Source organism: Oncorhynchus nerka, linkage group LG18 (genome assembly GCF_034236695.1).
Source record: "Oncorhynchus nerka isolate Pitt River linkage group LG18, Oner_Uvic_2.0, whole genome shotgun sequence".
In the NCBI taxonomy this organism is placed as follows: domain Eukaryota; kingdom Metazoa; phylum Chordata; class Actinopteri; order Salmoniformes; family Salmonidae; genus Oncorhynchus; species Oncorhynchus nerka.
Window position 1 is genome coordinate 54330461 of NC_088413.1, and position 131496 is coordinate 54461956.

The window sequence follows — 131496 nt, forward strand, 5'->3', positions numbered from 1 at the left end:
AGATGGCAGCCTGTCTGATTATTAATGAGAGTGGCACTACAGCACATGGCCCTACTAACTGGTCTAATGGCATTACTCTTTGCTTAGTCGCTTGAGATTTATCTTTGACCTTAGATCTCGAGGAGAATGTAGATTGACTTGTAAAGATGCTAGTACAGAATGGTGTATACTATTAAGTTCAAGTTAATTCTCCCACGCATCATGTTTTCGCAAACAGCAATATATTGGAGACAAACTAAGACACTTTGAGTTAGTATTGTTAAATGAGAGTGAAGCTTTTATTGGGTTGGTGAGATGTCAGTTATTTTATTTGAATTTCTTACCGTCTCAAACAAAGGATTTGTATGATTGTGTTCTCTCTTACACGCACACACAAACACCCACACACACACATTCCCGGTCGCACATGCTTGCTTGTACACATGTTACCAAGCAGAAAAACACACATGCTTGCTGACAAACACGCCAGGACACTCAAAACACACTCTCTCTCACACACACACATACACTCCTTTATACATGAGAGCACATATAGAGCACGAGAGAAAATTGTACAGTAATTTCACACAATAGAGTTCAGTACATTTCATTATCCCTTGGAAGCTTGAGGGAAGCCAGTTGTTAAGGCTTCCATTTCACTATGGCCGTCCAAAGAAAACATGTGTCCCATCTGTTTCTGTATGTGAGAGTCTGCTGAGTGGAAAGACAATTTTATTTTTCACCAGTCCATAGAATTCCATTCCGCCTGAAAACAACGACAGTAACAGCAACAAAACCAAACTTGCAGGACATTTTCTGCAATGAATTCACAGATTGTCATCATAAATGCTGGAATGTCTGACTACTACCTACTTTGAGTATGTATTTAGAGCGTCATAAAAGTCAGTCTGTGTTGTTGACCGCAGTTTCATTTCTTAATCTTCTCTAAAAAAAAAAAAGTACAAGTTTATTCATTTTAAATTCTACACACTAGTTATAAGTTAAGTTAAACCCTGTGAAAATATTGAGATTCTTGTTAAAGGCACAATATTCAGCCATGAGGAGAGAGCACACTGCTACTTATTGTGTCCTGTAGAAGCCTATCTGGTTTAGCTTTTTTTGGTAAGCCCTGATAACACAAGCAGTTCAGATGTCTACTTGGAATCCACCCGCTATTATAATAATAAAGTAGTTACATGAAAGTAGTCATTGGCCATTTTGATTGCTAAGCAAAGCAATAGTCCTGGGCAAAACCATTTTAGCCATGGAAAAGTACTCTGATACATTTGTAGAGGGAAACGCTACCATTGTTTATTCAGAAAAAAAATGTTATTTTAGTTCCAAATGTGAGAAAAATGTCATCTTCTGAGGACTGTAGAAATGGACTAGCCAGATTTTGATGTGGCGTGGCCAGCCAAACAGAGAACACTGCAGGATGTTATCAGTGTGTAAATGAAAGTTAGGATCACATAGAATGCTGCGTTGCCAGTTTAGCTTTTTTCCCCATCATCCAAATTGTGAGGTTACCAATTATGTAATGAGTCCAACCTACGCTAATTTAATTTAAACCACACAACCTACTTATATAAGCTTACTAAATGCACCTATTATGGCACTAATTGCTGCCCTTTAATGCTACAAAATTACACCTTTACAACTAGGCTATAGCTACTTCTCCTATTTGTTTTGTTGAACTAATATAGTAGACATTCTAGCACAGCTTTTTCTACAATCGCAATGAAACCAGCAATGAAACAAGTAGGAATTACAGGGAATTGTTCAGGTTCATACAAGTATTCATCAGTCTTGAGTAGTATAACAGAGGAGTCAAGAAATCCATTGAAATCCAAACAACTCTAGACCATCGCGCCTGTTTTTTTTATGCACTAAAGCAATGAGGTCAATTGATTTCCATGCCAAATCTTCTAGGTGTAGAACACCTATTGCTATTCTATGCCAGTTTTTTTAAATGCTGGAACAGTTTTCACAGGGGTCAAGGTGTTTATGAGTGGAATTTAGTATAATGCTAATGTTAACGTTAGTAAATCTACTTCAAGTGTTTGCCATTTAACAAATAACTTTTTGAATAGCTGAGCTGCACTTTAGAATACTATACTTTGTGCAAATATGCTATACAGTACTGTGTATTTGAAAAGATGTTGTCTTGGCTGCAATTGGCTCAACCATCTACAGCATGTATTATCAGGGCTTGCGTGTTTTGATGTGGTTTCGAAAGCGTGGTGACATCATAAGTCATTCTTTACCTGATTTCTTTTAAAGAAAATTACATTTTACATGCTCACAGACGCTGTGAGAATAGATACAAATTTCGTTTTTTGAGATTAGTCTATTTCCAATTCACTTCTGTCCTGTACTTACGCTAAATGCAATGCTTGTTGTTCAAAAGCACACAGTAGAATGATTATAATACAGGTAGTAGGCTCAACTATGGAGGCTTTGCTAAGCTTTTTATACAAATGAAAGAAAACAGGCTTTGTTTTACAGTGCAAAAAGCTGGTAAGTGCACATGCACCTAGCATAAACCAACAAAATCATGTCACACATTAAGAACATGCAAGGTAGCATGTTCTTCAACTCGCTGAATACCGCCTTAGTCACAAGGTGGGGACTCAACACAATGAGAACTGCCTTAATCATGGTATGGAGAGTTAATACTTCATTGAGGATGAACTTAGTCATAGCATGTTGTTAAACCAAATGAGGACTACCTTATTCACAGAGATGGAGTTCAACCAAACAAGGACTTCCTAAACCACAGGATGAAGTTTAAATAAGCCAGGATTTACTTCAATCACAAGATAGGGTTTAACCAAGAGAAAATTGTCTTTGTTATTACCCACAGTTTTTGCACTGGGCTTTTTTTCTCTTTAGAAGCAAATAAAAGTTGTGTTACAGTCCGCATGCAGAGAATGAGAGGAAATAAGTTGAGAACAGGATTTCCAATAAATAAAATTCAGTTGCAGCCTAAGAGTAACAATGAAGTCACCAAAGTCTATTTTTGGCACAAAGTTCAGACTTACAAATGCAGGCTTCACCGAGTCTTTAATTCTGTACTAATTTTCACTATTTCTATTTTTTTACGGATGAATACAGCAAAAAGGTGAGAGAATTTATTAAATAAAATTTATATTTTTTATATATATATATATATTTATATAATATATTAAAATGTATTTACATTGAAAAGACATCCGCTTCGCATCGCATTCCTCAAACAGAAGTCATATAAATGGGGCTGAATTTAACGCCCCTCTCTTTTACCCTCGCTGTACAAGAACCTAGCTAGCTAAACAAACCTCTAGTGAGAATAGCCATGTCCCTTAGTGGACGTAGTACATCCAGTAGACCAGGTTGAAGAAGGTAAAGGCGATGGGGAAGATGACGCGGGACCACTTGTCTATGGCGTTGACATCCGTCAGGTCTGGGATCTTGACTTTGAGCTGCGACGCCCTCCTCCTCAAACGACTCTTCTTGTGGCCGACAGGCCGGTCGAGGGCCGGTCGACCATACAGGTCTCGGCTGGCCATGGGCTTGCGGTACTGTATGCTGGCGCTGTCGTAGGAGAACATGGTGGCCCGCGGGTCGTTGAGAGCCCCTATCATCTCGGCCCCGGTCATCCCGGCCATGCCACCCATCCCACCCATCTCGTTACGGATCTCCAGATTGGTCAGGAGGATGTTGCCATGGGCGTCCACCTGGGGAGGGAGATGGGAACAGGAAGAGAGGCCACAATATATTACAGAACACAACAGACCATGAGCTTTGAGCGTTTGAAGGTTGGAAAACGTTTAAGCTCATAATGCCAATTCTAATCTCTTTCGTCGATTTTAATATGCCAGAGACGCGAGATTACTCCCAATCCCTACCTGCACTTTGTTACTCTCCAGACGGCTCTTGTTTTCATTATTGGTTTTAGCTGCTTTCTCCGCCACCTTTTTCTGTAAGTGAGGCCCCCGACCGAAGAAGATGTAGTTAACAAACGCGTACTCCAGCAGGGCCAGGAAGACAAACACGAAGCAGCCCATCAGGTAGATGTCTATAGCCTTGACATAGGGGATTTTAGGTAAAGTCTCTCTCAAGTGGGTGTTGATGGTGGTCATGGTCAGCACAGTGGTTATACCTGGTGGAGGAAGGGAAATGAAGGAAAGGCTCAGGGTCAGGGTTAGTTTAGGGTTCAGATGAGGGCACTTCAACTCCTATACATGGTGTGGAGGCTTTTGTCTTTCAAGACACATGCCCTAAGTAATGGGAGACTTCAGAGTACCACCATATACAGTGCATTCGGAAAGTATTCAGACCCCTTGACTTTTCCCACATTTTGTTACATTACAGCCTTATTCTAAAATTGATTCAATAGTTTTTTCCCCTCATCCATCTACACACAATAACCCATAATGACAAAGCAAAAATAATTTTTTGCAAATGTATTAAAAATAAAAACCGGAAATATCACATTTACATAAGTATTCAGACAGGCCCTTTACTCAGTACTTTGAAGCACCTTTGGCAGCGATTACAGCTTCGACTCTTCTTGGATATGATGCTACAAGCTTGGAACACCTGTATTTGGGGAGTTTTTCCCATTCTTCTCTGCGATTTTAAAAATATTAAAATAAAATGTAACCTTTTTAACTAGGCAAGTCAGTTAAGGATTTACAATGATGGCCTACCGGGAACCGTGGGTTAACTGCCTTGTTCAGGAGCAGAACGACAGATTTAAGAATGGCAGATCTTCTCAAGCTCTGTCAGGTTGAATTGCTGCACAGCCATTTTCAGGTCTCTCTAGAAATGTTCGATCGGGTTCAAGTGCGAGCTCTGGCTGGGCCACTCAAGGACATTCAGAGACTTGTCCCGAAGCCACTCCTGCGTTGTCTTGGCTATGTGCTTAGGGTCATTGTCCTGTTGGAAGGTGAACCTTCACCCCAGTCTAAGGTCCTGAACACTCTGGAGCAGGTTTTAATCAAGGATCTCTCTGTACTTTTCTCCGTTCACCTTTCCTTCATTCCTGACTAGTCTCCCAGTCCCTGCAGCTGAAAAACATCCCCACAGCATGATGCTGCCACCACCATGCTTCACCGTTGGGATGGTGCCAGGTTTCCTCCAGACGTGACGCTTGGCATTCAGGCCAAAGAGTACAATCTTGGTTTCATTAGACCAGAGAACCTTGTTTCTCATGGTCTGAGAGTCGAGGTGCTTTTTGGTAAACTCCAAGCGGGCTGTCATGTGCCTTTTACTGAGGAGTGGCTTCAGTCTGGCCACTCTACCATACATGCCTGATTGGCGGAGTGCTGCAGAGATGGTTGACCTTCTGGAAGGTTCACCCATTTCCACAGAGGATCTCTGGAGCTCTGTCAGAGTGACCATTGGGTTCTTGGTCACCTCCCTGACCAAGGCCATTCTCCCCCTATTGCTCAGTTTGGCTGGGAGGTCAGCTCTTGGAAGAGTCTTGGTGGTTCCAAACTTCTTCCATTTATGAATGATGGAGGCCACTTGGCTTGGTTTTTGCTCAGACATGCACCGTCAACTGTGGGACCTTATACAGACAGATGTGTGCCTTTCTAAATCATGTCCAATCAATTTAATTTACCACAGGTGGACTCCAATCAAGTTGTAGAAACATCTCAAGGATAATCAATGGAAAGAGAATGCACCTGAGCTCAATTTCAAGTATCATAGCGAAGGGTCTGAATATGTATGTAAATAAGGTATCTGCCGAATAACCTGTTTTTGCCTTGTCATTATGGGTTATTGGGTGTATATTGATGAGGAAAAAAAGATGTGTATCCATTTTTGAATAAGGCTGTAATGTAACAAAATGTGGAAAAAGTAAAGGGGCCGGAATACTTTCCGAATGTACTGGGGGAAAGGATGTGGAAATGCCCCCTGCATGACTTGAAGATCCCTTCACCCCAATAACGCAACCCAGTCCAAAGCTGCATTTTAAATGCATTGACTTCTGGATGGGGTACAAGCTCAGAATGCTAATAAACCACTCATATTATTGGCTTTGTATTAAACCAAATTGTGTGAATAAGGGGAAAATTATGAACTGTTTGGATCTGAAGGTGGTTCATACCATTATGTTGCCTACGTTGACCTGATACATACCTTATAAAATTTACCTGTGAAAATGTCAGATGACTGTGGCCATCAGTGCCCGTCACATGCATGACACCTCTGAGGTCCAGGTGAAAACACTGGACAAGCATAGATCCAGAACATCAGAGCAGTGTCATATTCTATTCTAGTGCGACAGTCCTCAGAAGAGCAATACACAGGTAGATAGTGCCTTGGTGTGAAGTTGTCGCTCAGCCACAACGTTACATTCACTGTGACACAGAGACTCTTGAGAGCCCGAGTTGACAAGAACAAGCTGACCTAACTCAACATGGCTCAGTACACAGGCATTCCAATCCCTCATACACTTCACCTCATATCAGTCAACTGTTCACGTCATACAAACAGATGGATGCAAAATAGTGCCCTGTATTAGCTAATTGTACTGGGATCACAAGATTCAAGATCACACTTCGCGTGGGATTTTTGTCGTTGTACAATGGTCTACACAAAATTGTTACATTAAAATAACATGAGTTTCATGTCATTATCAGTATATAAGACTTAGGTTTGTAATACTTTAGTATACAAAACCTTGTACACCAATGTAGGCTACATGTATGAACTGTATAAAATGATGTACAGTATATTACTCACTTAGGCGTGAGACTCATAAAGGAAGAGACACGCTCCTGTAATATTCAGCCATGCATAATCAGTTCCACATTAGATACAGCGCCGTGAAAAAGTATTTGCCCCCTTTCTGATTTTCTCTACTTTTGCATATTTTTGATTCTGAATGTTATGAGATCTCCAACCAAAACCTAACATTAGATAAAGGGAACCTGAGTTTACAAAAAAAAAAAAATGTATACTTATGTAATTAACAAAGTTATGCAACACCCAATTCCCTTGTGTGAAAAAGTAACTGTCCCCTAACAATAACTGGTTGTGCCACCTTTAGCTGCAATGACTGCAACCAAATGCTTTCTGTAGTTGTTGATCAGTCTCTCACATCGCTGCAGAGGAATTTTGGCCCACTCTTGCATACAAAACTGCTTTAACTCAGCGACATTTGTGGGTTTTTATGCATGAACTGCTGGTTTCAAGCATCTTAATTGGGATTAGGTCTGGACTTTGAACAGGCCATTCCAAAACTTTGTTTTGTAGCTTTTTAACCATTTTCATGTAGACTTTTGTGTGTTTTGGATCATTGTCTTGCTCCATGACCCAGCTACGCTTCTGTTTCAGCTCACAGACAGATGGCCTGACATTCTCCTGTATAATTCTCTGATACAGAGCAGAATTCATGGTTCCTTCTATTAAGGCAAGTCATCCAGGTCCTGAGGCAGCAAAGCATCCCAAACTATCACACTACCACCACCACCATGCTTGACCGTTGATATGAGGTTCTTACTGTGGAATGCAGTGTTTGGTTTTTGCCAGATATAACGAGACCCATCTCGCCCAAAAAGTTGACTGAAGTTAGCCAAAAAGCACCTGGAAGCACCTGAATGATCATCAAGACTCTTGGAAAAAAGTTTATATGGACAGATGAGTAAAAAGTATAACTTTTTGGACAACATGGGTCCCATTATGCCTGGCAAAAACCAAACACTGCATTACACAGTAAGAACCATATACCAACGGTCAAGCATGGTGGCGATAGTGTGATAGTTTTGGTTCATGCTTGAAAACCCACTGAGTTAAAATAGTTACACATGGAAGAGTGGGACAAAATTCCTCCACAGCGATGTGAGAGACTGATCAACAACTACAGGAAGTCTTTGGTTGTAGTCATTGCAGCTAAAGGTGACAAACCCAGTTATTGAGTGTAAGGGGGGAATTACTTTTTCACATAGGGACATTAGGTGTTGCATAACGTTTGTTTATGATAAAAAATTAAATAAGTATGTAATTGTTGTGTTATTTGTTCACTCAGGTTCCATTGATCTAATATTAGGTTTTGGTTGAAGATCTAATAACATTCAGTATCAAAAATATGCAAAAGTAGAGAACATTTTAAATACTTTTTCACAGCACTTTAATTCGTAGACAAGATTCGACATTTTTGTAGTACCAGACAAAAGTTTGGACACACCTACTCATTCAAGGGTTTTTCTTTCAAAGCTGTAATCAAGACAGGGTGGCTACTTTGAAGAATCTCAAATATAAAATATATTTTGATATGTTTAACACTTTTTTGGTTACTACATGACTCCATATGTGTTATTTCATAGTTTTGATGTCTTCACTATTATTCTACAATGTAGAAAATAGTTCAAATAAAGAAACCCTTGTAAAGCACACCCCCAAGCGTGCCATCATCTTGATTAACAGTAAGCCTGCCAGACTGCACATTATAAACAGCAGTCATTAAAGGTGACCGAAGAGTGTGAAATACTTGGAAAATGTGACCACATTTCAGGCATTTGACCATTCAAAGCATATGCAGTATCTGTATATGCCGTGTGTGTTTTCTTTAAACTCAGTAGCCTGTATTAGTGGATACGTCCCAATCAGAAAAAAATTTAACACAACTGGAGCCACAATTTTTGTACCAGGAACAAGGACCGGAAGCAGCGTTATGGTATTTAGCCAAAGAGTACAGGAGCAGTAGTCGCTCTAGCTAGCTTAATAACTGTGGCGTTAAATATTTACACTTTTACAGTTAGTTAGTTAGCAACTGTTTCTTCACTAGCTACAGTAACGCTCCCTCATAATGCCTCCCAAAATGTTGTTTACTGATTCTCTAGTTCTCTGCTTGTTCCAGAGAAGGTCTGATGAGTTTGCTTTTGTACATTTCAGCTCTCACCTTAAACTCAGGTCATATCCCTGATGCACACCAATGAGTCAGTAGCTAGTCAGGGGTGTTTTTTGTAAGGGTACAAACTGCCTCAGGGGTAGGACAACCATGAATGTGAGGCCACAAGGACACACTCTGCTGAGGGGTGTGTGTGTTTGTGTGCACACTCAGGGATGACTGTGAGAATTTCAGGATTAATCTCTGACCTCCATGTTTTGGGTGTAAGGAAACTCATATCCCCATGGGTCGGTGGATGGGGTAAAATAATCACTGTGTTTTAGAGGATGAATACTGTACCTTTGGGGCTGTGTGTGTCATTCAGACTGTGATACATCTTCAGACTGTGATGCATACCGCCTTGGGGGCAGTGTGTAAGTAGAAGTTCTGCCTAGGGGGCAGTGTGTTAGTGTACACTCTGCCTAAGGGGGCTGTGTGTGTGTAAGTATACACTCTACGCTACCTACCTAAGTGGCTATGTGCAAAGGTACACTCTAACGAGAGGGGTGTGTGCTATATGCCCATAGGGAGCAGTGTGCAAGTATACACTGCCTTGGGTCCTGCGTGGAGACATTCTATGCTCTGCTGTGTATAGGGGCGCCTTCTGCCTGCCTGGGAGGCAGTACAACACAAGCCTACAAAGACAACGACCTAACCCCCCCCCCCCCCGGACAGCCCATAGAATAACCCTAAGACAAAGACCTAAACCCCCAACATGGACAACTCATAGAATAACCCAAAGACACCGACCTAAACCCCCCACATGGACAACTCATAGAATAACCCAACGACAACGACCTAAACAACCCCCACATGGACAACCCATAGAATAACCCAACGACAACGACCTAAACAACCCCCACATGGACAACCCATAGAATAACCCAAAGACAACGACCTAAACAACCCCCACATGGACAACCCATAGAATAACCCAAAGACACCGACCTAAACCCCCCACATGGACAACCCATAGAATAACCCAAAGACACCGACCTACAGCCCCCCACATGGACAACCCATAGAATAACCCAAAGACACCGACCTACAGCCCCCCACATGGACAACCCAAAGACACCGACCTACAGCCCCCCACATGGACAACCCATAGAATAACCCAAAGACACCGACCTACAGCCCCCCACATGGACAACCCATAGAATAACCCAAGGACACCGACCTACAGCCTCCCACATGGACAACCCATAGAATAACCCAAAGACACCGACCTAAAGCCCCCCACATGGACAACCCATAGAATAACCCAAAGACACCGACCTAAAGCGACTCTGGCCGCAGACGCGTCATAGTTGATCCAGAAGGAGACCCAGGATAGGATGGTGATCAGGGTGGAGGGCATGTAGGTCTGTAGGATGAAGTAGCCAATGTTCCTCTTCAGCTTAAAACTCAGAGAGAGCCTCGGGTAGGAGCCTGGGAGACCAAACACAGTTTTCACGTCGGAGTAGGATAAAGTTTCCCCCTAGACGCTGAACTAAGGTCAGTTTAGCATTTAGGGGTAAGATTATCCTATCTTTGTGCCTGAGAGAACTTCTACCCGGTGCTTATGTGGCAGTTACATTCTGCCACATTCTCTAATGTTAGACACTCTTAAGTGGAACATCAGAAACTTTAATTAATAATAGACTAGGGTAAGGGTTAGTAATCAGATTGTTACCTGTAGCAAACACTGCTTTTGTGGATTGGATGTGGTAGTCTATAATAGAGAATTGGGGAAGTTCGATGTTCTCCACCCCAGTCACTGAATTATCACCTTTCCAGTAGAACTCGATGTCATCAGTGGTGTACCCATCTGTGAGAGGGAGAGACTGTTACATCATCTAAAATGGACAGACAGAAGGCTACCTACCGTATGTCACGGGTGGTGTACCCACCTGAGAATCTGACAGAATGGAACGCCATTCAACATAGACAGACAGGCAGAAAGCTGCAGTGTCATTGAGAGTGTACTTGTCTGAAGCGCTGGGTCAAGTCTTTTTCTAACACTTCTCTTTGCCTGGTATTAGATGGAACAGGAATGAAACAGTCAGTTATTGGCCTTTCAGTAATTAGGCAAACTTAATTGGACTGCGTTGGCTTTTTCTCCCCTCAGACTCCTCCGCTTATCTAAAGGGAACCGCAGGATTTCAGGGAATTAGCTGCTTCTCCTTACTGTCTGTACTCAGTGGTTTTGTCTTTCTTTCCCATTCCCCATTTAATGTATGCGTGAGAGGGTCTTGGGTTATCAGATCACCCCTGAAGCCATAAGGGTATAGGAGAATGACATGTAAAGAAATGTGTAGACCAATATGGAGATAGTTTTTTTTAATGAGACTGCGAAGAATAAAACAGCAGAACTGGATGTTTTCCCATGTATCAGTGTCCACAGCTAGAAACTGGACCAGATTGTCCACAGCTAGAAACTGGACCAGATTGTCCACAGCTAGAAACTGGACCAGATTGTCCACAGCTAGAAACTGGACCAGATTGTCCACAGCTAGAAACTGGACCAGATTGTCCACAGCTAGAAACTGGACCAGATTGTCCACAGCTAGAAACTGGACCAGATTGTCCACAGCTAGAAACTGGACCAGATTGTCCACAGCTAGAAACTGGACCAGATTGTCCACAGCTAGAAACTGGACCAGATTGTCCACAGCTAGAAACTGGACCAGATTGTCCACTGCTAGAAACTGGACCAGATTGTCCACTGCTAGAAACTGGACCAGATTGAGCTAGAAACTGGACCAGATTGTCCACAGCTAGAAAAAGATTGTGGAAACTGGACCAGATTGTCCACCTGGACCAGAGAAACTGGACCAGATTGTCCACAGCTAGAAACTGGACCAGATTACCCACAGCTAGAAAATGGACCAGATTACCCACAGCTAGAAAATGGACCAGATTACCCACAGCTAGAAAATGGACCAGATTACCCACAGCTAGAAAATGGACCAGATTGTCCACTGCTAGAAACTGGACCAGATTACCCACAGCTAGAAACTGCAAAGTGCAAAGGTTGGACCCGATATTTCCCATTAGGGTATAAAATGAAATAAATTAGAACAATTTAAATGAAGATAATAACTTTAAGGCCTGGCTTCATCAGTGCTAGCAGCGTTGGTGCATCGAAGAGTAGTAAAACCGTAGTCTTTATTGTTGCTTAAAAATTATTATTACGCTAGGTAATTGTGTCATAATTAAGACAGATGACATGATAGAGGGTTTGAGTAAAGTGTTTCCAAAAGTATTAAATATATCAACCCGGTCAATTCATTAATCTAGCAGCTCCACAAGATCTTATAGTGATTTCCAGAACCTTGTCACAATACCCAAAGCCAAGCGTCCACGTCTGTGCAGATTGATTTAACTATGCATGCAGGTACCATCTATTATTTAAATGGCACTCTGGCCAAGTTTGATTTAACAAGAAACGACCAGTTTGCATTAGTTGGCGTAAAGTGCTGTAGTTTTTTTCCTGCTTAATGTACGTTATGTCCTCGATGGGAGAGATATTTTGCTACGGTTTGGAATAGATTAATCCCTTACCTGAGGCACATAGACCTGTGTAACAGAAGAATGTGTGAAAATGAATGGACTGAGAGAAAGTCATCATGAGATGTGTAGATTAAGTGAAACAGAAAGTAATTGTAAAATGTAGCTTGGGCCAGTTTCAGTAACCTAGATTATGCCTATTCCTGGACTAAAAAGCATGCTCAATAGGAAATCTCCATTGAAAGTGTGTTTCACTACATGAATAGCCTCGATCTGGTCTGGAAACTGTCCCTTAGGGTTTATTCAATAGCACCCATAGAGTCACATAGACCTCAGATCTGTGTGTAGGGACAAGCTTTCGTAAACATGCCCAGTATTGATAAATGGCACAAGTGAAGCTGAGATAAGTCTCTACAGTGATGTCACACACACACACTGGCACTCACAGCTCTCGATCTCCAGGGTGCAGTTCTGCTCGTCCAGAGGGTATCTACGCAAATCCATCATGCAAGCTGCCGTAGTGGTGATCCTGAGAGGGGGGCGGGAGCAATAACGAGAGAGAGAGAGGGGGAGTAGGAATGTAGAGAGAGAGAGAAGTAGAGGGGTGGGGGGGGAAGGTAGACATTCTATAATTTTCTTGTATCTAGCACAGAAATGTGAAATATACCCCCACATCCCATTGGACTAATGTCTCACAAACCCGTACCATGATGTACGTCCTTACAAGTGCAGAGCATACAGTATAAAATCTGTGTGAACACACATACTGTATATCATACACAAGGAGTACAGAGAAACAAGAGAAAATATAAGACCTACTTAAAATGTCGTTTTTTTGGGGTGTGTGTTACATTCCATAACATTTTATATAAACACTTTTAGGTGCACAGTGAAAAAGGTTGACCTAATAATGGAGAGAAATGAAAAACGCATCCTTCTCGCACACAATGACTCAGGAAGCACACACAGTACATACTCAGCATTCTATTGCACAAATCCCTCCTTGGTTTCACTGGAAATTGAACTCTCCGTTTCTCACCCATAATTGCCTTCATACTGCTTAAGTCATGACTGTGCCCTCCCTCTTTGAAATGCTCCATGTTCCATCTTAATTAGCACTATGATTAATTAAGAATGAACACAAAAAATCCAGGCAATCGGTGGACTTTCAAATCCGTGACTTATTCGCTTTGAGGTCTCATTTGAAGGAGCACACTTCAATTTGACTATTTTGGATTGAATTTGTGCTACACTGCTTTCATTCTTTTAGTATTGATTCAACCCAAAATGTTCAGAAACAGTGAGATTGCTGTGCTTATGTACTCATTGTGTTAATTCGGTCTCTGACAGAAAAGGGTCAAGGTTGTGGCCACATGCAGCCATGTTATTACAGGCTGCTTGCCGAGGGGTTGGCTGGTCCTTGGAAGGGAAAGGGTCAGAGTTACATCTGTTGTTGTGTTCTCTCTGCTCAGAAACTAAATACGATAAGAATAGGATGTCGTTTTAATATTGATTTGAATGTAGACCGCCTATGCTGAGTAAAGGATTCAACTTAAAGCATAGTGTGGAGGAGTCACTGTTCATAGCTAATCAAAATCATTGCGCTCTCTGAAGCTTGGCTGGTACATAAAATCCACAAATTCAGACAAACAAAAAGGTGTAAATGGGTCCTCACTCAAAAAGATGTTGCATAAATTACATAAGCTGTTCAGAGAATAAGTGCATCTAACATGTTTGCACATTGGTTTATCATTGTGAACAGGGAACCATTACTGTAAAGTATGTGTCCCTTTTCCACTGCATAATCCGTGTAAAATGAGAGGAGAGGAGACGCGCGCACACACACACACACACACACACACACACACACACACACACACACACACACACACACACACACACACACACACACACACACACACACACACACACACACACACACACACACACACACACACACACAGTGAGACTGCCAGGATGTGAGTCATAGCCAGCAATGCATTCACCTAACCCAACCTGAGCCCTCTAGCTGTTTGAGACATTTCCAGGGATCCTCTGCAGTTTCCCCATTTATTCTCCAGCTTCTCCTGCCGCAAAATATCATGCATCGATGAGCACCTAAAACTCACTCAAGCTGCCACTCGTTTGTTTTGGGTGACGAAACCATCGCCAAAACATAAAAAGCATAGTAGTACATGCTAAATTTGAAATCCATCCCAATGCCCATACCTATGCACCTACAGTACGTTGATCTGAAAGCATTGGATAGTTATCTCCAATATTGCCTATCAGAAGTCAAGGCTGATCTATAACAATACTGTTTAGTATACCAATCCAATCCTTTCAGATCCAGATGTAGTCCCAAGGGGCTAGGGATGGATTTGGAATGTAGCAATACAACCACCCATGTAAAGGGCATTCTAAAAGTCCAGTGGTGGTCATCTGTGCATTAGTCCTGGTCTTCGTCCAATCCGAGAGCCCTGCCTTGTAAAAATGAATCTCACTGGCCCATAGCCATTCTCCTCACTGAGTGATAGCGAGTGTCCAGTGAGACCAATATCTGTCAATTTCAGCCGCAACGATGTTGAGAACTGAGAAGCCCTGGGCATGAATATTCAGCATTTCATCAAACATTTCTGCAGCTGAATATTCTTTGGCTGTCGACCATGTCTCAAACCCACCAGATGCATTAGGGTGGTCTGGATGAATTATAAAGCAGCTGCAGAGATGGGGTAAAAATAGAGCATCAGCTCCTCCATACCGTAGGGGTGTCAGTAAGGGTTTACCCTACTTTACAGCAGGGAGCCCGGAGCACTATGCCCACTCCCAATCTATTACCCCAGTGTGTAACATCCCCTCCCCATCAGATCAATGCCGATCAGGAAAAGAGGTGGGCTTTGCATCCGTGATGGTAATAAGCGTCATGTTACGTGATAGATGTTACGGGTGTGACTGACTGCAGCATTAGTATTGGTTTGTGTTTTCTGAGATGGCGAATGCAGTTGGTGAGAGTATTGCATTGTTCATGTGAGAGGAATCTTATCTACTGGGATGACTGATATTGGAGAAGTGATGCTTTGAAAATGTCTGCAGTTATACTAGTATAGTGGTTATAAGATTGTAATTTCATTTATCCAGGATATTCCACTCAGTAACGATTGATATTGTTTTCCAGGGGAAGAGGAAGGTAAAACATGCTCAACTCTATTGTCTTGCTTTAAAAATACAACAAACTGTAAAAGGGTGCTAGCTAGAAAGATGTTGTTCTGTTAAATAATCTAACATTTTACTGCAATTAAAGCTTTTTGTTATGACTGCTATACTTCATAAAATGTTAATCACACAGACACTCTCTTTTCCTTCACATGCTGAAGCACCGGGAGTCGAGGTGGCAGTGCTGCCTAAAAATGAGTAATTACAGCAATGAGTGTTATGCTAGATTTGATTAAAAGTTGAATTAAAAACATGTTGCCATATTCAATCAATCTTCATTGAGCATAACTAATAGGCCTACTGTTTGTTAGCGTGTGCAGTGACCATTCCGACTGGCCATATGCGTATTGATGGATACATTAAAACGTGAAGGTAGCGTGGCAGCAGACGTGTACTCTACAGTAAGTGGTGAGGTCATTCCAGGCAGCCTAAATATAGCCGGCTCACTGTAGGCAGCAGGCAGAAGCACACTGGCTGAATAATTGTGTGGTCTGCGGGGAATAATAATTCTGCAGCATTCGAGTGTGAAGACGTCTCCCTGCTCAACGTGAAACTGGGAGAATTGTGTGTGAGGAGCGAAGCAGATGAAAGTCAAAAGTTGTCACAATGACATGCAAGTTATTTCGGCGTGCTCTCGCGAGGGAGGCAGGGAGAGAAGACGAGAGGAAGACTGAACGACAGAGTAGTATTCAGATTATACACAGACAGACACTCACTCACAATGGGCCCAGACATCAGAGATAGACATCAGAGCAGGGGAGACACTGACACTGACAGATAGCCACATGAATGACATGCTTATGGGGCGTAGTAACTGTCTGTTAGTGTAATGTAGAACGACAGGGCTGTGCTTAAGACATGGCCATGGTTCAGGATGTTAGTCAATTAGTAACGCTCGACTGAGTATCAAAACAATTACGTAGTCATGGTTCATAATATCCTAGCTTTGCATGACTACGCGTCAAAGAAAATGACAATCATGGCATAGGATATTTAAGTATAAAGTGCCTTAGGAAATGATAGAGCCATACCAAAGATATATTGTTTATTGTTAACAAACAAAAGTATTGCAGCAGTGGTCAGGGACATGGGTAGAACTGAAACATCATCAATTCCAGTAACTATAAACTGGTACCAACAAGGAACGTACACTACAGTACAGTACCACTGGGTAACTGGATACACTGGGCATCATTTACCTTTCAAGAGACGAGATGGGGACTGGAGATGAGAGACGAGCGGAGCAGGTTTTCCTGGTAGTCCTCCTGGGGAGAGCAGCGTATGGTTGGGGCAGACAGGAGCTGCCAGCGCCAGCAGGGTGACTCACCTGATCCTCCTGAGAGGCATGGCTATTGCTAATGAATCTCTCCGCAGGCCCGTGCCAGCCAGCACCCAGGCCACTGCTGCTCACCCAACAGGCTGACAGCTCAACTCAAACCAAGCTAATAATGATATTTTAATATATTAAATGTGGCTTTCTACAGTAGACTAGCTTGAAATGTCAATTAAAAGGATTTGTTAAAGGTACACTAAGCAATAAGACGTCATCATACACATAGCGGGGCTACTTCCTGCTTACAGACGTCAACAACAACAGAATCCAAATCGGCCAAACTACTAGTATGTGTGCATGCCCACACTGGCAAGAGCCATGGCAATATGTCCTGCTGTGTATGATGATGTCATGTTGCTGAGTCTACCTTTAAATATGCCCTTCAAAGGACTAAGGAAGAGGCTGAAGGTGAGTTGAGTGTTGGCCTATAGACAGTTGGTGTGTGTATTGAATTTCAATTCAGTCAATTCATGGGGTGAATTCGATTTCAATGTGTAAACAAAGCGGTTGCATAAACATTGCTACGACAGGTTTAAATCCAGCCCTAAATGTTACCATGATAATCATGTATATATTGGCACACATGTTCATGCCAATAAGGAGCATGCTGTTCAGCCACCTGGTACACAAAACCAAATCCTTTGGCGTCAACCAAAACAACAAAATGGTGATACATTTGCGTTCACACTGGGCATATCTGATTGAATCAACGTTGTATCCACGCAATAAAAAATAAACCATGTAATGTGATGAAGTTAAATCAACGTGGAAAACTGATTGGAGAATTGTGTATTCACCCAACGTTTAACCTAAATCCAATAACATGGTGACATTTTTGTTGATTTCACGTTGAAATCATGTTGGTTGACAACTTAACCAAATGTAAATCAAAACTAGAAATTGAAATTACGTCTGTGCCCAGTGGGTTTTCACCAAATTATACTACAGTCACTATTTCTATGCACCAAAAATAACCCCTCAGATTTATAATGGGCACAGACAATATCATTTTTTATTTAACAAGGCAAGTCAGTTAAGAACACATTCTTATTTACAATGATGGCCAAGGAACAGCGGGTTAACTGCCTTGTTCAGGGGCAGAACTGCAGATTTTTACCTTGTCAGCTCAGGGATTTGATCTAGCAACCTTTACGGTTACTGGCCCAACACTCTAACCATTAGGCTACCTGCCATCCCGTTTATGTAGCCATAAACCAATACTTAATCAAATCACACATCTAAGACCTTCCACTCCAGCACCACACCAGGTTAGCCACATGCTCGACTCCCTCTTAGCCCTAATTAAACTAACAAGCAACATAGATGTGTACAAAACACTGCAGCGTCTTCACAAAGATATGAACCACACAAGCTGCCTTTTAATCTAGACATTGAGTTCAATCACAACAACTCATACAAATGTAGCTAATGGGATTGATTGCCTGGTTGTCGTTAGCTTCCGCCATGATGTAACCTAGCCCGAGACCTGAAGACAGATGTTAGTGCCAGATGTTAGCTTTCAGAGGTAACGGCTAGATCAGAGACTTAACACTGTCCTCTTTGTGATGGGCGTGTCTCGCTGTCAACACAGGTTTGATTCCAGTCAATGGTCACATTGGTTCCGTGACTTAGATCACACGCCAAGTCTCTTGTCAGCAGCTGAGGTCACTGATGAGCTGATAAGGTTAAAGGGAGATGTATATGAGTCAAATTACTGGGTTTAACTGTGGTGATGTCATTTTGCCTGAATCTTCGAGACAGATGTTATCTCCCAGAACTACCAGCTAGCCTTTAACTCAGCCAGTTAATGAGCTACAGCATGGAGTGACTAACTCTTGCCCTTGAGGTCCTCAGTTTCCACTGGGTTTCCTTTGCTCCCTCACACTTAATTGATAAATTAATGTCAGTGATTGGCTAAAGGAGGATTACTTTAATCCAACCCTGGTGGTCCCGGCAACTGCTGGTTAACGAAAACAAAACACAAATAATGCCTTCCCAGACAAACTATACTTTTTGGCTAGAACAAACATTCAAATGAGCACTAATGACAAAATCCACATCCACTGTCATGATTACAAGATATGCCACCCGACTAAAGTAATAAACATGTATTGGATCTTCCCTACAAACCCTAGAGATCTGCCTCGTAGCTCAAAAAAAGGATATCTAACTACAGAAACTGTCAAGTCATCATTCTCCCCCACCAAAGCGCTGAATCCCTCTGATCTCCACTGCATTATTGACAGTGGCTGCCCTTCAGTTCCCTTCGTTAGCTCGGTGCGGCTCAGCACTGCAGAGGCAAGGAGGGTAGCATGTTTGCCTGACGACTCAAACTGAATTCCTCCGATGCCATCATTGAAGTCGTTTGTGGTGATGTCAAAATGAAGGGTGTTGTACAAAATAAGTAATCAGCGATTAGATCATCTCTAACCAATCAGAGTATCGAAGCCAATAACGATTTTTTAAACAACGCTTTAACCACATGTGTTCTGGCTCTGGCCCAACCCGTCTGTTTCTGGGACCAATCAGATGGTCTAGAATGTACTTCCATTCTAGAAATTGTCGGGGAGGTGCTCAGATCCAGACTCATTGTGGAGAAGAAATTAACACGTGTGGGTGTGGCGTAGCGTTTAGCGGGAGCAAGGAGTTTGGGTAGCCAGACCAGGAGCATGTAGCCTACGAGTCTACACTGTTTCCGTGCTCCGGACTGCAGGGGAGTACGGCTCCATAAATTATTCCCCACCTGGATCTTCCTCTCACACTCCAGAGGCAGATGAGAAAGAGCAATGGCAGTTGTTTGATAAGGCTTTGAGGAATGGATGGTCTCCTTGCCTCTGTGCAGTTTTTTCCAGTACAGTTGCAGCACACACACACCAAGAGATGATGTGCAGGAGCTTCGGTTGCATGCTCTTAAAACCAACCCCCAGTCTGCAAAATTTGAAGGTCGGCTCTCATTATCACTCATAAGCTCACACAAATGCACACAGACACTAAGACGTAGACATGCATGCACGCACACGCACACACACACACAGAGGTTAAATTGGACCGGATCCCGCCAGGTCCGAGACCTGGCACCTACAGTATGTTCCAAATGAGAACCAGGCAGAGCTGTATAACCCAGTACCTTTGGTTATTGGAATTATCTAATGAAAAATTGTTATCCACATTTAACTTTCCACAGCCAAAAACACGAGTAAGCAACAGCAAAATCAGACAAACCCATAGTAGAATAGTTGACCTATTCAATTGTTCAGCCTGTCACATTCTATGCCAGAAGATTATATTCCTCTCGAGGCACATTAAAATTGCGAGAGCCACACAGAGAAATATGCATTTCCAGTCATTGTACAACATTCTTAATGCAGTTGTGGGAAAACACACCTTTGAAAGCAGTTTTAATGCCCACTGTTAAAAGAGAAGGATCACAGAGCTTTCTAGTGTTACCAGGCTACACTTATTTCTCAAGTCCAAGAAATTAGTCAAATTCACCATTTGAGACCCTGAACTTTTAGCAGCGGCATGGTTTATGCGCATTAGTCCTCGCCAATGGCGTTGAATTCATAGGGAAGACAGAGGCTAAATGTAACACGGGTCAAGTATAACAGGTAGGCTTTACATTCACAGTACATGATCCTTAGTTGGCTGAGTGCCAGTGAAATGTTTTTATGACATTCAAGTCATCAATACATCAGTTGCTAACTAGAGTTTGTGTTCTGGCTAATATTTGGGCCCAATTGGGTAAATGCAGATGGAAAACCCCCAGCCTATTTATAGCCACACCTGCCTGATCATACGGACCAATATGTTACTGAGCTCATTTCTGGAAGGGGAAATTATATTTATGATGTCAGCATCTTTCTATTTTGGAGTAGCATGTCCTTTTTAAATAGTAACCAGAACTGACACACCCACACCCACATAGTCTTTTATTGTATGGGAGGTCCTGGGAATCAAACCCACTACCCTGGCATTGCAGTAGCCACGCTCTACCAACTGAGCTACAGAGGAGCCCAAAAACACGTAACGCTGATACGCACACACTCACCTGAGGCCGTAGAGCACAGTTCCGTCTGGATGCAGTCGGATCATTCTGTTCTTCACTGTGACCCCGTGCACAAAGGACTTCTTATCGTTGATGAAGTAGGTGTCAGGGACCCAGAGCGAGTCAGCCACCCTGTTGTCCAGCGTCAGGTTGAGGGGAATCCCTGTGTAGGACAAGCGCTTGTCCCTCCAGGACTGCTGGAAGTACATGGTGATGGTGTAATCCTAGGGGGGTGGAAGAGGAAGAAGGGTTGGGATGGTTAAGCAAACAATAGGAAAGTACATGGTGTATTTTGTTTGTGGGAGGGATTGGCTCTCTGTTCTTGGATGGTTCACTGTGTGCCTATTTGTGTGTGGCACTGTGTCTGGGCCAGGGCCAGAACACACGTGGGTAAACGTCCTTTGTCTGTGTGTTTGAGTGGATGTCTGGTTGGGTTGTCTGTGTGTGTAGCTAAGTGTGTGACTGACTACCTGCATGAGTGTATGAATTAGATCAGTGGTTGCTAACCAGGGGTACTAAGATTGGTGGTACAGGGAGTACTTGAGAAGACTCATGAGACCATAGGCATACTGGTAAAATACACATGAGGGGGTACTTCAGGGGTACTCCGGGAAGAGCAACATTCAGTTGGTTGTACAGTAACAGAAAACGATTGGGGGAGCCACTGACTTACAGTATGACTAAGTGTGTATGTGTGAGTGTGTTACCAATTATTCAGACGGAGTCTCTGCTGTCAGTCTGTGTTGCACTGCAGTCTCCCACACAGTTTGCACCTTCTTTTTAAAAATAACTTGGCACAACCACAGACTCTGCAATAAGACCACGTATTGCTGAGGTGAATGAAGTTGTGTAACGTCAGTTCTTATTAAGCGCAGCAAACAGGCGACTCTCATGCCCGCTCCATTTGGCCCCTCTGCTCCTTGGAGGGGCTGAGCATCTACAGTACTCTACCTCCATCACCTGCCCCACGGTCACACCTGTCACGCCATCCGTCCGGTCCTCAAACTCTCCCCTTTCTCTATACCCCTGCGTCAGCACCCCAAACGTCAATCTAACTTCACTTTGAACTATCACCTGTTTACTCTGTTGTTCTCTCGGTTTACACTTACAGTGCCTATCATAAGTACTCACCCCTCTTGGATTTCTTCACGTTTTAATTGTCACAAGTGGGATTAAAATGTATTTAATTGCAATTTTTTGTCAAATGATCCACACAAAATACTCTGGAAGACAAATTCTAAAACATTTTTTTTATTCATAAAAAATACATCTTGATTAGATACTGTAAGTATGCACCCCCTGAGTCAATACATGTTAAAAACATATTTGGGGTAAATATCTAAGAGCTTTGCACACCTGGATTATGCTATATTTGCCCATTATTAGTTTCAAAATTCTTCAAGCTTGGTCAAGTTGGTTGTTGACAGCCATTTTCAAGTTGGTTGAATCTGTGCATGAAATTCAGTACTCGACAGAGACCTTATAGATAATTGTGTGTGGGGGGTACAGAGATGGGGTATTAATTTGAAAATCATGTTTGTCCAATCGGAGGGCCTGTTGTCCGGACCTCTGGCAGTCTCTATGGGGGTGCCACAGGGTTCAATTCTCAGGCCAACTCTCTTCTCTGTATACATCAATGATGTCGCTCTCGCTGCTGGTGATTCTTTGATCCACCTCTACGCAGACGACACCATTCTGTATACCTCTGGCCCTTCTTTGGACACTGTGTTAACTAACCTCCAGATGAGCTTCAATGCCATACAACTCTCCATCTGTGGCCTCCAACTGCTCTTAAATGCAAGCAAAACTAAATGCATGCTCTTCAACCGATCGCTGCACGCACCTGCCCGCCCGTCCAGCATCACTACTCTGGACGGTTCTGACTTAGAGTATGTGGACAACTACAAATACCTAGGTGTCTGGTTAGACTGTAAACTCTCCTTCCAGACTCAAATTAAACATATCCAATCCAAAATTAAATCTAGTATTGGCTTCCTATTTCGCAAAAAAGCATCTTTCACTCATGCTGCCAAACATACCCTCGTAAAACTGACCATCCTACCGATCCTCGACTTCGGCGATGTCATTTACAAAATAGCCTCCAACACGCCACTCAACAAATTGGATGCAGTCTATCACAGTGCCATCCGTTTTGTCACCAAAGCCCATATACTACCCACCACTGCGACCTGTATGATCTCGTTGGCTGGCCCTCGCTTCATACTCGTCGACAATCCCACTGGCTCCAGGTCATCTACAAGTCTCTGCTAGGTAAAGCCCCGCATTATCTCAGCTCACTGGTCACCATAGCAGCACCCACCCGTGGCACGCGCTTCAGCAGGTATATCTCACTGGTCACCCCCAAAACCAATTCTTCCTTTGGCCGCCTCTCCTTCCAGTTATCCGCTGCCAATGACTGGAACAAACTGCAAAAATCTCTGAAGCTGGAGACTCTTACCTCCCTCACTAGCTTTAAGCACCAGCTGTCAGAGCAGCTCACAGATCACTGCATCTGTACATAGCTCATCTGTAAATAGCCCATCCAATCTACCTCATCCCCATACTGTATTTATTTATTTATCTTGCTCCTTTGCACCCCAGTATCTCAACTTGCACATTCATCTTCTGCACATCCTACCATTCCAGTGTTTAATTGCTATATTGTAATTACTTTGTCACCACGGCCTATTAATTGCCTTGCCTCTCTTATCCTACCTCATTTGCACATGCTGTATATAGATTTGTCTACTGTATTATTGATTGTATGTTTGTTTGTTTATTCCATGTGTAACTCCGTGTTGTTGTATGTGTCGAACTGCTTTGCTTTATCTTGGCCAGGTCGCAGTTGCAAATGAGAACTTGTTCTCAACTAGTCTATCTGGTTAAATAAAGGTGAAATAAATGTTATTTTTAAAAACATTACGGAGAATTTTGTGTAGATCAGTGACCCACCCCCCAAAATTGACATTTTACTGCAGCGAGTTAAATCAGGTTCACACAGAGTGTTTCTTGGTAGTCTTAAACAAATCTACTTTGAAACAAAAGTATACACTTCACACATGTTTTAATTTTTAATTTCACCTTTATTTAACCAGGTAGGTTAGTTAAGAACAAGTTCTCATTTACAACTGCGACCTGGCCAAGATAAAGCAAAGCAGTTCGACACATACAACAACACAGAGTTACACATGGAATAAACAAACATACAGTCAATAATACAGTAGGAAGAAAAGTAAATATACAGTGTGTACAAATGAGGTAAAATAAGGGAGGTAAGGCAATAAAATTGGCCATAGTGGCGAGGTAATTAAGATATAGCAATTAAACACTGGAGTGATAGATGTGCAGACGGTGAATGTGCAAGTGGAGATACTGGGGTACAAAGGAGCTAAATAAAGAAATAAATACAGTATGGGGATGAGGTAGATGGATGGGGTATTTACAGATGGGCTATGTGCAATGATCTGTGAGCTGCTCTGACAGCTGGTGCTTGAAGTTAGTGAGGGAGATAAAGAGTCTCCAGCTTCAGCGATTTTTGCAGTTCGTTCCAGTCATTGGCAGCAGAGAACTGGAAAGAAAGGCGGCCAAAGGAGGAATTGGCTTTGGGGGTGACCAGTGAAATATACCTGCTGGAGAGCGTGCGGGTGGGTGCTTCTATGGTGACCAGGGTAACACATAGCACATAACACCTGCATTGCTTGCTGTTTGGAGTTTTAGGCTGGGTTTCTGGAGCGAGCCGGTCGCATCCGCGCTTCGGTCTCCTTCGGTCTGCAGGTTGTATAACTTTTTCATTACATTTCATTACATTTCATTATAGTACAACGGTCTGATTTGTCTAATCTTAGCAATTTCTTCTTAGCTAGCTACATAGCCGTCGTTGTATCAAAGATAATTGCGTAATTATCGTATTTCGTCGTCCTCCTATCTGCCCAACACGTTCACCGTCTACCTTAGCACTGTAGTAACTATCACACTCAACTGAACGACTTGATTAGTGTAGTGTTAGCTAGCTACATAGTTGTCTTTGCTGTCTTCGTATCCAAGATAATTGTGTAGTTTAGAGTGTGGAGTCTTAGAGTGATAATTGCGTTATTATCGTATTTCGTCGTCCTCCTATCTGCCTAGCAGCTAGCCAGCTAGCATACGTTCACCGGCTACCGTAGCACTGTAGTAACTATCACACTCAACTGAACGACTTGATTAGTGTAGTATTAGCTAGCTACATAGTTGTCTTTGCTGTCTTCGTATCCAAGATAATTGTGTAGTTTAGAGTGTGTAGTCTTAGAGTGATTATCTTAATTTACCGAGGTTAGCTAGCCAGCTATTTTGTCGTCCTTAACGTAGGAGACACTCCTAGCTAGCCAACAGCCAGCCAACGTCTACTGAATAGAACTTTCGCATTCCGGTCGCATTCCGCTTCGCTCCACAGGTAGTATCACATTTTCATTTCATTTCATTACAGTCCCAACGGTGTGATTTGTTTGATCGTAGCTAGCTACATAGCTAGCTACATAGCCGTCTTTGTTTCAAAGATAATTGTGTAGTCTAGAGCGATTTTCTAGGTTAGCTAGCCAGCTATTGTCGTTCTCCTAACGCAACGTAACGTAACCAACACTGCTAGCTAGCCAGCTAGCCCCGAATAGCAGCATTGTAGAAACTTCACACTCAACGGAACGACTTGATTAGGTAGTGTCAACAACGCAGCTAGCCTACCTCAGCAGTACTGTATCATTTTAATCATTTTAGTCAATTAGATTCTTGCTACGTAAGCTTAACTTTCTGAACATTCGAGACGTGTAGTCCACTTGTCATTCCAATCTCCTCTGCATTAGCATAGCCTCTTCTCTAGCCTGTCAACTATGTGTCTGTCTATCCCTGTTCTCTCCTCTCTGCACAGACCATACAAACGCTCCACACCGCATGGCCGCGGCCACCCTAATCTGGTGGTCCCAGCGCGCACGACCCACGTGGAGTTCCAGGTCTCCGGTAGCCTCTGGAACTGCCGATCTGCGGCCAACAAGGCAGAGTTCATCTCAGCCTATGCCTCCCTCCAGTCCCTCGACTTCTTGGCACTGACGGAAACATGGATCACCACAGACAACACCGCTACTCCTACTGCTCTCTCTTCGTCCGCCCACGTGCTCTCGCACACCCCGAGAGCTTCTGGTCAGCGGGGTGGTGGCACCGGGATCCTCATCTCTCCCAAGTGGTCATTCTCTCTTTCTCCCCTTACCCATCTGTCTATCGCCTCCTTTGAATTCCATGCTGTCACAGTTACCAGCCCTTTCAAGCTTAACATCCTTATCATTTATCGCCCTCCAGGTTCCTCGGAGAGTTCATCAATGAGCTTGATGCCTTGATAAGCTCCTTTCCTGAGGACGGCTCACCTCTCACAGTTCTGGGCGACTTTAACCTCCCCACGTCTACCTTTGACTCATTCCTCTCTGCCTCCTTCTTTCCACTCCTCTCCTCTTTTGACATCACCCTCTCACCTTCCCCCCCTACTCACAAGGCAGGCAATACGCTCGACCTCATCTTTACTAGATGCTGTTCTTCCACTAACCTCATTGCAACTCCCCTCCAAGTCTCCGACCACTACCTTGTATCCTTTTCCCTCTCGCTCTCATCCAACACTTCCCACACTGCCCCTACTCGGATGGTATCGCGCCGTCCCAACCTTCGCTCTCTCTCCCCCGCTACTCTCTCCTCTTCCATCCTATCATCTCTTCCCTCTGCTCAAACCTATCTCCTGATTCTGCCTCCTCAACCCTCCTCTCCTCCCTTTCTGCATCCTTTGACTCTCTATGTCCCCTATCCTCCAGGCCGGCTCGGTCCTCCCCTCCCGCTCCGTGGCTCGACGACTCATTGCGAGCTCACAGAACAGGGCTCCGGGCAGCCGAGCGGAAATGGAGGAAAACTCGCCTCCCTGCGGACCTGGCATCCTTTCACTCCCTCCTCTCTACATTTTCCTCCTCTGTCTCTGCTGCTAAAGCCACTTTCTACCACTCTAAATTCCAAGCATCTGCCTCTAACCCTAGGAAGCTCTTTGCCACCTTCTCCTCCCTCTTGAATCCTCCTCCCCCTCCCCCTCCTCCCTCTCTGCAGATGACTTCGTCAACCATTTTGAAAAGAAGGTCGACGACATCCGATCCTCGTTTGCTAAGTCAAACGACACCGCTGGTTCTGCTCACACTGCCCTACCCTGTGCTCTGACCTCTTTCTCCCCTCTCTCTCCAGATGACATCTCGCGTCTTGTGACGGCCGGCCGCCCAACAACCTGCCCGCTTGACCCTATCCCCTCCTCTCTTCTCCAGACCATCTCCGGTGACCTTCTCCCTTACCTCACCTCGCTCATCAACTCATCCCTGACCGCTGGCTACGTCCCTCCCGTCTTCAAGAGAGCGAGAGTTGCACCCCTTCTGAAAAAAACCTACACTCGATCCCTCCGATGTCAACAACTACAGACCAGTATCCCTTCTTTCTTTTCTCTCCAAAACTCTTGAACGTGCCGTCCTTGGCCAGCTCTCCCGCTATCTCTCTCAGAATGACCTTCTTGATCCAAATCAGTCAGGTTTCAAGACTAGTCATTCAACTGAGACTGCTCTTCTCTGTATCACGGAGGCACTCCGCACTGCTAAAGCTAACTCTCTCTCCTCTGCTCTCATCCTTCTAGACCTATCGGCTGCCTTCGATACTGTGAACCATCAGATCCTCCTCTCCACCCTCTCCGAGTTGGGCATCTCCGGCGCGGCCCATGCTTGGATTGCGTCCTACCTGACAGGTCGCTCCTACCAGGTGGCGTGGCGAGAATCTGTCTCCTCACCACGCGCTCTCACCACTGGTGTCCCCAGGGCTCTGTTCTAGGCCCTCTCCTATTCTCGCTATACACCAAGTCACTTGGCTCTGTCATAACCTCACATGGTCTCTCCTATCATTGCTATGCAGACGACACACAATTAATCTTCTCCTTTCCCCCTCTGATGACCAGGTGGCGAATCGCATCTCTGCATGTCTGGCAGACATATCAGTGTGGATGACGGATCACCACCTCAAGCTGAACCTCGGCAAGACGGAGCTGCTCTTCCTCCCGGGAAGGACTGCCCGTTCCATGATCTCGCCATCACGGTTGACAACTCCATCGTGTCCTCCTCCCAGAGCGCTAAGAACCTTGGCGTGATCCTGGACAACACCCTGTCGTTCTCAACTAACATCAAGGCGGTGGCCCGTTCCTGTAGGTTCATGCTCTACAACATCCGCAGAGTACGACCCTGCCTCACACAGGAAGCGGCGCAGGTCCTAATCCAGGCACTTGTCATCTCCCGTCTGGATTACTGCAACTCGCTGTTGGCTGGGCTCCCTGCCTGTGCCATTAAACCCCTACAACTCATCCAGAACGCCGCAGCCCGTCTGGTGTTCAACCTTCCCAAGTTCTCTCACGTCACCCCGCTCCTCCGCTCTCTCCACTGGCTTCCAGTTGAAGCTCGCATCCTCTACAAGACCATGGTGCTTGCCTACGGAGCTGTGAGGGGAACGGCACCTCAGTACCTCCAGGCTCTGATCAGGCCCTACACCCAAACAAGGGCACTGCGTTCATCCACCTCTGGCCTGCTCGCCTCCCTACCACTGAGGAAGTACAGTTCCCGCTCAGCCCAGTCAAAACTGTTCGCTGCTCTGGCCCCCCAATGGTGGAACAAACTCCCTCACGACGCCAGGACAGCGGAGTCAATCACCACCTTCCGGAGACACCTGAAACCCCACCTCTTTAAGGAATACCTAGTATAGGATAAAGTAATCCTTCTCACCCCCTTAAAAGACCTAGATGCACTATTGTAAAGTGGCTGTTCCACTGGATGTCATAAGGTGAAAGCACCAATTTGTAAGTCGCTCTGGATAAGAGCGTCTGCTAAATGACTTAAATGTAAATGTAACTTAAATGTTATGCGCATAAAGAAATAAGACGTCTGTACCATGTCAGATATATGTATTACATTTTGAGTTTGCATCCCAATATTACACTTTATATACATCACAGAAGACAGAAATATAACTCAACCATTTGACAAAAAAAGAAAAACATTCATATTAATAACATTCCACCCATGAATGAGGCCTCTAGAGGGCGCTTTGGTCATTTGACTGCATCTATTTCAATCCCACATTTGTAACTCAACAAAATGTGAAAAAAATCTAAGAGGGTAAATACTTATGATAGGCACTGTATACTTGAGGGATGCATAAAGGCTTTATAAAAAGCTACATGCACAGTCATGATAAGCTTGATGCCGACATGAGCTATTGTTGTGTCTATCAATGGCTAAGCCGGAAGGTTAAGTCGGTTTTCGAGATAGTTTAGATAAGTCAATGAGAGAGAAGAAGGATGATGTGTCAATAAACCTGAGGTGCAATGCAAAGAGCTAATATTTAGTCTCTGCTATAAGCACACTGTCGTCCGATATCAGAGGGTAACTTCCCTTGCATATCAATTGGTGTGCACGACAGTGTGTGAGAGAGAGAGGGGAGGGTATGGAATGATAATAACAGAGCTGATCATTAGGTGACAGAGACGGTTGCCAAGGTGCATAAGGTCCTCAAGATCACTCAAGGTCTTTGAGAACAAGACGTGCCAGCAACAGCAAAACATCTGTATGAGGAAGATCTCAACTGTGTTTGTTGTAATTCGGTACTTTGTTGATATTGAAAATGATGTGCCAGATTTATCTAGCGTTTGCACCTGTGTGAAATTACAGAGGGAATTACGTATAAATAGAAGAGCAAAAAGTAAGACATACTGTGGGAAAGAGATGAGAAAACTAACATGACGGTACATTTAATCACCATGTCTCATTTTAAAGTTTTTGTTATATACAGTATACATTAAATGCCATTGCCTTTGAAGATACTAATTGTAACGGTTGAATACTTGATCTATATGTTCAATTAGCTCCTCTTTAGATGTGTTATCGAAGGTCAAGTGAGGTGTTCTCCAGGGCTCTGTTCTGGGGCCGTCTTAAAATCTGCTATTTTTGATCCACTGCTGTGGTTTGATCCAAGTGACAGCACTGCGGCATCTTTTCCCAATCTGAAGACTTGAGGTTGAGGGGACAGCAGAAAACAGGACAAACAAAACCAAAATGATTAAAAATGAATGGAGATCATTTATATCAGCCATCCAAAAAGCCTTGCAGGCATTTTGATGAAACACACTTCAAAATGCTTCACTTAACTGCTGGTAACCTTTTCTGAGGGCTGGCAGGGGAGAGTTGCATCACTCCGGTTTCTATCAGTCTAATCTGGGTTGCAAAGCTGCAGTTAAGATTCCACTCACAGCGTTCAAGCTTTCCAGCATTAGTTGCAGTTTGCAAAGATGCTTATGCAGGCATTCCAGAACATGCTTCAGGGAAATAAACTTTCACGAAAAAAAGCTTATTGGAGACACATTTCCACATTTTTCTTTCTTATTCACAGATGAAGGAACAATAAGCTGGTTATCCAAGGACAAACTTAATGTTTTAAAATGCGAACACACTCAATTATTTGTCTGCTTTAAAGCATGTCTACTGCTTTTGCTTAGACCGGGCTGGTCAATTAAAAAAGTTGCTTCAGAACGTTGATACTTGATAAATGCCAATACGAGATTGATGTGTATGATCAAGGCCAAGAGATCTGTACCTGTCAACCCTCCGCCATGTGTAAGTGATAACTGCTTCTAGAATGCAGATGTAACACTATTTACTTTCACTATTACACAAAAGATGGAACCATCCTGTAATTGAGTTGGTCCTCTCAGTCCATATAAGCATATAATCAATTAAATACAGGCTGTCATACTCAAATTTGCACGAATAAGATATTAACAGATGAATAACTATATTGGAGAACCTGCGAATTGTATGAAAAAAAAAAAACATGATAGATTTAGAAGGCTAATCAGTAAAGTACAGATACAAGACAATTACCGTACATGTAAAACAATAAATTACAGATAGGGGAATTACAAATCCACAGGAACTGTTAATGAGCAACATAAACCTGGGATGACATGGCTTTAAGTGAGAACTGCTGCCTCATAAGGCTGGGAACAGAGAAGAGGAGGAGAGAGGAGGAGAGAATGGGGGACGTTGCAGCTCTGTCCCTCATTGGGGATGAACATTTTCCTTGGATTCTATTATTAGAAACAGCTGTTCCCCTAGACGCCCGCTTTTCCATCATCACTCTAGCACCTCAGTGTTTCCATAGCAGAAAGTCTTAAACGTGAGCAGAATACCGTTATGCATATGAGAGAGCTAAAGCAGAGTGCCCGCTGCTGCACTGCACACACACACACACACACACACACACACACACACACACACACACACACACACACAGGAAGGGAAACAGGGGCAGGCGTTGCCCTTGGCATGTTTCCTCTCCCTCCCATTTCCTTTGTTGATGTATGATAGGCACTCTTTAAAGTGAGCGCGCCCCTACTCCTCTCCATCTTTCACCGCACCGCGGACGACAACATGGGCTCTCTCCTACGCACGTAAGCACCGCGCTATCCCCTCTGCAGTGTGCTTCTTCGTGACCTAATTCCTCCCAATCCATGCCCATCTACGGGTTGCAGACTGTAATACATCACAGGATAGAGGGAGAGAGGGTGGGAGGAGAGGGGTAGAGATGGCGGTGTAGTCTTCCCTTCCAGCCTAGTTACTGTAAAAACTTCTGCAGCATTTGGCAATAATAATGAAAACAGTTGCTGGCAACTGGGTCTGCAGATATTCATTGGATGAATGGTGCTCATTGCATGAGAGCAGCCTTGTTTCAGATTGTTCTGGGCATCATTGCAGTATTCACTCATGCATTCATGCATGGACGCACACATGCAAGTAAGCAAACACACACACAAAATACCAAATATCACTATGGCGCACAGCTCCCTCAAAAGACTACAAAATGTCTGCATCTATTCCTCTGTTCTTCTGTAGTATAATCTTCGGCTCATTTCCTATGCTTGTGTCTTGAGTGGAAATGTTGCATAGGACTTGTCCTGCTGTTACACTTTCCAAACATGGTTGGATCCCTGACAAAAATAGACATGATACACCATTCAGTCCCACTGAGGAAAGATTTTGACAAAGGTCTCGGCAGCTTCTTCTGCTGTCGGACGTGCCGATGAAGAAAAGTCAAGCAACACAACCCAAGACTCTCACCTGTCAATCACATTTAAAGATCCCACCAAGTGGTTCTCACAAGTCAGAGGAATTACCAGCCTGCTTAGTGAAAAATGTTAGCGCCGCTTGCATTTAAAAACCTGTATAATGTTGTGTTGTTGTGTTTCAAGGTCGTCCAAGACTTCTCTTCATTAATTTACTGTCAATGAGTTATTGAGCAAGATTCGAGTCGTCAAGTCAATGTGCTTTCGAGACATGAGTGCAACTTGGGTGCACAGCATAACTAAGAACTCATATCAGATTGTGTAACTATGTGTTACTGCAGGTGACTGACTATATTGCGATTTGAGTGGACTGAAGCTTGTGTTATATGTCCTTGGATAGGAGGAGGGTTGTGATTGGTTTAATAGTCAGGATGTACATTGAATCTACAGACACATAAAATGTATATGTATGCATACCAGAGATGGGGTCAAATTAATTTAAATTCCAATCTATTGACTGAATGAATTAGACATGGAGTTGGCTGGAATTCAAATTAATTTAACCCGAACTCAGGGGTCTATACATCTATTGCACACCTCCATATCCGCCACCCACCCACCCATGACCACGTCTTCCTATCTTCACCTTCTCCCTTGTTTCCATGCCAACACCTCCACATAAAGTCATACACATGTAAGAAAGTGACAATTCAATAAACTTACTGAGATTCTCTTGGTGGTGAGGAGAGCAGAAAAAGCCTTTCTCAGACTTTCTTTCCCTTGTGACTTTCTATCTTTCAGATTTCCAGAGAGGTTTAGGTCAGTGGAGAATGATTACATTAAGCATTAAACCTGAGTGCCCTCTGTCGCTCCGCACTGTCGGCAGCCTCATGTTTTATCCCACGCTCCCACTGGCTGGGCAGTACCCATGATGTTCCTTATAGGGAATGCTGCTCGACATCTAATCAGATGGGGAACCATTAACCTCCAGTCTAATGGGTCTGGAATTCTGACAGAGTCTACGAAGTTACACTAGGACGTTGTCATAAGGCTCTGCGTACTCTCTGTGTGATGAAATCTTAGCTCTCAATCTTACTTACAAAATGGATCCATGAAATGCTGATCTCTCATTTTCTCACTTGCTATCAAACACAAGAGCTTTCTAATATGCATTGTTGAACGCTGTTTGATTTCACATTGGTTTAGTAAAAAGGCTTACAAATAAGCAGCAAGACACCCCCAAAGTTTCTTCACACTAACATTTTGTGAATTCATAGACTACTTCTGCAGAACAAGATGGTAAACAGTATGCACTCTTGACTGCTTCATAAAAAGGACCAGTGTACTGTACGACAAATAGGCAGCACTGTATGGTACCTTACCAGTCCACTGCAGTACAGACAGAGCCAGTGACAGATTAGATTAAACGCTAAATTCACCCATCTGTTCTGGATCAGGTTCACCAAGGGGTTAAAGAAAATGAAGTAACTCGCTTTAAATTCATCTCACAGAGCTCTTAGCGCAAGAATGTCTCCACTCATCTCCTCATCTGCATTATTTCCAGGCCTGAATGGCGAGAGAGCACAAAGAAAGAGAGCAGTTCCACTGCAGCAGTCTGCCTCGTATGGGGGAAATGTCACCTATTACTCTGCATACATATCACTGAGCAACCCAACTTTAATATGGCACATGACAAAAAAAATGGAGAAACAGACACTCTGACACCGTCTTTGAGTCATCATCTCAGTTTATAGTGCCACTGACTCCCTACTCCCTCACTATTTTCAGAGAGATGAAATCTTTAGAGTACAAGGACCCAACCAGACACCCCATGACTCTCTCATACTGTAGTTACTGCAGCAATATAAATGTTGTACCAGAGACTATAGGAAAATCGCCATAGGATTTATTGAAGTGAATTTGGGAGGGGAACTGGGACTCAAAACTCTGCACCTAGAGGTCGACCGATTATGATTTTTCAACGCCGACACCGATTATTGGAGGACCAAAAGAGCCGATACCGATTAATTTGGCCAATTTCTTTTTTCATTTCTTTGTAATAGTGCCAACAATATTGAATGAACACTTTTCTTTTACCTTAATATAATACATCAATAAAAATCTATTTAGCCTCAAATAAATAATGAAACATGTTCAATTTGGTTTAAATAATGCAAAAACAAAGTGTTGGAGAAGAAAGTAAAAGTGCAATATGTGCCATGTAAAAAAGCTAATGTTTAAGTTCCTTGCTCAGAACATGAGAACATACGAAAGCTGGTGGTTCCTTTTAACATGAGTCTTCAATATTCCCAGGTAAGAAGTTTTAGGTTGTAGTTATTATAGGAATTATAGGACTATTTCTCGCTCTACCATTTGTATTTCATATACCTTTGACTATTGGATGTTCTTATAGGCACTTTAGTATTGCCAGTGTAACAGTATAGCTTCCGTCCCTCTCCTCGCCCCTACCTGGGCTCGACCCAGGAACACATCGACAACAGCCACCCTCGAAGCATCATTACCCATCGCTCCACAAAAGCCGCGGCCCTTGTAGAGCAAGGGGAACAACTACTCCAAGTCGCAGAGCGAGTGACGTCACCAATTGAAGCGCTATTAGCGCGCACCCCGCTAACTAGCTAGCCATTTCACATCGGTTACACCAGCCTAATCTCGGAGTTGATAGGCTTGAAGTCATAAACAGCTCAATGCTTGAAGCATTGCGAAGAGCTGCTGGCAAACGCACGAAAGTGCTGTTTGAATGAATGCTTACGAGCCTGCTGCTTCCTACCATTGCTCAGTCAGACTGCTCTATCAAATATCAAATCATAGACTTAATTATAACATAATAACACACAGAAATACGAGCCTTTGGTCATTGATATGGTCAAATCCGGAAACTATCATTTCGAAAACAAAACGTTTATTCTTTCAGTGAAATACGGAACCGTTCCGTATTTTATCTAACGGGTGGCATCCCTAAGTCTAAATATTGCTGTTACATTGTACAACCTTCAATGTTATGTCATAATTATGTATAATTTTGGCAAATTAATTACGGTCTTTGTTAGGAATAAATGGACTTCACACAGTTCGCAACGAGCCAGGCGGCCCAAACTGCTGCATAAAATAACTGACTGCTTGCACGGAACACAATTTCCCTAATTATAAGAAATTCATGTTAGCAGGCAATATTAACTAAACATGCAGGTTTAAAAAATATATACTTGTGTATTGATTTTAAAGAAAGGCATTGATGTTCATGGTTAGGTTTGGTGCAACGACAGTGCTAAATCATCACCCATTTGGCGTAGTAGGCTGTGATTCAATGAGAAATTAACAGGCACCGCATTGATTATATATAACGCAGGACACGCTAGATAAACTAGTAGTATCAACCATGTGTAATTAACTATTGATTATGTTAAGATTGATTGTTTTTTATAAGATAAGTTTAATGCTAGCTAGCAATTTACCTTGGCTTCTTGCTGCCCTCGCATATCAGGTCGTCAGCCTGCTATGTAAGTCAGCTGATTAGAGCGTTGGACTAGTAACCGTAAGGTTGCAAAAACGAATCCCCAAGCTGACAAGGTAAAAATCGTTCTGCCCCTGAACAAGGCAGCTAACCCACCTAGGCCTTAATTGAAAATAAGAATGTGTTCTTAACTGACTTGCCTAGTTAAATAAAGGTGCACATTTTTTTTTTTTAAATAAAGAAAATCGGCCAAATCGGTGTCCAAAAATACCGATTTCCGATTGTTATGGAAACTTGACTTCGGCCCTAATTAATTGGCCATTCCGAATAATCGGTCGACCTCTAGCACCTACACTGTGCGCCTACACTGTCCTCTCTAGGTTTCTTCCTAGGTTCCTGTCTTTCTAGGGAGTTCTTCCTAGCCACCGTACTTCTACATCTGCAATGCTTGCTGTTTTTTTTTCTTTTTTCTTCTTCTGTTTTTTCCTTCTTTTTTTTAAACCCCTTTTGTCTCCCTAATTTTGTGGTATCCAATTGTTGGTAATTACTATCTTATCTCATTGCCTCAACTCCCGTACGGGCTCAGGAGAGACGAAGGTCGAAAGCCATGCGTCTTCTGAAACACAACCCAACCAAGCCGCACTACTTCTTAACACAGCACGCATCCAACCCGGAAGCCAGCCACACCAATGTGTTGGAGGAAACACCGTGCACCTGGCGACCTTGGTTAGCGTGCACTGCGCCCGGGCCGCCACAGGAGTCGCTGGTGCGCGATGAGACAAGGATATCTCTACCGGCCAAACCCTCCCTAACCCGGACGACGTTAGGCCAATTGTGCGTCGCCCGGTCGCGGCCGGCTGCGACAGAGCCTGGGCGCAAACCCAGGGTCTCTGGTTGCACAGCTAGCGCTGCAAAGCAGTGCCCTAGACCACTGCACCACCTGGGAGGCCACTGTTTGGGGTTTTAGGCTGGGTTTCTGTATAGCACTTTGTGACATCTGCTGGTGTACATAGGGCTTTATAAATACATTTGATTGATTGATTGTGCAGTGCCTTGGTTGTTCTTTTCCAGGGGTAAATAAAATAAAACTCAATCAAACCCAGGTGGGTGGGCTCCTGCGTCCTCAGTGCTTGGACTCCTGATCATGGCATAGCATACAGTAGCATGGGCAACAGATTGAGCTGAGATGAAGTTGTTTGAACAGAGAACCCACCCCTGACACCTTGATCTTTCCCACTGGTGAGATGAAGTGCTATCGGCAGAGCATCACATAAATCCTCATCCTAAAGAGACGGCGGACACATCAATCTCCCAAACAGATCAATAACTCCTGACCACAAGCCACTATGAGGGCTTCATAAGGTGCTCAATACAGTAGCTGCAGTGGAGATACATAAGGTGCAATGACAGGAGGAGTAGTGGGGGTTCGTAAGCTTCCTCATACTAACAACTGGGCCTACCATGGGGAATTCTCATTCAGCATAATCACATTTCTTGGCTAACCAGCGCAACATAGCACACATGTCGACAAGAGCGAGGGCGTTACCTATATTTTCATTAACAACCCAATAAAGTGATTATTGCCTGCCTGCCTGTGCTGTTGATTGATTTTGGCACAAGTGGGCTTCCATGGGGCCTGGGAGAGAGTTCTACAGTATATTGAGTGTGGCTGTCACTTCATGAGAGTCATGGCTGTACTAACCGTGCACGTGCGGCAGCACTCCTACCTCTCTAACCTTGACAAACAGAGATGCTACTTTCAAATCTTCCCAAAAATCTGAAAAGAAATGGACTGTGACACAGAGTCAAAGCAATTCCACGGCGGTTGCCATGATAACAAAACAGCTTTTGTGCATCGCTAACAAACACAACTTTTACTTGACGTCACTCAAGCTTGTAAAAAGTAAGGTCCTCACATGTCAAACAAACAAACCACTCAAATCTAGGTACAGTCTGCAATATAGTTAAAGGAAGAAAGCCCAAAGAGAAAAGAAAGGGAGTGTGGGTCAGAGAGAGGAGTAGAGAGAGACAAAGATAAAGAGAGCCCAGCACCAATTCATTACAGTATCTTACACCAGCCACAAGGGGAGAATGACCTGCTATTTCGTAAAGTCTTAAAGTCTTAAGTAGAGCAAAGAGTGCTCAAATCTCTCTGATGCTACAATCCTGCAGAAATCAGACCATTAAATAATCTGAAAACAAGACATCCATTATATCAAGTCTCAAACGCATACTAACTTAATCAAATACTCATTTAATCTCTAGAAATACTTATTATTAACTGAGCAGAAATCCTGCAGCCTTTATTACCTCTGTAGTACACTTCCCCATTGGGAAGCACTACTTTCATGTAGGTAGTGTGACATCCTGGCGACAAGCAACAATGTAGGTTATCCAATACCTGAACACATGCAGCAGCCCTTTTCCAATGAATGTTTGAGGTCGCTCAGGCAGAAATGTTGCCACAGCCAATCACTCAACTCAGGAAGAGAAAGAATACGAGTCTGACCCTTGTGACCTCACAGCAAACCTCCTACAGCTCATGTCGCATCAGTATCGTCTCGTTACTAGCCGGTTGCCTTTGACAGCACAGCATGTCTGATGACTAAGGCCGGTAAGAGTGAGACTATGACCTGAAATATCCTTGTATAATCCTTTTGGTACTGCCACGTTTTGCCGCTAAATCAGCATACAGCCCGGCCTGCCTCAGACGAATCTCAGTGCCACTGCCAGGTTGTATTTTTTTGTTGAAGAAGTAAGGGCCAAGTGGAATTACCCTCCTGTGATTTGGTAAATACAAAATAAAGCCTTTATACTATGCTTTTACCTGAAACAGTCATGCTTAGGATAGCATTACATCTCTATGATGAATCTCTCTGTAGCAAATGAACAGTACTAGCATTATATGCAAATAATACAGTACCACTGTTAGCATTATCTGAACTCAAAGCTAACATAAGTTGTTTGCACTTATCCAGTCTATGTAGCCTAGGCTCAGTGCTTTTAAGATGGATGTTCAAGAAATATATATACTCTATTTGAATTTGTATTTGGTAATTGTGATGCATTTTGGCCCATTTCCTCACATACTAGAGTATACATGCTGAGCCGCATTCTAGGGGTACATAGTAAGCATGGGGATCGACCTTGAATAATAAAATCAACACATTTACTGTCTCATAACCATGTCCCAATAACCCAATTCAACATATATAATATATTGAATGTGTAAACTGCTCTTCCAACCCATGATTAGCTCACAAACTATATAATTGTATCTGATACATGACTTGGCTGTTAATTGTCTACTAAACAAGCTATAGCCCCTCTTGCCTTCTTAGCTAAATCTGTGAGTCACCTGCATTTGCGCATCACATTTTCTAAAGAATGTCATTTCTAGTTCAAAATTGTGTCTTCTCCAAAGACTGTTGATTCTCTATTTGAATAAAAATCCTCTTCTTATAGTCAGCTGTGTCTTGCACTTCTCCCTGTTTGCTCCTCTATATTTTTCCTTTGCTAATCTATCACAAATGTATTTCACTTTGGGTTAGACCAAAGAAGTGCGTTGGCATCCGTCAGGGATAGTCAAGCGGCTTTAGCTGAAGAGCTTTAACAAAAAGCTAATGGGGTGTGAAGTCTGCAGAGAATTTGACAAAAGTGGGAGAAAAGGAGTTTCATTAAGTGGGACATCCTCTACGAATGAGCGACGTTCATTTTCATAAAAACAACAAAAAACATTTCTTACCCCTTCAAGCATCAAACGCTTAAAAGGTTACACCCGGACAGTACATTATAAAAAGCTGGGACCTGTTTCTTAAAAAAATTTAAAAAAGCAAGAACAAAAGAGTTTGATGATCAGATTCATGAATTCGATTGGACTGCAATGCAGTCGTTGCAGAAGGGAGGGAACCACAGTGCAGGGTTAGCACATGAGGACCGTCTCGGAGGGAATGCAGAACCTCAGACACAATTCATAGCATTGAAACCCCTGAAGAAAGCTGTAGTCTACTGCTCTTGATAAAGACTACAGCTTGAAATTGAAGGTTAACTGTGCTGAGTCTGCCAATATACTTACAGGAATGTAATAAATACATAGTTTTAGTGGGACCAATAACCTTGACTGTCTGGAGTGCAAAGTATGCTGTCATTTAAGTATAGAATAGTAGTAGTATGATGTGCTGTCACGTTCTGACCTTAATTTCCTTTGTTTTGTATTTATTTAGTATGGTCAGGGCGTGAGTTGGGTGAGTTGGGAGTTTGTTTTTCTAGGTTTTGGGAATTTCTATGTTTCGGCCTAGTATGGTTCTCAATCAGAGGCAGGTGTCATTAGTTGTCTCTGATTGAGAATCATACTTAGGTAGCCTGGGTTTCACTGTGTGTTTGTGGGTGATTGTTTCCGTGTCTGTGTTTGTTCGCCACACGGTACTGTTTCGGTTTTGTTCACGTTTATTGTTTTGTATTCATTGAGTGTTCAGTTCATGTTTTTAAATAAACAACCATGGACACTTACCACGCCGCATCTTGGTACGATCCTTGCTACACCTCCTCTTCAGACGAAGAGGAGGAAAACCCTTACATGTGCATACCTGATGGTGGAACGTTGGTGCAAAGAACCTACAATATGATAGTCGAGTGACAGTCAGGTATTACACACAACCTTTATTTAACCAGGTAAGTTAGTAATGACCTGGCAGGGTAGGGGGGTTCTGGTGGGAGAAAGAGAGAGATCCTGCCAACAGATGAGAAAAGGTCAATATATGTATTTTTTAAAACATGATCACACAGCTCTTAGTTTAACCCAGAAGAGCTGTAATTCGAAGCCACAATCGGAAGTGCTGCCCCTGCATTAGTTTGTAAACTTTGCAACTGGTTCTTGCGAAAATGTAACTGCCACTCAGTTATTTCGTAGTAAGCACCCTCCAAACCAAAAACGAGGGTGTGGTTTTGTGATATGTGATTTAGAAAACATACGGTTGTACAATGTACATTCAGAAACCTTTCTAGATGCAAACATCCAGTGCAGTCCAAATCTCAAGTAGCTTGTCATAAAAAATACAGTGCTTGCCCCCCAAAAGTATACTGGGTGACAGTGATGTTGCAGGGTGTAAAGTACATGCAATGAAATAGCAATAGGCGCACTATAGAATATAATCCATTTATATTTATATTGTGACCAGTATGACTAATGTTTCGGTGTGGCCTTTCTCAAGGAGAGCCGGTGCCAAATGTCTCCATCAGACAGAGCATAAAACCCCCTCCAGCCTCCCAGTCTCATTCACATTAAAATGCAAAACTGGGGAGAGGCCACAGAGGCACAATCAATGACCCATCCAGGCTGTTAGGCTATCCAATCAGAAGTCCTCTGGACCCGGCTCAGAGAAAACAGCACCTTCCATTTTTGCGAGCAGATTTTGTCAGTAGGAATCCAACCTAATAAACAATTCATAACCTTGGCTCAAGATGACAGCTCATCATTGACTCCGCAAACTCTGTCTACATTTACTTGGCAAATTTGTGGAAATGATTTATGTATGAATGCTATGAATGTAAATAATGGAAAGGCTTTGTTCAAGTGCAAGCCTGTGACTTACACTTTATAATTCAATGAAGCCTTTTAACAATAAAGGCCACTTCTGAAGAGAAGCTGACCTGTGTAAAGCTCCTGCATGCACTCTACTATCGGATGTCACAAATAACTCAATAGTAGGCTACTCAGTAAAGGGATCCATTTCTTTGGATTAATGGGTTTCAGACAATCAAAAAAAATATGTGTTTGAAAAAAATATACAAATGTGAAATGTATGGAGGCATTGCCATTGATACTCAATGGCCAGTTGAATGAACTGAAACACAGATACTAAGGGTCTATTCAATCAGATCTGCTTTAGCCGACATCCGCATGGCTGATGTTTTGACGGTGTCGGATGTGGAACTGCATTAGAGCTGTCAAATCCACAAGCAGCTCCTGCCATTATACCTAAAGCAGACATTGCCATTGGCCGCACGGAGTTGCATTAAGAGAAATCCCATGCAGGCTTGTTTACAAGTTCAAACACTGGAATGTGAGACATAATCTAGAGCACAATTAGGCTGATAGAAATACTCATTATTTTGTTGAATAGTTGAACAATTTTCAATTTGAGCGTCATTATTATTCTATATATATTGTTTGTAATTTTGCCCCCTTTCTCTCCCCAATTTCGTGACATCCAATTGCGATCCAATTACGATCTTGTCTCATCGCTGCAACTCCCCAACGGGCTTGGGAGAAGCGAAGATCGAGTCATGCGTCCTCTGAAACATGACCCACCTAGCCGTGCTTCTTAACACCTGCTCCAATGTATCGGGGGAAAAACACTGTTCATCTGACAACCTGAAGTTAGCTTGCAAGAGCCCGGCCCACCACATTTAACGCGAGTGGGAAGGGTGTGGCTTTGTGACCATGATCAAGAGCAGCTGCTCACCGATTTGACAGCTCCAATGCAGTTACACATCTAACATTGGCAAAACAACAGCTATGTGGGTGTCGGATACCGCTGGTTAATGCATAATCTGATTGAATCTAAGCCTAAATTATAATAATTTTGTGCAAATAGTCTGTTCTTCATAAATTATCAATTGTGTTGAAACGAGATATAATGATCTATTATAGATATATTCATATGTTATTATAGCTATTACTTTGGTATTATCATTATTGAACTGAAAAGGTTCACCAATCAAAAACAAAATGGGTATTTGAGAGGCAATTGTGAATATCATTAGTGTGTTTGAAAGAACTATAGAGTTGAGAATCTGCAGGACCTTACCAATGATGAACATTGGACAAATGTTTAACCTTTTCACATTAGTTACTGTAATGCTATTGCCTAACCAGATTTTCCTACAGGCATGATTTGCAGACTGTTTGTGTATACCGAAGGTTATGACTCAGTCCTGCTGGTAGAATACTGCTAGCCAGTGTCATGTCCACAGTACTGCCAAGTCTGACCAGGAGGAAGCTTTGCTGATCAGCCACAGTGACTGACTGACTGACTAGCTGGCAGTGCATGGCAATCCCACCCTGTTACTATCACAAAACACCACATGATCTCCAGTGTGTATAGCATACAACAGTATATGCATGTACTGTATGTAACAAGCGCCAGCAACACACACATACGTCATATTCAGAGCTACAGTAAAGCCATACCGTGACAAGATTTGCAGTATATCATTTAACCTGTGATAAAAAAAAAAACATAATGGGCTTTCGGAAAGTATTCAGACCTCTTGATTCTTTCCACATTTTGTTTCGTTACAGTCTTATTCTAAAATGGATTAAATCATTTTTTCTCCTCATCAATCTACACACAATACCCCATAATGACAAAAAAAATACATTTTTAAAAAAATGTTTGCTAATTTAGAAAAATGCAAAATTAAGTATCACATTTACATAAGTTTTGAGACCCTGTAGTCAGTACTTTGTTGAAGCACCATTGGCAGCGATTACAGCCTGAGTCTTCCTGGGTATGACGCTACAAGCTTGGCACACCTGTATTTGGGGAGTTTCTCCCATTCTTCTCTGCAGATCCTCACAAGCTCTGTCAGGTTGGATGGGGAGCATCACTGCACAGCTATTTTCAGGTCTCTCCAGAGATGTTCAAACGGGTTCAAGTCCGGGCTCTGGCTGGGTCAACTCCCTGACCAAGGCCCTTCTCCCCTGATTGCTCAATTTGCTCTAGGAAGGGTCTTGGTGGTTCCAAACTTCTTCCATTTAAGAATGATGGAGGCCACTCTGTTCTTGGGGACCTTCAATGCTGCAGAAATGTTTTAGTACCCTTCCCCAGATCTATGCCTTAACACAATCCTGTCTCTGAACTCTACGGACAATTCCTTCGACCTCATTTTTTGCTCTGACATGCACTACTAACTGTGGGACCTTATAGACTAGAGGTCGACCGATTATGATTTTTCAATGCCGATACCGATACCGATTATTGGAGGCCCAAAAAAGCCGATACCGATTAATCGCCAATTTTTTTTGTTTTGTTTTTGTAATAATGACAATTACAACAATACTGAATGAACACTTTTCTTTTACCTTAATATAATACATCAATAAAATCTATTTAGCCTCAAATAAATAATGAAACATGTTCAATTTGGTTTAAATAATGCAAAAACAAAGTGTTGGAGAAGAAAGTAAAAGTGCAATATGTGCCATGTAAAAAAGCTAACGTTTAAGTTCCTTGCTCAGAACATGAGAACATATGAAAGCTGGTGGTTCTTTTTAACATGAGTCTTCAATATTCCCAGGTAAGAAGTTTTAGGTTTAGGTTTAGGACTATTTCTCTCTATACCATTTGTATTTCATATACCTTCGACTATTGGATGTTCTTATAGGCACTTTAGTATTGCCAGTGTAACAGTATAGCTTCTGTCCCTCCCCTCGCCCCTACCTGGGCTCGAACCAGGAACACATCGACAACAGCCACCCTCGAAGCATCGTTACCCATCGCACCACAAAAGCCGCGGCCCTTGCTGAGCAAGGGGAACAACTAATCCAAGTCTCAGAGCGAGTGACGTCAAAGATTGAAGCGCTATTAGCGCGCACCCCGCTAACTAGCTAGCCATTTCACATTGGTTACACCAGCCTAATCTCGGGAGTTGATAGGCTTGAAGTCATAAACAGCTCAATGCTTGAAGCATTGCGAAGAGCTGCTGGCAAACGCACGGAAGTGCTGTTTGAATGAACGCTTACGAGCCTGCTGCTGCCTACCATCGCTCAGTCAGACTGCTCTATCATATATCAAATCATAGACTTAATTATAACATAATAACACACAGAAATACGAGCCTTTGGTCATTGATATGGTCGATCCCGGAAACTATCATTTCGAAAACAAAACGTTTATTCTTTCAGTGAAATACGGAACCGTTACGTATTTTATCTAATGGGTGGCATCCCTATGTCTAAATATTGCTGCTACATTGTACGACCTTCAATGTTATGTCATAATTATGTACAATTCTGGCAAATTAATTACGGTCTTTGTTAGGAATAAATGGACTTCACACAGTTCGCAACGAACCAGGCGGCCCAAACTGCTGCATAAAATAACTGACTGCTTGCATGGAACGCAAGAGAAGTGACACAATTTCCCTAATTATAAGAAATTCATGTTAGCAGGCAATATTAACTAAACATGCAGGTTTAAAAATATATACTGATATTGATTTTAAAGAAAGGCATTGATGTTCATGGTTAGGTTTGGTGCAACGACAGTGCTAAATCATCACCCGTTTGGCGTAGTAGGCTGTGATTCGATGAGAAATTAACAGGCACCGCATTGATTATATATAACGCAGGACACGCTAGATAAACTAGTAGTATCAACCATGTGTAATTAACTATTGATTATGTTAAGATTGATTGTTTTTTATAAGATAAGTTTAATTCTAGCTAGCAACTTACCTTGGCTTCTTGTTTCCCTCGCGTAACAGGTAGTCAGCCTGCCATGCAGGCTCCTCGTGGAGTGCTATGTAAGGCAGCTGATTAGAGCGTTGGACTAGTAACCGGAAGGTTGCAAAAACAAATCCCCAAGCTGACAACGTAAAAATCTGTCTTTCTGCCCCTGAACAAGGCAGTTAACCCACCTAGGCCTTAATTGAAAATAAGAATGTGTTCTTAACTGACTTTCCTAGTTAAATAAAGGTGTAAAAAAAAATATTTAAAAATCGGCCAAATCGGTGTCCAAAAATACAGATTTCCGATTAATCGGCCTTTCCGATTAATCGGTCGACCTCTAATATAGACAGGTGTGTGCCTTTGCAGATCATGTCCAATCGATTGAATTTACCACAAGTAGACTCCAATCAAGTTGTAGAAACATCTCAAGGATGATCAATAGAAGCATGATTCACCTGAGCTCAATTTCAAGTATCATAGCAAAGGGTCTGAATACTTAAATAAGCTATTTCATTTTTTTTATTTTTTATTTTTGTGGCAAAAAAAAACTAAAACCTGTTTTCGCTTTGTCATTATGGGGTATTGTGTATAGATTGAGGCGCAAAACATTTAATTTAATCAATTTTAGAATAAGGCTGAAACTGTGGAAAATGTGGAAAAAGTCAAGGGGTCTGAATACTTTCCGAATGCACTGTATATATATGCATGCATGTAACCAGTGGCGACCGTCACTCAGGACAGTTGCAGAGACCCACCTGTTTTGAGCCGCACATTTTTTGCACAAAAATAAATATGATTATTGTAATTATTAAAATGTAAAATATATTTTGGGGGAGGGGGGTTGTCTGTTTTGCTTGATATTTTGGCATTAATACGTGTCACATATCAGCTTGCAAACAATGTAAAAAATAAAAATATATAATTGAGTTAATAAAGCCTCCATACAAACATGGCCTCTTTTTTGCTTTCTTGAGTAAGGCAGCTCCAAAATGCAGGTGTTTCAGCCTAGATCAGTGTTTTCTGTTTATGGTGGGGCAGCTAGCGGAAAATACGGAGCATAGGGGTTGGTAATGTTCTCTAGTTACACCGTGATTGGCTCAGTGTCCTGTCACTCATGGGAAGAGCTGGAAAATTCAAGCCCCTTGGATGCTGCCATAGAATTACATTAGAAGTGCCAATCCAAAAAGGCTCAAGGTCATTGGCCACAGATAAAACTACATCAAATCACTTTATACCTACAGTAGCGTTGATTGGACTGATCATGTCAATATCATACTATCTTAGCTAGCAGTCATCATCATGAATCAAGTCGACAATCTACTGGCACATCCTTTTTGATCCTTGTCATTGAAGAGTAATAATGAAGAGAAATTATAGATAAAACGTATCGGTGCTCATCGGCCATTGGACATTAGCATTACACAACAAGTTGGAAATCGCAAATTCAACAATGAGTGGTTTGGAAGGGATCAGTGGCTAACTGCAAGCATTGCAAAGCAATCACTAGCCTGCTATTCAGTGGAGTGGGATTGTGGTCCCAATTCTCTGTTTAAGGTTCTCTTTTCCAAGCTTAAAATGCTAAACATTCAACATTGGCCATGCTGTCAATCCAGCATGATTTCTCCCGCGCTCTAAACAACTGTTGACCCAGAACTGGAAAATCTTATGTTTATGACAACTGGGAAAAACGAGCTCCAACTGGGAAAATAAGTTTTGAACTGTCATCCAACTTGGAATTGTAAATCGGGAACTCTAGCCTCTTTCTAGAGCTACGACCTGAAGATCACTGACATCATCATGATTCAACCTTGTTTTTTTCCGAGTTCCCAATTGTCTTGAAAGCACCATAACTCTAGAGAATGCCAGACTTTAATGACAAAGTTTGATGACAAAATTTGCCCATGAAGGACCGCCGCGCCATCTTCCTGTTCAAGTGAGCACAGCACAACAAGGTGAGTGTCACGCCCTGACCATAGAGAGCCTTTTTATTCTCTATTTTGGTTAGGTCGGGGTGTGACTAGGGTAGGTAATCTAGGTTGTTTTATTTCTGTTGGCCTGGTATGGTTCCCAATCAGAGGCAGCTGTTTAGCGTTGCCTCTGATTGGGGATCATATTTAGGCAGCCATTTCCCCACTGGGTATTTGTGGGATCTTGTTTATGTGTAGTTGCCTGTGAGCACTCCCTAGCTTCACGTGTGGTTTGCTCTTTATATATATTTTTTGCATTGAACAAATAAAAAGATGTGGAACCCATATCAAGCTGCGCCTTCGTCCGAATGTTATTACGACGATCGTGACAGAAGATCCCCACCCACCAGGTGTCACGCCCTGACCTGAGATATCTGTTTTCTTTATATTTTGGTTAGGTCAGGGTGTGACTAGGGTGGATACGCTAGTTTTTGTATTGTCTAGGGGTTTTGTATTGTCTAGGGTTTATGTATGTCTAGAGTTTTGTAGGTCTAGGTATTTGTATGTTTATGGTGGCCTGATATGGTTCCCAATCAGAGGCAGCTGTTTATCGTTGTCTCTGATTGGTGATCATATTTAGGTAGCCATTTCCCTTTGGTGTTTGTTGGGTTCTTGTCTATGTGTAGTTGCCTGTTAGCACTCATTTGTATAGCTTCAAGTGTCGTTTTGTTATTTTGGTTAGTTTGTTCAGTGTTCATTCTTATGAATAAAGAATGTATGTATACCACGCTGCGCCTTGGTCCGATTCATACGACGAACGTGACAGAAGAACCCACCATAAAAGGACCAAGCAGCGTGTTCAGGAGGAGAAGACATGGGATGAGATTTTGGACGGTAAAGGATCCTTGACGTGGGAGGAAATATTGGCAGGAAAGGATCGCCTGCCATGGGAGCAGGGGGAGATAGAGCAAGAGGAACGGCGACGATACGAGGGGACACGGTTAGCACGGAAGCCCGAGAGGCAGCCTCAATTTAAAAAATTGGGGGGCACACAAGGAGATTGGTTGGAGACCTGAGCCAACTCCTCGTGCTTACTGTGGGGAGCGTGTGACTGGTCAGACACCATGCGCATCAGTGTACCACCAGTCCCGGCACCACGAATCAGGTCTCCAGTGAGTCTCCACAGTCCAGAGCTTCCGGCGACAGTTCCCAGTTCAGAGCTACTGGCGACAGTTCCCATTCCAGAGCTTCCGGCAACAGTTCCCAATCCGGAAACACCAACGACGGGCCACAGTCTGGAACCTCCAAAAACGGTCCACAGTTCAGAGCCTCCAGCGAGGATCTCCAGTCCGGAGCTTCTAGCGACGATCCCCAGTCCGGAGCCTCCAGCGACGATCCCCAGTCCGGAGCCTCCAGCGACGATCCCCAGTCCGGAGCCTCCAGCGACGATCCCCAGTCCGGGGTCTCCAACGACAGTCCCCAGTCCGGGGTCTCCAGAGACGGTTCCCAGTCCAGGGCCCCCGGCGATGATCCGCAGTCCAGAGCCTCCGGCGATGATCCACGGTCCGGTTCAGCGTAGGGGGGGGCACCCACACCCTCCCCTATAGGTTCAGGTTTGCGGCCGGGAGTCCGCACCTTTGGGGGAGGGGGGGGGGGGGGTACTGTCACACCCTGACCTGAGATATCTCTGTTTTCTTTATATTTTGGTTAGGTCAGGGTGTGACTAGGGTGGATACGCTAGTTTCTGTATTGTCTAGGGGTTTTGTATTGTCTAGGGGTTTTGTATGTGTAGGGTTTTGTAGGTCTAGGTTTATGGTGGCCTGATATAGTTCCCAATCAGAGGCAGCTGTTTATCGTTGTCTCTGATTGGAGATCATATTTAGATTTATTTAGCCATTTCCCTTTTGTGTTTGTTGGGTTCTTGGCTATGTGTAGTTGCTTGTCAGCACTCTTTTGTTTAGCTTCACGTGTCGTTTTGTTATTTTGGTTAGTTTGTTCAGTGTTCATTCTTATAAATAAAGAATGTTTTGTTATTTTGGTTAGTTTGTTCAGTGTTCATTCTTATAAATAAAGAATGTACGCATACCATGCTGCGCCTTGGTCTGATTCATATGACGAACATGACACCAGGACCAGTGCCTAGGAGGAGAAGGTATCCTCGACTTGGGAGGAGATCTTGGATGGGAAGGGATCCTGGACTTGGGAGGAAATCCTGGCAGGACAGGATCGCCTTCCTTGGCAGCAGACGCAAGGAGAGAAGGGAGGACAGCGCCGACGCCGGGGTTCGAGGCCACAACAGAAGCCCAAAGGACAGCCCCCCCCAAAATTGCGGGTGGGCACACGGGGTGGTCGGCGGGGCCGAGGAGAGAGCCGGAGACCACCTGGGAGGAGATAGAGAGGTGGTAGGTCGACGCAAGGAGAGTACCAGAGCCCGCCTGGGATTCGTTGGAACAGTGTGAGGAGGGATACCGGAGAATGGAGTTGGCTAGGAGTATGGCGTTTGGAGGAACATGTCATCAGTCGGGTGAAACCCGGGCCGACTCCACGCACTAGGCCTCCAGTGCGCCTCCCCAGCCCGGTACGACCTGTGCCTGCTCCTCGCACTTGCCCTGAAGAGTGTGTCACCAGTCCGGTACCACCTGTGCCGGCTCCACGCACTAGGCCTCCACGGGCCGGAACCTCCTGCGACGGTCCACGGGCCGGAACCTCTTGCGACGGTCCACGGGCCGGAACCTCCTGCGACGGTCCACGGGCCGGAACCTCCTGCGACGGTCCACGGGCCGGAACCTCCTGCGACGGTCCACGGGCCGGAACCTCCAGCGAGGGTCAACGGTCCGGAGCTTCCAGGCACGGCGTCCACTCCAGCTCCAAGGCCGGAGCCTTCCTCTCCCCCGATGCCCAGTCCAGGCACAGTGTCCAGTCCCCAAAATTGCGGGTGGGCACACGGGGTGGTCGGCGGGGCCGAGGAGAGAGCCGGAGACAACCTGGGAGGAGATAGAGAGGTGGTAGGTCGACGCAAGGAGAGTACCAGAGCCCGCCTGGGATTCGTTGGAACAGTGTGAGGGATACCGGAGAATGGAGTTGGCTAGGAGTATGGCGTTTGGAGGAACGTGTCATCAGTCGGGTGAAAACCGGGCCGACTCCACGTATCTGGCCTCCAGTGCGCCTCCCCAGCCCAGTCCAGCTCCATGTCCAGAGCCTCCCTCTGCGCCGGTACCCAGTCCGGGTACGGTGTCCAGTCCAGCTCCATGGCCAGAGCCTTCCTCTGCGCCGGTGCCCAGTCCAGGCACGGCGTCCAGTCCACCTCCAAGGCCGGAGCCTTCCTCTGCACCGAAGTCCAGGTCAGGTGTCCAGTCTCGCTCCATGGCAGGAGCCTTCCTCTGCGCCAATGTACAGTTCAGGCACAGCATCCAGTCCTGCCCCATGGCCGGAGCCTTCTTCTGCGCCGGTGCCCAGTCCAGGCACGGCCTTCAGTCCAGCTCCAAGGCCGGAGCCTTCTTCGGGGGCCGATGTCCAGGCCAGGCACGGCGTCCAGTCCCGCTCCATGGCAGGAGCCTTCCTCTGCGCCGGTGCCCGGTCCAGGCACGGCGTCCAGTCCTGCTCCATGGCAGGAGCCTTCCTCTGTGCCAATGTCCAGTCCAGGCACTGCGTCCAGTCCCGCTCCAAGGCCGGAGCCTTCCTCTGCGCCGGCGCCCAGTCCGGGTGTGGCGTTCAATCCAGCTCCACGGCGGAGGTCCTCCTCTGCGCCTTGGCCCAGTCCGGGCACAGCATTCTACCCGGCTCCATGGCCAGACCTGCTGTGGTCTGGGCAGAGGCAAAGTCCAGTCCAGGCACGGCATCCAGTCCCGCTCCAAGGCCGGAGCCTTCCTCTGCGCTGGTGCCCAGTTCGGGTGCGGCGTTCAACCCAGCTCCATGGCCGAGGTCCTCCTCTGCGCCGAGGCCCAGTCTGGGCACGGCGTTCTACCCGGCTCCATGCCTAGACCCATGGTCTGGGCGGGGGCAAAGTCCCGAACCAGATCCTCCACCGATGCTGGATCTGCGTGATGAGTGGGATCTTCGTCCTGCACCAGAGCCGCCACCGTTGCTGGCGTATCCGCGAGCGGAGTGGGTAAGCTGCCAACAACGCTAGATATTCACCCAGACCCTCCCCTATAGAGTCAGGTTTTGCGGCCGGAGTCCGCATCTTTGGGGGGGGGGGGGGGGGGGTCTGTCAAGCCCTGACCATAGAGAGCCTTTTTATTCTCTATTTTGGTTAGGTCAGAGTGGGTAATCTAGGTTGTTTTATTTCTATGTTAGCCTGGTATGGTTCCCAATCAGAGGCAGCTGTTTAGACGTAATCTCTGATTGGGGATCATATTTAGGCAGCCATTTTCCCACTGGGTTTTTGTGGGATCTTGTTTATGTGTAGTTGCCTGTGAGCACTCCATAGCTTCACGTGTCGTTTGCTCTTTATTGTTTTTTTGCATTTCACAAATAAAAAGATGTGGAACCCATATCACTCTGCGCCTTGGTCCGAATGTTATTACAACGATTGTGACAGTGAGTCCAAAAATGTATTGTATGCTGCTGCATAAATTATGTAATATGCCAGGGAGATAGTATTACTTCCTTAGCTACAGTATACATACAGGTATGTTGTGTAATAAGCTGTTAGTAGCCCATGTGCCTCATCCTAATAACTTGGTCTATTTTTCCCTCTTAATTTGGCCTGTTCTGATTTGGTGGTACACATGTAGCCTATAACCTGTTTTAGAGAAATGTTATCAATGAATATTGTAAGAGATTTCATTGTCTGCATATATGCCCCCTTTATTTATCCTTCGGTTCTGACTTGGTGTATAGGGAGAACACTAAGAACGGTCCATGTTCTGAATTCTGTCGCTGTACATTTCAAAAGTGCTGAACAAATAGTTATATTGACTACAATCCGTCCTAGCTAGCTCATTACTGTCTTAATCTAAATTACGGATTACCTCTTATCCGCTTGTCGTCCCCTTATGCCATAGTTTGTATACTCAATTGTCAGTAGAAACCACATTTGTTTAAGCAAGTCAGCTATGTTTTTTTAAAGTCAGTAAATGAGGCTAAATGAACTGTTTTGCTACCAGACAAGGCCCCGCTGATAGCCAGGTGTAGCAGTGGTAATGTGTTGGGACTGCTGTTGAGATTCTGCTGTTGGGACAGCTTTGTGTAGTTCCTAAGAGTTTGTGGGCACCGTTGTGCAAAGCTGTCATCAAGGCAAAGGGTGGCTACTTACAAGAATCTAAAATAGAAAATATATATTGATTTGTTTAACACTCTTTTGGTTACTACATGATTCCATGTGTTATTTCATAGTTTTGATGTCTTCACTATTATTCTACAATGTAGAAAATAGTAAAAATAAAACCCTGGAATGAGCAGGTGTGTCCAAACTTTTGGCTGGTACTGTATATAGACTGCGTGTACAAAACATTAAGGACACCTGCTCTTTCCATGACATAGACTGACCTGGTGAATCTAGGTGAATGCTATGATCCCTTATTGATGTCACTTGTTAAATCCACTTCAATTAGTGTAGATGAAGGGGAGGAGACAGGTTAAAGCAGGACTTTTAAGCCTTGAGACAATTGAGACATGGATTATGTAACTGTGTCCTTCAGAAGGTGAATTGGCAGTAGGTGCCGTGGGGCAGCATACACAAAGTTTTCAATACTCCTTATTCTTGTAACATTCCTATTTGTTGTAAATATATATTTTTTATCTGCTTACACACACTGAGACACACGTTGGTTTTGTGAGCATGCCTGCTCATTTGTACATTTATACGAAAACACTCAGCCAGACACCTTCCAACATTTAAAAAATGTTTGCAACATTTTCTTCGAACATCACTCTATATCCAGTTGTCATGCAATTTTCCGGCGGTTTTAAGACACTCGGAGCCATTTTAAGAATATTCCCATGACATTCCCAGAAATTGTTGTAGACATATCTTTGCAGACCACATTTCGACCATCAAAATGGGAATGCAAAAGCTCCCAGAGCAATATTATTGTAAAGACGGCAGTTTTAGGTAATATCATGAAAACCTTGAACTTTACCCGACATTCCATAAACACCGCTGAGCAGAAAAAAGTGTTTTCTTCCTTTCCATGCAAGCATACACACACACTTTACACTCTTGTCTACTGTTACTATTTTTCTTTACATATGTAAGACCAGTTGAACCAAGCATGAATTCATTTGTATCCATCACTGGCACCCTGACAATGCTGCTGCATTCATATGCACACACTAAGTGCCCAAATTCAGCATCACAATTTGTCTCTACTGGGCCTCCTTGTTGAGTCACTGACAACGTTATGTAATTACTGCATTGAGGCCAAACCAGAAAACATGCACAATATATCAGTCTCCTCCTAGTCACTTTATCCTCTGTCAGAGTGTGTACTGTATAAAAGACACCTCACAGATATGTAGGTGCACACGTGTGTAGAATAGCTCAATTGGAAAAATCGATGTGCAGCACCAATGCTCACTGTCTTTATATATATCGGTAATTATCTGTCTTTACTGGTTCTGACACCACAGGGAAGTTAATGCATATGGATGGATTTGACACATTGCGGTAGCTCTCCTTGCTGCTGAAATGCAGTGAACCATTTTGGTCAACGTGAAAACGTTAGGCCTATACTAGTGGCCAAACAAGGGCAAATACAAAAATACAAGGATTTATCATTACATCTAGAAGACAGTGGCATGGAAGACGCACATCTGCAGACATTAGAAAATGACCCAAGCGGTTATCATGTGTTCTGCGATATCATATTACTAGGCCTATCTAACATGTGTTGCACGAGGCACATCTCTCCCTTACAAAAAAACATTAGGTAGGCTACTTACCATGTTGACTTCAGAAACCATGTCGATACTTGCGATATCTATGCTCATTCCAACGTCCACAGGGGCACCTTTAAATCGCAAGTAGAACACAGGTATCAGTGGCATTTTAATCAGACAGCTCGCCGACACGACAAATTAATCTAAATGCGACTTGTTATTAGTCATTAGCCAGCATTGGGTAGACTTCACCCGAAAAAAGGAGTTTACCTCCAAAATCAGGCCTCAGACGAATGTCATACCCCTTAAGCAGTTTGTCCACGGTCGCTTTCACAAATGACATGTTGCTAGGCTCGTTGGCGCTAAAGGGAAAATATATGGTATTGATTCAGAATCTTAATTAAAAAATGCAGAGTAATGGACTGGCAAGATAGGCAGAAACAAGACATCACACCCGTGGGATCTCACCTTTGAGCGCCGCAGACCATGGCGACCATTAGGAAAAGACAAAAAATCTCCCAGCGTCCGCGGTCCAAAGCCGTCCACATCACTAACTTTGATCAGAGAGATAGATGACTTTGAGCGAAGATTTCAGAAATGCAACTTTGTCACAGGCTGCCCAATTATTCCAAGACAACGCATGCGCGTCGTTTTACCAACATTCAAATTGTATTTGCACAAAAACACGCTATTTCGTTAAAAATTCGGCGACTTCGATAGAAAAACGGTATTCGCGTTTCACCTGAGCTGTCGATGCTGGCACAGGGAAGGGGTCGCCGGGATGCATGCAGTAGCTGAACCGTATCAATATGCTAGGCAGATCCCATCACCTCCGGCTAATTCGAGCATTTCAGCAGACACAGCAGTGTCCGGAGCAGATTTGCATCAAGCAGGTATCCCTGTGTTGGTCGGCTGAAGATCTTAAAATAATAAGCATTGAACGCGGCTCTCCATTCACCTTTAGTCAGCCCTATGTGGGGCATCGTGCAAAACAAGCACGTCTGAGGAGCTGCGCAATTTCTGAGGTGTACCTGTACGCCCGAGCTCACTCGTAGCGCATTCCATTCGCCACTCGTCACGGGCTAGAGCCCAAGTTATTTTTATTTTTTAAACCCAGAAAACGCATTACAAATCGCAACGCACCAATAATTATTTAATGAGAGAAGGATGAGCTATTGGAGCTGCAATGGCCCTTGCAGCTGCATGACGTGCTACAGGACTATGCTACAGAATGTATAAGAAGAAATGTTCTGCTATTTCTAGTGATGATATTGACATACTTCTGACTAATTGGCCAAATGAAACGAATTTTCATGTTACTGGTCACCTTGTGCTAGACCACATGATTATTTCAGGTTAAATCATGGGGGGGGGGGGGGGGGGGGGGGGGTGAACCTGCAAATACCATGTGCCAGAAGTATCAGTTCTGTGAATCAATTGGTGGAAAAATGCATTTTACTTATCCTTGGTCTTCATACTGGTTTAGCTCTCAGGTTGTCTCCAAGGACCAATACGTGGCCATGTAGTATGGGTTTGGTGATGCATCACAGGACAGAACTGCTTAAAGATTCATGACTTCTGTTGGGTAAAATGGTTCAGCATCAGTTGAAGCCTACTTGCTAGGGAGTGAGAAGCAGTGGTGGATTGGCCATCTGGACCATTTTATAGGTGGGTGGGTGGACAGGCTGAAAGAAAAAAACACATATACAGTACCAGTCAAAGGTTTGGACACACCTCCTCATTCAAGGGTTTTTCTTTATTTACTATTTTCTACATTGTAGAATAATAGTGAAGACATCAAAACTATTAAATAACACATATGGAATCATGTAGGAAACAAAAAAAGTGTTAAATAAATCAAAATATATTTAAGATTTTAGATTCTTCAAAGTAGCCACTTTTTGCCTTGACGACAGCTTTGCACACACTTGGCATTCTCTCAATCAACTTCACCTGGAATGCTTTTCCAACACACTTGAAGGAGTTCCCACATATGCTGAGCACTTGTTTTCTGATTTTCCTTCACTCTGCGATCCAACTCATCCCAAACCATCTCAACTAGGTTGAGGTCGGGTGATTGTGGAGACCAGGTCATCTGATGCAGCACTCCTTCACTCTCCTTGGTTAAATAGCCCTTACACAGCCTGGAGGTGTGTTGGGTCATTGTCCTGTTGAAAAACAAATGATAGTCCCACTAAGCGCAAATGACATGGGATAGCATATCGCTACAAAATGCTGTTGTAGCCATGCTGGTTAAGTGTGCCTTGATTTCTAAATAAATCACTGACAGTGTAACGAGCAAAGCACCATAAGACCAGACCAAAGGACAGATTTCCACCGGTCTAATGTCCATTGCTCGTATTTCTTGGCCCAAGCAAGTCTACTCTTCTTATTGGTGTCCTTTAGTAGTGATTTCTTTGCAGCAATTTGACCATGAAGGCCTGATTCACACAGTCTCTTCTGAACAGTTGATGTTGAGATGTGTCTGTTTCTTGAACTCTGTGAAGCATTTATTTGTGCTGCAATTTCTTAGGCTGGTAAATCTATTGAACTTATCCTCTGCAGCAGAGGTAACTCTGGGTCTTCCTTTCCTGTAGTGGTTCTCATGAGAGCCAGTTTCATCATCGTGCTTGATAGTTTTTGTGATTGCACTTGAAGAAACTTTCAAAGTTCTTGAAATTTTCCAGATTGTCTGACCTTCATGTCTTAAATAATGATTGATTGCCGTTTCTCTTTGCTTATTCGAGCTGTTCTTACCATAATATGGACTTGGTCTTTTACCAAATAGGGCAATCTTCTGTATACCACTCCTACCTTGTCACAACACAACTGATTGGCTCAGACACATTAAGAAGGAAAGAAATTCCACAAATGAACTTTTAAAAAGGCACACATGTTAATTGAAATGCATTCCAGGTGACTACCTCATGAAGCTGGTTTAGAGATTGCCAAGGGGATGCAAAGCTGTCATCAAGCCAAAGGGTGGCTACTTACAAGAATCTCAAATAGAAAAAAATATTTCGATTGGTTTAACACTTATTTGGTTACTACATGATTTCATATGTGTTATTGCATAGTTTTGATGTCTTCACTTTTATTTTACAGTGTAGAAAATAGTACAAATAAATAAAAACCCTGGAATGAGTAGGTGTGTCCAAACCTTTGACTGGTACTGTATTTATTTTTGGGGGAAAAAGAGAGTGATGCAGCGCATTGGCCTGTTAAAATGTTTTTACCTGTGTGGTACAGCAGAAGTGGGCCGGTGTAGCTGAAATGCCAGAGTCTAATTTTGTTCCCAGTCCGCCACTATATCCAGTTTTAAAAAGTCACTAACCATTTTCTAATTTCCTAGACATGTGATAATGAGTAATACCCATAAGTGTGAACAGTCTCATGCCTGCAAACCAGGGTTGTCAATTCCTCTTATTGGACACCAACTGGATCCCCCCTAAAGGCATATCCATGAAGCCTATGTGTTTCATTCTTTGTGTGGCTCTCAAATGAAAATGAACTAAAATAAGAACTTAGATGATAATTATTCATGGTGTAGACTGCCTTAGACCTTGCAAGTACTGTATGGGTGTCTAGAGAGGAAAGTAATGGATTTGGTTTTATGTTTCGAACAATAAATGTACAATACAATTACACAAGGTTAGAATGATGATGGTACTGGGTACTCCAATAGGCGATCAGGGTAAACTCAGCAAAAAAAGAAATGTACTCTCACTGTCAACTGCGTTTATTTTCAGCAAACTTAACATCTGTAAATATTAGTATGAACATAAGATTCAACAACTGAGACATAAACTCAACAAGTTCCACAGATGTAACTAACAGAAATTGAATAATGTGTCCCTGAACAAAGGGGGGGTCAAAATCAAAAGTAACAGTCAGTATCTGGTGTGGCCACCACCTGCATGAAGTACTACTATGCATCTCCTCCTTATGGACTGCACCAGATTTGCCCGTTCTTGCTGTGAGATGTTACCCCACTCTTCCACCAAGGCACCTGCAAGTTCCCGGACATTTCTGGGTGGAATGGCCCTAGCTCTCACCCTCCGATCCAAAAGTTCCCAGACGTGCTCAATGAGATTGAGATCCGGGATCTTTGCCGGCCATGGCAGAACACTGCCATTCCTGTCTTGCAGGAAATCATGCACAGAACGAGCAGTATAGCTGGTGGCATTGTCATGCTGGAGGGTCATGTCAGGATGAGCCTGCAGGAAGGGTACCACGAGGGTGGTGTTGTCTTCCCTGTAACGCACAGTGTTGAGAATTCCTGCAATGACAACAAGCTCAGTCCGATGATGCTGGGACACACCACCCCAGACCATGACGGACCGTCCACCTCCAAATCAATCCCGCTCCAGAGTACAGGCCTCGGTGTAATGCTCATTCCTGACAATAAACGCGAATCCGACCATCACCCCAGGTGAGACAAAACCGCGACTCGTCAGTGAGGAGCACTTTTTGCCAGTCCTGTCTGGTCCAGCGACGGTGGGTTTGTGCCCATAGGCGACGTTGTTGCTGGTGATGTCTGATGAGGACCTGCCTTACAACAGGCCTACAAGCCCTCAGTCCAGCCTCTCTCAGCCTATTGCAGACAGTCTGAGCACTGATGGAGAGATTGTGTGATCCTGGTGTAACTCTGGCAGTTGTTGTTGCCATCCTGTACCTGTCCCGCAGCTGTGATGTTCGGATGTACCGATCCTGTGTAGGTGTTGTTACACATGGTCTGCCACTGCGAGGACGATCAACTGTCCGTCCTGTCTCCCTGTAGCGCTGTCTTAGGTGTCTCACAGTACGGACATTGCAATTTATTGCCCTGGCCACATCTGCAGTCCTCATGCCTCCTTGCAGCATGCCGAAGGCACGTTCACGCAGATGAGCAGGGACCCTGGGCATCTTTCTTATGGTGTTTTTTAGAGTCAGTAGAAAGGCCTCTTTAGTGTCCTAAGTTTTCATAACTGTGACCTTAATTGCATACCGTCTGTAAGCTGTTAGTGTCTTAACGACCGTTCCACAGGTGCACGTTCATTAATTGTCCATGGTTCATTAAACAAGCATGTTTAAACCCTTTACAATGAAGATCTGTGAAGTTATTTGGATTTTTACGAATTATCTTTGAAAGACAGGGTCTTGAAAAATGAACATTTATTTTTTTGCTGAGTTTAGTTACCTGTGCTAGTTAGTGTTCATAGTTGCTTCTCATTGCCTGGATAGGAACTGTCTATGGTTCTGAAAACCTTACGGTTCCTTTCAGTGGTGCTGAAAAGACAGCCAATCGGGAACACATCTTCACTCACACCTACTGCTGACTAATTTCTGTTTATCTGCACTGGAGGAAGACTGGTTTGGAGCTGTCCATAGCACTGACCCTGAAAAGTTTATGGCCCCTAGTGGGACTGAAAGGATAGCTACCATGGTCACACTCCTTCCACCACAGGTAGTGCTCCTGGTTGTTTGCTGTTCATATGCACTGAATGAAGTCTGGTTAGGTGCTGAAAAATGTATGGCCCCTTGTGGTGCTGAAAGGACAGCTGCCATGCTGCATGTATGTTATGGGCCACACACCTTCACCAACACCCAGTGCTCTCATTTCATTTGAATCATTTGATATAGTTTCAGTTCATGTTTGTTTTTAAACCTTGAGATTTGGTTGGTAGGTCAACTAGATGCTCCTAGACATTTTGTAATAGTCATGTTCCATTTACTTCATTATGTCTTCTTGTGATAAAAGTAAATGTTGCACCATGCAAGCTTATATTTCTAACAGTTGCCTTGCAATGTATCTCTACGATAATGTGATAGTCAACAAGAAACAAAATAGAAAAAAACAAGGTGGTATTATGTTCCTTTATTGTTCTGTTCTTCTCATCTCAGACTGTCTGTTGATTTGATTGTGAGTCACCTTCATGTTTGTACTATTGTAGTCAATACACAAAAGGTACAGAACAGCAATCAGGGGCCACAACAATGCTGTATATTCAACCCTAGTGCTGCTATTATGTTGCCATGTCTAGCTTTCCTTCCCTTCTACTGCTACTCTAGTCTACCTGGCCCCCTTCCCCCTTCCCCTCCTAGGCAGGCAGAGGTGTTGCCCATGTGACTTCTGGCACCAGCTGCCTCTTTTCCCACTTTTACCCTCCATCCTCCTCTTCCTCCTCCCCTCTTTCTGCCCCCCTCAACCCCCAGAGGCAGGGCATCTGCTCTCCCCTGCCCTTGGTGGTGCGTTAGATAACAATTTGGAAGAATGTCGGTAACTGTTCGTATCACACTGAAAATGGACCAAGAAGAGTGTATAATGGACATGCTGTTCATATCTAGTTTCAAGTTGTTTGTGTCACATGCTTGCTCTTTCCCAACTGTGCATGAATCAATATCAGTTGTACTATATAAAAATAAAAATAAAGTAAAGTAGAACACACGAGAAAGTAAGTAGGATATATGTATGTATTATTATTGAACCTTTATTTAACTAGGCAAGTCAGTTAAGAACAAATTATTATTTTACAATGAAGGCCTACCCAGGCCAAACCCTCCCCTAACCCGGACGACGATGGGCCAGTTGTGCGCCGCCCCATGGGACTCCCGATCATGGCCGGTTGTGATGCAGCCCGGGATAAACTAGGGTCTAGTGATGCCTCTAGCACTGAGGTACAGTGCCTTAGACCAGTGCGTCACCCAAAATGTATACAGGGTCAGTTCCAGAGTCAGTACCAAAACCATATTTACAATGCGCAGGGATATTGGAGTGGGAGTGTTAGATATGTATAGGGTTAATGAATAAATAACTAAGACTAAGCTAAGACTGTCTACAAGCCGCCGTTACATCTTTATGTCCTTGGGTTGTCCCTCTCTGCAGCCTTTCACCATGTCAAATTATAATGAAAACTGACCTAATTGTTTTTTTCATTGTTGTTTTTCCATTGCTGCTCTTATGGGAAGCACCACGTCTCCAGTTGTAACATAAGATGGATACCATGTTTTTGTGCTGCTACCATGTTGTGTTGCTACCATATTGTTGTCATGTTGTGTTGCTTACATGCTGTGTTGTCATGTGTTGCTGCCCTATGTTGTCTTAGGTCTCTCTTTATGTAGTGTTGTGTCTCTCTTGTTGTGATGTGTGTTTTGTGCTATATTTATTTTTTTAAATCCCAGGCCCCCGTCCCCGCAGGAGGTCTTCTGCCTTTTGGCAGGCCGTCATTATAAATAAGAATTTGTTCTTAACTGACTTGCCTAGTTAAATAAAGGTTAAATACAAATACAAATACAAATAGAAGGAATGTACATCCCCAGACTAATCCATTTTTCTAGAATGGATGTGTACCAGATTAAAAGTCTTTAGTGAATAAATTGATAACGCCGTGCACCATTCACTAGCTTTCTGTAGTTGATGATGTATTTTCCCTGGGATGCGCTGATGATGTGCATTATTTGCTCAGCTAGGTTTCATCTCTGTGCTAAGTGTCATCACAACAGCTGCAGAGAAGACCAATGTGCACATTGTTGACAGGGCTCATTCATAATGACTGTTGTCAGGGCCACAGTAGCTGACTTCTATCTTTTCACCAAGTATACTCTGCAGAGAGAGACACCATACACATGAATTATCTTATTCCTGTGTTTTTCAGATCACTCTCAAACTTCCAAACAGACTTACCGTAAGTTAATGGTGATATAAAGTGACATATACTGAACGTACAATACATGCTGATATGTTTACTCTGTCATGGGGATGCATATATAACTGCTGTTTCCAATGACTAAATACCTTTGGGCCATTGCAGCCAGTGTGACTGTGTAAGTTTCTCACCAAGTTGTCATGAAAATAAAACACTGAATATGAATTACTGTAAATCTGAATCAGAATCTGCTCTGATGTGTTTTCAGTGTGTATACTGTATGGGAACTAACCAATGCAAAGACTTAGCCACCATAGGCAAAAGTGCTGCATAAGTGAATGCATGCAGTATAATGAATGAATGAATGCATCATGAGTCATACACTTGGCTACAAAGGTCACATGTTCACAATGTCTAATTACTGTAGTTAATAAGTAACATATACAATTAGTGAACTAGGTCATTCACTAGGTCAGAACTAAGTCAGACACCAGCTCATCGAACATCTCATTCCAAAATCATGGGCATTAATATGGAGTTGGCCCCCCCCTTTGCTGCTATAACAGCCTCCACTCTCTGGGAAGGCTTTCTACCAGATTTTGGAACATTGCTGCAGGGACTTGCTTCCATTCAGCCATAAGAGCATTAGTGAGGTTGGGCACTGATGTTGGACGATTAGGCCTGGCTCACAGTCGCCATTCCAATTCATCTCAAAGGTGTTCGATGGGGTTGAGCTCAGGGCTTTGTGCAGTCTGTCAAGTTCTTCCACACCGATCTTGCCATACCATTTCTGTATGGACCTTGCTTTGTGCACGGGGGCATTGTAATGCTGAAACAGGAGGCTTTCCCCAAACTGTTGCCACAAAGTTGGAAGCAAAGAATTGTCTAGAATGTCACTGTATGATGTAGCGTTAAGATTTCCCTTCACTGGAACTAAGGGGCCTAGCCTGAACCTTGAAAAACAGCCCCAGATCATTATTCCTCCTCCGCCAAAATTTAAAGTTGGCACTATGCTTTGGGACAGGTTGCGTTCTCCTGGCATCCGCCATCCCCAGATTAGTCCGTCGGATTGCCAGATGGTGAAGCGTGATTCATCACTCCAGAGAACGTGTTTCCACTGCTCCAGAGTCCAATGGCGGCGAGATTTACACCACTGCAGCCAACGCTTGGCATTGCGCATGGTGAACTTAGGCTTGTGTGCAGCTGCTCGGCCATGGAAATCCATTTCATGAAGCTCCCGACGAACAGTTCTTGTGCTGACGTTGCTTTCTGAGGCAGTTTGGAACTGGATAGTGAGTTTTGAAACCAAGGACAGACAATTTTTATGCGCTACGCACCTCAGCCCTCAGCGGCCCCATTCTGGGAGCTTGTGTGGCATACCACTTCGAGGCTGAGCCATTGTTGCTCCTAGACATTACCACTTCATAATAACAGCAGTTACAGTTGACCGGGGCAGCTCTAGCAGGGCATAAAAATGACGAACTGACTTTTTGGAAAGGTGGCATCCTATGGCGGCGCCACGTTGAAAGTCACTGAGCTCCTCAGTAAAGCTATTCTACTGCCAGTGTTTGTCTATGGATATTGCATGGCTGCATGCTCGATTTTATACACCTGTCAGTAACAGGTGTGGCTGAAATAGCCAAATCCACTCATTTGAAGGGGTGTCCATGTAACCGATGTGAAATGGCTAGCTAGTTAGCGGTGGTGCGCGCTAATAGCGTTTCAATCAGTGACGTTACTCGCTCTGAGGCCTTGAAGTAGTTGTTTTCCTTGCTCTGCAAGAGCCATGGCTTTTGTGGTACGATGGGTTACGATACTTTGAGGGTGGCTGTTTGGCTGTTGTCAATGTGTGCAGAGGGTTTCTGGTTCGAGCCCAGGTAGGGGCGAGGAGAGAGAAGAAAGCAAAACTGTGAGATTGATGCTGTTGACCCGGATCACTGGTTTCTGCGGAAAAGGAGGAGGTCAAAAGGGGGGTGAGTGTAACCGATGTGAAATGGCTAGCTAGTTAGTGGTGGTGAGCGCTAACAGTGTTTCAATTGGTGACGTTACTCGCTCTGAGGCCTTGAAGTAGTTGTTCCCCTTGCTCTGCAAGAGCTGCAGCTTTTGTGGAGCAATGGGTAACGATACAGTTGTTGATGTGTGCAGAGGGTCCCTGGTTCGAGCCCAGGTAGGAGCGAGGAGAGGGACGGAAGCTTAACTGTTACATCCACATACTTTTGTATATATAGTGTATTTGGAATGGCTATAGATGATGAGTCATTTTACATTAAAAAAACAAGTAGGCTAAAGATACAGTGAAGTTAGTGAGTAAGAATGTAAGATTTAGGCCTTCATCAGTGGAGGTTGCTGAGGGGAGGACAGCTCATAATAATGGCTGGAATGGAGCAAATGGAATGGCATCAAACCATGTGTTTGATATATTTGGTACCATTCTACTGATTCCACTCCAGCCATTACCACAAGCCCATCCTCCCAAATTAAGGAGCCACCAACCTCCTGTGGCCAACATGTAGTAATATAAAAATACCATGAAGTATATAAAGCATGACAATCAATAAATCAATATGGTTATCAATAATCAATCCATATCAATTTCAAAAAGAGAAAGTAAATAATGTATTCACTATTTATTTATTTGTATACAAATTCATATTATAACATACTGTTGATTTACTTAGGATATCAAAATACATCAAACAATATCAAAAAGGTAATCCCCACATTGGTAGATCATATAAAGGAGGTACATTGAACAGGAGAGGAATGTAATTGAATTGTGTCTGTTAAAGTAAAAGTGAACTGTAAAAACTCTATGCCCTCTAGTGGTTTGAAATATGTCAAGCCCTTTAGCTGACACTGTAACTGTGAAGCCACTGTCTAATCATTCCATCATTTTCAAGTACCGAAATAATAATAACTGTATACAAATATTATTTTTGCCATTATGTCTTGGTGGTTTGAGTGCCATATAACTCTTGTCCCACTGCAAGTAGCCTAATGCAGGTAAGCAGATTTTAACTGCAGTATCAACACAACCATCTCAACATGCAAATGCAACTGAATCTCATTATAATCATCATGATTGATCTAAAGTTTGCTTACATTTGTAATTGCCATTTGAAATGTATGTATTTTTTGCCTCAATCAGTATCGCGGAAGTTCATCGCTATATAGTGTGATTGGAAATGTAAAAGCAATATCCGATGAGCCGACAAATGCAGGGTTTACCGTGAATACAGTCTCACTGGAACAAGCATGATGCAAGGCTCAACAACACACTAATCAGTCCCAGAGAAATATTGTCTGACCTCTATCGGCATCTAGTTGTGGAATGTGCTTCCTACAACCATAAGCACAGTGTACATTGCCGGCCATACACTTACAACCAAATCTCCAGACTAGTGTTTCCCAAGGTCAGGGGTGTGAAATGCAGGATGAAAAAGTATGGCGTCTTTCCCTTACGTTTGAATGACATCATGAAAAAAAGACGTCTAGTTACCTGATGTAAAAAAAATTAAAAAGCCAAGCTTTTCTTCACTGGCCTGGTTACACATCCACCATAGCTGCTGGAACCATGTTGTGTAGGACAATGTGAAAAATATCTGGGCCAGAATATTACAGTTAGGGTTGGTACAGTAGTATAAAAAGGGTATAGATAAACTGTATTTGTACTTCACCCTCAGTGTCTTTAGAGTCATCAATGACATGAAACATAGAAAGACTTTGAGTGGACTGTGGAGTCAGCTCTAAAAATAAACGTGTGTGTGTGTGTGTGTTTGAAAGAGAGAGCAAGTAAGCAAAAAAGTGGGGGGGTGAGAGAGAGAGTGAATGCGAGAGCAAGATGTCAGGAGAGTGCAAGAGGAGGAGAGTGAGAGAGAGAGCAAGAGGAGGGGAGAGAGAGAGAGAGAGAGAGAGAGAGAGAGCAAGAGGAGGGGAGGGAGAGAGAGAGAGAGAGAGAGAGAGAGAGAGAGAGAGAGAGAGAGAGAGAGAGAGCAAGAGGAGAGGAGAGAGAGAGAGAGAGAGAGCAGACAAACACAGTAACAGACATTCTGGGGTCTTTCTGATCTCCTCATCCATACAAAGTGCCATTTGTGATTAGTGTTTGTGTCTGAGGAGAGTCTGAGTCCCATAGGCAGGCATTCACCTCACACTTGCTGCCTGCTTGTTCCACTGTGTACTTATAGAACAAAGACACACTCATTTGTACAGCCTGGGGCTAGTGCACGCACATGCTTTGCAAGCAACCACATACACACACACACACTGAGTTTGCGCCAGATGCAGATGCTGAAGAGAAGTAAAAACTAGCGCATGAAGCTAAATTACATATCAAAGGTGAAGTTCAAATGAAGTGCAACAGCATCAACACAATGTTTTTTTTATCATGAAACATATGGGAATTGCCACAGTACAATTAGTGTGAGAAATAAGGAAGTATTTACTTCAGCTGGACTAAAGGGTTAGAGTTTAGGGTGGTCTCTGATTTGGTTCAACTGAAATAATGGAATTCCTTATTTGTCATGCCAGTTGTACAGATTGTTAACCCTTACACTAACCCTAACCTTAACCTAGACTTACAGTTTATGTCTGCTCGAGAAGCATCATTGGGTAAGGCTACCCAAGAGGACGAACCGAACCCCTCTCCCCCCTCCCATGCCCACACACATTATTTTTCAAAGATGACAGCATCTTCAGTGGAAGATTTCCCAGACGCAGTGTGTGGCTGGTTGCCCTGGTAACCTGTCTGACACCACCAACCTAGCCATATCAGTATCTGAAGTGAGAATGATGGCAATCAGAGATACTGACAATTTAGACATAATCCTATCAAACGAAAGGGTTCTCCGGTAGCGTTACAAGAACATCATACAATCATAACGCTTTCTGCGTTATGATAAACAGTAATTGTGAATCATTAGAAGGCAAATTAATGTGCTCAATGTGTTCACACAGAGTCACAGTAAGTGTGTTCTCACACACCTCAGGGAGTGATTTCACCGGATCAACTCACAATCTGTCCAGAAGCTTTCAGTCCTGGCAACTGTGATCGGATCTTATCGGACGGGGGGATCTCATCACAAGATACATTTCAGTAGGTGTAATCCGGGGCTACGTGACACATATTTTTCACTACTACAGTTGAAGTCGGAAGTTGACATACACTTTAGCCAAATACATTTAAACTTAGTTTTTCACAATTCCTGACATTTAATCCTAGTAAAAATTCCCTGTCTTAGGTCAGTTAGGATCACCACTTTATTTTAAGAATGTGAAATGTCAGAATAATAATAGCGAGAATGATTTATTTCAGCTTTTATTTCTTTCATCACATTCCCAGTGGGTCAGAAGTTTACAAACACTCAATTAGTATTTGGTAGCATTGTCTTTAAATAGTTTAACTAGGGTAAAATGTTTCGGGTAGCCTCCCACAAGCATCCCACAGTAAGTTGGGAGAATTTTGGCCTATTCCTCCTGACAGAGCTGGTGTAAATGTATCAGGTTTGTAGGCCTCCTTGCTCGCACAGGCTTTTTCAGTTCTGCCCACAAATGTTCTATGGGATTGAGGTCAGGGCTTTGTGATGGCCACTCCAATAACTTGACTTTGTTGTCCTTAAGGAATTTTGCCACAACTTTGGAAGTATGCTTGGGGTCCATGTCCATTTGGAAGACCAATTTGCTACCAAGCTTTAACTTCCTGACTGATGTCTTGAGATGTTGCTTCAATATATCCACATCATTTTCCTGCCTCATGAATTATAAGTGAAATAATCTGTCTATAAACAATTGTTGGAAAAATGACTTGTGTCAAGCACAAAGTAGATGTCCTAACCGACTTGCCAAAACTATAGTTTGCTAACAAGTCATTTGTGGAGTGGTTGAAAAACGAGTTGTAATGACTCCAACCTAAGTGGATGTAAACTTCCGACTTCAACTGTATATTTTCCTCCTGGTTTGTATACTACACTGTAAAACCAACAATTTCACAGCAAATGGTTCAAATGTTTCTTAGTTGGGCTTTAATTGTCCCCCATGATAAAGGAACTGTGGATGTTCGTTAGTCATACGCATGATCTCAGTAGATTTTGATGAAACTTGAGTGAATGATGCGTCTTGCCAAAGAGATCTGGCATTTACAAAATTACACTGATTGGCAGCAGCTATAGTAATTAATAGAAATCTGTTAGTCACACATGATATCTCAATTGTCCCAAGGAGGGTTACATAATTCATGGGGGACAAATTAATCGCAACATGCAACTATTTCAATTCTTTTTTAGTGAGTTACATTTCATATAAGGAAATCAGTCAATAGAAAATTAATTAATTAGTCCCTGATCTATGGATTTCACATGACTGGGTGTACAGATATGCATCTTTTGGTCACAGACACCTAAAAACAAAAGTTAGGCGGTCAGTATCTGGTTTACTTCATGCAACGCGACACATCTCCTTCGCATAGAGTTGATCAGGCTGTTGATTATGGCCTGTGGAATGTTGTCTCACTCCTCTTCAATAGCTGTGTAAAGTTTCTGGATATTGGCGGGAACTGTTGCACACATCGATCCAGAGCGTGCTCAAAGGGTGACATGTCTGGCGAGTTTCAGGCCACTGGGATATTTTCAGCTTTCAGGAATTGTGTACAGATCCTTGCAACACGGGGCTGTGCATTATCATGCTGTCGGGAGAGTGGGGTGTGCCCAACTACACAAGTAACAACGAGTAACCACACAAGAGTGTGTTTACTTTAGCTTTTAGTTTCTCTGGCGTTCTAGTCCACAAGCCGTTCAGGCAAGAGGGTGGTTAAAGATGGTGGCCACCTGTAGTCTCTTGCGGTGTGGCCTCAATGGCAGAGTCTGTAACTTTCTTCCTGAAGAGTATGTGGAAGGAGAGAGAACCACATTGTAAGTAAGAGAGTAGGCACAGGGTGTCTTCCTAACTGCTCCTCTTGAGTGAGGTCCAGCTTGCATTCCCTAATCAGTTGATTAGGGAATGCCTTGCAGGTGTGCTGAATAGTTATCCTGCACAGGTGTATTGGGTAAGCAGAGCCGTGGCGCTGTCTTCGGCTGGCCTGGTGCTGAAGGTAGTGCAGCCTTCCAACGTGCTGAACTGAGTGGAGCTTTCCACTTTGCTGCAGCCAATGCAGCTGTCCATGGTGCAGAAGTGAGCGCACCTGTCTCCTGTGCGGAGGTGTGTGGCGACAGATGAATAGCATGACAATGGGCCTCAGGATCTCGTCACGGTATCTCTGTGCATTCAAATTGCCACCGATAAAATTTAATTGTGTTTGTTGTCTGTAGCTCATGCCTGCCATACCATAACCCCACCGCCACCATGGGGCACTCTGTTCACAATGTTGACATCAACAAACCGCTAGCCCACACGACGCCATACACGCTGTCTGCCATCTGCCCGGAACAGTTCAAACCTGGAATGATCCTTGAAGAGTACACTTCTTCAGTGTGCCAGTGGCCATCGAAGGTGAGCATTTGCCCCTTGAAGTCAGTTACGACACCGAACTGCTGTCAGGTCAAGATGCTGGTGAGGACAACAAACACGCAGATGAGCTTCCCTGGGACGGTTTTTGACAGTTTGTGCAGAAATTCTTCAGTTGTGCAAACAAACAGTTTCATCAGCTGGACTGCCGTGGTTAGACGTGGTCTGCGGTTGTGAGGTCGGTTGGACATACTGCCAAATTCTCTGAAACTACGCTAGAGGCAGCTTATTAACATTAAATTCTCTGGCAACAGTTCTGGTGGACATTGCTGCAGTCTGCATGCCAATTGCACGTTCCCTCAAAACATCTGTGGCATTGTGTTGTGTGTGACAAAACTGCACATTTTAGAGCAACCGTTTATTGTCCCCAGCACAAGGTGCATTTGTATAATGATCATGCTGTTTAATCAGTTTAATTGTGAGTATAGAACATTTCTGGGATCTTTTATTTCAGCTCATTAAACGTGGGACCAACACTTTACATGCGTGCGTTTATATTTTGTTCAGTGTAGTTCTGATTATTTGCCATCAATACAGAAATCCTGGAGACTAATTTGAGCAAAAAACACCAAAACTAAATATCCCAAGTTTTATCCTCTGAAAAAGTTGTCCTTCTAAACTTCTCCATAAGATGGCATACTTAGTTTGCTTAATATCCCTATATAAAATATGCAACCATAGCTGTTATTATCATGTGCCCATTGCGGTAACAGTGTACTCACCGCTACCACAGTTAATTTGTTGTGATTTGATTTCCTGTTATTCATGATATTTTCAGATACAACATTGAACTATCAATTTATCACATTGATGTTGAGACTATTTCAGAAATTAGAATATGTATTTGCATATGGTTATTGGAAATTACAGTGCAGATGTTATAATAACAGCTTGTCACTAATGTTGTTACTCTTCATTAGCAGCGTCATCGTAATGTAATAATTGTATTTTTAATCTCTTGGAAAAAGGGAAAACCATCATTGAGGTAGTGGATGCCCTTGCATTTCTAATTTGGGCTTAATTACCTTATTGAGATGACTACTAAATTGATTATCTGGTCTGCATATTTACATTTTTATTCATTTAGCAGACACGCTTATCCAGAGTGACTTACCCTAGTGTTGCAAGCCCCATGTGCTACCAACTGAGCCACATGGGACCAGCCTCAAGAGGCTAGCGTATGGGTCGGCTCCTAATGGCCTCTGTTCCTTTAATTGCTGTGATACTTCAATGTGTTCCCTGTTTGTCTCCATGGTCTGGTCATGCCTTCTCAACAATTCACACCCATTGCCACACTGCTCCTGAGTTACAACAAAAGGTTAACATGTTAATCCTTCAATGCAGTAGGAAATGACAGCACAGAGAAGTAAGGGATGACAAGGCCAGACAGAATAAACAGACAATAAGGCACATTGTAAGTGAAACACACAGCCCAAAGTGATGTATTATCATTGCTGGATTCAAAAGAAAATGTGGGTCTATAAATCTGATGCATAGGCCTACTTCCACTGTTGCTAAATGACTAAGCTTAGCAGAATCAAGATAGAAGAAGTAAGTCACCTTTTAAAATGCACCATCATTTCCCCATGCTGAGCATGCACCAGTGAAAATCCTAATAAACTACTTAAATCTGGTGGTCTGAAGTGACCTCCCATCCCCATGAGGATTTAGTGAATGAACTAGGATAATAGGCACACGTGTCATCCACACCCGATTCATAACACCTACAGCCAAGGGTTAAGGGGTGGATTCCATATTGACGTTTTACAAGCGTTGAACTCAATCAGCCTTGCGTGTTACTTGTTGAACGATCATTTAAACCACATCAGTCCCCAATTTCAAACCCATTAAACCACCATGCATGCTTTTGTGGTCCCCTTCCACCCATCCATCAATGGGTATCCATACAGCAGTGGACAGACTGGACTCCCCGAGGAGAGTGAGGGGCGTTGTGGCCTGGATCTAATGTGAAGATCATCGTAGAACTGTAGTTCATCTGGCAGCTTTTGGGTGCAGATCAAAACATCTCACTAGAATTCGATGTGAATTCCAGTCAGGGCAATCAAACACAATAAACCAACCACTCCAAGTGGTGGACAAAAATAATGACTTTGATTGATCCTCTTTAATAAGGCCTAAATGTAGAATGGAGACCTGGGTCTTGGTTGTTGTTGTACAGTTTATATGCCAGTGTTGACAGGATTTTTTTTGTGTCCCAATCACTCAACCAGAACAGCTGCTTTGGAGTATCCGTGGAAGATGTTTGTTATATGTTATAAAATGTCAACAAATGTCATATACTAACTAGGCCAAATAAAACAGCACATTTCCCCTTATGCAATGATTGGACTAATAGGAAAACAATTAAGCAGCAAAATTCTGAACACTAGCTTTTTGGTACAGTGTGTGAAAACAGTCCAACAATAATTAAGCAAAGCACCAAGTCCCATGAAAGTGCTAAGCTCTTTTGTAATACAGAAATTAGTAATATACACATGAGGAACATAATCCAGTTATTCCCAAATGTCTGCCCACGGCCTTTTCCCAACAGGGCATTGAGAGTAGGTTCAGGCGGAACGGTTATTTGAAAAGGGAATAAGGGATCTGAACTATCTATCTATCTGAACACATGAGGAATCAGCTTCATTACAGTATGTCTCACTGGGACTCACTAGGGTCTGCACGCAGTTACTTCTGTGTGGGGAGTTACTTCTGTAATATTTATACTTTCACACTTCATATGAACAAAAACTAAATAAAGTAATACACTTTTGGAAATTAGACAACAAGAGCCCCACACCCTATGGGTCCACAGAACCAGGCTTGAAGAAAGCTGGAATAAACATTTTCATTTTTTGACAGGAAACCATTATATTTGTCTGGCATGAAATGTGCATATTAATTGTGCTGTGGTACAGTTTCCACACGATGCTAAATATGTATGGCCTCTTGAGTAATGACTATTTGTTTAGGTGAGACAGAAGGCAAGCCATCAGAGATAAATTAATCCTATACACAATACCTAATGACTACTTAATGACCAAATATGTGAATTTCAACAGCCTTCTTTAATAGCCTTCTTTAACTCATGTTACATGCGTCACAAGTGAAAGCAGATGTTTCACAATACGGTACGTTTCAAGATCATGACAATTTCTGTGTTGACTAATCAGATTGTGGACATTTTTAAGGCCTTTGTTGTGTCTATGGACCCCCCCCCCCCCCCTTTCATACCCCCTGCACTCATCCACTGGAAGATAATACAGATTATTGCAAATCCTATGTTGATGACTGGGTTCGTTATTGTATGAAGTTGCTGTTAAATTGCTCTGCCATTATTAGTATTAGTATTATTGTATGAGGTATTCTTGTTGGGGTTACCCCTGTGCTGTGATGTGGGTTTTATATGGTGTGTATTCTCTTTTCTCTCCACTGGCTATCTGGTAAACAGGCTACACTCTAGGCAGTCTCTTCTGCTGATGTGTGTGGGTCTGGTAGTGGTACTCTCTCTATTCTACTCTTTTCCTTTTCCTTTACCCCTCTTGAATAAATACAGCTACAAGCTTATATGAATCATGGCCATACTATCAGGGCCAGATGAAGAAATCATAGGCCTGTGGCTTAAGGTTCGGGTTAGGGTTAGTGGAAGGGTAAACTAACATGCTAAGTACTTGAAAAGTAGCAAGAAGTTGAAAAGTTGTCTTTGATGAGACTAGAACTCGCAACCTTTGAGTTGCTAGACATTGGTGTTATATGCTTACCAATCAACCCTCACCAACCACCATACTTTTATCTTTGCCTTATGCAACCATACCAAACATAACATATCATACTAATTTGAGTGTGCCGGATTTACATTTACATGTGTATAAAACGAGTATACAGTCATGCAATCTCGATAGACCAACATTGGCAGTAGAAAGGCCTTACTGAAAAGCTCTGTGACTTTCAACATAGTCATAGGAAACATCTACAGTAGGAGCAACAACGGCTCAGCCACAAAGTGGTAGGCCACACAAGCTAACAGAATGGGACCAACGAGTGCTGAAGCAAGTAACGCGTAAAAAATCTTCTGTCCTTGGTTGCAACACTCACTACTGAGTTCCAAACTGCCTCTGGAAGCAACATCAGCACAAGAACTGTTCGTCTGGAACTTCATTAAATGGTTTTCCATGGCCGAGCAGCCGCACACAAGCCTAAGATCGCTATGCGCAACGCCAAGTGTCGGCTGGAGGGGTTTAAAGCTCACTGCCATTGGACTCTGGAGCAGTAGAGACGCGTTCTCTGGAGTGATGAATCACGTTTCACCATCTGGCAGTCCGATGGACTAATCTGGGTTTGGCAGAACGCTACCTGTCCCAATGCATAGTGCCAACTGTATCGTTTGGCGGAGGATTAATGGTCTGGGGCTGTTTTTCCTGGTTCGGGCTAGAAACCCTTAGTTCCAGTGAAGGGAAATTTACAATTACATTCTAGACGATTCTGTGCTTCCACCTTTGTGGTAACAGTTTGGGGAAGGCCCTTTCCTGTTTCCTCATGACAATGTACCCAGGCACAAAGTGAGGTCCATACAGAAATGGTTTGTCGAGATCGGTGTGGAAGAACTTGATCGGTGTGGAAGAACAGAGCCCTGACCTCAACCCCATCGAACACCTTTGGGATGAATTGGAACGCTGACTGCGAGCCAGGCCTAAACGCCCAGCATCAGTGCCCAACCTCACTAATGCTTGTGGCTGAATGGAAGAAAGTCCGTGCAGCAATGTTCCAACATCTAGTGAAAAGCCTTCCCAGAAGAGTGACGACTGTTATAGCAGCAAAGGGTGGACCAACTCCATATTAATGCTTATGATTTTGGAATGAGATGTTCGCAGGTGTCCACATACTTTTGATCATGTAGTGTATTCCTTTTTTCATTATTATTTTATATAAATATCTTAATGTTAGAAATAGATTAGGTCATTAACAATCATAAAGTCCTGAAGCCCTCATAATAGTATCACAAACCTCACATATTACAATTCAAGTTCCTGAAAAAACTAGATACTGAATCCTGTCATATTTATATGCAGGTCAGATGCTGTTAGACAAAGTTTATACAGTGATGTCATTATTTCATAGACCGCAGACATTGTAGACGCTTTCGTCACCAGACCCAACATATCTCAAGCTGCCTTTCCTGCAGCTCAACTCAGCAGCCAAATTAGTTATGACGTGTTCAGTGCAGTATACACATTTCTCCTGAGGGTAAAGAGCCTTTTGCTCATAGGGTCAGACTGGGGATTTTATCTTGCTGCCTTAATGACTCAAGTCATATACGGAACAGATACAAATGGGGGAAATGTCCCTTTCAAATAATTCTTCAGGGTGTAACACAGTAAGATGTAATCTATAGCAACATTTTTAGTGCCTATTGAGCGTACTCGTATTGAATTGTAATCACACTTCTGAAACAGTGTCACAACCACAGCTGGGTTATGCTACAGTAATTTGAGCATTCGCTTACAGTGACAAAAGAGGTCAAGCTGCTGTAACTCTACAGCGTCTGTTGTGAGGTTATTTCAGCTCTGCCATGGACTGCAATAGCATTCAGAGACAGAAAGTTTGAGCTCTTTCTAAATGGAGTCATTCTAGGTTACCATTGATTCGTATGATTCATAGCTACTCGACCAGGAGTGTTTCAAAGGTATCCTAGGTTAGGCTATATCTAGATCAATCTCTTTTTATGGTGTTAATTACTGTTTGGTCCTCCTAACTTTTTAAGGTTGGGAGCACCATTGCTACTAATGTTTTTTATTTTTTATTTAGAGCCCTGCTCATAGATTCCCTGGCTACTAAAGACTTGACTACACATAAGCTGTCACCTAGACTTTTTAATGGGTTAACACGCTCTTCTCTGGTTGGTGGGCCACTAACAATTCTTGTTAAAAAACAAGGCTGTGGAAGATAGTGTTATTATTACATTTCGTCCCTCACTATTGAATTCTTGTTTTTGTAAACCCATGGGACCCAACCTCTGTGCAGTTTGTTGCGATAGGTTATTGTGACCCCACATTCACAAAGTTGATTCTCAGCTGGTAGCTGGCAATCCCCTAAATTACCCTTTTCTAAAAAAAAAATGAGGGAACACACTGCACTTTCAGTCACTCATTCTCCTGCTAAACTACTGATTGGTATTCTTCCCAGGCCCCTATCTCACCCCATGGTCCATGTGCGTTAATTGCCCCTTCTCGCTGGGCAGGGCGAAGCTGGCCAAAAGACACTAAGAACAGAGCAGCATGTCCCCAAACCCTTCATCTCTGAGAAAAGGAGTTGGCCTATTCTCAATCAAACACCCTAACATCATTGCAGAGAATTGTTATAACCCAAACTCTTTATCTTTGTGGCATGTTATTCAATGGAGCCATTTCAGTACTAACAGAAATTGTATTCGAATTCCATAATTTAGAATTTGTATTACAATATTGAATTTGAATGTAATGCTTTTAAATTTGTAACGCACACATTTAATCATTGAAATCATAAATTGAACATGTATTTCATGAATTAACACGGAATATTGAATTCCGTTTTACAATTCAATTTCAAAGTAATTGAGTATTCAAAATCAATATTTATATATTCAATATCAATATGGTACATATTGTATTCATTGTCTGTGTGTCAAGTTTATAAACAATCATTTAAAGTTGATCAAAGTTACATATATTCAACTTCTCAGTTGCATTCAGATTCAGTTTTCAAATTCAGTTCTCTATATTCAGATCAAAACCAGAGACAACACAATGGTACTTTGCCAGCCAGGAAAGGTAGAAGAAAACAGATGGGTCCGTGCTATCCGGGCTCATTGGGATGTCGCTATCTCATTGAAGTTGACATTTAAAATGGTTAAGGTAGGGTTAGAGTTAGGTAAGGGTTATGGCTAAGGTTAGAGTAAGGGTTATGGTTGATGATCACAGTCCGCGTTAGAAGGGAATGTCACAAAAAAATGCAATTTGGCAACCATAAGAATACAGTTGAATAGCCCTGTCATAGCCCTTCTAAGGATAGCCTTTCCACTCTCCATTTCATTTTGCTATTGTGACTGACTGGGTTCAAACCAGGTCTCCTGCATGTTTCAAGACTGTGTTAACCCACTTAGCTAAAGCCTATTGGGATAAGTTCAGGAAGTTCATGTAAAGGATGACAAGCTACCTGCCATAGAGCAGCATGTAATCTAGTGGTTAAGAGCGATGGACTAGCAACTGGAAGGTTGCTGGGTCAAATCCCTGAGCCAACTAGGTGAAACAAATATATCAATGTGGCCTTGAGCAAGGCTCTTAATCCTAACTGCTTCAGTAAATTGCTTTGGATGATAACATGTGCTAAAAAATTTAATTAATTTGTATTTGTCATGTGCTGTGTACTGTAGACTAACAAAAACTGCAATAAAATGCTTACTTACGGGCCCTTCCCAGCAATGCAGAGAGAAAGAAGATAATAGAAAAGGAAAATACACAATGAGTAACAATAACTTGGCTATTTACACAGGGTACCAGTACTGAGTGAATGTGCAGGGTATGAGATAATTGAGGTAGAAATGTACATATAACTAGGAATAAAGTGACATAATACGCAGCAGAGTATATGATGAGACAAAAAAAGTTAATGTGAAAGGGCCAATGCAGATGGTTACCTGGACTAACTATTTAGCATTCTTATTGCTCTTGGATAGAAGCTGTTCAGGGTCCTGTTGATTCCAGACTTGGTGTATCGGTACCGCTTCCTGTGGGAAGTCCCAGGGTCCTTGGCTTAGTGATGAGCTTGGAGGGCACTATGGCGTAGAACACTGAGCTGTAGTCAGTGAACAGAATTATCACATACATGTAGGTGTTCCTCTTCTCCAGGTGGGAAAGGACAAAGTGGAGTGCAGTAGAGATTGCGTCAACTGCGGATCTGTTGGGGCAGTATGTGAGTTGGAGTGGGTCCAGGGTGTCTAGGATGATGTTGTTGATGTGAGCCATGACCAGCCTTTCAAAGAATTTCATGGCTACAGATGTGAGTGCTACGAGTCGATAGACATTTAGACAGGTTAACTTGGCTTTCTTGGGCACAGGGACTATGGTGGTCTGCTTGAAACATGTCGGTATTACAGACGGGGTCAGGGAGAGGTAGAAAATGTCAGTTTAGACACTTGTCAGCTGGTCAGCGCATGCTCCGAGTACACGTCCTGGTAATCCGTCTGGCCCTGCGGCCTTCTGAATGTTTAATTTTGGGGGGTAGATCAGCTTTAATATCGCAGATAGATTGTGGGGTCTATCAATGTAATGTTTTGCATAATTTCTAATCTCCGTTATTTTTATTATTTAAATATGTTTTCCTTCTTTATTATTTTCCCTAACCCTACCACCACTCCCCTAATTGGAGTAAACTAGTGGACAACAACACTTTGACTTCTACTTCCAGCTTATACTATATACATTTTAGGGACACAATACATTTGACATTGGTTATCTTTTTTAGTCCCACACTTCAGCTACCTTCAACCTCTCCCATGTACTGTATCTCTGAAAACCATCCAGTTTTGATTTCTACTTGCCATTCTTTTTTCAGCTGTGCTGTAATGTTTCACAAAAGTTCTGGACCTTTCTATTCTAATATTTTGTACAGATTGTAAATGAAAGATGAACATTTTTACCAAGAGTATTATTATATTATACATCGATTGACTATGGATTTTCAAGACGCCCAACAGTGCTATTTTCAGAATGAGTTTTAGGTAAACGTTGTGATTTTTCAGCCATTCCTACATATGGGCAGCACCAAAACAAGTGATCTAATAATTCTGTCTCTTCGTAGCAAAATCTGCAGAGCTGGGATGGTTGTACCCCCCATATACATCACATTATTTTGGTCGCAAAACTGTTGTATAATCAATTACAGTGGCAAGAAAAAGTATGTGAATCCTTTGGAATTACCTGGATATCTGCGTAAATTGGTCATCAAATTTGATCTGATCTTTATCTAAATCACAACAATAGACAATCATAGTGTGCTTAAACTAATAACACACAAATTATTGTATTTTTCTTTACTATATTGAATGCATAATTTAAACATTCACAGTGTAGGTTGGAAAAAGTATATTGGAATGCATTTAAATTAATAGGTGTGCCTTGTTAAACGTTAATTTAACGTCTGAGCCAATCAGTTGTGTTGTGACAAGGTAGGGGTGGTATACAGAAGATAGCTCTATTTGGTAAAAGACCAATTCCATATTATGGCAAGAACAGCTCAAATAAGCAAAGGGAAATGACAGTTCATCATTACTTTAAAACATGAAGGTCAGTCAATCCGGAAAATTTCAAGAACTTTTACATTTTCTTCAAAGACAGTTGCAAAAACCATCAAGCACTATGATGAAACTGGCTCTCATGAGAACTGCCACAGGAAAGGAAGACCCAGAGTTACCTCTGCCGCAGAGGATATGTTCAGTAGAGTTACCAGCCTCAGAAATTGCAGCTGAAATAAATGTTTCACAGAGTTCAAGAAAGAGACACATCTCAAGATCAACTGTTCAGAGGAGACTGTGTAAATCAGGCCCTGCCAAACTGCTGCAAAGAAACCACTACTAAAGGACACCAATAAGAAGAAGCGACTTGCTTTGACCAAGAAACACGAGCAATGGACATGAGGCCGGTGGAAATCTGTCCTTTGGTCTGATGAGTCAAAATTGGATATTTCTGGTTAAGACCGATGTGTCTTTGTGAGATGCAGAGTACAGTAGGTGAATGGATGATCTCCGCATGTGTAGTTCCCACCGTGAAGCATGGAGGAGGAAGCGAGATGGTGTGGGGGTTCATTTGCTGATGACACTGTCAGTGATTTATTTCAAATTCAAAGCACACTTAACCAGCTTGTGTCACGCCCTGACCTTAGATATCTTTGTTTTTTATATATTTTGGTTAGGTCAGGGTGTGACTAGGGTGGGTACCCTAGGGTTTTTTGTATGGCTAGGGTTTTTGTATGTCTAGGGTTTTTGTAGATCTAGTGGTTTTTGTATATCTATGTTGGCCTGATATGGTTCCCAATCAAAGACAGCTGTTTATCGTTGTCTCTGATTGGGGATCATATTTAGGCAGGCCCTTTTCCCACTTTCTGGTGTGGGATCTTGTCTACAGTTTGGTGCCTGTGTGCGCACTAGTAGCGTCACGGTTCGGTTCGTTCGTTCGGTTGGTTTGTTTTGTTTTGGTGAGTTTCAGTTCATTTAAAATATGTGGATCTCTATTCACCCTGCACCTTGATCGCAACATTACGACAGTCGTGACAGCGTGGCTACCACAGCATTCTGCAGCGATACGCCATCCCATCTGGTTTGAGATTAGTGGGACTATCATTTGTTTTTCAACAGGACAATTACCCAACACACATCCAGGCTGTGTAAGGGCTATTTGACCAAGAAGGAGAGTGATGGAGTGCTGCATCAGGTGACCTGGCCTCCACAAATCCCCCGACCTCAACCCAATTGAGATGGTTTGGGATGAGTTGGACCGCAGAGTGAAGGAAAAACAGCCAACAAGTGGTCAGCATATGGGGAAACACCTTCAGGACTGTTGGAAAAGCATTCCAGGTGAAGCTGGTTGAGAGAATGCCAAGAGTGTTCAAAGCTGTCATCAAGGCAAAGGGTGGCTACTTTGAAGTATCTCTAATATAAAATATATTTTGATTTTTGCACTTTTTTGTTTACTACATGATTCCATGTGTGTTTATCGTAGTTTTTATGTCTTCGCTATTATTCTAAAATGTCAAATAAAGAAAAACCCTTGAATGAGTAGGTGTGTCTAATCTTTTGACTGGTACTGTATGTTCTGGGGAGTGTCGTCTTCCGGGGAGGGTCGCCCGGGGAGGGCCAACTCTCCCAACAAATCACAAGGTAGACTTGCCAAAATGTTGCGATTGAAAACCAAAGTAGGCAGGCAAAAATGTTTCAATGTTTTTTGTGAAAGTAGTTATTGCAAACTTGCGAAATTTACTCATAAAAAATCTCTATCTTGCCAAGTATTATTTCGTGTCTGGGGATATGAACAACAGCGGATAAGACAGTGATGTAGGAAGTGACGTAGTTCCTCTACGCCAAACTGACATTGTATCCGTACAGACATGAAAGCTGGAACATTGGCAACCCATCTGTCTAGACAAGAGAGGTGAGGGGCATGAGATTTTAAAGGTTGCATTTTCAATCACTTCATATAGCGCCAACATGTGGCCAATAGGCATGGTATTGCATGAGAGGGTGTGGCCCATGACCCTTGACCACCATGCAAGGTTGTACCCTCCTAGGTCTTATCTCACAGGAATTTGCCTTTTTTCACCAAAACGGCAGAAGAACTGGAATAATATTAGTGGACATAAAACAGTATGTAAATTCAATAGGGTTTAACACAGCTTGAACCCCTAATAAAAACACTTCCCGACCCCACCCCGAGAGCACACATCTTGTCATTATTGCATGGTGGGTATGGTGTTTACAGATGTCATGAAAATAAACTTCAATCTAACAATGTGTGGCAAATCTAAAAGACAAGGCCATTGTGTCCAAGATGGCGTAGCAGTCGGACGTCTTGTCGTGTCGTGTCCCTTGTATATATCGTTTTTTACATTTTTTTACATTTTTCTTCGCATATCTTTTAAAACATTTTGCTAAACCTCAACTTCTAAATATTCTCCTGCAACCCGCCTCACCCAATGTAGCTATTTTTTTCTAAAGTATTTATATCTACTTTGGATCCGGAACCCCTCAACTGAAGCTAGCCAGCTAGCTACCAGCTATCAGTCAGCAAACCATTGCTAGCGGTCTTCACCTAACCGGTCATCAGCTAACCTTTAGCTCGGAAAGCTCTCGCCAGTTCGAACAACGCGACTTTAACCAGAGCATAACGGACCTATTATTTTTTTATCCCCGGATTCCCACCGCAAACGGAACATTTTCAGCTGGATTCTTCACAACTAACTATCTAGCTAACCGCAACCCCGGATGATTACTCCTGGCTAGCGTTTCCACTCACTTAGCTTGAAGCTAGCCCGGCCAGAGTTCCTGTGCTACCACCGAAGCATACTCCTGGGCTACAATATCCGGACCCACGACCGGTCTATCGATGTCACCGCATGAAGAGGAATAAACAGACTCGCCCCATCGCGACGTCCCCCAAAGGCTAACTTTCTAGCCCTTGCTATCTCCTTGCTTGCTAATTCGGCCTGCTAACTGCTACCTTGTTTAGCCCTGGCCTACTAACTGTTAGCTTGTTAGCACAGGCCTGCTAACCGTCTGAATCGCCGCGTCCCAAACACTCACTGGACCCATATTTACTTTCTATCTCTTTTCGATTTTTAATTTGTTTATACCTTCCGGTAACCTGCCTCACCCAATGTGATACGGAATCGCTATTATTTTTAATTTTTAGAACACACTCAAGAACCTCCAGCAGCTACCCAGCTAACTAGCTACAAGCTATTTAGTCATTGTTAGCCACTGCTAGCGGCTTTTACCTTTTGCACAGCCAGACAGTTTTTTTAACCTGGATAACACTCGCCAGTCCAGCTTCCCTGCCCCATCCACCGCTGCCCCCCTGGACACTGATCACTTGGCTACATAGCTGATGCATGCTGGACTGTCCATTTAATCACTGTACTCCATTCTGCTTGTTTATGTTTTATCTGTCGGCCCCAGCCGCACTCAGGCTCTGTGTGTAGTTAATCCGACCCTCCCTGCCTAGTCAACGCCATTTTACCTGCTGTTGTTGTGCTAGCTGATTAGCTGTTGTTGTCTCACCTACTGTTTTAGCTACTGTTTTAGCTAGCTCTCCCAATTCAACACCTGTGATTACTGTATGCCTCGCTGTATGTCTCTCTCAAATGTCAATATGCCTTGTATACTGTTGTTCAGGTTAGTTATCATTGTTTTAGTTTACAATGGAGCCCCTAGTTCCACTCTTCATACCCCTGATACCTCCTTTGTCCCACCTCCCACACATGCGATGACCTCACCCATTACAACCAGCATGTCCAGAGATACAACCTCTCTCATCATCACCCAGTGCCTGGGCTTACCTCCGCTGTACCCGCACCCCACCATACCCCTGTCTGCGCATTATGCCCTGAATATATTCTACCACGCCCAGAAATCTGCTCCTTTTATTCTCTGTCCCCAACGCTCTAGGCGACCAGTTTTGATAGCCTTTAGCCGCACCCTCATACTACTCCTCCTCTGTTCCGCCGGGTGATGTGGAGGTAAACCCAGGCCCTGCATGTCCCCAGGCACCCTCATTTGTTGACTTCTGTGATCGAAAAAGCCTTGGTTTCATGCATGTCAACATCAGAAGCCTCCTCCCTAAGTTTGTTTTACTCACTGCTTTAGCACACTCTGCTAACCCTGATGTCCTTGCCGTGTCTGAATCCTGGCTCAGGAAGGCCACCAAAAATTCTGAGATTTCCATACCCAACTATAACATCTTCCGTCAAGATAGAACTGCCAAAGGGGGAAGAGTTGCAGTCTACTGCAGAGATAGTCTGCAAAGTAATGTCATACTTTCCAGGTCCATACCCAAACAGTTCGAACTACTAATTTTGAAAATTACTCTCTCCAGAAATAAGTCTCTCACTGTTGCCGCCTGCTACTGACCCCCCTCAGCACCCAGCTGTGCCCTGGACACCATTTGTGAATTGATCGCCCCCCATCTAGCTTCAGAGTTTGTTCTGTTAGGTGACCTAAACTGGGATATGCTTAACACCCCGGCAGTCCTACAATCTAAGCTAGATGCCCTCAATCTCACACAAATCATCAAGGAACCCACCAGGTACAACCCTAAATCTGTAAACAAGGGCACCCTCATAGATGTCATCCTGACCAACTGGCCCTCCAAATACACCTCCGCTGTCTTCAACCAGGATCTCAGCGATCACTGCCTCATTGCCTGTATCCGCTACGGAGCCGCAGTCAAACGACCACCCCTCATCACTGTCAAACGCTCCTAAAACACTTCTGTGAGCAGGCCTTTCTAATCGACCTGGCCCAGGTATCCTGGAAGGACATTGACCTCATCCCGTCAGTTGAGGATGCCTGGTCATTCTTTAAAAGTAACTTCCTCACCATTTTAGATAAGCATGCTCCGTTCAAAAAATGCAGAACTAAGAACAGATATAGCCCTTGGTTCACTCCAGACCTGACTGCCCTCGACCAGCACAAAAACATCCTGTGGCGGACTGCAATAGCATCGAATAGTCCCCGCGATATGCAACTGTTCAGGGAAGTCAGGAACCAATACACAGTTGAAAAGTCATTATTATTTCAGGAAAGCTAAGGCCAGCAACTTCTTCAGGCAGAAGTTTGCATCCTGTAGCTCCAACTCCAAAAAGTTCTGGGACACTGTGAAGTCCATGGAGAACAAGAGCACCTCCTCCCAGCTGCCCACTGCACTGAGGCTAGGTAACACGGTCACCACCGATAAATCCATGATTATCGAAAACTTCAACAAGCATTTCTCAACGGCTGGCCATGCCTTCCGCCTGGCTACTCCAACCTCAGCCAACAGCTCCGCCCCCCGCAGCTACTCGCCCAAGCCTCTCCAGGTTCTCCTTTACCCAAATCCAGATAGCAGATGTTCTGAAAGAGCTGCAAAACCTGGACCTGTACAAATCAGCTGGGCTTGACAATCTGGACCCTCTATTTCTGAAACTATCCGCCGCCATTGTCGCAACCCCTATTACCAGCCTGTTCAACCTCTCTTTCATATCGTCTGAGATCCCCAAGGATTGGAAAGCTGCCGCAGTCATCCCCCTCTTCAAAGGGGGAGACACCCTGGACCCAAACTGTTACAGACCTATATCCATCCTGCCCTGCCTATCTAAGGTCTTCGAAAGCCAAGTCAACAAACAGGTCACTGACCATCTCGAATCCCACCGTACCTTCTCCGCAGTGCAATCTGGTTTCCGAGCCGGTCACGGGTGCACCTCAGCCACGCTCAAGGTACTAAACGATATCATAACCGCCATCGAGAAAAGACAGTACTGTGCAGCCGTCTTCATCGACCTTGCCAAGGCTTTCGACTCGGTCAATCACCATATTCTTATCGGCAGCCTCGGTTTTTCGGATGACTGCCTTGCCTGGTGCACACAATGTATAGACTCTCTTTTTTTCTACTGTGTTATTGACTTGTTAATTGTTTACTCCATGTGTAACTCTGTGTTGTCTGTTCACACTGCTATGCTTTATCTTGGCCAGGTCGCAGTTGCAAATGAGAACTTGTTCTCAACTAGCCTACCTGGTTAAATAAAGGTGAAATAATTTTTTTTTTAAATGAAATAATTCGCTGCAGGTTATACTACATATAGTACATTTGGAAAGTATTCAGACCCTTTGACTTTTTCCACATTTTATTACCTTACAACAGTTGATTAAATGGTTTATCCTCTTCAATCTACACACAATACCCCATAATGACACAGCTAAAACTGGTTTTAATCATTTTTCCTAATTTATAAACATAAAAAAAGTGTATTCAGACCCTTTACTCAGTACTTTGTTGAAGCACCTTTGGCAGTGATTACAGCCTTGAGTCTTCTTGGGTTTGGCGGTACAAGCTTGGCACACCGGTATTTGGGGAGTTTCTCCTATTCTTCCCTGCAGATCCTCTCAAGGAGGGGGATACCTCCTCTCAAGCCAAAAATATTTGTATTGGGTTGTTAACAAATTTTTGTATATAATGCCAATTTTTGGCATTATATACAAAAATGCCAATTTTTTAATGCCAATATTATTTTATTAATGCCAATATTATTTTCCAGGCTCACGTGTGGTTCAGTTGGTAGAGCAAGGCACTTATTACGCCAGGGCTGTGGGTTCGATTCCCATGGGGGACTAGTACGGACAAACATGAAAATGTATGCTCTCACTACTTTAGTCTGCTAAATGACACAAATGTAAGAAGGTTATGTCATCCAATGTGTATGCTGTTTTATAACCGAGTAAGATACAGTCTAATATAGTATATGTCATAGAATGCATATGATATTGTACAACAGCTATTCCATTCATAATGTAACCTAATATACAGTATCATACTGAATGGATTGTCACACAATAATACCAATTGCCCTGAGACCATGTTAATTTCTGAGTTAATTAGGATAGGCGAAGTCACGCAGCCTCTTGAGCGCATCCAAAGTGCCTCAAATAACATCTTAGCATCTATCCAACTCCTTTACTTGAGACCAGTTCTAGTTTTTACATGGTGGTGGTGTGCTTTGTGTTGCAGAGAAAGAGCTTTTCCAGAACCCTCAAACATAAATTTGTCCCTGGAAATCACATCTGGGATTTATTCTGGTGGTCAAATGGTGGAAGCTATCTCTAGGACCTAGTATTTCTGCCTCACTCGTCTTCCTCACTTTTCTCCGTGGCTCGAGCCACGCGGAATTGGGCGCGCGGGTGCTTCCGTTACAGGTGAAAGGCGGGAGCCAATATCGAATATAATTGTGAACCACGGCACTTGGATACAGATGGACAGAGCTACATTCGGTCTTTTGGATTTTTCAGGGTTTGGAATACAATCAACATTTTTACGCGCACTCCGAGTACATTGCCAAATCTCCGTGGTGTAATTTAGATAATGCACAGTGCTCTTGGGTGCAACTTTACAGCTGAGTTCTCAGAAATAAAATCAAAGGGGGGATACCTTGCGCTAGTCAGGTAGCCTAGCTGTCAATCGCCTCATTGTTTTTCTGCGTCTAAGTGACAGTTGCCTTGAAGGTTTGATGATTTCCAAAACGTTTTCAAAACATCTTCTTGCTCTCCATTCCAGCAAATAATAATGGAGTTTTCAATAACTTCAATACGTTAAAAAAATTATGTATCATGTTTTTTATGGAGTTGTCGAATTTATTTGTGTTTGCATGTTGCCATCACATTTGATGTCTTTGCATGGACTTTAGAGACTATACAGCGCATGACTATTTGATTTTGAATAGAGAAAAAGGTTTATATAATTAGTTTGCATTAATTTGTTAACATAAGACAATAATTCAGAATGAATGGTATTGCTTAGCATTTTAATCGAATGTCTTCATGAATGTAATTTCGGGCTCTGAATATTGGCTTTAATTAGGCATCCTCCCATTCTGTAGGTTTGGATTTCAGCAATGAGCAAGCGGTTGGATTTATCACATTATCTAGCGGTGTTCTTCTCGATGATGGTACTGTGGCAGTCAAGGTAAGTTTCGTTGTATTTTCTTTATAAAAAAAATAAACAATCAATAGAAAAAACAGTAAGCGGTGTTTGCGTGCACTGCATCTGCACGTTCTAAATCTTCTCAATTTTGGCCACTCTAAATGGTTCTCAGATTGGAATAAAGCAGTCACGCGAAATTACTTTTTTATTTTTTATTATCGTGATAACATGGTGGCTGTGGCAAAAAATTTGTGTGGAGAGCGGAGACACCAATTGCGCGGTGACCTGAAAAGGAGACTATATGTGGAGATTGCGCACAGCTCCAGGAAGTTAGAACATTTGTATGAATCTGAAGAAAGAAAACTTAGTAATGTGATAATCGATTGATGCTCGATTTCTTGGTGCCTTCCTTCATTTATCTTCGGAAATGTTTAGGAATTTCTTTGGTGAGGTGGAACTGTCCTATAATGAACAAATGAGAGAGAGAGAGGCTGGTTGTCTTTGCAAGAAGCCAACTGAGCCACATTAATTCACTTTTGTGGTCCTTAATAGTTGACTACAGAACAATTGTTTTTCCCGTAGTGCTCCCGTAGTTCCTCAAGAGAGGAAGTTGGCAGAGAGAGGTTGAATTAGGTTTTTATGTTCCTTAGGAACATGTTCCTTAGGAAAACACACAAAAACAATGTTTTTCCCACATATGTCAATTTTCCCCTCACCTCTCTCCTAATCATTGATGTTTCTGCTACTTAATGTTACCTACATAGATCAAGAGTGGAATCATCGGCATATGCTTCAGAAGCCTTCAAAAACAATATCACTCTGTTCACCCGGATCTTGGACAGCCTTCTGGATGGCTATGACAACCGATTACGACCTGGACTTGGCGGTGAGCAGTTAACATTGCATACTTTCCATATAAAATTAAATAAAATTAAAGTTAAATTGGTTTTAAATGTTGATCAGCTGCTCAGCAGGACCTTGATTAATATAATCAGGTGTGTTAGAGTAGAGCTGGAGCAAAAGCCTGTACACCTAGTAGGACTCCAGGACATATATTTTATTCAAAGTTTTAAATATCTTTGAGATTTAACATGTTCTTGTGTCAGTCTCTTGCATTTCCCCAGATAGAAGCTTGTTTAAATTCCCAAATAACTTGTCTGGTGTCAGAATGAGTTACTGAGCTTGCATTTGCATCCCCCTTATCACCAAGACAACAACACAGAAAGTATTATCTGCTGTAACAGAAGAGATACTGTAAGAGCTATTCTAGGCTGTTTTATTTAGGGCTGACCCAGTCAATTTGAAGTTTTGTTTGCGTGCATCCATTTAAACCGTTGACACTCAAATGTCGCTGTGTGTTTTGGTGTGTCTGGCTCACCATGATGATTGAGCAGTGTATTTGAGTATTTATTTTATTTTATTTCACCATTATTTAACCAGGTAGGCAAGTTGAGAACAAGTTCTCATTTACAATTGTGACCTGGCCAAGATAAAGCAAAGCAGTTCGACACATACAACAACACAGAGTTACACATGGAGTAAAACAAACATACAGCCAATAATACAGTAGAAAAATAATTCTATATACGATGTGAGCAAATGAGGTGAGATAAGGGAGGTAAAGGCAAAAAAAAGGCCATGGTGGCGAAGTAAATACAATATAGCAAGTAAAACACTGGAATGGTAGATTTGCAGTAGAAGAATGTGCGAAGTAGAAATAGAAGTAATGGGGTGCAAAGGAGCTAAATAAATAAATAATTACAGTAGGGGAAGCGGTAGTTGTTTGGGCTAAATTATAGATGGGCTATGTACAGGTGCAGTAATCTGTGAGCTGCTCTGACAGCTGGTGCTTAAAGCTAGTGAGGGAGATAAGTGTTTCCAGTTTCAGAGATTTTTGTAGTTCGTTCCAGTCATTGGCAGCAGAGAACTGGAAGGAGAGGCGGCCAAAGGGAGAATTGGTTTTGGGGGTGACCAGAGAACTATACCTGCTGGAGCGCGTGCTACAGGTGGGTGCTGCTATGGTGACCAGCGAGCTGAGATAAGGGGGGACTTTACCTAGCAGGCGTCTTGTAGATGACCTGGAGCCAGTGGGTTTGGCGACGAGTATGAAGCAAGGGCCAGCCAACGAGAGCGTACAGGTCGCAGTGGTGGGTAGTATTATGGGGCTTTGGTGACAAAACAGATGGCACTGTGATAGACTGCATCCAATTTATTGAGTAGGGTATTGGAGGCTATTTTGTAAATGACATCCACAAAGTCGAGGATCGGTAGGATGGTCAGTTTTACGAGAGTATGTTTGGCAGCATGAGTGAACGATGCTTTGTTTCGAAATAGGAATAGGAAGCCAATTTTAGATTTAACTTTGGATTGGAGATGTTTGATGTGAGTCTGGAAGGAGAGTTTACAGTCTAACCAGACCCCTAGGTATTTGTAGTTGTCCACATATTCTAAGTCAGAACTGTCCAGAGTAGTGATGCTGGACGGGTGGGCATGTGCAGGCAGCGATCGGTTGAAGAGCATGCATTTGGTTTTACTTGTATTTAAGAGCAGTTGGAGGCCAGAGATGGAGAGTTGTACGGCATTGAAGCTCGTCTGGAGGGTTGTTAATACAGTGTCCAAAGAAGGGCCAGAAGTATACAGAATGGTGTCGTCTGCATAGAGGTGGATCAGAGACTCACCAGCAGCAAGAGCGACATCATTGATGTATACAGAGAACCCTGTGGCACCCCCATAGAGACTGCCGGAGGCCCGGACAACAGGCCCTCCAATTTGACACACTGAACTCGATCAGAGAAGTAGTTGGTGAACCAGGCAAGGCAATCATTTGAGAAACCAAGGCTATCGAGTCTACCGATGAGGATGTGGTGATTGACAGAGTCGAAAGCCTTGGCCAGGTCTATGAATACGGCTGCACAGTATTGTTTCTTATCGATGGCGGTTAAGATGTCGTTTAGGACCTTGAGCGTGGTTGGGGTGCACCCTTGACCAGCTCAGAAACCAGATTGCATAGCGGAGAAGGTGCGGTTGGATTCGAAATGGTCGGTAATCTGTTTGTTGACTTGGCTTTCAATGACCTTAGAAAGGCAGGGTAGGATAGATATAGGTCTGTAGCAGTTTGGGTCAAGAGTGTTCCCCCCCTTTGAAGAGGGGGATGACCGCAGCTGCTTTCCAATCTTTGGGAATTTCAGACGACACGAAAGAGAGTTTGAACAGGCTAGTAAATAGGGATTGCAACAATTTCATTATGATTGTGGACTCTCTAATTCATAGTGTCCTATGACTCACAAGGCAAAATAGCTCCCAATACCTCAATGGCTCCCAAGAGAGGCTCCCATTGTCCCAGTTCTAATGAGCGGCATAGACACTGGATGTAGTGTACAAAGATTAGTCTTAGTCACAACTAGGGCATTTTGTTAGAAAAGGTAAGATAACGAAAAACCAAATCCCTACTGTGCCAATGTGATTATCCTGATAACTGTGGCTTTGCTGAAAAGTCACATCCAGAAGGATACAAATTCACATTTGGGACAGCCCTTTAGTCATGTGCAGTTTACAACTGGCCTTGTTTCGAGGTAATTTCCCTTACAATGGTACTATAGCTCCAATTGTGAATTGCTGGCAAGGATGTATTTTGCTTCTGGCTTCTTACTGATCCAAGAGCAGCCCATATTAGGTGTGAGTGGTGTGATTTATAATGCCTGGTCCGTAAAAGATGACTGATCGTGGTTATACTGCACACTGATCCCAGTACAGTCACTGATCCCATTTGTGTGATTGAATATGCTTTCTTGACTCATTTATTGAGGACTTACTGAGGTTTTAACTTTTCATGGATCCTATAAAAGCCCACAAGGTGCTATGATTTATGTTGATGTTTATCTACTGTAGTTGTAGATATTATTTCATGACAGAAGCCCTCTCAGGCAGTAATGTTAATTTGGTTTCCCATGAGACCAAAGAAGACAGATGCACCAGATGTGTACTGGGAAATGGCTGTTCTATTTATGGGAAATGGGATTTTTTCACTGAGAGATTTTAGAATTGCACAATAGGTGCAGGTTATGCTTAAATCAAGGCTTACAGTTGTAGACAATTCAGTGCAATTCAACATAAGTAGACTGTTTGTTTGTTTTTCACTCCTGACCTCAAAAGAAAATGTAAGAAGCTCAGCAAACCTCATAACAGACATGAATTCTGACGCGTTGAGATGACAAAGAATTTGAAATAAGCGATAATGATTTTCAAAACAATTACCAAAACTGTTGTTGCACAATTTGTGAAAGTCAATGTAAACCTTGTTTGAGATTACCCAGGGCTCCATTGTTTCTGCACCCAGTTATCACACAGGTATTAGGATAATCCATGTTCATGGTGTATTTAATAAAAGTGAAAACATATTTCTCGAAATGTTTGCAAATGTGTTGAAAATGAAATACAGAAATATCTAATTTACATAAGTATTCACACCCCGACTCAATACATGTTAGAATCACCTTTGGCAGTGATTACAGCTGTGAGTCTTTCTGGGTAAATCTCCAAGAGCTTTGCATACCTGGATTGTACAATATTATTTTCTAATTTCTTCAAGCTCTGTCAAATTGGTTGTTGATCATTGCTAGACAACCACTTTAAAGTCATGCCATAGATTTTCAAGCAGATTTAAGTCAAAACTGTAACAAGGAACATTGACTGTCTTCTTGGTAAGCAGCTCCAGTGTAGATATGGCCTTGTGTTTTAAGTTATTGTCCTCCTGAAAGATGAATTCATCTCCCAGTGTCTGGTGGAAAGCAGACTGAACCAGGTTCAGGTTACATCTAATTTTACTGTTTGCATGAGTTACTTGATGTGGAATAGAGTTCTATATAGTCATGGCTTTATGTAGTACTGTGTGCCTCCCATAGTCTTTTCTGGAATTGGGGACTGTGAAGAGACCTCTGGTGGCATGTCTTGTGGGGTATGCATTGATGTCTGAGCTGTGTGTGCTAGTAGTTTTTAAACAGACAGCTCGGTGCATTCAACATGTCAATACCGTTCACAAATATAAGTAGTGATTCAGTCAATCTCTCCTCTACTTTGAGCCAATGGAGAATGACATGCATATTATTAATGTTAGCTCTCCGTGTATATTTTAAGGGCAAACCGTGCTGCCCTGTTCTGGGCCTATTGCAATTTTTTGTGCCACCAAAAGTCCCTCTTGGTGGCACATGACCACATGACTGGATAGTAGTCCAGGTGCAACAAAACGAGGACCTGCCTTGTTGATAGTGTTGTTAAGAAAGCAGAACAATGCTTTATTATGGACAGACCTCTCCCTATCTTAGCTACTGTTGCATCATTGTGTTTTGTCCACGATAGTTTACAATCCAAGGTTACTCCAAGCAGTTTTGTCTCCTCAACTTGCTCAATTTCCGTATTATTCATTACAAGATTTAGTTGAGGTTTAGGGTTCAGTGAATGATTTGTCCCAAATACAATGCTTTTAGTTTTTGAAAAATGTAGGACTCAATTATTTCTTCCCACCAATTTTTTAACTGCATCTCTTTTTTAAGATTTGCAGTGATTTCACTTGCTGTGGTAGCTGATGTGTTGAGCCATCAGCTTTCATAGACACACAGGCTTTACTCAGAGCCAGTGGCAGGTCATTAGTAAAGATTGCAAAAATTAAGGGGCCTAGACAGCTGCCCTGGGGAATGTCTAACTCTACCTGGATTATGCTGGAGAGGCTTCCATTAAAGAACATCCCCTGTGTTCTGTTAGACAGCTAACTCTCGATCCACAATATCAAATCACATTTTATTAGTCACATGCACCGAATACAACAGACCTTAGAGTGAAATGCTTACTTATGAGCCCCTAACCAACAATGCAGTTTAAAAAAATACAGATAACAAATAAAAGTAACAGGTAATTAAAGAGCAGCAGTAAAATAACAATAGCAGACAACAGTATATAAAGGTTACTGGTACAGGATCAATGTGTGGGGGCACCGGTTAATTGAGGTAATATGTACATGTAGGTGGAGTTATTAAAGTGACTATGCATAGATGATAACAACTGAGAGTAGCAGCAGTATTGGAGAGGGGGGGGGGGGTAATGCAAATAGTCTGGGTAGCCATTTGATTAGGTGTTCAGGAGTCTTATGGCTTGGGGGTAGAAGCTGTTTAGAAGCCTCTTGGACCTAGACTTGGTGCTCCGGTACCGCTTGCCATGCGGTAGCAGAGAGAACAGTCTATGACAATTTTTAGGGCCTTCCTCTGACACGGCCTGGTATAGAGGTCCTGGATGGCAGGGAGCTTGGCCCCAGTGATGTACTAGGCCGTTCGCACTAACCTCTGTATTGCCTTGAGGTTGGAGGCCAAGCAGTTGCCATACCAGGCAGTGATGCAACCAGTCAGGATGCTCTCGATGGTGCAGCTGTAGAACCTTTTGAGGATCTGAGTACCCATGACAAATATTTCAAGGTCTCCTGAGGGAGAATAGATTTTGTCGTGCCCTTTTCATGTCTTGGTGTGCTTAGACCATGTTAGTTTGTTGGTGATGTGGACACCAAGGAACTTGAACCTCTCAACCTGCTCCACTGTAGCCCTGTCGATGAGAATGAGGGCGTGCTCGGGTCCTCTTTTTTCTGTAGTCCACAATCATCTCCTTGTCTTGATAACGTTGAGGGAGAGGTTGTTGTCCTGGCACTACACGGCCCGTTCTCTGACCTCCTACCTATAGGCTGTCTCGTCATTGTCGGTGATTAGGCCTACCACTGTTGTGTCATCTGCAAACTTAATGACGGTGATGGAGCCGTGCCTGGCCATGTGTCATGAGTGAACAGGGAGTACGGAAGGGGGCTGAGCATGCACACCTGAGGGGCCCCTGTGTTGAGGATCAGCGTGGCGGATGTGTTGTTACCTACCCTTCTCACCTGGGGGGTGGCCCGTCAGGAAGTCCAGGATCCAGTTGCAGAGTGAGGTGTTTGGTCCCAGGGTCCTTAGCCTATTGATGAGCTTTGAGGGCACTATGGTGTTGAACGCTGAGCTGTAGTCAATGAATAGCATTCTCACATTGTTGTTCCTTTTGTCCAGGTGGGAAAAGGCAGTGTGGAATGCAATAGAGATTGCATCATCTATGGTGGTCTGCTTAAAACTTGTTGGTATTACAGACTCAGACAGGGAGAGGTTGAAAATATCAGTGAAGACACTTGCCAGTTGGTCAGCGCATGCTCGCAGTACACGTCCTGGTAATCCGACTGGCCCTGCAGCCTAGTGAATGTTGACCTGTTTAAAGGTCTTCCTCACATCAGCTGTGGAGAGCGTGATCACACAGTCTTCCGGAACAGATGATGCTCTCATGCATGTTTCAGTGCCATTTGTCTCGAAGCGAGTATAGAAGTAGTTTAGCTCGTCTGGTAGGCTCGTGTCACTGGGCAGCTCTCGGCTGTGCTTCCTTTTGTAGTTTGTAATGGTTTGCATGCCCTGCCACATCCGACGAGCATCAGAGCCGGTGTAGTACGATTCAATCTTAGTCCTGTATTGACGGTTTGGCTGTTTGATCGTTCGTCGGGGGGCATAGCGGGATTTCTTATAAGCTTCCAGGTTAGAGTCCGGCTCGTTGAAAGTGGCAGCTCTAGCCTTTAGCTCAGAACGGACGTTGCCTGGTTGGGGTATGTATGTACAGTCACTGTGGGGACGAAGTCAACGATACACTTATTGATGAAGCCAATGACTGATGTGGTGTACTCCTTAATTAATGCCATCGGAGGAATCCCGGAACATATTCCAGTCTGTGCTAGCAAAACAGTCCTGTAGCTTAGCATCTGCTTCATCTGACCACTTTTTATTGATCTAGTGACGGGTGCTTCCTGCTTTAATTTTTGCTTGTAAACAGGAATCAGGAGGATAGAATTATGGTTAGATTTGCCAAATGGAGGACGAGGGAGAGCTTTGTATGCGTCTCTGTGTGTGGAGTAAAGGTTGTCCAGAGTTTGTTTTCCTCTGGTTGCACATTTAACATGCTGATAGAAATTTGGTCATACGGATTTAAGTTTCCCTGCATTATAGTCCCCGGCTACTAGGAGTGCCGCCTCTGGGTGAGCGTTTACTTCTGGCGGAATACAGATCATTCAATGCTGTCTTAGTGTCAGCCTCTGACTGTGGTGGTATGTAAACAGCTATGAAAAATACAGATGAAAACTATCTAGGTAGGTAGTGTGGTCTACAGTTTATCATGAGATACTCTACCTCAGGCAAGCAATAGCTCGAGACTTCCTTAGATATCGTGAACTAGCTGTTTTTTAAAATAAAAATACATAGTCCGCCGGCCCTTGTTTTACCAGACACTGCTGTTCTATCCTGCCGGTACAGCGTATAACCAGCCAGCTGTATGTTGACAGTGTTGTCCTTCAGCCATGACTCCATGAAGCATAAGATATTACAGTTTTGAATGTCCCGTTGGTAGTTTAATCTTCCACGTAGGTCATCTATTTTATTCTCCAGAGATTGCACGTTTGCTAGCAGAATGGAAGGGAGTGGGGGTTTATTCGATTGCCTACGAATTCTCAGAAGGCAGCCCGCCCTTTGGCCCCTTTTTCTCCATTTCGTCTTCACGCAAATCACAGGGATCTGGGCCTGTTCCCGAGAAAGCAGTATGCAGTTCGTGTCGGGTTTATCAGACTCGTTAAAGGAAAAAAAGGATTCTGCTAGTCCGTGGTCAGTAATCGCAGTACTGATGTCCAGACGTTATTTTCGGTCATAAGAGACGGTAGCAGCAACATTATGTACAAAATAAGTTTAAAAAATAAGTTACACAAATAATTGAAATATAAAACACTATCGGTTGGGGACATGTAAAACGTCTTTCTCCAGCGACATTTTTAGATGAGGGATGTAAAGCAGGGTATGTAAAGCCATGTTTTTTCAGCAGCAGATTATGATCTATTATCTCAAATGCTCCGCTGAAGTCTTACCACAACAGCTCTCACAATCTTTTTATTATCAATTTCTCTCAGCCAATCATCAGTCATTTGTGTAAGTGCCGTACATGTTTAATGCCTTTGCCTATAAGCCTGCTGAAAATCTGTTGTTTGTTTACTGTGAAATAGCATTGAATCTGGTCAAACACAACTTTTTCCAAAAGTTTACTAACTGCCTGATTGAGCCTGTAAAGGGTGCTTTGCTATTCTTTGGCAATGGAATTACTTTTGCTTTCCTCCAAGCCTGAGGGCACACACTGTCCTGTAGGCTTAGATTGAAGAGATGGCAAATAGGAGTGGCAAGATCGTCCGTTTTCATTTTCAGTAATCTTCCTTCCAAGTTGTCAGACCCAGGTGGCTTGTCATTGTTGATAGACAACAATACTTTTTTTCACCTCTTCCACCTCACTTCACAGAATTCAAAATGTTAATCCTATAATTTGGTCAGTTATGCATGGTTGCGTAGGTTCAGAGTTTGTTGTTGCCCAAGTTTGCTAACCTTGCCAATTATCATTTTTTTCCTTAGGTCTATTCCGTTTATTTTTTATCCTGAAACTTCCCAGTCCTTAACAATTACGAGCATATTCAGAACATGATGCAGATACCACGATGCTTGAAAATATGAAGAGTGGTACTCAGTGATGTGTTGTGTTGGATTTCCCCAAACATACCATTTTGTATTCAGGACAAAAGTGAATTGCTTTGCCACATTTTTTACTGTATTACTTAAGTGCCTTATTGCAAACAGGACCCATGTTTTGGAATATTTTTATTTCCACTATATTTTTATTTTCACTCTGTCAATTGGGTTCGTATTGTGGAGTAACTACAATGTTGCTGATCCATCCTGTAACTTTAAAATCACCATTGGCCTGGGCAGCAGGTAGCCTAGTGGTTAGAGCTGTGGACTAGTACTCTCTAGAGACTCTGTAGAGACAGCAGGAGTGGTAGAGATACTCTTAATGATTGGCTATGACAAGCCAACTGACATTTACTCCTGAGGTGCTGACTTGCTGCACCCTCGACAACTACTGTGATTATTATTATTTGACCAAGCTGGTAATTTATGAACATTTGAACATCTTGGCCATGTTCTGTTATAATCTCCACCCGGCACAGCCAGAAGAGGACTGGCCACCCCTCACAGCCTGGTTCCTCTCTAGGTTTCTTCCTAGGTTTTGGCCTTTCTACTGAGTTTTTCCTAGCCACCGTGCTTCTGAACCTGCATTGCTTGCTGTTTGGGGTTTTAGGCTGGGTTTCTGTACAGCACTTTGAGATATGATGTACGAAGGGCTATATAAATAGATTTGATTTGTAACCAAAAGGTTGCAAGATTGAATCCCTGAGCTGACAAGGTAAAAATCTGTCGTTCTGCCCCTGAACAAGGCAGTTAACCCACTGTTCCTAGGCCGTAATTGAAAATAAGAATTTGACTTACCTAGTTAAATAAAGGTCCATTTTTTAAAAATGGTGAAACCCCTGAATGGTTTCCTCTCTGGCAACTGAGTTAGCTAGGATGCCTGTATCTTTGTAGTGACTGGGTGTAATGATACATCATCCAAAAATGTAATTTATTACTTCACCATGCTCAAAGGGATATTCAATGTTTGCTTTTTTTTACCCATCTAAAAATAGGTGCCCTTCTTTACGAGGCATTGGAAAACCTCCCTGGTCTTTGTGGTTGAATCTGTGTTTGAAATTCACTGCTTGACTGAGGGACCTTACAGATAATTGTATGTGTGGAGTACAACGATGAGGTAGTCATTCAAAAATCATGTTAAACACTTTTATTGCACACAGAGTGAGTACATGCAGATATTTACTCCTGAACCTATTTAGGCTTGCCATAAAACAGTGGAGTGGAGTACTTATTGACTCAAGATATTTAAGTTTTTCATTTTTAATTCATTTGTAAAAAAAAAAATGAAAAACTCAATTCCACTATGTTGCGACTATGGTGTGTAGGCCAGTGCCAAAAAAAAACTCAATTTAATCCATTTTGTTTCAGGCTTTAACACAACAAAATATGGACATTTCTGAAGGCACAGTGTTATTGGTCACTGGGGTGCTTCCTGAACACTTTTGCTTTTGGCAGTTGTTTGCTGTTCCTTCACTATATTTTTGAGAGTGTGAATTATGAGTGTGACTGTATTTGTGTGTGAGGACCTGTGTTTGTGTATGTGTCTGATGGCCTGTGTATCTGTCCGATGGCCTGTGTATGTGTGTGATGGCCAGTGTATGTGTGTGATGGCCAGTGTAGATGTGTGATGGCCTCTGTATGTGTGTGATGGCCTGTATTTGTGTGCACGCATGCATTTACTATATATAAGAATGATCTTTAAAATATATATATTATTTAACTAGGCAAGTCAGTTAAGAACAAATTCTTATTTTCAATGACAGCCTAGGAACAGTGCCTGTTCAGGGGCAGAACGACAGATTTGTACCTTGTCAGCTTGGGGGTTTGAACTTGCAACCTTCCGGTTGCTAGTCCAACTTTCTAACCACTAGGCTACCCTGCTGCCCCGTATCATTGATGATACGTTCGTGTTAGATTGGATTTGGATTGTACTTTTCAGTAGGTATCATATGTCCCTTACTAGGATATTGCTTTTAGATTATATGGGAGTACATTAAATCACCCTACCCACGATCAATATGTAACTCCGACCTGGTAGACATCAACACTGCTTTTACCATACTTAGGTCAGAATTAATTCCTTTGCATGGAAAGTTGGACCAGGAAATGAGGCCGCTTTAGCCAATTGAGATGCCCCTAAAGTGTCTGAAGGGCAGTGAGGAGAGGGAGTGTGTCTTCCCCATGAGGACAGCGCAGACGTAACATGATATAGTGTATGTTCCCATCCCACTGTACTCCAGGGAGTCTGAGGCAGGAAGATGAGCGATGAGAAAATGTAAATGTGGAATCGTGGACAAAGCGTTGCCATGACAGCACAGACATCTAAGTTTAATGTGAAATCATGGCTTTCAGTGGCTGGATTGATCTCAACCACATCTCATTCCAGATGTACCTCACAGTTCTCAAAAACATGTGTTTTAACATGGGATTTGCGAATGGATGCCTTGTTGACATGAACAGATAGACCTAAAAATATACATATGAAACATGAATGAAGCATTAAAATCAGTTGTTGCGACTATATAAAAACAACAATTTTAAATACATTTAAAACATTTTTTGTGTGCATATATTTTACAGATCGGGTGACAGAGGTGAAGACTGATATTTATGTCACAAGTTTTGGTCCAGTGTCAGACACAGACATGGTAAGTGTTATACTAGGCATTAGACTATTACGATAAAGCTCTTAGTGAAATATATTCAGCTTCTTTCATCTATGAAGATACATTCATTCATGATTTATTTCAGATTTTGTTTTATATATAAGCTTATGTTTAACAATAGATATAAATTGATATATGTTAAGTATTTCAACAAATATTTTGAGTAGGACAGAGACTGACCCTTTAAATTGTGATTGGTCCATCAACATTTCATGTGATTTTGGGGTAGCATCACTACTGTGTCTGTCTCTGTTGCCGTTATAGCTGCACTTTTTTTTTCTTAGACACACACACATACTGTACATACACAGGCATATCATGTTCACAGAGTCCTCACTCTCTGTGTCCCATTTCTTTTTTCTTTCTCTGTCTCACCCTCTCGCCCCTTTTCTTTCCTTTGGCCTTATTCTGCAAGCTCCAGGCTCGTACCTGAGCGGGGTTTTAAAAGCTTTTCTCAGTTTCCCTCCATCACACTCTCAGCCCTCCATTTCAGCCTGCTCTCAAATATTTAAACCATAAAGAAGAGGGGGAAATGGTTGCTACCGAACTAGCGCCTTAAAAAAAGAAGAAGAAATGGCACATGTATAATTCATTTAGAGGCTCCTTCCAGCTCACAGTGGATAATTCACTCTTGGGCCATCACTCTGCTTTGATAGTGTTTCTCTGATAGTGGCATCTCTCTCTCTCTCTCTCTCTCTCTCTCTCTCTCTCTCTCTCTCTCTCTCTCTCTCTCTCTCTTATTTGACAGCATCCCTGCTGCTCCCTATGCTTTGTGTCTGTAAATATATGGCTTCTATATTTCCCTCTCTCCTTATTGGGATCCCTCCACAGAGCTCTTGTGACATAGAATCAGTGTCATAGTGTTAGATAAAACAAATCATTATTAGGCCGAATATTGGACGATACATTTCTAGACTACTTTCATTTGACTGACCAGGGCCCAGTTTTTCCAAAGTTATCTATTTGGATTTTGCCTATCAGACATTAAATGCACAGAAATAGAATGAATAGAATGGACAACTCATTGACTTGAATGGGGACACCAGTTCTGTTCATTTTATTTCTATGCATTTAATTCTATCCAATAGCTGAAATGATCCGTATTGGTAACTTTTTTAAAATTGGACCCAGGTGATAATAGTGGATTGGACTGGTACAGAGCTTTTCTCTAGGCTTTCTTACAGGGCTTTCTCTGTTTGGGGTAACTCAACCCATTAACATCCATTGTGAGACATCACAGCGCTAACTTGTGCTCTTGGAGTGTGTTAACAAAGAAAGTAATTTACTTTGGGGAAAACGGATTGCAACTTCACAGTTGTCATTGAAGTCTTTGAGCATATGTTTTTGTTTAAGGGCTTCAAATTCAAAGGGTTTCAGAGTCCAGGAATCATTTACCCTTGTGTGTCGCCCCATGAACTGCTCAGTAAAGCCTGTGGGGGTCAGAAGCCTGGGGGCTTTGCGTATGGGAAGGAGGGTTGTACCCACCAGACTCCAGAGGGCCAGATGCTGACGGGATAGGGGGTACTGATGTAAATCCACCCTGACATTAGCAAGAGGGCAGGGAGCAGGCATCCACCACTGACTCTGCATGTCCCCAGACATAACAAACCAGGTGCAACCTCAAACACTGACTCAGGAGGCACCACTTTAGAACACACTTTTTGATTTATTTTATTGATTGAGGAGCTTTAATACCCTTATGGTTTCACTATACTTATTCAAAACCCATGTTATGATGCAGCAGTAGGTATACCAGATCTAAGTTGTTTTTATAACACCCTCTGCCATCGCAGTCTCTTCATTACCCATATCTCAACCTGTGCTAAAGTCTTTTGTACTCTGCTCTTTGTCAGGAATACACCGTGGACGTGTTCTTCCGTCAGAGCTGGATTGACGAGCGGCTGAAGTTCAACGGGCCGATGAATATCCTGCGGCTGAACAACCTGATGGCCAGTAAGATCTGGACGCCAGATACCTTCTTCCACAATGGGAAGAAATCTGTCGCTCACAACATGACCATGCCCAACAAACTGCTCCGGATCATGGAGGATGGAACACTGTTGTACACTATGAGGTAACAAGTGCTTGTTTTTCTATTACCCCTGGTTTCATTAGAGAGCTAAAAGAGCTGTCCTCAGGTCAAAGGACAAGGTGATGTCAGTGCAGCAGCCAACGCCAGCATTGAGTTCTACTGCTATTATACAGGCAGTCAGCATCACCCTATGAAAACCGTACAGTATGTGTACATACAAGGTCTCAGCATAGCCTGAAAGTGAGGAGAGATGAGGCCATTCAAAAGAAACATGATAGCACAACAAAACAACTGCACTGAGAGAGTAGCGCTGAGGTTCTGGGGTGATGTGAACTCTTGCGTCTGTATTTTTGTATTTACTCAGGTTAACGGTCCAGGCGGAATGTCCCATGCACCTCGAAGACTTCCCTATGGATTCCCACTCCTGTCCACTGAAGTTTGGCAGCTGTAAGCTTATCTCCTCATTCTTGCTTCTATTTTACTTTGTAAGGAACTGATATAGCTAGAGGCAGAACTTTGTTTCTTGCTAGATGTTTAACTGGTTGCCTGTGAGACTGAAACATCTAGTTAGTTGGGTTTGTTCTGAGTTCCCATATAAAATTAGGCTTTTCCTAAACAGCAATGCCATGTGCCTCTCTACAAAGACGTACTGTATCTGACGTAAGTTATATCAATCTTCTATCAGATTGACTGTTTTGCTAGAGGTGATTGAATTTAGCCTCCTTTCATTATGCAATGTAATTTTCTCATTTCACAGTAACATAAACTCAGCAACAAAAAAACATCCCTTTTTCAGGACCCTGTCTTTCAAAGATAAGTAGGAAAAATCCCAAAAACTTCACAGATCTTCATTGTAAAGGGTTGCTTGTTCAATGAACCATAAACAATTAATGAAGATGCATCTGTGCAATGGTTGTTAAGACACTAACAGATTACAGACGGTAGGCAATTAAGGTCACAGTTATGAAAACTTAGGACACTAAAGAGGCCTTTCTACTGACCCTGAAAAACACCAAAAGAAAGATGCCCAGGGTCCCTGCTCATCTGCGTGAACGTTCCTTAGGCATGCTGCAAGGAGGCATGAGGACTGCAGATGTGGCCAGGGCAATAAATTGCAATGTCCGTACTGTGAGACGCCTAAGACAGCACTATGGGGAGACAGGACGGACAGCTGATCATCCTCACAGTGGCAGACCACGTGTAACAACACCTGCACAGGATCGGTACATCCGAACATCATAGCTAAGGTCCTGGTACAGAATGGCAACAACAACTGCCCGATTTACACCAGGAACACACAATCCCTCCATCAGTGCTCAGACTGTCCGCAATAGGCTGAGAGAGGCTGGACTGAGGGCTTGTAGGCCTGTTGTAAGGCAGGTTCTCACCAGACATCACCAGCAACAATGTCGTCTATGGGCACAAACCCACCGTCGCTGGACCAGACAGGACTGGCAAAAAGTGCTCTTCACTGACGAGTCGCGGTTTTGTCTCACCAGGGGGTGATGGTTGGTTTCGTGTTAATCGTCGAAGGAATGAGTGTTACTACACCAAGGCCTGTACTCTGGTGCGGGATTGATTTGGAATTGGAGGGTCCGTCATGGTCTGGGGCTGTGTGTCACAGCATCATCGGACTGAGCTTGTTGTCATTGCAGGCAATCTCAATGCTGTGCGTTACAGGGAAGGCATCCTCCTCCCTCATGTGGTACCCTTTCTGCAGGCTCATCCTGACATGACCCTCCAGCATGACAATGCCACCAGCCATACTGCTTGTTCTGTGTGTTATTTCCTGCAAGACAGAAATGTCAGTGTTCTGTCATGGTCAGCAAAGAGCCCGGATCTCAATCCCATTGAGCACGTCTGGGTCCATGAGAAGGAGATGCACTGCAGTACTTAGTATCTGGTGTGGCCACCAGCTGCATTGACTGTTAATTTTGATTTTGATTCCCCCTTTGTTCAGGGACACATTATTCAACTTCTGTGAGTACAATGTCTGTGGACCTGGTTCAGTTTATGTCTCAGTTGTTGAATCTTATGTTCTGGCAAGTCGGTTAGGGCATCTACTCTGTGCATGACACAAGTAATTTTTCCAACAATTGTTTACAGACAGATTATTTCACTTATAATTCACTGTACCACAATTCCAGTGGGTCAGAAGTTTACATACACTAAGTTGACTGTGCCTTTATAGAGCTTGGAAAATTCCAGAAAATGATGTCATGGCTTTAGAAGCTTCTGATAGGCTAATTTACATAATTTGAGTACATTTGTGGTGTACCTGTGGATGTATTTCAAGGTCAACCTTCAAACTCAGTTGCTCTTTGCTTGACATCATGGGATAATCAAAATAATTCAGCCAAGACCTCAGAAAAAAACTTGTTGACCTCCACAAATCTGGTTCATTCTTGGGAGCAATTTCTAAACACCTGAAGGTACCATGTTCATCTGCACAAACAATAGTACCCAAGTATAAACACCATGGGACCACGCAGCCATCATACCACTCAGGAAGGAGACGCATTCTGTCTCCTAGAGATGAACGTACTTTGGTGTGAAAAGTGCAAATGAATCCCAGAACAACAGCAAAGGACCTTGTGAAGATGCTGGAGGAAACCGGTACAAAAGTATCTATATCCACAGTAAAACGAGTCCTATATCGACATACAGTTCAAGTCGGATGTTTACATACACCTTAGCCAAATGCATTTAAACTCAGTTTTTCACAATTCCTGACATTTAATCCAAGTAAAAATTCCCTGTTTTAGGTCAGTTTGGATCACCACTTTATTTTAAGAATGTGAAATGTCAGAATAATAGTAGAAAGAATGATTTATTTCAGCGTTTATTTATTTCATGACATTCCCAGTGAGTCAGAAGTTTACATACCAAATTAGTATTTAGTAGCATTGCCTTTAAATTGTTTAACTTGGGTCAAACATTTCGGGTAGCCTTCCACAAGCTTGGGTGAATTTTGGCCCATTTCTCCTGACAGAGCTGGTGTAACTGAATCAGGTTTGTAGGCCTTCTTGCTCGCACACACTTTTTCAGTTCTGTCCACAGATTTTCTATGGGATTGAGGTCAGGGCTTTGTGATGGCCACTCCAATACCTTGACTTTGTTGTTGTCCTTTTGCCACAGCTTTGGAAGTATGCTTGGGGTACTGTCCATATGGAAGACACATTTGCTACCAAGCTTTCCATTCCTGACTGATGTCTTGAGATGTTGCTTCAATATATCCACATAATTCTCCTTCCTCATGATGCCAATTATTTTGTGATGTGCACCAGTCCCTCCTGCAGCAAAGCACCCCCACAACATGATGCTGCCACCCCCGTGCTTCACGGTTGGGATGGTGTTCTTCGGCTTATAAGCCTCCCCCTTTTTCTTCCAAACATAACGATGGTCATTATGGCCAAACAGTTGTATTTTTCTTTCATCAGACCAGGGGACATTTCTCCAAAAAGTACGATCCTTGTCCCCATGTGCAGTTGCAAACCATAGTCTGTTTTTTTATGGTGGTTTTGGAGCAGTGGCTTCTTTTTGCTGAGCGGCCCATCACTACAAGCATGGTAAAAGTCAGTTGTTAATTTGCTTTGTATCTGGTCAACACATTTTTTCTCAGAAAGGGTTGGTAGCAGGCTGATTGGTCAGCTGTTTGAAACGGTAAAAGATGCTTTGCTATTCTTGGGTAACGGAATGACTTTCGCTTCCCTGAGGGCCTGAGGGCACACACTTCCCTGTAGACTTAGACTGAAGAGATGTCAAAAAAGGGTGGCAATATAGTCCGCAACCATCCTCAGTAAGTTGTCAGTACCAGGTGGTTTGTCATTATTGATAGACAACAATCTTCTTTCTTTTTTTTAACCTTTACCGTAGTGTGTGGAAGAGAATTAGGGCCAAGTGAAGAGAACAAAATAATAAATGTGTTGGTACTTGGATTATTACGATTTTTACATGTGTAGTACTTTAAAACTTTAAATACTTCCAGAATAAAGTAGACTTTTTGGGAATAAAGTTTAAATTAAATTAATCTAATAAAGTGGCAATATTTCGAGAATAAAGTGGCAAAATTAAAGAAAAACTTGATTCAATTTTGAGAATAAAGTTTGGTTAGATTTGGTTATTGGCATGTCTTCCTGGCTCCCTGTTGCTGTGTGCACCACTGTTGAAATGCTTGCATTAGATGACCTGGTGGAACTAGACTTTAGAATTGGCTTTAGTAAAAAAAAAAAGCTATTATAAGTATTAGGACCTGGAAGAGGTTGTGCCACAGATTATTCTCAGAAGGAGGAACCACACCGTGCGGTTACATACCTAGGTAGAGACGGGTGGGTTGTAATTCTTAACGGCCATGCATAGTGCGTTGTCAGAACACAAGTTAACTATCTTGGTACTGTCACTGATTGCGAAGAGACATGGAGTTGTGTGCATCATTCCCTGTCATGGTGCCCTTCGAATTCACTACAATGTTATCCTCAATCTCCTGTGTATGCCACCACCTTGCATATTATCTTAGAGAGTAACAGCTAGGCCAGCAGCCTATTTGTTGAAATGAAAGGTCAAATAAAATCATATTTGTCACATGCACCGAATGCTTACTTACAAGCCCTTAACCAACAATGCAGTTCAAGAAATAGAGAAAATATTTACTAAATAAAATAAGGTAAAAAATAAAATAAATAGTAACACAATAAAATGACATAACAATAACGAGGCTATATACAGGGGGTACCGGTACTGGGTCAATGTGCGGGGGTGCAGGTTAGTCAAGATAATTTGTACATGTAGGCAGGGGTAAAGTGACTATGCATAGATAAGAAACAGTGAGTAGCAGCAGTGTAAAAACAAAGGGGGGGGGGGTCAATGTACATTTTCAGCGTGGCCATTTGATGAATTGTTCAGCAGTCTTATAGCTTGGGGGTAGAAGCTGTTAAGGAGCCTTTTGGACCTAGAGTTGGCGCTGCTGTACCGCTTGCCATGAGGTAGCAGAGAGAACAGTCTATGATTTGGGTGACTGGAGTCTTTGACAATTTTTCGTCCTCCCTCTGACACCACCTAGTATATAGGTCCTGGAGGGCAGCCAGCTTGTCCCCAGTGATGCATTGGGCCGTACTCCCTACCCTCTGTAGCGCCTTATGGTCGGATGCCGAGCAGTTGAGAGCAGTCAGGATGGTGCACCTGTAGAACTTTTTGAGGATCTGGGGACCCGTGCCTCATAATTTCACTCTCCTGAGGGGGGGGAAAGGGTGTTGTTGTGCCCTCTTCATGACTGTCTTGGTGTGTCTGGACCATGATAGTTTGTGGGTGATCTGTACACCAAGGAACTTGAAATTCTCGACCAACTCCACTACAGCCCAATCAATGTTTTAATTTACCTAGACAAGTCAGTTAAGAACAAATTCTTATTTTCAATGACATCCTAGGGACAGTGGGTTATCTGCCTTGTTCAGGGGCAGAACGACAGATTTTGACCTTGTCAGCTCGGGGATTTGAACAGGTACCCCTGAGGGGCCCCGGTGTTGAGAATCAGCGTGGCAGATGTGTTGTTGCCTACCCTTAGGCTGTTGCCTACCCTTAGGCTGTCCCCACCTGGGTATACTCCTCAATGCCATTGGATGAATCACAGAACATATTCCAGTCTGTGCTTGCAAAACAGTTCCTTTAGCTTAGCATTCACATCTTCTGACCACTTCCTGCTTTAGTTTTTGCTTGTAAACAGGATTCAGGAGGATAGCGTTATGTTCAGATTTGCCAAATGGAGGGCTCTGTGTGTGGAGTAAAGGTGGTCTAGAGTTTTTTCCCTGTGGTTGCACATGTGAAATGCTGGTAAAAATGAGGTAAAACGTGCATTAAAGTCCCCTGCCACAGCTTGTTGAGTGTGATCTTAGTGCCAGCATTGGTTTGTGGTGGTAAATAGACTGCTATGAATAATTTAGATCAGAACTCTCTTGGTAGATAGTGTGGTCTACAGCTTATCACGAGGTACTCTACCTCAGGCGAGCAATACCTCAAGACTTATTTTACTATAGACATCGCGCACCAGCAGTTATTGACAAATAGACACACACCCCCGCCCCTTGTCTTACCAGACGTAGCTGCTCTGTCCTGCCGATGTACGGAAAACCCAGACAGCTCTAATATTATCCGTGTCGTCGTTCAGCCATGACTCGGTGAAACATAAGATATTACAGTTTCTAATGTCTCGTTGGTAGGATAGTCTCCACCGTAGATCATCAATTTTGTTTTCCAGTGATTGCACATTGGCTAATAGAACTGATGGTTCTATTAACTTACAAATTTGTGCGTAATGGCATGGTATTTTATGTACACTTCTAAGTAATCTCACAGACCTCTATAAGGTGAACAAGTGGTAACCTAAGTTAGCATATATAGCTGAGGCAAATAGCCTATAACGGAGACAATGCCCCTGTTTTGGGATTACCCATGTGTCCTTCATTCCTCCCTTCCTTGAAGACATCACCAATAGATGGATAGTGAAAGGAGATTTTACTCTAGACTACCAACCAAGTCATGTCAGATCAGTGATTATTTCTTTATATATAGCCTATCCTCATTGATCATCATTGATCAAATAGGCCTGTATTTATATCAACGATTATTTCAAGAAAGGGAGAATCCATCCATTAATATATTCAAACAGAGCCTAAGAATAGCTGCTTTGCACATGAAGGAGTGGTCCTTGAGATGCCTCTTCTCCCACAGACAGGTGCTATAGGTTTATAATGGGCTGCAAAATAGCGGTGTTGTAGCAGCTTGACATGAGACACATACACGCATAGCCCCCGGTCTTCAGGATCCCAAGATAATTTGTTTAATTGGGTGTGCTCACATAGCCTAGCCTATAGTCGTTAGAAGGAAATACAACTGTTAGTAAAACACCATGGATAAGGTCATTAATGGTTGCCATCATGCACAGATGTTTTATTCCCCTCTATTCTGAACTTTTATTTTCTCATATAGGCCTAGCTATAAGACTCTCTAAGCTACTGTCTGTAGTCTATGCAAGGTGTTCGCCTAAGCTACACAGGAGAACATTTTATCAAATTCAGAGGGCAGACTGACAGGGACTAATACCCCTTTTATATCATGGTGTAATGCATATGTCATCTTCATGGAGTCTCGCCCCACTACTGATCAGACAAGTGTGGTGATTGTAATGCAAGATAGAGGCCACGCTATCTCTCGTCAGAGATTGCTTTATTGTGGGAGATTGCTAAATATGACCTTTTTTATCCAAGACAGGGTAAATATATTGTTTCAGGTGATAATAAAACATGTTTTGTTTAGTTATTTTATCCTCAACTTGTTTCTCTAACTTTATAGCATGTCGAGCTAGCTAAAAGCCAATGCTAGGTTGAATGTACCATTGTAGCTAGCAACCTCACCTAGTAATGACTTTTGGTTTTTATAATAATTATCATCACAATAAACTTCAACTGAAGGCAAGTCATATAATATAATGGGTATTATTTAACATTTATATTATAATATTACTCACTTTTATGGAATGGGTAAAGTTGCTAGCGATCGCATAAAGCCATCAATATGGTTTGGTAGCTTCTATGGTTTGGTAGCTTCCTGTTCTTTGACGGACTGAAAATGACTCAAAGTTACAACAATTTCAAAGTATGCTCTGTCCTTCTCGCAACGGAGCCTTCAATCACAAGGGCGCATTGCGTTTCCACTCTGTTGTGGGTGAAATGTAACAGAGTTTGTTGGGGTAATATGAACAAGGCTTAATGCCTTGATCACACCCGACAGTGTCACTGCATTTTAGTACACCAGAAGTACATACATTTCCAATGTAACACGGTGTTTGCCTTACAGAAATGCATTGCAGAGGTATTTTGTCTGGTGCATAGTTGGATTTATCGAACGTATGCGTTAACCTGTATGCATAGATGGCTTGACAGAAATGACAACAGAAGGTTGAACTTTTGTTGCACACACATCCTATTGATGCTGTGTACCATTTTAAGCAATGACGCTGTCGGTGTGATCAATACATAATGCCTCGAACACACCTACTGCACCATTGTGCAAAATGGTACGCAGCATCATCTAGATATGTGTGCAACATACAGTACCAGTCAAAAGTTTGGACACACCTACTCATTCAAGGGTTTTTCTTTTGACTATTTTCTACATTGTAGAATAATAGTGAAGACATCAGAACTATGAAATAACACATATGGAATCATGTAGTAACCAGAAAAGTGTTAAACAAACCAAAATATATTTTAGAGTTCAGATGATTCAAAGTAGCCACCCTTTGCCTTGATAATAGCTTTAAACACTCTTGGCATTCTCTCAACCAGCTTCACCTGGAATGCTTTTCCAATAGTCTTGAGGGAGATCCCACATATGCTGAGCACTTGTTGACTGTTTTTCAACATATTTACCTCTGCAAGGCAGTGCTGCAAGGCAAGCACAGCGTTCCATTGGAAATTAATGTACTTCTGGTGTACCAAAATGCAATGACGCTGTAGGTGTGATCGAGGAACCCCAGGTCTCTTCGCAGTCAGTGACAGAGCCAAGAAAGTTTTTTGTTTGCGCTCATAATGCACCATGGCCCTTAGAAGAGCATATGCCTATAGTATGAAGTTTTCAGGGGGAAACTTGATGTGTGCGTGCGCACGTGCGTGCGCAGTGACACCTGTCCTAACAAGTGTATTAGATCATTAGATTGATGGCCATTTGTTTGTTTTGCCCCTACTTTTTAACACCCACACACAACACCTGCATACACACACAACCCACCCATCTTTACCTATGTATGTAACCACATCGACTTGGATGAAATACCTCATCCAAGTCTGTGTGGTTCCTCCTTCTGAAAAGAACCTCAACCTCTTCAGGTCCTAATAATTATAATAATATTTTTGGGGGGGTTACGACATTTAGCATTTAGTACCACATTCCATTTATTTAATTTAATTAGGCAAGTCAGTTAAGAAAAATTCTTATTTACAATGATAGCCTAGGAACAGCAGGTTAACTGCCTTGTTCAGGGGTAGAACAACATATTTTTACCTTGTCAGCTCAGGGATTTGATCTAGCAAACTTTTGGTTATTGGCCCAACGCTCTAACCACTGGGCTACCTGCCGCCACAAATAACACATCCATAAATGGGAAAAAGACAGTAAAAAGAAAATCATGAGGAATAAGGGTTTGAAGTATCTGTCCTATACTTAATTATATATACTTTTTTTTTGTTTAACACATAATCCCGTTTTTATGGTAAGCACAAAATTACCTCCAAAATTCCATAACAAATTTGAACCGGTATGGTTACCTTCAGATGACTCTGTCACACTTGTGGGGGTCATAGAGCAAAATGGAGAACACCATAGTGTTTGTGAGAATCTCCCCTTTCCATAGAGTGAAATGCTATAGCGATTTTCGGGATGTTTCATGGTCTGACAAACACCGCTGTGGTTTTGTCTACCTTCGCAGACGATGCAAAAAAACATATCTCTAGCGTAAACTGACGTATATTGACGCACCAGTGATAATGATGTGCTAAAAGAGCAAGGATTTCCTTGTTACTGAAGCCGGCATATCTAACTCCGGCATTTCAAAGGTGGCACGGCACGCACAGCAACAGGGAGCCAGTGTCACATTCTGACCTTAGTTCTTTTGTTATGTCTTTGTTTTAGTATGGTCAGGGCGTGAGTTGGGTGGGTTGTCTATGTTTGTTTTTCTATGTTGTGTTTTGTGTTTGGCCTGGTATGGTTCTCAATCAGAGGCAGGTGTCTTTAGTTGTCTCTGATTGAGAATCATACTTAGGTAGCCTTTTCCCACCTGTGTTTCGTGGGTGATTATTTTCTGTTTAGTGTGTTTTGCACCTGACGGAGCTGTTTCGGTTGTGCTTTTTGTTTCTTTATTTGATAGTGTTCAGTTTAAATAAATAACATGAACACGTACCACGCTGCGCTTTGGTCCTCACCTTCTTCCACCGACGACCGTTACAGATCCACCCACCACCAAAGGACCAAGCAGCGTGGTATCGGGCAGCAGCAGATATCTCAGGACTCATGGACATGGGAGGAGATTCTGGATGGAGAAGGACCCTGGGCACAGGCTGGGGAATATCGCCGCCCCAAGGCAGGGTTGGAGGCAGCTAAAGCTGAGCGGCGGTGGTATGAGGAGGCAACTCTCCGTGCTTACCGTGGAGAGGGGTGGACCGGGCAGGCACCGTGTTATGCCGTGAGGCGCACGGTGTCCCTGGTGCGCAGGTATAGCCCGGTGCGTTACATCGCAGCGCCTCGTATCAGCCGGGCTAGAGTGGGCATCGAGCCAGGTGACATGAAGCCGGCTCAGCGCATCTGGTCTCCAGTGCGTCACCTTGGGCCGTGGTACATGGTACCAGCCCTACGCACGGTGTCCCGGTTCGCCAGCACAGCCCAGTGTGGTCTGTTCCACCTCGCCGCACTTACCTGGCGACGGGGAATATCCAGCCAGCCAGCTCCAGGTGCTCCCTCCTGTCCAGCGCTGCCAGAGTCTCCCGTCTGCCCTGAGCTGCCGGAGTCTCCCGTCTGCCCTGAGATGCCGGAGTCTCCCGTCTGCCCTGAGCTGCCGGAGTCTCCCGTCTGCCCTGAGCTGCCGGAGTCTCCCGTCTGCCCTGAGCTGCCGGAGTCTCCCGTCTGCCCTGAGCTGCCGGAGTCTCCCGTCTGCCCTGAGCTGCCGGAGTCTCCCGTCTTCCCTGAGCTGCCGGAGTCTCCCGTCTGCCCTGAGCTGCCGGAGTCTCCCGTCTGCCCTGAGCTGCCGGAGTCTCCCGTCTGCCCTGAGCTGCCGGAGTCTCCCGTCTGCCCTGAGCTGCCGGAGCCGCCCGTCTGCCCTGAGCTGCCGGAGCCGCCCATCTGTCCTGAGCTGCCGGAGCTGCCCTTCACGTCGGAGCTGCCTGAGTCTCCCGCTGGTCCGGTGCTGCCGGAATCGCCCTTCACTCCGGTGCTGCCGGAGCCGCCCTTCACGTCGGAGCTGCCTGAGTCTCCCGCCTGTCCGCCGCTGCCGGAATCTCCCGTCCATTCGGGACCCGTTGCTAGGGTCCCCAGTCCGAGGTCGGCGGCGAGGATCGCTGCTCAAAAGGCGCCACGGAGGCGGGTTAAGAAGCGGGTAAAGACTATGATGGAGTGGGGTCCATGTCCCGCACCAGAGCCGCCACCGCGGACAGACACCCACCCAGACCCTCCCCTATAGGTTCAGGTTTTGCGGCCGGAGTCCGCACCTTTTTGCTTCTTTGTTTGATAGTGTTCAGTTTAAATAAATAACATGAATAAGTACCACGCTGCGCTTTGGTCCTCACCTTCTTCCACCGATGACCGTTACAGCCAGAGATGTATGCAATTAATAACCAAATCCCTTACTTTAATCACAGGTTGACTTTTATTGCCAAGAGTCTTGTCCTGGAGGAAGAACTGAGCGGTTTCCCATTAGATAGGCCAGCTATAATGTCAAAATTGGCTAGATTATGAAAATAAAAATATGTTTTTAAAGTACTATCTCTTCACTTGGTCCTAATTCAAAATTACAATGCTTGTCTTTCATAATTTAATATAATTTGGTCAGTTATGTATTTTTTTTAATATATATTTTTTTATTTGACCTTTATTTAAACAGGTAGGTTAGTTGATAACAAGTTCTCATTTACAACTGCGACCTGGCCAAGATAAAGCAAAGCAGTGCGACACAAACAACAACACAGAGTTACACATGGAATAAACAAACATACAGTCAATAATACAATAGAGACAGTCTATATACAGTGTGTGCAAATGAGGTAGGATAAGGGGGTGAGGCAATAAATAGGCCATAGTGGCGAAATTATTACAGTATGTCAAAATAAACACTGGGGTGATAGATGTGCAGAAGATGAGTGTGCAAAGGAGCAAAATAAAGAACAATATGGTGATGAGGTAGTTGAATGGGCTATTTACAGATTGGCTATGTGCAGTGATCTGTGAGCTGCTCTGACAGCTGGTGCTTAAAGCTAGTGAGGGAGATATGAGTCTGCAGCTTCAGTGATCTTTGCAGTTCATTCCAGTCATTGGCAGCAGAGAACTGGAAGGAAAGGCGGAGAGAAATTGGCTTTGGGGGTGACCAGTGAAATATACCTGCTGGAGCGCGTGCTGTGGGTGGGTGCTGCTATGGTGACCAGCGAGCAGAGATAAGGTGGGGCTTTACCTAGCAACGACTTATAGATGACCTGGAGCCAGTGGGTTTGACAACAGATATGAAGCGAGGGCCAGCCAACGAGAACATACAGGTCACAGTGGTGGGTAGTATATGGGGCTTTGGTGACAAAACGGATGGCACTGTGATAGACTGCATCCAATTTGCTGAGTAGAGTGTTGGAGGCTATTTTGTAAATGACATCGCCGAAGTCAAGGATCGGTAGGATAGTCAGTTTTACTAGGGTATGTTTGGCAGAGTGAGTGAAGGCTGCTTAGTTGCGAAATAGGAAGCCGATTCTAGATTTCATTTTTGATTGGGGATGCTTAATGTAAGTCTGGAAGGAGAGTTTACAGTCTAACCAGACACCTAGGTATTTGTAGTTGTCCACATATTCTAAGTCAGAACCGTCCAGAGCAGTGTTGCTAGACGGGTGGGTAAGTGTGGGCAGCGATCGGTTGAAGAGCATGCTTTTAGTTTTGCTTGCATTTAAGAGCAGTTGGAAGCCACGGAAGGAGAGTTGTATGGCATTGAAGCTCATCTGGAGGTTAGTTAACACAGTGTCCAAAGAAGGGCCAGAAGTATACAGAATGGTGTCGTCTGCGTAGAGGTTGATCAGAGAATCACCAGCAGCAGGAGCGACATCATTGATGTATACAGAGAAAAGAGTCGGCCTGAGAATTGAACCCTGTGGCACCCCCATAGACAGCCAGAGGCCCGGACAACAGGCCCTCCAATTTGACACACTGAACTCTATCAGAGAAGTAGTTGGTGAACCAGGCGAGGCAATCATTTGAGAAACCAAGGCTATCGAGTCTACCGATGAGGATGTGGTGATTGACAGAGTCGAAAGCCTTGGCCAGGTCTATGAATAGGGCTGCACAGTATTGTTTCTTACCGATGGCGGTTATGATATCGTTTAGGACCTTGAGCGTGGCTGAGGTGCACCCATGACCAGCTCGGAAACCAGATTGCATAGCAGATAAGGTACGGTGGGATTCGAAATGGTCGGTGATCTGTTTGTTAACTTGGCTTTCGAAGACCTTAGAAAGGCAGGGTAGGATAGATGTAGGTCTGTAGTAGTTTGGGTCTAGAGTGTCTCCGCCTTTGAAGAGGGGGATGACCGCGGCAGCTTTCCAATCTTTGGGGATCTCAGACGATACGTATTCTCAATTTTCGCGAATTTATCGGTGGTGACAGTGTTTCCTAGCCTCAGTGCAGTGGGCAGCTGGGAGGAGGTGCTCTTATTCTCCATGGACTTTAGTGTCCCAGAACTTTTTGGAGTTAGTGCTACAGGATGCAAATTTCTGTTTGAAAAAGCTAGCCTTTGCTTTCCTAACTGCCTGTTTATATTGGTTCCTAACTTCCCTGAAAAGTTGTATATGGCAGGGGCTATTCGATGCTAATGCCGTGTTCCACAGGATGTTTTTGTGCTGATCAAGGGCAGTCAGGTCTGGAGTGAACCAAGGGCTACATCTGTTCCTGGTTCTAACTTTTTTGAATGGGGCATCCTTATTTAAGATGGTGAGGAAAGCCCTTTTAAAGAATAACCAGGCATCCTCTACTGACAGAATGGGGTCAATATCCTTCTAGGATACCCGGGCCAGGTCAATTTAGAAAGCCCTGCTCGCTGAAGTGTTTTAGGGAGACTGTAATGAGTGAAGGTCGCTTGACCGCAGACCCATTACGGACGCAGGCAATGAGGCAGTGATCGCTGAGATCCTGGTTGAAGACAGCAGAGGTGTATTTGGATGGCTATGTTTGGCTTTGAAGGTACAGAGTTTGTTGTTGGCATGTCATGCCTAAGTTTGCTAATCTTGCCAATGAAAAAGTAATTAAAGTAGTTGGCAATATCAGAGGGTTTTGTGATGAATGAGCTATCTGATTCAATGAAGTACAGTATGTAGCTGAGTTCACCTTTTTGCCCCAAATTTCTTTTAATGTGCTCCAAAACTTTTTATTATCATCCTTTATATAATTTATCTTTGTTTCATAGTACAGTTTCTTCTTACTTTTGTTTAGTTTAGTCACATTTACAATTAATCAATTTACAGTACATTTGCCAATCAGCTGTTGCGCCAGACTTATTGTACAGACTTATTGACCTTTATTACTTTCTGCAGATGCTTACACAATGGCTGAAGTGACGTACATTTGGACTCGAAATGCATCAGCGTCAGTGGAGGTAGCAGGAGATGGATCCAGACTGAACCAGTATCACCTTCAGGGCCAAACTGTCGGGACAGAGACCATTAAATCAAGCACAGGTGAGTCTAGACCAGAATAATAAAAAAATGGTGTGCTCGAATCAAATAGTCTTTTAAAGAAAAGTATTTCGGTGAAGGGTTGGAAAGGAAACATCAACTGGAAAATGAAAACCCACACTCACTAGTAATAGTAACCTGTGAGTGTGTGTTTTCTAGTTGATGAGTCTACACCAGTACCCATTATTGGATCTGAGCAGCGACACCAAGCAGAGACAACAATCTCCTGAACCAATATAAAAAAAACAATTATCACACCACACTCCCACCTGTATTTGTTCTGCTTCTTCCCTGTCTGTAGGTGAGTACACCGTCATGACAGCCCACTTCCACCTGAAGAGGAAGATTGGCTACTTTGTGATCCAGACTTACCTGCCCTGCATCATGACCGTCATCCTCTCCCAGGTCTCCTTCTGGCTCAACCGAGAGTCTGTACCCGCCAGAACTGTCTTTGGTGAGCACTTTCTCACACAATTACTTGATCACAGCAGATAGCGAATACTACCACAACTGTGCCATGTTTGCAACGTCTCATCTGTGATTTTGTCTTTAGTCAGGCTGAACATGGTTGCCTATGTAGTCAAGTAAAACATATTATTCCACGGGAAGTCTCTGCTCCTCAATGTTCAGGTCAAACATATTGATGGTCATGTCAAACACGTCATATGTTCTATTTTTCTAGTCAATCAGCCCTTGTCAGATAAAATGCATTCCACCTAGTTCAAACACCTGTTACTCTACAGTCAGGCCAAACACCTGCTCTTAAATAACAGCCTGGTCAAATGGTCAGATACAGTAAGTCACATGCTGCACATACACTCCTATCCCTGAGCAGGAGTGTTACATCTGACAGGCTAACGCTATCAGAGCATCACAGCATGCTTATCACAAGAAGCCCAGTCGACCCACAGAAAAAAGAAAAAAAAAGCCCAGACCCTTATATCCTATTTGGAAATGTCAGGGACCTGTCGGTCTCTAAACTGGGGCTTCTATACACTCTCTCCGTCTGCCCCATAATGTAGATTCCCCTAATTTAATCAGCGCTAATTATGCATTGGAGTGCCATGTATTCAGAGCCAGTCAGTGTATTCACAACCTTAATGACATGAAGATTATGTTCTGTATCAGTTGAATGGTTTAACATTAAGGGAACTGGAATGGTTTTTAATAGGCCTTTTAGAGGAGCAAATTCGTGGCTTTTAAGTTGACTTAACATCGAACTACCACTTTAGCCCTCAATGTAAACACAGACCACAGGCATATTAAAGATCAGCTACTCTAAATGCCCGTGGTTGCCAACATAACAGACAACATATGGAAAAAAACTTTAGCAGTTTTGTCTTTATATGCATTGTTGTTGGTTTACATTATTGTAGAATCGTTTCTAAAGTTTTAGGAAATAGTATATCCCTCTATTTGTTTTCCTTTGAATACTTCTATATTATGAGTCCTTTTTCTTATTGTTTACATTTGGGGTCAACTCACCATATACTTTTAATTTGTTCACAATTCTCCCTCAGTCTTCTAGTGTATCAAACAGATTGATAACTATTCTAAACATGTTCAATGATAATTCTCATGAATATCACTCATTGAGACAGTCTAGCTCAGCATTTCCTAAACTTGGTCCTCAGGACCCCAAGGAGTGCACGTTTTGGTTTTTGCCCTTACACTACAAAACTCATTCAAATGATCAAAGCTTGATGATTAGATTATTATCTGAATCAGCTGTGTAGTGCTAGGGCAAAAACCAAAACGTGCATCCCTTGGGGTCCTGAGGCCCGAGCTTGGGAAACCCTGGTCTAGCTATTCATGCAAGGTTATTAAACATTTCATATTCAGATAATAGCTGTTAAATCCAGCTTTCTAGAGGGGCCAAAGACTGCTCCTTCTTTTAATTGGGATTTGGCATATTCTACACTGAAAGAGTGAACAGGTTTCATGAAGTTGTTATGAATATGCTTGAAAGGGGCTCTGAACCTCCTGATCTAGCTTCGGTTTCAATTATCCTCATTATGAAATGCCAGTGATAACGAGGCGTGCTTTGATGTGGGTGTCTCTTTTGTGTGTTCGAACGTGGGAAGCGATGGTACATTCGCTCTGCCAAAACAGTACACAGTTAGTCATTCACCCTTCCAGATAACCTAACCAGGTCTTGTCTGGAAGTAGGCTAGACTAGCTAGCAACCAACTTCTTTCACCAATTAGCTTCAGCCGGCTGGTGTGCGACCATGTGAAAGTTGATTTGACTTTGAATAGCCTAGCTCTGTGGCTAATTAGGGACCATCAATAAATTACACAATATGTTCAGGTTGCATATCTTTAGTTGTCTCATTAAAAGCTTTCAATATTTGCATATTAATTTCTAAAATGTATAGTTGGTTTGAGTTTTTTTAAGTCATTGAAATTTGGAGCTATTGACATTTAAAAGATTGTCTAATGTACTTTTACTGATGGTCCCTAACTGGCCCCATAGGGATATCGAATGTCAAACCAAATGGACCATGGACATTACGATCGGGTCCCGTGCAGCTGTGCTCCGAATTGATGATTACTTGGGTGCTGCCAGCTGTGGGCATGTGGGAAGGATTGAAATAAACCCAAACCAAGGAAAACTGTTACGGTACCCTTCATTCTGTGACAAACATTTTTTTTTGTAATTATCTCGCAAATCTCAGTTTTGTATGAGACTTTAAGACGAAAATTATCCTATTTACACTACAATAATTGTTTCTGACTAATATCGATGCCACATTGGCCGTTTTCTACCAGAGAAGTGATTTATTGCCTTCAGTTGCTCTTTAAAGGCACACTGTAACTTGTAATACTGTGGTAGCTAGGAATGAGTTACATAAACAATGATGTTCGACAAACTCCTAACAAATATCTCACAAGTACACTGTAACATTAAGGGCTTGATTCAATCCATAGCACTGAAGATCTGCGCTGTAGTGCAATTGAAATGTAAAGGCGTTGTTCTCGTGTTCGCGGAGACTGCATTTACAGTAAACGGTGCATATATTGGCTCAATCGGAAATAAATTGCGCTATAATGCAGATTTTCAGCAAAGGCCATCTAAGGAAAAGTGTTCCTTTTAGAACTGTGTTTCTTGTTGTCTCAGTTCTATGAGATCTGGCTCTGGGGTGGTGTTCTGGTTAAATTATTTATGTAGTCACCACTTCAAGCCTCCAAAGCATATCGCCACAGGGCGTTTTATCCTCGCAATCGGAGGATTGTTATTTGACCCTTTTAGCCTGCGGTATGTTGTTTGATGTAGTTTCATGTTTCCTCAAATGCAATGAAAAAAAGCCACAAAAAAACCTATCCATCAGCAGCCATGTGGGGAAAAAACACCCATTATTTCAATGTCAATGTCATCTTAGTCAGAGGTTTGAAGGAAGAAATGATAACTCGTTGTCTAATTACATGCCTGTGTCTGCATGTTTAGAGTACACAATGACAATGTGTAGATTGTCAATGGAAAACATGTTTTCCAGATTTGTTTATCCTCTCACCTTCACCTGCAATGCAGTAATCGAAGAGTATTTTTTCTCTCTGAAAATGATGAGGCCAGGGAATTAGTAAAGAGACAGGAAGATGCTTTGTATTTGCTTTGACTGAATTCATAGAACAGGGACTTGAGGGGGAGAGACACCTATTGATTATTTACGAGGAAACTCAAGGAAGCGGAGGAAATATGGTGGATGTCTGTGTGTATTCCCGTGTATGTAGGAGTACAGGTCTGGAGTGATGCAACATCAACAGGAAAACACATTATCCTCTCAAAGCATTGGAGTGGTTTGATAGGGTGGGATTCCCGCATGTCCTCCAGCACCTGATAGTCTTTATGCACCATGCCCAGTACTTCATATCAGCTTGTTGGTAATACTTTACTTGAACTGCAGAAATGCCTTCTTAAACACATCATAGAAATGATGTGCTAGACATCCTAAAAGGACATGACAACAGCTCACCTTTGATTTGAGATAATTGAACAGTAAAACATATTTTCCCAGATATTTATCTATATATCGTGACTGTGTTATATAAAGACTATTTTTGTTAGGACTGTCAAAGTAAACGCGTTAATAACGCGTTTAACTCGTGACATGTTTATCGGCGTACATTTTTGGGACGCCATTAATCACATCTTTATATCTTCACTGCACAGAATCTTAACGCATCGATCCCACCAACAGCGTTTGCGCAAAATGGTACGCAGCATCATCAAGATATGTGTGAAACATAAGATCAACATTCACCTTCTGCTACCATTTCTGTCAAGCCGTCTACACATACAGTTTGATGAATACATTCGATAAATCCAACGTTATGCACGAACTGTAAATGCCTCTTCAATGCAATGCTGCAAGGCAAACACAGCGTTCCATTGGAAATGAATGTACTTAGGGTGTACTAAAATGCAATTATGCTGTCGGTGTGATCAAGGCGTAAGTGCACATGTTTCCGCACGGACCCTTTTTAAGCGCAAAACACAACACTTAACACAGCTACGATCAATGGGTGTTTCTAGAAGGGACACATATTTTGTCAAAATTGACTTGTCATATTAGGTTTCGGAGAATTTATGCAGCAGGGTAAATAACGTAGGGTTATCTAAAAACTACTTTTGACATAATTTTGACAAATTGTACCCCATCTAGACATGACCTAGTCAATGCTTGCGCCTTAACATGAAACCCCTTTACATCTCAGAAGACCTTGTGCCTCTAGCCAAAATCATTTAAAAATGATGCCCAATATTACCAGAGCTGTTATTCTTTCTGCCGCAGATTTGTGCGCAAGTCACGGGCCACTTGCGAGCCACTATTTTTGGGGGTTTGATAACAAAATATATTTAGCTAGCTAGTTATGTTACTTGACCACAGGAAGAACTGACATTTTATTTATTTGATTTTTTATTTAACCTTTATTTAACCAGGCATTCTTATTTACAATGACGGCCTACCAAAAGGCAAAAGGCTTCCTGCGGGGACGGGGACTTGGATAAAACATTTATTTTAGGACAAAACACACATCATGACAAGAGAGACACCACAACATAACATAAAGAGAGACCTAAGACAACACAGCATGGTAGCAACACAACATGACTTCAACATGGTAGCAACACAACATGACAACAACATGGCAGCATCACAACATGGTAGCAGCACAAAACATTGTGCAAACATTATTGGGCACAGACAACAGCACAAAGGGCAAGAAGGTAGAGACATCAATACATCACGAAAAGGAATAGGCTACTCAAAGAGATGCTTTTGTGTGTGTGTAAGAGAGGATGTGTATGAGAACGGGATTAAGTGGGAGAGTTCGATTTGCCTGGCCCGTTTCCTGGGTGAATGGAGATTTCTGAAGGACCAACGGAATGGCCTAAAATGTTCAAACTCCGCTCACCCCGGGCACTGAGCCATGCAAAATGAACTTGCCCGGCAAGAGCGAGAGGAGGGTGTAGGCGGAGAGTGTATAGGCCTATGGGTGTAAAGTTATCTGAACAGTACAGATGGTAACAGTGCTTTCATAACATTGTTAGACAAGTTTAAAAGCTATTTGTACTTTGTATCCATAGAGCCCGCTCTTTTTTCCTATAATCACACTCATTTAGAATGTTTGAAGCCTTAACAGTACTTAAAGCTGTGTTTGTGTTTGTGTGTGTGTGTGTGTGTGTGTATGTGTGTGTGTGTGTGTGTGTGTCTGTGTGTGTGTGTGTGTGTGTGTCACTTCAAGAATATTGATAAGATGGAGTAGGCTTACATAACCATCGGGAGTGTTAGTAAGCTGTGTGTGTGTGTGTGTGTGTGTGTGTGTGTGTGTGTGTGTGTGTGTGTAAGAATATTGATAAGATGGAGTAGGCTTACTTAACCACCGGGAGTGTTAGTAAGCTGTGTGTGTAAGAATATTGATACGATGGAGTAGGCTTACTTAACCATCGGGAGTGTTAGTAAGCTGTGTGTGTAAGAATATTGATAAGATGGAGTAGGCTTACTTAACCATCGGGAGTGTTAGTAAGCTGTGTGTGTAAGAATATTGATACGATGGAGTAGGCTTACTTAACCATCGGGAGTGTTAGTAAGCTGTGTGTGTAAGAATATTGATACGATGGAGTAGGCTTACTTAACCATCGGGAGTGTTAGTAAGCTGTGTGTGTAAGAATATTGATACGATGGAGTAGGCTTACTTAACCATCGGGAGTGTTAGTAAGCTGTATGTTAGTGACTTTTGTGTTTACTGTGAAAATTAAATTAAAACAGTCTAATTTTGTGTTTCTGTCCCCAATCAATGCATAGTATGCCTGCAACTCAATGCACAGTTTTTTTGTGGAAAAAGCTTTCTTTAGGGCCATTAACTCTATTAAATTATTGTAATAATTTGACAGCCCTAATTTTTGTGCACGGTATGGGGATGGGCATTTGCTTTATAATGCTCGCACGTGAGGAGTTTTCCCCAGGTTTTCACAGTAACAGCAGCCACAGTAGTTACATCTTGAAAGAATGCTTCATTCAACACACATAGAGGTGTTTGCCACTACATGTGGGAATACTTAGCCTACCAGGGAATCATCCACATGAATAATCGATTGTCATTGTGGATGGAAATACCATTTTATGTTACACATGGAAATACAAGTGAACAAGGAAAGAACTACAGTACTCTTCACTTACTGCAGATGGAATTACTAGTATTAATCATTGAAATGAATTGTCAACATTTTTGATTTCGATGGTGATCACGTTTCTCTTATTGTGATGACACAGGTGTGACCACTGTGCTCACTATGACGACGCTCAGTATCAGTGCCCGTAACTCTCTGCCGAAGGTGGCCTACGCCACGGCCATGGATTGGTTCATCGCAGTGTGCTACGCCTTTGTGTTCTCTGCCCTCATCGAGTTTGCTACAGTCAACTACTTCACTAAAAGAGGCTGGGCCTGGGACGGCAAAAGTGTGGTCAACGTCAAGGTAACCAGGGCAACCCCACTGACCACTGACAGTCCTATATTGCTGTTCATTAAATTGAATGTCACAATGCAATCCTGCATTTGAGTTAACACTGCATCTTTATCATGGTACTGTACTCACTAAGAGCAGTTTTCATTCAGTAATGCAATAAGAGGTATGTGCAGAACAAGTGAACAACGGCTGTCAAGACAAATACAAATCTGAACAATGTCATACATTCGGTTAATGTACAGATTCTACAGCCCCATGGCATTGCAGAGATAAATGTAAAGGAAATGCAAAGACCTACCTATGATGCATATAAATACATATATTATATTCAAAGCAAGCCAGGCTCTCTTAATACTCAGAAGTGTTTGCCTGGATATCCATGTTGAGATATTGCATCTGAAGCGATACCTTATTAAAAGAGAGGGAGGGATGAAAGAAAGGAAGATAAAATGAGATGAGGAGCTGCATGTTGGTGCTTCAAAAGCAGAGGTGAAACGCACAAATGATCTGTGATCTCTCAAGTAGGACATGGTTGATACAGTTACAGTGCCTTCGGGAAGTATTCATACCCCTTGGCTTATTCTACATTTTGTTGTGTTGCAGCCTGAATTCAAAATGGGATTAAATAGATTTTTTTTCTTCTCACCGACCTACACACAGTATCCAATAATGACAAAGTGAAAACATGTTTTTAGAAATTTTTGCAAATGTATTGAACATTTCATACAGAAATATGTCATTTACATAAGTATTCACACCCCTGAGTCAGTACATATTAGAATCACCTTTGGCAGTGATTATGGCTGTGAGTCTTTCTGGGTAAGTTTCTAAGAGCTTTGCACAGCTGAATCGTACAATATTAGCATAACAATTATTCAAGCCACATCAAGTTGGTTGTTGATTATTGCTTATCTTGATGTTCAAGCCGATTTAAGTCAAAACTGTAACTCGGCAGTTCAGGAACATTCAATGTCATCTTGGTAGGCAACTCCAGTGTAAATTTGGCCTTGTGTTTTAGGTTATTGATCTGCTGAAAGGTGAATTAATCTCCCAGTGTCTGTTGGAAAGCAGATTGCACCAGATTTTCCTCTAGGATTTTGCCTATGCTTAGCTCTATTCCGTTTCCCCCCCTATTAAACTCCCTAGTCTTTTCCGATGACAAGCATACCCATAACATGATGCAGCCACCACCATGCTTGAAAAAATTAAGAGTGGTACTTAGTGTTGTGTTGGATTTGCCCCAAACATAACGCTTTGTATTCAGGATATAAAGTTAATTTCTTTGCCACATTTTTTGATAATTACACTTTCTTCCCACAACTCACATACTCAGAGGAATGTATGTGACAGCGACAGTGATGGCTGTGCTTTTACTTCAGCTTAACTACTGAACTGGTTGAAACCTTAGACATATCCTGCCATAATACAGATTTGATAAGTGAGGCCAATTAGAATGGTCATGAGAGACTTCAAAGAGATTCACACTCTGTAAGGACCTCAAGGTTACTGTTCATTTCAATCCAAATTGATATTGAAAGGAAACTCCATAAGGCTTAACAGGCAATTCAGCAGATTATACACTTTTTTTGATAATACATCATAGATGGTTAAAGGCAGAATCATAATTACTGTGAAAAAGCTACTGTACAACAGATGCTCCATTTTCAAATCAGAAGAATAATTTCAAACACATTATGGTGTCTGGGTATTTTACCTTGAGATGAGCTTTTAGCTGTGTGAGAGGTATTGAGAAAACAAATGCAATGATCTAGTAACAATCAAACACCTGAAGGATCAGTTAGCTTTCATAGTAGTATTACCTCTGGCTTGTAGTGTCTCTCATTGTATTACAACCAGTAATGAATTACAACCAATCTCTAATGTGTATTTTATTTCTCTCCTACAACAGAAGAAGGAGGCATCCGTCACGAAGAAGAACAATGCCTACGCTGTTGCCGTGGCAAACTACGCTCCGAACATCATCAAGGACCAAGGTGGTATGCCCACCATCTCCAAGAGTGCCACCTCTGACCCCAACAAGGCCAAGCCAGAGGTCAAGCCCGAGCAGAACAAGAAGACCTTCAACAGCGTCAGCAAAATCGACCGTATGTCCCGGATCATGTTCCCTGTGCTCTTCAGTGGTTTTAACCTGGTCTACTGGGCCACCTACCTGAACAGAGAACCAGTCATAAAGGACATGGTCCCGTCCAAATGAATACAAAATATTCACTTTGCAAGGAGACAGGATTCACTTTACACAGCTGACCCAGGACTGATGATCTGTGTGCTTTTATGTGTGTGAGTTTGGTTACATGGAGCCGTGGCATGCACTGGAGTCAATATGGTTGCTTTCTTTTGTAGGCGCATTCATTACGAGGAGATACCCAGGTAAATGATTACTAACTTCTAGTTGAATTGTAATTTGTTTGAGAGATTATACTTGTAAAGAGGTTAACATTTAACAATTGTTTGTTTATAGTGATGTAAGGATCTTATAGTTACATAAATAAAGAAACCACTGGTGCTTTCTCTACCTTCTATTTGAACCTCCAAGAAACCAACTGCCATAATTCAGTCAACACAAAAAATAGTTACCAAGTCCTAGTTATAACCCTGTATTGAAGACTCCTGTATAAGAAAGCACAGACAACCATTTCCTGTTTTTGTTCCATTATTAACCTATATCATGCTCTTCATATCTTACGATTTAATCGGATCAAATTCACAAGTTGGAAATAAAGACCGTACAGTCATGTTGCACCATTTTTTCATCACACAGTGAACACAGATCTACACAAATGAGTGTTGATCCTGCAGGTTCCGGCAGTACACAGCTAGACTCACCATAAGTTCAGGGATGGATGATCACTTCCTATCACTTCCTATCGTAGGCTCAAAGACACTGTGACAGAGGACAGCGAATAGACAGTGTGAGTAAGGCTTGCAGGAATGTACTGTGTGCCAATATTTAATATCGCTGTTATCTATCATAGAGTTATGACTCCTAATGACTCAAGTATGTGATTTCCTGTTGTCACCATTTTATTTGCAATGTAGCTTTTTTTCTCTGATGATTTGACACCATTGATAAAGATGAGAAAGAACAACTATAAAATAAATAATTTAAATATTGAGCTATATTGTATGCATGTTATATGCTTAAAAAATGGCCCCCAGGACAAGCAAAGATCCACCACCCATATTTTACAGTAGGTATGGGGCCAAAGAGCTCTATTTTCATGTCATCTGACCAAAGCACTGGTTCCAATCCAAGTGCTAATACCTTTTAGCAAACTCCAGGCATTTACATGCATTTGGACTAGGACATTTTTCTGTGTTTTATATTTCCACTCTATGAGGTTGGAGTAAAACTGTGAAATTAAGAAAATTATGATAATGTCCTTTTAGTGTATGGGCTGTTTCAAAAGGTCACCTAAAATTTCTGACAGTTTTTGTGGGATGAAGTTTTGGCCTTCCATGGTGACATCACCATACGGTAAATGTGTGAATAGACCAGTAAGAAATAGAGTTCCAAACCTCTCTGCTAATAACATTTCAATTTCCGTTTTTCCCTTCCCACTCAGACAACTCCCAGACCGTCCATTCAAAATTCTTAGTTGAGAAATTGTTCTTCGCTAAGAAGCTATTTTTGTTTATTTTTGGCCATTTTAATTTGTTAAAATCACAGTAAGGTACTTAATTGTTCCCCAGACATTTTAGTAAAAACCTGGTTGCCTCTGCCAGGAGACTGAAACTTGGCCGCAAGTGGATGATAACCAAGACAATAAGCACAAGCCAAATCCACAAATAAATTGTTAATTGGCCACAAAGACATTATTTTCTGACTTGAAACCCATTGAGATTCTGTGGTTTGAATTGAAGAGGACAGTCCATAAGTGTCGATGAAGGATATCAAGGATCTGGAAAGATTCTGTATGGAGGAATCTAAGTCTCAGTGCCGTTATCCTCCCAAGGTGAGGTATTGAAAGGTTTTGAAAACAGGGGTGTCAATAATTTTGACCCTTACCTTTTTGAGAGAAAAACTATTATATTAGTTGTTAACCAAAATCTGTTTCTCTGATTAATTGTATTATTATCAATTAATAAGATTACCATTTTTTTTGCATACAACATAGCTCAGTATTTGAATTATTATTTTATACCGGCATTTTTGCTCATCGTTATCAAGGGTATCAATCATTTTGGACCAAACTGTAAGTGCTTCTAATGTAGTCATATCAAGTCCAACAGGTAACACTTTGTTTAAAGGTCTGCTTATAAACTGCTTATAAACAGTATTACATCAATTGTTAACATTGAAGCTAATGCACAATATAAAGCTGTTATTCATTATGTATATATGATTACATGTCCTCATAATAAATGGTTCCTGAATTGTTTAATTAGTTCATAAATAGTTAAAGTTAATAAGCATGCTTAAAATACAAATTGTAATAAAAGTTCACAAATCAGTTCATATGGACAAGGTTGTCTCTGTTCGTTTCTCTTTGACTCAACTCGATCATATAATCAAATTGTGAGATATTTTTCTTGGTCACATCACTGTTTCTCTTTCTATTTTAGCAGGGGGTACCATGCCATTGCATCTTCTATTGTAAGTAAATATGTAGTTTAGTGGGATTTGTTACTGTGTTGTACACACATTTGGAATATAAAAAAATGTGGCACAAAACATTACATTTACTTTATGATGATATACCACACACAATACAATCATAAAGTCATGTATTTTTCCAATGAATGCATTTTAACATTTTACTGTAAGTCTAGAATTCTTGTTATTCTCATGCTTTTCCATGGTGATATTGTCAAAATCACAGGAAGAGTTATACTCTCAAAACTTTGAGCACACAATCGGATTTCACTCCCATTCGAATGTGTCCTCTTGAACTGAACATGTTTTTCTTGCAGATTCCCATGAGTTACCATATTAATGGCATTTCAGTTTGACATTGCAAACTGTCCGATGAAAAATACTTATCATGAGCTTCAACAAATCTTGTAGATACCCTATCCTATTACTTTAGGTTACAGATTGCAGAGGTTTAACAACCGTAACATTTCAAATAGATATGATACAGAACCTTAAGATATCCTGAAGGCATGCACCCTGACGTTGGAAGTGACTCTTAATGAATGGTCAAGAATTGAGCTGCCCTATTGATGGTTTAGTCAGCGTACTCACACAGTAGCCCAAAGTGTCCAGCTGATGAATCACATAACAGGACATGTGCAGACATCCTCCGTCAACCTACCAGCTTCAGTTAAACAACAGTATTTCTTTTTCACTTGACTTGAGGAAGCCATACACACAACCAACATAACACTGCCATAAGAGTGACATAATGCCTAAGGATTAAAAATGTCACATTTATGCCAGTAAATATATGAAGCAGGAAAATATTCCACAAAAATGGCTGAATTACTGTTAGACTTTTATTTGAAATTGCCTGAAAGGGGGTGTTACCAACATGTCTTCTGCCCTTGCCTGTCCCGGATTATTACTGGCTTGGTGCTTCAAGCCTGGGTGTAGTGGCTGAATCACAGATCTAAATGAAGTAAACAATCACTTACTTCCCTTACTGTCAACACCAACACATCAATTCATATAGCAGATATTTCATACTGTACAAACCCCCAAATGCTCAAATTAAAGGGATGTGTAACCACACACACACACACACACACACACACACACACACACACACACACACACACACACACACACACACACACACACACACACACACACACACACACACACACACACACACACACACACACACACACACACACACACCTCCCTTAGACAGCCTCAGAACTTCCAGAGCCAACACATGACTGTCAGCAGCAGGACATCTAGCAACCAAATCCCAGCGCTGCTAAAATTATAACACTGCTGAAATCCCTACACTGCTGATACCCCAACACCGCTGAATAACTAGTGTTGCTGAAATGGGCACAATCGATATCAGAGCAGACTGTATAGTATAGTGCTCTAAAAGAAAACAGCAAGCAGTGCACTGTCTGTCAGCAGAATTACCTCACTGTGTGCTTCTTCATTTCTGCTCGCCCTTAATCCTCAAATTGTCTCTCTACTTATCTGTTTCTGTGTTTGTCTGCTTTTTAATGTGTCGACTGCAAACTCCACTAAGATTAACCTCCCTAGAAACCCATATAGACCTAGATACTAGCCATAAATTAGCAACAATTTGAATGTTGCGTTAAAGACCTGTTCAGATTAACTGTACGGTCCTCTTGTAGCCTATAATTGCATTGGAAGGTAAAGTGGTGCTTGATGAGGTTGTTGAACCTGAATATAATGTAGGCCCTCTATAAACTAGGGTGATAGAAGATAGTAGGGTTATATTATTTTATTCTCTATTCTCTAGTCTAAATTCCACAAATTCTCGGACACTTTCCCATGCACACACATAAACCAAGGATGCCTTCAAACCAGACAAACTGATGCATAAAACTGAACAACTCAATGTTTTTCAATGGGAACAAGGCGTTGGGGCAGTTCAATTGAAAACGTAGAACAGCGTTTCACTGAATCATTTCTCCCCACCACCACGTTTTTGTTTGAAGGTACCCCAAAGCGTAAGGACATGTATGTGTTCACAGGCTCACAGAAAGATACTGTACACAGACACACACTGATACACACCCATTCTTTGGCTCTGTTACATTTGTCAACACACACACACTTAGCCCCCTGGCCATCAGGAGCAGCACAATCTCTCTTCCCTGATCTCTTTTAAGCTGGATCTATGAGGCCAATCGCCAGCGGGCAGAGCTGTCGCGTGTCATCAGAACTCTTATCTCCGCTCCCGCATCCCACTGTGCCCCCTTAACCAGTTGGCCTGTGTCTGTCTGCAGATGTCAAGGGAGCTTGTCTTCATCTTCCCACTATGCGAGCTCAAAATCATTGGTGTATCAGACTGAAAATACACAATGGCTTAGAAAAAGTCAAACGCGTGCTGCTTTAGTAGGGGCTTGTCCTATCAGCTTGATGTAAATCAGGGATGAAATACTCCAAATAATGGATGGCTGAGAGTCATCTGGACTAAACATCCAGGTGAGTGTACGGTTTCTGTGTGCTTCTTTGCACTTTCTTCCTCTGTGCAATAATGTAACAATAAAGTTTCTTCCTCCGTGCTTCTGCATTGCTTGCTGTTTGGGGTTTTAGGCTGGGTTTCTGTACAGCACTTTGTGACATCAGCTGATGTAAGAAGGGCTTTATAAATACATGTGATTGATTGATTGATTAATTGATTGATTGATTGATTGACTATACCTGTATATTAGTGAGCATGAAATGAGACTGATGTATTTTTTCATCATCATTTTCTTTATTTTGGGGGGGAGGTTAAGGTGAACTTACTCCTCCAATAAAGTTAGTTACATTTCACTGTTTATGCACAGATTTCCTTTAACTAAGTTGATGCCACGTGAGACCACATGAGATCCCAATCACAGTGCCAACCCAGACAAACCACAGCATCAGCATAATACGCACACTGAACAGTGAATACGTGAGCACAGACCACATACCGAACACAATTCTTCCTTAGCTCTCTTTGTACACAGACCCGACAGATCCCGCCAAACATAATCAATAGACTCCTTTGCCAGAAGATCCAAAGATGAGTACCTTGGCTTAAAAGAGAGCTCAGTGCAGTTTTTCTGTTTTAGGTACCTCCTGCCTACTCTTTTGGGCTACTCTTATTTTTGATGTAAAGAGTGTGAAACCAAACAGACAATTCATTTTGGGAACCAACATATACTTGCCTTGTTGTGTGATTACTGCTAATGCATTCAGAAGCTGCATCTATAGTCAGTATGTGATTCATTTGTAGGCCAAGGTCACTGCAGAGTCTACTCATTTTGATGCATGTTAATTAGGCCCTGGAGAAGTTCATAATGTGAACAAAGAAAATTATTCTCCTTTTCTCTTACTGTTAACCTTCATCACTCATCTACTTCTTGCCCCTTCAAAATAGAAGTCAAGGTAGTTTGTTCTGAAATAATCTTTCCTCTTTGGAGCTTCAGAAATGCAAACTTAATCAGGGTCTTCCCAAATACTTAGCTTTCAGCCATTTTAGAATTCCAACAGCATGTCTGTTCTCACTTTTATTATTATTTTTTAAAACATTATTATGATTACTTTTCTAAGCTGTGGAAAGATTTACCCTGGGAATGAGAAGGAATGGAATTGAACTGCGTTAGTGTTAGCATGAGAGGCTTGGCTAACCTGATAGAGCAAGCTTGTGATTACATTTGAATAAGGTCTTCTCTCACATGTCTCCTAATGGGTACGCAGAAAGACACAGCTCTGGTAAAGAGAGAATAAGAGGAGGAAACAGTGAAGACAAACCAGGAGATGTGAGATTCCCCTTTAAATGCACGCCAGTCAGGCATGAACAAGGTGTTGATACAGTTGCCTAGCAACAGAGGATAGGTCTCCGAACAGAGGCTTTGATGTTAAAACTAAGTGAAGGTCCCCTTTGAGTCTAGATTGTGTGTGTGGATTATCATTAGGATCATTTCATAAGATAAGACAGGTGAGAGGTGAAAAGTAATCCATCCAACAGAGAGGCATCACCTTGACTGCTGAGTGGGAAGAGAAGTGGTTAGTCACCCCTAAGACAGCCATGCAGGGTCATGTTGCCTACTCTTCGTCTATCTTCAGTGAACTCCTTCCGCCTTTTATTTACCATGGCCTCTCCTTCAATGTCATCCTCCAAGGAAATTAGACTTCTATTGGGATGGATTGTATTTTGTTAGAGACAGACATCACCTTGGACCATTGGTGTCAGAACCATTTCAAACAAGATACGCTTTTCAACAGGAAATTACTGTATAGTAGCTCTAAAACAGAAAAGGAAAATGTATAACATGCCGGCTGACATTTTAAGAGGATGGGTGGGGCCTGGACCCCCTCCCCTTTTCTTTGTCCATGCCCAGGGGGCCTAGTGAAGAAGTACATGTACATCAGTTGCTTTGTTTGGCAGAGGGAGACAGTCTCTGATGTTAGCCAGCCAGACGATTCAGAGCAGTTTGGAATGTTAATGGGGGCATTGCCATGGTGACATGCAGTTCCATCATGTTATTGCATTGAGAACTTCTGGAGTGCGTCTGCATACTAATGTGACTAGCATTTCATTCTCCCCTGCCTAGGCAGCACCTATTATGATCATAATAATAATGCAAATAATAATTAGGTGGGTGTTTACATTTGTCCTCTTTCCTGATACGTCGCTGGTTCGAATCCCCGAGCCGACTAGTGAAAAATCTGTCGATGTGTCCTTGGGAAAGACACTTAACCTTAAATGCTCCAGGGTCGCCGTCAATAATGGCTGATCCCTGGCCGTGACCCCACCCCCCAAGAGTGACTTAGTGGGAGTGGGACGTGCAAAAACATTTACACAAGCGTATAATAGGTATTCACTCACATGTAATGGGGTTGGCAGAGAAAACTACAGTAATCTTTAGTTACAAAGTGGGAATTTGGTTCTTATACATCAAATTCCACAAGTTAAATATCTGATGAATATTACAGGAGTTGTGGCATATTAACATTATTGATCTGGTTAATGATTGACTTGCACTGATAAAGACTGGATGCATAAAAATAAAAATAAAAAGTTGGCTACTGTCCAATGGAGGCATATCTAGTGAGAAATGTTCTGTGAGGCAG

At 42.8% G+C, this 131496-nt stretch overlaps 2 protein-coding genes across 2 annotated transcripts; one reads left to right on the forward strand and one right to left on the reverse strand.

Moving 5' to 3' along the window:
- Nucleotides 1-204: 204 nt before the first annotated feature.
- On the reverse strand, nucleotides 205-54813 carry LOC115146113 (gamma-aminobutyric acid receptor subunit beta-1-like). Its single transcript, XM_065004188.1, has 9 exons — nucleotides 54204-54813; nucleotides 54006-54097; nucleotides 53799-53866; nucleotides 20947-21167; nucleotides 12799-12881; nucleotides 10536-10670; nucleotides 10139-10291; nucleotides 3867-4120; nucleotides 205-3695 (listed from the first exon to the last, which is right to left on the reverse strand). Exons 1-9 carry the CDS (start codon nucleotides 54281-54283, stop codon nucleotides 3321-3323), a joined length of 1461 nt encoding a protein of 486 aa, XP_064860260.1. The 5' UTR covers nucleotides 54284-54813; the 3' UTR covers nucleotides 205-3320.
- Nucleotides 54814-85137: 30324 nt separating this feature from the next.
- On the forward strand, nucleotides 85138-124525 carry LOC115146114 (gamma-aminobutyric acid receptor subunit alpha-2-like). The gene is made up of 10 exons (XM_029687924.2): nucleotides 85138-85631; nucleotides 86006-86091; nucleotides 86814-86935; nucleotides 98229-98296; nucleotides 100168-100388; nucleotides 100711-100793; nucleotides 114663-114806; nucleotides 115105-115257; nucleotides 121579-121781; nucleotides 123682-124525. The coding sequence occupies exons 2-10, from the start codon at nucleotides 86021-86023 to the stop codon at nucleotides 123985-123987; spliced, it is 1371 nt and encodes a 456-aa protein (XP_029543784.1). The 5' UTR covers nucleotides 85138-85631; nucleotides 86006-86020; the 3' UTR covers nucleotides 123988-124525.
- The last annotated feature ends 6971 nt before the right edge of the window (nucleotides 124526-131496 follow it).

Bases quoted from the DNA above. Each gene is read 5' to 3' on its own strand.
- LOC115146113 (XM_065004188.1), bottom strand. From the start codon at position 54,283: ATGTGGACGGCTTTGGACCGCGGACGCTGGGAGATTTTTTGTCTTTTC. The intron at 54,098-54,203 runs GTGAGATCCCAC...TTTTCCCTTTAG, and splicing joins ATGGTCTGCGGCGCTCAAAG to CGCCAACGAGCCTAGCAACA. The intron at 12,882-20,946 runs GTGAGTGTGTGC...CCCCCCTCTCAG, and splicing joins ACTGTGCTCTACGGCCTCAG to GATCACCACTACGGCAGCTT.
- LOC115146114 (XM_029687924.2), top strand. From the start codon at position 86,021: ATGAGCAAGCGGTTGGATTTATCACATTATCTAGCGGTGTTCTTCTCG. The intron at 100,389-100,710 runs GTAACAAGTGCT...GTATTTACTCAG, and splicing joins ACACTGTTGTACACTATGAG to GTTAACGGTCCAGGCGGAAT. The intron at 121,782-123,681 runs GTAACCAGGGCA...CTCCTACAACAG, and splicing joins AAAGTGTGGTCAACGTCAAG to AAGAAGGAGGCATCCGTCAC.